Source organism: Lygodium microphyllum, chromosome 18 (assembly GCF_053477565.2).
Source record: "Lygodium microphyllum isolate KBCC chromosome 18, Lygodium_microphyllum_v1.1.10, whole genome shotgun sequence".
Classification (NCBI taxonomy): Eukaryota; Viridiplantae; Streptophyta; class Polypodiopsida; order Schizaeales; family Lygodiaceae; genus Lygodium; species Lygodium microphyllum.
Window position 1 is genome coordinate 122,136,448 of NC_141152.1, and position 140,322 is coordinate 122,276,769.

At 43.0% G+C, this 140,322-nt stretch overlaps 1 protein-coding gene across 1 annotated transcript; it reads left to right on the plus strand.

Annotated features, from left to right (window-relative positions):
- Positions 1-66,505: 66,505 nt before the first annotated feature.
- Positions 66,506-118,365, plus strand: LOC148021322 (uncharacterized). Its single transcript, XM_087699194.1, has 16 exons — positions 66,506-66,847; positions 66,933-67,010; positions 67,415-67,512; positions 67,604-67,704; positions 73,106-73,184; positions 73,341-73,401; positions 73,577-73,623; positions 73,722-73,814; positions 75,880-75,970; positions 76,499-76,547; positions 76,687-76,803; positions 76,947-77,094; positions 117,298-117,390; positions 117,472-117,540; positions 117,618-117,660; positions 117,885-118,365. The coding sequence occupies exons 2-16, from the start codon at positions 66,935-66,937 to the stop codon at positions 117,983-117,985; spliced, it is 1,266 nt and encodes a 421-aa protein (XP_087555320.1). The 5' UTR covers positions 66,506-66,847; positions 66,933-66,934; the 3' UTR covers positions 117,986-118,365.
- Positions 118,366-140,322: the final 21,957 nt, after the last annotated feature.

Below are 140,322 nucleotides of genomic sequence, written 5' to 3' on the forward strand. Positions count from 1 at the left end.
AATCTCTTCAATCTTGACAATGGATTTAGTGATGCATTTACCATCTGATGATTTAGCATTATCTTATATTTTTTCTTTACCTTTACCATGCCTATCTTGGTAGATCTTATGGCACTATGGATGTATGTGTCCCTATTGCCTATAAGAATGGCATATAAGTGAAGGAATATGGGATTTACTATGAGTTTGCCAATGAGATCTTGATTTAGACCTATTCTACTATGGGTCTCTACCACAATGGCCACAATGTCTCTAGCATCATTCTTGCCCCGAACTATGAGAGCATGAGAGGTGTAGGCTACATCAATATTCTTCCCATTAACCTCTTTAGAGCAAAGCTTCCTCTACACCTGAGCATGTAAAACCACTTTCAAGAGCATTAGTACTAATGATAGTACAAAATATATTCTATAACTTAAGGAGAGTAATAAGTCAGAACATAGACTTACTATTGTTATAAAGACAATATTTTGTTATATAAGATGATTGCAAATAGAATGGAACTCATTCAAATAGGTACACATAGGAGTGCCTTACTTCATACTGCAAAGGTCCACAAGCTTCTTGAGCTAATACATTTGTGAAGCTAGACTCTACTTATCATAAAGATTGCATATAATTTTCCATAATTTCCATGCAAGACCAATAGTCTCAATGACATAAAAATAGATGCACTTAGATAAAGACAAAATGATCATGGACTTATATAGCTCATCAAGTTTCTCCCAAGTATCAATATCAAGATCTTCTTGGTTTATGCCTTTGCATTTCAACAGCTTAACCTACTTCTTTTGGACTAAGACCTACCGAATCTATGTCTTCCAACAGTTCAAGTTGTTGCCATCCAACTTGTCAATGTTGAAGATAGCACCCTCCCTAGAAGCACTAAAACCACCAGGCATAATGACTGCAAAATAAAGACAATATGGATTGTTGTAACTTTAGTAAAATAGCCCCAAACTTAGCCAAAAGTGCATGTAAAAGGAGGAATATAAAGCAATATAATGCTATCATAAAATAGAATTTCTAAAGTACTCAAAACAAGTGTATGCCATCAATAAAATAGCTCTAAGATGAAGTACAATATTGTTATCCCATTAAACTATAGTAAATAAGGACTCATCTGTAGACAAACGTCCAAAACAAATGTTCCCACTACTAAGAAATTAGGGATAACATGTTGGGGGTAAAGGCATTTGTACATATGCTACCCTATATTTACTACACACAACATGATCACACACCTGCACACTATAGCTAGTGGGTGCCTATCACGATCACTTTATTCTTTATTCTTTTAGTGACTATTGAATAAGAAAAGGTCGATCACACATTGTGACTATTGGAGTTTCCATATTAGGTATCACTCTCTCTCCTGCTCTCTTGCTCCATCCACTAAAGCTCTTGATTTACTCTTGCTTTCACTTGTGCAGTTTTAGCTAGGCTTTACCTTTCAACTAGTATTGGAGTGACAAGTTTCTTCATCCTTTCCTTCAACCCAGATTCAAAGCTTCAACTCAAGGTCTCATGGTAGCCATTCTTTCTTTCTCCCAGGTATACATTGAATCTTTCCTTCTCTCGACTTGTTCCAACTTGCTCTAGGCTTGTTGAGGAGCTTTCTAGAGCATATTGAGCATGTTGAGTACTTATTAGGCTAAGAAATAGCTACTCTCTCAATTTTGAGTGGATACAAAGCATGTTATAGAAGTCTAGACAATTATGGTAGCTTGAAAGCACTTTTGTATTTTGGCCATAACCTTTATATACAATATCATATTCAGGTGTTCTATAGCAACGAAGAGTGTGGTGAGACCTAAATATTTGAGCACTCAAAAAGTTGATTCTATGTTGTTTCAAATCTCTATTTTACATAGAACAAAATAGTTCCGGTTTGGATATCAATGATGCTTCAATGTTTGATGCTTCAATGATGCTTCAATGTTTGATGCTTCAATGATGCTATTTTGATACCCGGATGATATGGCTATGCTTTGGGATGCTACTTGAATTGTTAAGATATTAATTAGCTCAATTTTATAGAGATTTATTATTGTCATAATAGTTTGGACAAGAAGCATACAACAATGAGCTTCATGCTTTGAATGCTTATTGTGCCTACATGGTATTTTGGGTATGCTACATGTCTAAGATGATATCTAGCATTGATATATGAGCTTGGACACGATTAGACATGCTTTGGAACTTGGATTTAAGATACATTTGATGTACTTAGGCTTTGGTCAGTTGCTTTGAGGTTCCATCTTATTCACATATATAGGTATTGAAACTTCATTGGATACTTATGCTCTTGTATGTATTTGTGATGTGCTTGGGCTTCCTACATGCTTTCATGTATATGTCTTGGGTTTTTCTTGATCACTTTGCATTTTAGATTTACTTCTAGTGGTAGATGCTTACAATTACTGGCAAAGCTTGGTTCTTTGAGACGGTGGGACTCTTACTTCGTGTATATGCTCTCTTATATGCTATCAAACATAAGTGCCTCCACCTATGGACTACTTTGATTCCGCATGTTTTGGGCATTATCACTTACCTCTATCAACAATTGTCAGTGATGAATATGCTTATGGGATATATGGTGTAGGGGGGCTATGGAGCTCTACCCCGAGACCTACGGACCGCTTATTGATCAAGTGTTTCAAGTCGAGCTGCCATGGCTACCTCTCACATAGCCGATCCGCAATGCCTACCTTGTGGGTGTAGTGAGCTTACCTTGATGCTCGATTGAGTTCCCTCCTCTCTCTCACACTCTGGTAGCTCCAGATCCTTGTGGCAAGCTCAAGCAACCTCAATCCCTCCCTGTCAAGCTCCATCCTCCATAGCCGCACGAGATGAGAGAAGAGAAGAAGGGAAGGAAAGATGAAGAGAGAAGATGGGGAGCTTCTTCTCCACGATCCCTCACTCACACACACTCACTCCCTCACACGCCCTCAATCCCTCACTCAAGCACAAGGAAGAAGGTAAGAAGCAAGAGAAGAAGAAGAAGAAGCTTTAGCCACACCCAAGAATGAACTTCTCATTCACTTTTGAACTTTATATACATGCCCTACTTTTTGGGCGGTCAACCCCACTTTTTACATGGTCGGCCATTATCCTAGGCCCTCTTTTCCTATTTCCCACCATTCTAGCTTATCCCATTCCCAGTAATGCATACAATTGGCACAAGAGTGATCCCGGTGCTCTTTTTACAAGGATTCGAGAGCGCCATCATATTTAATGGCGCGCTTTTACTCTTTTCTTTTTTTGAGGCGACACCGTCATTTAGATTTTCAGAGTCTGACCTCCATCCGGGATGCCTTTCCTTCCTTTGTCCTGTGCCTTCTTAGTTGTCTCCTTCTTCCATTTTCCCCACACTTCTGCTCCATTTTTCATTCCTCTATGCTGCGGTAAACATTACCCCCCTCCTAGCGGAGTGCCAGTCCCATGGCACTGGGGTGGGAGCAGCAGGGTAGTTGGGATTGGTGCTAAGTGGAAATGGCGGGTAGATGACCACTGTCGAAAAGGTGGCACTCTAATGAGAGATGATGGGGTGTTGGTTCCTGGTAATTTGGAGAGGTTCCGGCTTGCTTTGATCTGGATGAAGATGCTCGGCCTTGGTTACACAGTTGGAATTTGTTGTCGACGATGATTGTCAAAATCTGGGCTCAGTAATCAGTTGAAGAGCACATGGTGCCAAGATGTAGCCAATGGCGGGCCCGACTGAGTTACGAACAGCCTGCAAGAGAAAGTTGTGCACTCCCTAAGGGGGGTATCTGTCTCACAGTGAGGTGTAAGTGCATGTGCAGTGGAACTAGGAGGTGGGTCTAACCTTGGGTAAGCCCTCGGTAATGTCTCACACTTGAGGACCCAGTTTATGCGTTGTTGGAGGTGTAGTGCAGTGCAAGGCTTAGGGTGACAGGTCTGAAAGTCCTGCCCTTGATGTGCCCTAAGTGTGGAGTGGGGAGAGGGGCAAGGGGTGATCCCTAGGTGCGATGAGCAAACTGTGTGCTTTTTTTTTTTGAAGGTGTTTGGCTAGTGCAATCACCGTCAACCGAAGCGCGGGGAGGTCGCAGGCATTGGGATAGAAAGGCACGGCTTTGGAGATATTCTTTAATTGCAGCTCGGGCCTTCAGAGGTGTGGATGACAAAAAGGGGTGGTTACACCGTGTGAAGCGGGTGTCATTCATGTTTTCTAAGAGCTCCAAGCAAAAGGAGGGGAGGAGGGATGCCCTCATCATTAATTGAGTCATGGCTCTACTATCGATGCCTAGATTGATGTCAAATAAGAGGGGGGAAGGTGAGCTTCTTCAGTGGTAGGCTTCTGTAGTAATAGGAATTTGAGCAACCTAAGATAGTTGCAGGTGGTTAGAAAGGCAGGATCCTAGCAGGAGGAGAAGTCCGTGAGGAAGCGGGTGATGGATGGAAGGATATCATGTTGTCTAAAGACTAAGCATTCCTCGGGAGTTTGGGCATTTACATTATATATTTTAGGAAATTCAAAATCCCCATGAATGGCGTGGTCATAGTCCAGTCCATGCCGGTAGGGGTAGGGCATGTAGGAGGGGTCGTTTCGCTCCTCAAGGAGTGAGCTGCAGAAGGCGGTCCAGGCATCAAAATTGGCGTCCCAAATCCTCCGCCACCACTTTGGCTGCGCCTCGTAGCCTTGGACGGATTTGGGAATCCGGTTCACCTTGTCTTGCCAGTAGTCTACAGGCTCCTTCCTCCACCTGGTCATAATTGGGCTCCTTTCTTCCACCCATCGGTTCACTAGGTCATTGGCTAGATCCTTGATTTTGGATAGGATATTGAGTGGCAACGCCCGGTCCAGCAAGCGTGGGTAGGAGAAGGACATCTCAAAAGGCCTCGTCTGAAACTCCCGGTCATGCCAGATGACCAATTCCTGCGGCCAATCGATGGAGTTGGGGTCCCTTCGTAGTGGTACTGGCTCGAATTGTCTTGGCAGTGACCGGGCTCTGCGTTGTGCATCCTCTACCAGCTCCTGTCTCCTTCTTGTGGCTGCCACAATGCACTTTGGCATGTGGGCATCTTCAGTCTCGTTTGGTGGGAGGTCTGGTAGAGGGGGATTGGGCACTTTCCGTAGTTCTTCGTTGGCATCTTGGTTCGAATCCGGGCCTTCCTCGGTATCTTGTTCGGTCACGACTGGGATTATTTGCGATGGTGGCGCGGGCGGCTCCTGCTCTTCGAATCCCAGGTCCTTGAGCTCAACAGTGGAGAGGCCGGCACTGTGCAGGTAGCTGAATTGTTGTTCCTTGGTGAGTCCCGTGCTGGCAGGGAGCTACCGTTCCTGAAGACCGTACCTTAGCGCCCGGGTAGTCAATTCCAATTTTTTTCTCACCCTTTCCACTAAATCATCGCTTTCTGCTTGGATGACATGTAGCATGGTGCTGAGGAAGGCTTGCCTTTGTGCGTGGATGCATACATTGGCTACTTCAGCTCTAGATTCAACAAACACTCTCTCGCACTCTGCCACCGCCAAGTGCTCCATTAATTGCCTAATTTTGTCAAAGTTATTTGCTTCCCAAGTGTTGGCCCTTTCATCCATCTTTTGTCTTTCCTCTTCCATCGCACTCGCCAGTGTGGTCATCATCTGTTGTTGTTCGTTTGTTAAAGCCCAGAGTTGATGCCAGTCCCTGGACTTCCGAGCCAGTTGCACTTCGGCGATTTCCTTTGCTTGAGCTGCGATACTGAATTTATGCTCTGCCTCATTAATTCATTCTGATCTCTCCTATGCTAGCTGCTCATGGCTCTGGATTTCTGCAAAGTGCAGTCTCAGTTGCATGAAGGCCATGGCCATGATGGCCTCAGTGTCTTCATTGGCAACTTCCAATGCCCCTTGCAGCCGTTGTACCTCCCGTTGTTGTTCTTGCACTTCCGTTGCGAGGGTTGTGGATCGGCCCTGTGCCAAGAATTCTATCTCTCTTTCTAGCCTATTTTGCTCCTCGAGCTCATACTGAAGCTTTGCCATGGCGTCCCCCTGCCCCTCACTTGGTTCACCTTCTAGAGTTGCCAATAGGCCGTACCCCTCTAGTCTAGCCGTTCTTTGCTCTAGGTCGGCATACTACTGCACTAGCAACTTTAAACTTCGTTGCTCGGCCACCAGGTTCTGTTCTTTGTCCTCCAGCCTCTGTCGTAGGCTATTCTCATTGTCCTTGGCCTCCTTTTTTTTTGCCTCCAGCTGGTCTTGTAACGCCTTGACCTCCCTTCGCCAGTTAGCCTCTTGATTTGAAACTTCGAGCTTCAAGGCCACCGAGGTTTCCCTTTCTTTCTCCAGCTCCAGTAGGGCCACCTTCTTTTCCTCCTTTGCTGCCTCCAGATGCGCTAAGAGCTCGGCCATGTAGGCGTTGTAGTCTGCTCCCGGTGACAGGGGGATGGGAGCTGTGGTGGTCGATGCTTTGAGTTTTTGATGTTTAGGGTCTTTCCTGGATTCAGCATCAGCGGTGTGGCATGTCTTTTTGCCCCAGGTTCTAGGACAATCTTTGCCACCTTACTGATGAGCATTTGCATCATGCTCATCAGTTGGGCCGTGTCCGGAGAAGGCGCGGGCTGTGGGACATTTGGGGCGTCTGTTGGCGTCGGCACAAAGGAGGGAGGCAGGGGGTGTAACGGTGACTTTCCCTTGCCTGCAGTCATCGGGGCTGCCCTCGTGCTGCCACTCGCTTTGGCTTCATGGTGAGGACCATAGGGGTTGATTTCTCCTGGTCTATGAGCTTCTTCAACAGACCTACAAGTGGCCTCAGCCAACTCAGCCAGTTCCTTCATACTCAGTTCGTAGGCTTCCTCTTCCGCCTTTCTCTGCCATTCCTCTTCTGCCCTTTTTGAATCCTCTTTAACTCTTGTGAGTTCTTCTTCCTCCTCCTTCTGCAGTTGTTCTTCCAACCCACATGACTCTTTTCGAGCCCTCTTCACCTCGGCTCGCTCCCTTTTGCTCAGTGTCTTTGCCCTCTTATGGCCCTTGCCGTCCTTCGTTTGCATTCGAGGCCCGGCCTTTTGCAAGGGTGGTACTTCAGGGTCCCCTACATCGCTAGCCGTCCTTTCACTTGAGACCTCCTCCTCTCGATGTGGTGAGTCTTGGTGCTCAATCTGCTCTCCCTCCACGCCAACACCCTTGATGGCTTCGTCAATGATTGTTGTAAGTATACCTCCGTACCTGATCGTGGAGGCCTTGATGGCAGGTTTTTTCCTCGTGGATCACATGGTGGAGGCTGGGGATTCCCCACCAACTAGCATTGTGGCTAGAGCTAGAAGGGTAGCTTAACTCTTTATAGTCTTCTGGACGAAACCGTTCTAGTCCACCTCCTTTGGGACCCCTGCCACAATGCTTTCCAGCAGTGGTACGCTGATCCTATTCATGAGGGTGTTGTACCTATGGCTGGAGAAGAGAGAATGGATCATTTTAGCCTGCATCCTTGTCGCCGGGTTTGGAATGTCTGCTAGACTAATTCCATCAACTGTGTGTACATCTTCCTTTTTGACTCCTAGCATGGCATATACCTCCCTTTTTGGGTGTCTTTCCTTTTTGGGCACGAGTCCCAGGGCTCTTTTGACAATGGCGGCGTCAAGGGGCACCTGTACCCATCTTTCTTGATTACCTTCCCTTACCATGACCGTGCTACAACTTTGTCCTTCATTGAAATTTCTCAAGAACTCTGCGCACATGCTATAGTCGACAGCCTGCCCGACTTTCTGTACGTACTTTTGGAGGCTGCATTTGTTCACCAGCTCTCTTAGGGCCGACTCCTCCGAGATAGCCTCATCCAGGTTCATGGTATGCTTGAAAGTAAATTGGTTGAATCCCTGTGTTTCGATGCTGATTCCATATTTCGTCATCTCTGCTTCCGTAAATGGAAGTCTGCCCTGTCCTGCCATGGTATGTGCCTGTCATTACACTAGTCAACGTTAGAGTTATGATTTGATTCATTTCTAGCAAATACCAAGAAAAAACATGTGCGCCAGTTTACTGGGCAGATTTAAGGAGATGAATCCTTTTTAGAAATAATTAACAACCAACATCTTTTCCTCATTGCTTCCTTTCCTCTTTTGAATTTAGTAGAGTGTTGTTAGCCTTCACCCTTTTGTTACCTCACTCGGTCAGTCCCTTGATAGTCACTGGCTCTTCCCTCCTCTTTTCTAAGTGGCATGGGGGAGGGAAGGCTCGCATGGGCTGTGTGGGGTGGGCTACTTGGCCATAAGCCAGGTATACAAGTTAGGGTTGTATTCAAACTGAGCATGGCGATCAAGTTCGCCTGGTTGCAGGGGAGCTTGAGTGATGTAGCTTAAGACATCATGGAATATGTCTCCCGAGTTGAGGTGACTAGCAATGTGCAACTCCTCCTCTATGAGGAATCGGTCGATGTACGGGTGGTCCAGTACCTAATCATCTAAGTGTAAGTTGCATGTAATGGCCAAAACTCTGAATGAAAAAGGTGCCACGTACGTAGGGTCGCATTCAATTGTTTTGATTGCCCTCCTTTGCTCAGCAATAGTCATGATCTGGCAGCCCTTTTTCTCCCATTGGAGTTGTAAGGCGTACCACAGTTGTAGGAATGGAGAAGTAGAGCTGGCAAGATGCACAAGCTCCTCCAGTTCACGTTCCGGCGTAGAGTGAGCGGGCTTGCGGTATGAGGTGACTAGTCATCTGAGAACAGCTTATTCCTTCGAGATCTCTCCATTAGCGATTAGCTCGGCTGCAATTTTTGGAAACTTGATGATCATGAACTCGTAGTCCTCCCAAGTGCATGGCAACGAGCAAACATCAGAAGCGAGGGGTTCGTCAAGAAGTCCTAGGTCAAGTCTCTCGTAGCTTCTAGCAAATGTAGTGAAGGTGTCGTCCAACTCCTTGATGCACATCACTACGTCATTCCCGGAGGTCTCAGCGAGATCCTTGGCCGCTGACAAGAAGGATCGTCTTTCGTACGAAGGTTTCAGACCCGCTGGTGGCGATGGAGTAGTTGGGCTGGACAATTGTGACTCCCTTGCAAGGGCCGTTAATGGAATTGTGCACTTTGGAACATTTGGAAACGCTGCGGCGGGCTCCCGTGCCCTAGGGAGCATGGTGCAATTCATTTGAGCGGGCATGGGGGTGTGCGCCTTGTCTGACTTGGATGGTGCTGGATCATCTGGTTTGGGGCACTGAAGCTGCTGGGTGGCCTTAACCGTCACCGTTGTTGGTTTGACGTTCCATGCGACTTGTGCATTGCCTATGCCGGTCTGTCCAGCTGGAGTGGGGCTGCCCAAAGTTGACTCTTTCGGGTGTCTGAACTTAGGCACCCATATCCAGGGGTTGCCCTCATAGTATCCCTGTGCTCGCAGAAGATCTTTTGGCATCCATCGTGGCGTGGCGGTGCACCCATGTCAGGGCGCTTGGGCTTCCTCTTAGGCCGCGACTGATAATTTTTGCGTTTAGGAGCATGTTTCTATGGTCTAACAGGAGGCGGCGCTCGCCATTTCGGCACCCATATGTGCATGGGCTCCCTAGCCATGTGGACGGCTTGGGTGGGTTTGCCTCTGGTGGTTGGGGTACGGGGTAAGGCATCCCTACCCTTTTCCTTAGGCTTGACTGTGGGGGTGTCCATCGGTGGCTCTGCAGTTGTAGAAGGCACAAGATGGACCTTGCTGAAAAGTAGTTACTATACGCACACTGCCCATGGTCAGGTGAATGCGGTCTAGGTTGTAGTCCACATTGCAGCTTGTCTACTTTTTGAAAGTGCACCCTAGTAGTGATTTATCACCGGCCCCTTTAGTGTTTGGTAACACATAAAAGATGACTGGGATACTCCCAAACTCGACGGAGACAGCCGCTTGGCATTTCCTTAAGAGAGGGTAAGTGTTGCCTCCAAATGGGCTAAGTTTCGCGTTCGTGGGCTGTAATTTGGGCTGACCAATGCGTGTCCAATGGTCATGTGTCAAGACATTCCGGTCGGCCCTTCATCGATCAGAGCATCAAAAGAATATATCCGCTCTGCGGTGACCATGATTCGAAGGTAGGCGGGTGCCACTGCTTCTTCATCATGATCGGTTAGTTCGGTGATGGTGGCCACGCAAACAGCGACGGGGGGTTCACGCATCTGTGGTTCGTGCAGCAGATGGGAAGGGGGATAGTACTTTTTCATGCAATTGCCATTGAAGAACCCTATTCCTTCCCCTTCGAGCGTCTCCAACTCGACATTGCCCGTTCTGCTAATTGTACGCACCCAGAAAGGCCCCAGCCCTCGAAATTTCATTTTGTGTTTGTGACCTTTCACCGAGTAGAGTAACACGAGGTCCCCGTGATCAAAGTTGCGCTGGTTGACGTGCTTATCATACCACAACTTTCATCGTGCTTTTTCGCAAATTAGAGCGTGGGTGGCTAAAAGCTGAGTTTCTGTGAGACGCTCTAGTTCCTCTAAGCGGTTAGTCCAAGCCTCTCTCCTCTCCCAATGCTCCTGTGCTGCTATTCTCAGGCTAGGGACAAAAAATTCTAGAGCTAGAATGGCCTCCGCCCTATAGGTCAGCCTAAAGGGTGTTTGCCCGAGAGTCGTCTTATAAGCTGTCCGATAAGCCCACAAGGCAGCCATCAACTTATTATCCCAGTCTCTTCGTGATGTGGATACTACCTTAGTAAGCACGTTGACCAGGATTTTATTTGTGGACTCCGCTTGGCCATTTTCCTATGGGTAGTAGGGGGAAGACCTTCTATGAATGATTAAAAAGGCTGAGAGCAGGTGGGATATTTCTTCGTTAACGAAGTGTGCACCTTGATCACTCACTAGTTCGATTGGACAACCAAACCGTGAAAAGACCTGTTCCCACAGGAACTTCGCAGTGGTCCTAGCATCATTCCTTCTGGTGGCTCGTGCCTCCGTCCACTTCGTCAGGTAGTCCGTTGCCACAATGATGTAGCGTGCCTAGGAGTATTGAGCTGCTGGACTAATAGGTCCGATGAAGTCAATGCCCCATTTCTCGAAGGGCTGTCGAGCTATTATGGGGGTTAACTCCATCTTATCTTTGCGCATAGGTATCTTAGTCCTCTGGCATTCGTCGCAGTGTTTGACAAACATAGCGGCATCGCGGAATAGGGTGGACCGCCAGAGTTGGGATTGTAATACCTTACGGGCAGTCGTATCCCCACTAAAGTGCCCGCCAGCTATCCCACCGTGCGCCTCTCTCAATATATCGTGCATCTCGTGCTCGCACACACATCTACGTAACAGCCCGTCCTGTCCCAACCTATAGAGTTGGCTAGCAATTAATTGGTATGGCTAGATTTTTAAGATGAGTCTCCTTAGCCTGGCTTTCTCAATAGGTCTCTCTAACAGGCCGTTTTCTAACACTTGGACAACATCGTCTGCCCAGTAGGGTGTCAAATCAACTCTAAAACAGTCCCCTTCACTAGATAGGCCAAAGAGGTGTGCATCCGGTAAATCATCAGGGATGCCTTGGCCAGTAGCTTCCTCGGTGGGTATGCAGGACATGTGATCCGCCATATAGTGCTGCTTCCCTTTACGCACAATCACTGAGAAATCAAACTCTAGCAGGAGAAGTAACACCTTGCTATGCGGCCTGTGGCGCATGGCTTGTTTACGAGATACAGCAGGGCTTGATGGTCCACGTAAAAGAAAAAGGGTGTGGCCAACAGGTAATGCATAAATTTCTTCACGGCGAACACCATGGCTAGCCCTTCCCTTTCTGTAGTGGAGTAGTTCATTTCTGTTTCGGTGAGCTGCCTACTAGCAAAGCTCATGAGGTAATCAAGACTATGTTCACCAGATTGGCATAGAACGGCTCCGATGGCAAATTTGGAGGCATCTATGTGTACATGGAATGATACACTCCAATCTGGGGCTCGCAAGATGGGTGCAGTGGTGAGAGCCTTTTTTAACTATTCATACGTGCGTTGGCATTCCTCAATCCACTCGAATACAATTAGTAGCTTGTACAATGGTCTAGCAATCAGCGCGTAGTTTAGTACAAAGCGTCGGTAGTATCCTGTGTGGCCTAAGAAACTCTGGATGCCCTTGTAATTGGTGGGCGGTGGGAGGTTGGTAATGGCCCTGACTTTTGAGAAGTCAGTGGCAATGCCATTCTGTGACACTACATGCCCTAGGATGCATCCGTGCTTCACCCAGAATTGGCACTTCAAGGGGTTCAGCGAGAGTTTGTATAGTCGCCATCGTTTGAAGATGGCTCCCAGCCTCTCTAAGTGTTCGGCCCAACTGGAGTGCACGCATAGGTCATCCACAAACACCTCCAGCTCGCATCGCAACATATCCTTGAAGATCGTGCACATTAATCATTGGAAGGTTGCAGGAGCATTCATTAGCTCAAAGGGCATAACGATGTAGGCAAAGACACCCCACTTCGTGGCAAAGGCAGTCTTGTGCATGTCCTCCGGATGCACTTGTACTTGATTGTAGCCTGAGAATCCATCCAGAAAGATGTAAGATTCTTTGCCTACTACTCTCTCCAGCATGTGCTTGGTATATGGCAAAGGGTAGTTGTCTCTCTTCGTAGCGGTATTCACCTTCTTGTAATTCATGCACACTCGAATCTTGCCGTTCTTTTTCATAACTATCACTATGGGCAATACCCAATCTGTGTGCTCGATCTCATATATAAATCCCGCCTTCATGAGCTTATCGATCTCTTCCTTCACCGCATGAGCATGTTTGGGATTCATAGGGTAAGGTCGCTGCTTCGTTGGCACCGCTTCTAGGATCATGGAAATGTTATGGGTGACTCCTCTCAGTTCCTCCAAGGACCAGGTGAACACATTGACATACTCCTGCAGGAGAGCAACCAGCCTAGGCTCCTCCTCCTTGGTCAGGTCGTCAGCAATGAACACGGGTCGTGGTTTCTTGCCCTCCTCTGCCAAGTTGACTTCCTTGACCCTGGCGGGTCCCTCAATTGGTTCCCTGGCTTGCCCTTGTCTCTTTGCTCCTAGCAGAACCACCACTCTATCACCCTTCTTAAACTTCGTGAAGTGTTTGGGTAGGTCCTGTGGTTTCTTTTGCCTCTCTCCTTCTGAGTCTCTAGTTTTCTTCCTGATCCCCTCCTTAATCTGCTTGCGCCTTAAGTGGATTGGAAAGGCCCCTTTAGTGTGTCTGACATTAGAGGGTTGGGGTATTTTGGGATCACTCTCTGTACTGACTTCAGACTCCGAGTTAAACTCGCATCCCTCGCTTGAGGAAGGGGTTTCGCCCGGGGGTCGTAGTTCAGTAGGTGATTCCGTCTTTAGTATTGGGACCACCAGCGATTGTGCCACCCTTGCCTGCTCATAATCCGTAGCTCCCACCTGCTCCAGCCAGGTCCTATCGCATTCCATCTGCATGACTCCTTGTCCATCCCTTTCCTACTTTGGACTAAAGTGTGCCTCAATCTGCTCGATTGCTCTCCCTTCAGTGTCATAATCTATCGTGTTAAACCCTTCCTCGCTCTCGTCCGTCTCCTCAGAGTGACAGTGCTCATACTCCTTATCACCAGAATCTTGCCCCTCCGTCTGCTCGTCATCCCCTAGGTTCTCCTCTCCAATCTCCTCTTCGTTGGTGATTAAAGCCCAGTTGTATGATAGGTTGAGATCATGCACTTTGGTCCATTCCCATTCAAGCCAAGCCAAAAGATCACTTAGGGGCTTTAGATTAGCCGCTTCATTGCCTTTCAGTTTAGTGGTTAGGTACCCTACGATTCCCTAAAGCTCGAGCTTGTTCGTGGTGGTTGGAACGGGACCGATCTCCCTGGATCCTGCGAGCTCCCCGCCATCATGCAGAGTGGCACAGTGGGCTCCTCTGCTGCTGGCATGCTCGGTGACTTAGCCACTTGCTTATACAACTCTTCCTCATCTGAGAATGGCAGGTCAATGGTTGCCAAGACGTGCATCCAATCCCTCTCGTCCTCAAGATAGGGAATATACTTGGTCAACGCCCCATAGTGCTTGCGCGCCTGGGTATTGCCATTTAGCATGGTCGAGATGGCATCGAGGTCAGCTGGGGTAGTCTTCCATGTGTCCATCTCAACCCTCACTACCTCCGTCCTATTCCCCAAGAATATGAGGTTGTTTCCCCAGTCTTCGACCACTCGTGCATTCCTCATCCATGGCCGGCCTAGCAGTATGTCATAGTCCACCCCCTTCATGACAATGAAGTTTACGGAAAACTGCACTCCTGCGATCTTCACTGACCAGTTTTTTAAGACCCCGAATGGTTTGACCTTCATTCTGTTGGCCAATGTAACGTTGAACCTAGCCGCTTCCATAGGTGGGTTTCCCCAGGCCTGTAGAATTGCGTGGCTCAAGACACTAACCCTTGCACCGGTGTCCACAATTCCTTTCCATGTTGCGTCCCCTAAGGCTAGGACAGGTACGACTGCATGCATCTCCGTGCCTTCCCAGAAAGCGTTGATGTGCAATGACCTTGGAGCCGAGTGCAGCGTTAGGCTTGGAATTTGCATGACTGCGTCCTGCTCATGCAAGTCAGCGGCAGCATGCTCCCCCTTTCCCTCCACACAGTGCCTCAATTCTCGCCACAATGGAGGGTGTTGCCGAAGCAGGTCTCCCAAATTAATGTTCACTGGGGTGGTTACTACGGTGGTGAGGAGATTGCTGAGTAGTTGGCTTTCTCCTCGGTCACCACTCTTCGGCCACATGTCGTGGCTAGCTTGTTGATAAGCTTCTCCCTAGTCTTGCCTTTGTGGCATCTCTCATGGTGTTAGTGCATTCCCTGATTGAGGTTGCAATGGCAAATCGGGTGTGCTTGCACTAGAAAGGTCCTCCATCGGATCCTCCAATATGAATTCTACATCTTTAAGGTGTTCTTGGGCATCCTTGACCCACTCCTTTACCTTGGCGATAGCCTCGAGTTGCCGCCTGGGATAAGGGTATTCCCCCACCTTTGCACTATCTAGTTCCACCGTCTTGGGGGTGGAGGTCTCTGCCTCGGCGTCTGTGACCCCTCTTCCTGCCACTAAGGTTGTATCTTCCTCAGTCTTAAGAGTGATCCTTGCGTCTGCTCTCTTTCTCCTTCTCCTCTGGCTTTTCTTTCCCAGCGAGGCTGCGTCCAGGTTACTTGGCCCAAACAGTGAGATGCATGTTCGTCTTGTTTGTGCTCGCGTCACGACATGCAATGGGATGGGTGTATCCTCTCCACCAAAGGTCTCTATGCCAAATAGCCCCAAGGGCATAGAGGGCACGTTGGCCGGACTGGTTGATGGTTTTCGCCTAGGGCAGTCAGGAAACAAGTGCGTGATCCCACATTCGACACACCTAAGGTCAGCCTTGTCCTGATTTGCTTGTTCCCTTTCTAGGTAGCGTGATGATATATGGCCTGGATGACCACAGGTCCAACATGAGATTGGGTCCTAGCTTGGTCCTCCAAAGCCTCTGCTTCTTCCTCTGCCTAGCACCATCACCGGCACCGGTCAATAGTCCATCAGGACTGGATTGCCTTCCTCGTCATAGGAGATGTATGGGTTTACATAGCTTTCTTCTTCACTAGGTTCCTCCACATAATGAATAGGAGCATCACTTGGTGGTTGGGTTACGTAGGGTCCTAGTGGTCTGGGTATGCCTGTTGGGTTCATCTCTAGCCTAGGGATGACTGGTCTCATGTCGTTTGGTGCTGGGAGTGCCAGCTGGGCTCCCCTACCAAGGAAGTTAGATGGCATGTTGCCTAGGTAAGGAGGGTTGTATTGCTGCACATACGGAAACCTCCTGGGCAATCTGCAGTGCAACGTGTCATGTCTGAACCTACCACAGCTTGAACACGGTCTAGATCTAGGATCTTGACACTCAGCTGGGAGGTGGTTTCCACCATAATGTATACACTGCACGTGGGCTCGTGTAGGCTTCCTTATTTGTTCTTGCAAACGTGCAAGCTCCATTCTCACCTCAGCCAGGTCCTGGCCTTGGTTGACTCCCTTTCCCTTATCCCCCGCGCTAGAGCTCTCTCTCTCACCCAACATCATTGACCGCTCTGAAGCCCTCTCGCCTGCACCGTCCCGACTGGTGTTCCTCATGCTTCGCTCCCTCAGTTGGTCGTCTACCCTTATTACTTCATCAAAAACCCTAGCTAGCACGCTCATTGGCCGGGATCCTCTTGAAGAGGCTACGTACATGTGTGACGTAGTCTCTTACGTCCTCCTTTTCTCTCTGCCTGACATTCATCAAGCGGACGATGAGGTTGTCGGAGTATCCTGCTTCAGAGAACCTCTTGATAAAGTGGTCCTTAAGATGGGCAAAGTTTACATGCTCGATTGCATCCAGGCAGGCGTACCACACCCTCCCCTTGTCACCTAAGCATAGCCCAAAATCTTGGGAGCGTTGTGTAGGGTCTATGAGGTCGTTTGCTTCACAAACCTGTTCGAACTGCTCCACAAAGCTATATGGGTCGTTGCTAGGTTCGTACTTGTCCAGTTGTTTCGCCACTATAGGGATCCTAGATTGCCCCTTGTGTGACCCCTAATCCTGAGAGTAAGGCTGTGGCTAAGGCTGCCGCGCCTTGCTCAGCGGACTTGTTGTCCATGAGCCGCCTGGCTACAAGTTTACTTAATGACAAGTCAGCCTCCACTGCCCGCTCTCTCCCCACATTTGGTCCTACCTTTGCTGCTCCAGCCAGGGCCAGCACATGCGCGGGCCAGCACGCCTACAAGTTCACTTAATGGCAAGTCAGCCTCCACTGCCCGCTCTCTCTCCGCATTTGGTCCTGCCTTTGCTGCTCCAGCCAGGGCCAGCACGTGGGGCTCGAACATATCCACATCTTGTTGGAGTTTCCTAGCCTTTTGCTCATGGTTATAGGCAATCATACTCTCTAGCACCCTTTTGATTTCCTTTCGTTCCTCTTCTAGGGTCGCTACCACTTCCTCTACTGGCCTACCCTGAACTACCATCCTGGCCAGCAAGTCATACTCATTGACTAACTTCTGCACCATGACTGGGAATTCTCCCGAGTCCAGTCTGTCCTCTCCTGGTCCACCTTGGGATCCTGACATTGCTTCCGCTTCCTGTTTCACTGGTTCATCGATCAACTTGAGTAGCTCTGGTGGTGTCCGATTCTCTATGTTGTGGTCCTCCAGATCTTCGTGTCCTCTCAAGGCCCTACAAATGGAGTTCCCTAGTAGCCCGCTATGCCTTGGGATCCTCTTCTAGTAGTGGGTTCCTTGATATTATTATGTTTCCTGTTAAGCTCCTTGTTACTAAAAATCGTCATTAATCTCATCCACAACTTGTGCTTAGTGCTTTCTAGTGCTCAGTGTGGAAGCAGGCTTTTCCTTTCCTTGTAGTGCACCCTAGGTGATGAAATCAGAAGGTGAGGTGAGGATGCACTAAATGCCTGATGTAGGCTCCACCCCACTGCCTACGGTTGTGGCCTGATGTGGCTTTTGGTGCAAGTCTTGGCCACTCTAAAGTCTTACAGAAAGACCCTGCTGCATCCCCTATCCTGCTTCAGGGTTGGTTAGTTGGTTGGCTGGTCGCCGAACATTGCATCCAATCCCAATTATGTTCGCCCGGTGTCTAGCTATTTGAGGTGAATCTTCGGTCACCTTGTCTGGTATCCAACTTCCAAGATCAAACTGGGTTCCCTGGGAGGGGTGAGAGATGTGACCAGGGCTCCTAGGACTGTGGCCTAGGTGAATCACCTTCTATTCAAGCTCTGGTGCTTTGGTCCGATTATGGGAATCGGACGGGTCTGGTCCGATTCTGGGACTCGGACGCGCGGGTCCAGTCTTACTTTGGTCCGGCTTCCCTTAGTCGGACGGGGGGTGGTCCGACCACTGCAATGGGTCGAATGGCTCAAGTTTGGGACTCGAACAAGTGGCCCAACTTGGTCGGCTGGTCCGATTCTGGGAATCAGATTCAACTGGTCCGATTATGGGAATCGGACGGCGGTCTGATTCTGGGAATCGAACGGACTGGCCCGAGGGCGCAGCCGACGGCCCGCAAGTTGTGCACGGCGCCTTTAGGTCAATGCCTACTCTATCAAATCATGCCGCACGTTCCAAATCAATGCGAGCAATAGAGGGAAACATCTGGCATACCTCGAAGCGATGGGGCGCTCTATCGGTCAGCACTTCATGATCTCCCGTAGCTCTCTCCCTCTCTCACTTGCTCCCGAGCTCCCAGTCTCACAGTCGTCTCAGAAAATAGGGTATCAAATGTGGGCACCCTAGTCTATTGTGCCCCTTATTACCTCCCTCAGTCTGTTGTAGACTCAGAGACTAATCTCATACACTCCACCAGCCAGATGTCTGAATATGCGCCCCAACTTCCCTGTCTCCAGTAACAACAAAACCCTTCTGTTCCCTTCTTTTTCCTATCCTACCCTTAACCTATTGCAACAGAGAACAGAAACAGAAATAAAGATAGATGGTCCTACTCTACATTCAGCAACAAATCAAAATACTTACTTGCTCCAGGGATTAAAACCTCCTAATCCTCCTAACTATCTCAAGCACTGGTTCAAGCTGCAAACCCTACTGCCATGCTCGATACAATGCGCGTGGCACTCAAGGCTCGATTTCGTCGGTCCCAGCAACGGAACCAAAATGTAGGGGAGCTACGGAGCTCTACCCAAAGACCTACGGACCGCTTATTGATCAAGCGTTTCAAGCCAAGCTGCCATGGCTACCTCTCACATAGTCGACGTGCAATGCCTACCTTGTGGGTGTAGTGAGCTTACCTTGATGCTCGATTGAGTTCCCTCCTCTCTCTCACACTCCGGTAGCTCCACAATCCTTGTGGCAAGCTCAAGAAACCTCAATCCCTCCCTGTCAAGCTCCATCCTCCATAGCTGCGCAAGACGAGAGAAGAGAAGAAGGGAAGGAAAGATGAAGAGAGAAGATGGGGAGCTTCTTCTCCACGATCCCTCACTCACACACACTCACTCCCTCACTCCCTCACACTCCCTCAATCCCTCACTCAAGCACAAGGAAGAAGGTAAGAAGCAAGAGAAGAAGAAGAAGAAGCTTTAGCCACACCCAAGAATGAACTTCTCATTCACTTTTGAACTTTATATACATGCCCTACTTTTTGGGCGGTCATCCCCGCTTTTTACATGGCCGGCCATTAGCCTAGGCCCTCTTTTCCTATTTTCCACCATTCTAACTTATCCCGTTCCCATTAATGCATACAATTGGCACAGGAGTGAGCCCGGCGCTCATTTTACAAGGATTCGAGAACGCCTTCATATTTAATGGCGTGCTTTTACTCTTTTCTTTTCTCGAGGTGACACCGTCATTCAGATTTTTAGAGTCTCACCTCCATCCAGGACGCCTTTTCTTCCTTTGTCCTGTGCCTTCTTGGTTGTCTCCTTCTTCCATTTTTCCCGCACTTCTGCTCCATTTTTCGTTCCTCTGTGCTATGGTAAACATATGGTTTACTAACACTTTGAGTTCATGAGAGTCTTTGGTACTGGTGGTCTATGCTTACGTATTGCTAGTTGCATTCTTTGTATCTTTGAGAGCGGAATTTTGGTGCCGGAGAGTGCTTAAAAATAGCTAAAAATTATGAATATCAAGGGAAAAATTTGCAACGTCAAAGGCGGCAGCTCGATCTAGGATGATTTTAAGTGCCAAAGTGCTTTAAAGGTACCCGAGCGACACTTGTTGATTTTTCATAATTTTTCAGATAGTCGTGCGGGTTGACACGAGCTACTGGCCAATGCGGGATGCTAAGCCAGACGCCCAAGATTTTTCAGAGCTCAATTCCGAGTCCGGACGGGGAAATAGCCACAAAGTGGGCAAGATTTGAAAAGGTGGACCAGAGTTTGGCCAAGTGGTCATGACCTTTGGGGGAGGGCATGTAGCATTTGAATGTGGCATCAAATCGTGGCATTTTTTAGGAGGCAAAAAACGTGGAAGAAGAGGGCGCCATCAGGCGCCGAAAAATGCGCTTGATGGAGATGGAGGCATCATGCAACCTCAATACAACCCATCACAATGATCATGGCCCTTGCTTCCCCTCTGTATGCTGGTCATTTCGCCGCCCTTCGCTCGGGCAATGATGGTCTCTTTGAAGATCTCTGATTTTAGTCTTTCTCTCTCCTCCCCCTCTCTCTTCTAAAGGCAAGTTCATGTGGGAAGAAGAAGGAAGAAGAAAGAATGGTGAAGGCTTGTCCGGCATGGATCGGATTGCTTCCCGGGCTGGAAATGGTGATTTGTGATCGTCATGAGCATGAAGTGCTGCTGATTTTCAGATTTGCAGCCATGGACATGAAACCCAAAACACGCAAATAAGCGGTAATTCAATTTTTTTTCAAAGGAAATTTGAGATTTCATGGCTTTTGATTAATAAAATGTTGTTCATGTGGGCTAAAAATTGTTTATGTTGTTGTTTTCCATGAGTACTTGTTGATCATAATCAGAAAATCAGAAAAATATGCATATTGTGGCTCAAAATAATACACTAAAACACGTAAAATATGGAAAATCAAGGGAAAATGATGGTTTTGGGCATAAAAATGGGGAAATGAATAGGAACACCAACTAAATTTTCATTTTTGCTGCAAGAAGGAACTAAGGGCCACAGCCCATAACCTATTTTTAATTTTTAGTAATTAAACAATGCAAAAAATAAGGGAAAAATGAGGAAAATAGAGAAAAACCATAAAAAATAGGAAAAAATGCATTTTGGGTGCGGAAAATTAATGAAAATTAAGAACAACGTTTGTGAATGTTTGTGGGGACTGAAGCATGAGGATTTGCCTCAGTTCAACCCCACCTTCTTGTTCTAGTGTGTTCTTCCCGCTTTTTACACATAAAATGATGGCAAAATGCCCTATAAATCCATACCACAATGCAACATTTGATCGATGGGAGGGTAGAGTGGTTAAAATGTGTCCAAATGTGGAGTAACATGATGAAAAGATTGCTGGCTTTTGGTTGCATGCCATATAGGTCGGTGAATAATTATAAAATAAGAGCCTAATAGCACGAGGATTTCCTTAGTTCTAGGTTCGTGCAACGCTGCATAAGAACGGTAGTTGAAAATCATTGAAAGGATGTTTTTCGCATGTGCACAATATTGATTTCATAATTGTTTGAGCACTTGGCATCCACAATATGCATAAATCATGGAAATATTTAAAGGTATCAGAAATCCTGGATGCACAACAATTGTTTTCATTAGGATCTTGACCCACGTTGAGTGAGAGACAGGACACCCTAAGCCATAGGCTAGACGTGAGGTCTAAGGGAAAGAGAAGTAAGGACAATGGTACATTCCTGTATATGATTAAATGGTACCTCGAGTGGATTTTGTGTGAAATGTTTATATGTTGAGCGACGCATCGAGGGGCCAATCCCCAAGGTGTAGGAGAGTCGCAGAGGGGTGGTGGCATTCAGCCGTTGGAGGACCCCCTATGTTTGCGCTTCGTGCCGTTAGGCAATGCGTAAGGGACTCCCTCTGAGGAGTAGTGGGTGAGAGAAGAGTGGACTACAAACGACGTAATACAAACCCAAGACATTTAGGAAGGCAATGTATGTGTTATCAACGCTCCTGGCTGCGAGGCCGTGGGTTTGTTGAGCGCGTGTGATAGAGGTCCGGCTAGTGCACGAGCCAGTGCCGACCCGTTCTAGGTTCCGTCAGTGGTGCGTCTGCCGGGAGCCGCTTAAAAGTGGCGGTCCTCGAATCCTGGTTATCTAGGGACCAACTAGCAGTTTATGCCAAAAGACACTGTGATTGATCCGTTATTTATTGATAAGCATCGTCTAGCAGAAATCCAAAAGCAAGAGAGAGACGAAAGAGCTAGGCGACGTGCTGAAATTTTTAGGAGATATTCCCCTAAGCGTCGCGGTGCTGAACCCTTACGAGGGAGTGGATCTAGTGGTCTTGGTGCCACAAGCAGTAAGTTAGGAGAAGGTGGAAGCTCTACTGCTCCCCTTTCTGCCATAAGTTAGTCTATATCAAGTGCGGGAGGTGTAATCCCACCGTCCCCTATTCGTAGTGCAAATCCAATTTTCGTTATGGCGTAACCTATTGCAATTCCAGCAGGAACGATGGATTTGCCGGCTCTAGGTTACCCGCTACACATTTTTAATGGGTTAGTTGAGGAAGATGCGAAACTCCACATTAGGGAGTTTCAAAAGCTGATGTTTAACTGTCGCATTCAGGAAGAAGGACATTTAATGATGTTCTTCAACATGACTCTCAAAGGAAGAGCCACTATATGGTATCATGGTTTAGAAGCCAGAACCATATTGAATATTGATTCATTTTATGGAGCTTTTCGAAGGGAGTTTGCCCCTGAAAGGGGTGGGCAATATTGGTTGTGTGTACTCAACATGACCTGCCAAGAACCACACGAGGATATTCGTGCATATGCGAAGAAAATAAAAGAGGTTTTCCGTAAGTTGGACACCTCTATTCCTATCCCCGCAGCTGCCCAATTGTAATATTTCCTACATGGTTTGGACTTTAATATCCAATTGCAGTTGAGTAGTGTCCCCTTGGGGGATATATATACTGCCATTACACGAGCACAAGAGGTGGAATCCCGACTACAAGCAGCCTACGCTTCTCGAGGCAATTCTAATACGAGTTTAGTATTGGGAAACAATATGGCGATGGCCAATGGCAGTAGTGGCCAAGGGATAGCGATGGCTAACCCTAATGGGAGAGGGAGCATGATGCAGAATGTCCCTTTATTACCAGCTCCCCCTAGCATGTCGATGCCTACGGGCAGTCAAATGACTCCAAACGGTGGAGGCCAGGCGGTCAATTCTAACACCATGCCTGTGGCTCAACAACCAGTGCCTAATCGAATAGTTAGGCCGATGGAACGACATGGTAATGACCAAGGCTATGAGTCGAGCGCTTCCAATGTTCTTAGCAAGGTTAAGGACATGATGAAGCATTATACCGACATGATTACGGAGCAGTATCGGCAAATAGCCGTTGATGTCAACTTCCTTAAAAAACAACAAAATTTGATAGGAAGTAGATACCCAGATGAGGGTGCACCGTCGAGGTTTAGTTGCAAATGGTGTGGTGGGCAGCACTATCCAAGAAATTGCCCAAATGTTAAGTGCAACATCTGTGGAAAATCCGGCCATTTAGCAGCTACTTGTTGGAGTAAGATCAGTTCCCTCCAGCGAGGAAGTCGGCAACCAGGGCCTGTTAATCATCGTGCGCAAGGAAATGATTCCCAGCGAGAAGATGGGCCTAAACAAATACTTCAACGACCAAAGACTACAGTGGAGGAGCTACCTAGTGGTAGTGGGGTTAGTTTGATTGAGGCTGTACGCGTTAATGATGCTGAAACCTCTAATTTGCGAGCTGTTCTTACAAGAGGTCAAAAGGGTAGAGAAGCCGACAAAGGATAAGCCTGTCGACGAAAACCCTAAACAAGGCGACAAAGGAATGCAAGTTTTGGATCCTGCCATGGAAGGGGGACCTTTGAAGCCCGTAGAGAGTAAAGCCAATAAGGAACCACCAAAGAAGAAGGTGAAAGTTAAGAAAGAGGCAATAAAGCCGGTTCAGCGACCTAAAGAGCGGATGGTTTGGCGTTAAAAGCGAGCTCTATCGAACTATCATGAATTCGATTTGGCGAGCTCTCTTTGCGAAGTCAAGCCGGATGTGAATTTTTTACAGCTTATTAAGCTTTCCCCAGGAGTACGCAAGGAATTTAGGAAGATCCTACATACTGGGTATATCGTAGAACCTTTGGGTATTGCACGAGTTGGTGATGACTGGTTTGAGCATGCTGAGAAGCATTGCCCAAGGGTTGCAGCCTATGTCGATGGGATATTAGTAGATTATGCCATTGTCGACACGGGATCATCTGTTAACATTATGAGTTCTGAACTGATGGAAAGGTTGGGTCTTGCGATCCAGAAAGATACCTCCACAATCCTCAGAATGGCAGATGATAGCTTGAGGTAGCCGGAAGGCTGCATTACTAAGGTCCATGTCACTGTTGCAAATGTAGAATGCATGTTGGACTTTAGGGTGATTCGTTTTGCAGGCCGTCCAAGTTACCAAGTATTACTCGGACGACCTTGGATCTTGCAAGCGGACTGCCAAGTAGATATACCTGCCGGTCGACTAATGTTCGGTAGAGGTGCCCAGCGTGTGGTGGTTGATGCTTATCCTGAGTCCCCGCAGAGTGAGAGAGCTCCTCTATCTTCTACAGAATTGGAGACATTAGAAGATTTATCTGCCAGTGAGACATCATCGAGTGATGAGTCCAAAGAGGGATCCACTACGGAAGACATCTATCAAATCACTTTGAATGAGCCGATAGAGGGCCAAGATCGTATAAGAGATGCAGATGTTATTGAGCTAGACCTTGGTACGCCTGATGATTTGCGGCCAATCAAATTAGGTTCTATGCTCAGCACAGCAGAAAGGGAGGATTATGTGGCCTTGATTTAGGAATTCCGTGATATCTTTGCCTGGAGTTATGATGAGCTGAGGGGCATTCCTCCTAGTCTTGCTGTTCATACAATTCCGTTGAAAGAGGGCAGTCGTCCTATACGGCAGAAAGTAAGGCGTATGCCTTTCGAACTAAGGGACGATCTGTTTGAAGAGTTACAGAAGCGGGTTATTCACAGCCATGATGTTGTTTTCCATGAGAAGAAGATGCATAAGTAGCCTCCTAAGCAAGTAGTTGAGGTACACAAGGTGATATTTTAGAAGGAGCTTCCTATTACAATGCAACCAGCTAGACATCTTATAAAGCTAATATTCTACTGGCCCATGATCATGATGATGTTGGACAAGATATATAGGCCGCACAACCTATTTTGAGATGATCTACTAGAGATAATGATCAATTAGCACCTCCATGGACTATGTTATGGTGACAGATTCTAGTGAGTCCCTTACTTATTATGAGGAGGCCATGCATAGAAATGATAGTTACTCTTGGGAGAGGGCGATGAAGTCTGAGTTTGATTCATTGAATAAAAACCATACATGGAATTTTGGTTCCTTTGCCCAATGGGAAACATGCATTGCCATGCAAGTAAGTATATAAGTTGAAGAGTACCCTTGGATGCCCCAAGCCAGCATACAAGGTCAAATTAGTTGCTATGGATTTTGAGCAAGAGCATGGTGTTGACTTTGATTGTCTTTTCTCCTATAGTTAAGATGGCTATCCTACAATTGGTTTTGGCCTTGGTTGCATAGTTAGATTTGGACGTTTATCAGATGGATGTGAAATTGGTGTTTTTGCATGGGGATTTGCATTAATATATCCATATGCAACAACCTAAAGGGCTTTATGGAAAAAGGCAAGGAGCACCTAGTGTGTAAATTCAGAAAGAGTCTTTATGGCCTTAAGCAAATACCTAGAGAATGGTACTATAGTGATATGGATCCATGTTTATACATGAAGAAGGCCCATGATGCTAGCCTTATTATCTTGGTACTTTATATCAATGATATGTTGATTATTGCTAGGAGAGCTCATGATGAGCTAGATGCTTTGAGGACTTGGCTCAAGAAGAGCTTTGAGATGAAAGACATAGGGCAAGCCTCGCATATTTTTGTATGCACATCACACACAATCGCTCTAAGGGAGGGAGGCCCCATGAGAATGGTACAATAAGTTTTATGCATTTATGCAATCTCATGGCTACAAGAGAAGTGAGACAAACTACTACTTATATACTAGAAAGACAAAAGATGGCTATTTGTTGATAGTGTTGATCCTTTATGAGGATGATACAATGATACACCTAGGAAAATCTAGCTCCATCACTACTCTTTCCAACTATTCATGGTTGGAACTACTTATGAGGTGGTCATAATCTAGTACTTGGGAAAGGAGTGGTGGGAGAAATAGAGGGGTGCACCTAGAGAAGATATGTCAAAAAGTACGACTTGGGGTAGGCATGGAGTGATTTCATCAAACACTACCAAGGAAAAAGTGGAAAGAAAACAAAAATGAATGTGGCAAAGAAGAGGATATTCCAACATGCTAGTGAAAAGAGTTGTGGTAGTAGAGATATGTGAGGGGTTTTCATTGTTACAAGTTAGGTAGTTTGTATTTGTATCGATCTTTTAACCATTTTGAGTTGGGCTAGACTTGATCATAGCCTATGTCGATTTTCTTGGAGGTGTTGTGGTAAATCCCAAGGGATTTTCTATTGTGGTTGATATAACTTGGTGTAAGCCTTGACCCTCTATCAAAGATGTGGGGAAGAGTTGAAGAGAAACTCCTTGTGTTGATGAAGTTCACCATTAAAGTTAAGGATTTTGCCATGATTGTTGAAGGTAAGGCATGGTAAAGGCTAATCCTAAGTGGGGGCCAACCCCTTCTTCTCATTGTTTGAACAACGCCCCTCTCCTTGGCAAGCCACAAGCACCTCTCCTTTTGCCAAACCATAGTTCTATATAGCTCCACCTCCAACTTGGCATGTTGTACTTAGGTCGAATGCAAGACTTGCATGTATGAGGAAGAAGCTCTCCCTCACTCTCTTTTACTTATGAATTGAAAGCATGGCTCATAAGACTCAAAGTAGGCTTAAAGAAGAGTAAAGCAAATTTGAGCGATAGACTATTGGGTGCAATCTCCCCTAAACATGGAGTAGGCATCTCCTCCATGCTGTATTTGTAATATTAAAATGAATCTTGCTTTGCCCAAAGATAGGCCCTTTACAATCACTCTTTTGATAAACGAGCTTGAGTTTACTGAATAAATGATCGCAATCAATTGCACAACTCACAACTGCTAAGAGCCATAAAATATTTCTTGAATATCGTCACTATGTCTCCTAGAATCTCAAGTATTATTAAATATTTTCAAAGAGGATGTATGCATGCCTTAGAATAAATGGTGGTGTGTCTATTTAAATAATTCAATGAGGAAGTCTATGGAATAAATTGTACTTGCCACATATATCCAATTCATCTTGCTCTACATATCAGCTATCAAAATTTTTTAAAAGTGTGTTAGAAAAATAATTAATTGAATAAATATAATTAGCTATAATAAATCAAATAATCATTAGAATTACATTAAATAATCAAATCACATAGACATTAGCACTTGAGATATTAATATTGTGTCATCACCCATGTACGGCTTTACCCATGTTCACATTTGCAAGTCTCACGCCACCCAAAGAGGATAGGTATCCCCATCAACCTTCCGCCCAAGACGAAATGTAATTTTCTCTTAGGAACATGTCCCATTCTAACTGAGAACCATTCAAGACACTCATCCCGTTAACATACACATAAGGGAAAACCATTGAAGGCGTTGATCCCCTCATGTAGGTGCTACTTGGCAACATATCCCTAGAGTGGGATAGCAATTGTCTGCAATTGCTATTGGTTAGATGTGGAGTCAATAAATGTGGAGCACCATGAAAAGCACATGCAATCATCCATTGAGCTTCCTCAATAGGATGGTTTTGAAATTTTACAAGATAGAAAGGATAAGTATTTCTAGTGCGGGCGGTCATATAATCAATATCAATAATAGATTTAGGAATTAAAAGTTCATGATCATCTTCAAGCAATGGCGGAGAATCATACACAAGATGGGCAAGTAATGGGTCTTTAAAGGGACGAAGAAGAGTAATATGAAAGGTATTATGAATTTTCCAATGGGCATGCAATTCTAATCTAAAAGCATTAACATTGTTATAATGAAGAATTTTGGATGGTCCATAAAATCTAGGTGCAAGTTTAACATTTGGATTCTTCTCAACACTGTGCAATCGAGGTTTCTCAATTCGCAACCAAACATAATCACCTTCTTTAAAACGCATAGCTTGAAATTTCTTATTAGCTTACTTGTATAGGATTGCTGGGCCTTAGCAATCAATTGTGTAACTTGTTCAAAAATAGTGAAATGAGTATGGATCCAATCATCAACAGAAGGCACTTTTTGACTTAAATGAAGTGTTGGTGTCAGCATTTTGTGACCATAGATAATTTCAAAAGGTGATTTATTGGTGGACAGAGTGAGGTGTATTATTATAGAAAAAATTTAAAAGATGTAAATATTTTCCCATGTGTCAAGTGAAGAAATAGTATCGGCACAAATTAAATCAAGAATGGTAATATTAGTAGCTTCAGTTTTGCCATTAGTTTTAGGATGAAAGACTGAACTAAAATCAATTTTAGTACCAAGGTTAGCGAATAGAGTTATCCAAAAATTATTGCAAAAACGAGGATCATGATTAGATACAATAATGTTGGATAGACCATGATGCACAAAGATATGCTTAAGAAAAAGACTAGCAACCTCTGAAGCAGTTAGAGTTTTCTTATACAAAATAAAATATGCTTGCTTCCTAAATCTATCGATAATAGTCCAAAGAATATTATTTTGTAAAGAAGTCATTGGCAAACTAGTAATAAAATCCACCAAGATTTGTTTCCAAGGTAAGTTAGGAATAGGTAAAGACATTAATAAACCATACGGCTTACCATGATATCTTTTAATTCATTGGCAAATAAGACATTTAGAAGCAAAGATAGAAACATCTTGATTCATGTGAGGCCAATAAAAATATTCTTACAAATTACGATATGAAATGATACCATGATGTCCCAGATAAGGTGGATTGTGAACTTCTTGGAGAACAAAATGATGAAAGGTGTAAGTAACACACAAAGGAGGAGTGATGAAAATTTATTAAGAGGAATCCATTGGTTTTGAGACATTCAACTAAGCATCATGAAAATTAGTATTTTTCATAGCATCTAATGAAGATGTAGAAAGCACAGAAATATTGTTTACAAATAGTCTACAACTTAATGTATCAGCTACAACATTTTCTTTACTGGGTTGATACTGGATTAAAGGATGGAAAGACTGAATGAAAGATGCCCATTGAATATGCCTATTGAAAATTTGTGCTTGAGAAAGAAGGTGTTTGATACTCTGTTGATCTATCTTAATCATAAATTATAAGCCCATTAAGTAATGTTTCCATATTTGCAATGCATGTACTACAACTAAAAGTTACTTGTCATATGTACTGTACTTAAGTTCAAAAGGTTTCAATTTATAACTAAAGTATGCAATTGGATGGTCATCTTGCATCAATAAAAAAACTAATGCCAGAACCACCAGCATCAGTAATGGCTAGAAAAAATGGTCTATTAAAATCAGAGAGTTGTAAAACATGTGCTTGAGTTAATCCATCCTTTAGTAAATCAAACGATCAATATTGGTTGTCACTCCCCCAATGAAATACAAAATGCTTCTTTAATAACAAAGTTAATGACAAAGGAAGCAATGAAAAGTTTCTAACAAATTTACGTTAAAAACTGGCTAGACCTAAAAATGAGTAGACTTCATGCACATTTCTGGGTGTAAGTCATGTATCAATAGCCTCAATTTTGCATGGGTTAACTTATATTCCTTTAGCAAACACAATATGACCTAAATATTCAATTTTGATTTTTTTTTAAACTCTTTTTTGGGTTAGCAAAAAGATGATTTTGTTTTAGTAAACCAAAAATTAAATATAAATGGTTTTCATGTTCTATTTTAATGTTACTAAAAACAAGTATAACATCCGAAAAGGACAATAAGACAATGTTGAAAATTTAGAAATATTCACATCATCATCCTATTGAAAGTGGTAGGTGCATTAGGAAGACCAAAGACCATTACTAAAAATTCGTAATGCCAAATTGGATCCTAAAGGTAGTTTTATAAATGTCAGGTGTAGCCATGTGGATTTGATGATAATCGAACTTAAGGCCAATCTTGCCAAAAATATAGTAACACCTTGCAATTTGTCCAACAAATCATCCATAGGAGAAATTGGATCTCGATTTTTAAACAATAATTTTATTTAGAGCTCTGTAGCATATACAAATAAGATAGGTTTTATTCTTTTTCTTTACTAAAAGAATGGGAGCTCCAAAAGGTAAAATGCTAGGTTGAATTGATTTTCTATTTAATAGTTCTTCAACTTATTCTTGCATTTCTTTTTGTTCTACCTAATTATTAGTGATATGGAGCATTACAAGGAGGTTGATTGTCATATAGTGTGTTGATTTGATGATCCTTAGGTCATGATGGAGGAAGTTGAAGAGGCAAGTTAGAAGAAAAATAATCACAAAATTTAATAATAAAAATTTTCTATCTTATGGTTAACTTAGACTTAGAAGCTTTGACTTCATTAATTCATATGAGAAAAACTCTAGATTGTTTTTGAATGGCATGCTTAACCTAAGTGTGACTAATTAATGGGTATAGCTCAATGTCTGTTAATCCTTCAAGAAAAAGCATTTTACATTCATGTTGAATATGCATAGAATGCATATCATAATCAATATTAGGACTAAATTGATACCGCCAAGGCATACCTAAAATTACATCAACAAATTGTAAAAGTGCTACAATTTTTTTTTTTTAATCTGTAAGATCCAATGTGAATTTCAAATCCATATACTTCTTTAGTTCCGTTGTATCATTGCTCTAAAAATGCAGCCTTAATTTTATAAGTGGACGAAATAGTTTTAAGTTGCAATTTTCTAACTACCTTATCTGAAACAACGTTATGTGTGATGTCGTCATCATGCAAAACAATTGTTTTATTATTATGGATTTTACATCTCATTTTCAATAAAGCATGGATAGAAATTTTACCAACAATTTCATCAATATCGTTAGAGTTTTTTCCCGTAAGCGTGGCTTCGTCAAAATCAAGCATCACTTCAAGGTCTTCAATTGCTTCATCAGCTCTAAGATAATTTGAATATACAGCAGGCTTTTTCCAATCATGAGTATTGCCCATAGGACGACTCACAATATAGCCAGAGTGATTGCATTTATAACAAATTACACTCTTGGAATTGGTATTTGAGACACTTGGGTTAACATTTAAGGTTCAGATGGCTTAGACAGATTAGAAGGTAGATGAGAAATCTTGCAATTAGAATTTAAAGTAGGTTGGCTTACATTATTATAAAAATTTTGCATCCAAGGGTTTGACAATTAGGACGATTCTTTCCAAATTGAAAGTTGGAGGCACAAAAAGAATTAAAATAAGAATTGTTGTTGTCCATACTATTTCCCGTGAAAGCTAAAAATTGTCACCGACCTTTAGTTTATTTCTTTTTGCATCATGTGCCAAAGAGATAGCCTCTGTAATGAATGAAGTTGAGAGAAGAGAGGAGAAGAGCTGAAGAGAGAGAAGGAAAGCAAGAAGAAGAGAAAAGAAGACTAGAAGAGGAGAGAGAAAGACAGAAAAGAAGAGAGAAGAAAGGAGGAAGCCATGGAAGTTGGAGATGAAGGTGAAGAGTAGGTTCTTGATAATAACTGATTGCCCTAATTTAGGACTCTTACACCTTATATACCCCAGTCAGTGTGATTGGGTGTCTAACCCCTAGTTTGTATGTATCCTGCTTGTTACAATCCATCTCCACCCTGAAGGTTTTTGCCCTAAAGGGGAGTGATGGGTGGGCTAAGGGAGGGTTGCAGAGTACTACTCTGAGCTCTTTTTACAATTAAAAATGGGTGGGTAAAGACTAGGGACAACATGCTATCCAGGACTGGTCTATTGAGGTAAACGGGTCATAACTTTTGATAGGCTGCTCCAAATAGGACGTGCCACATGTTGAAATGGAGCTTATGACAAGTACTTTTAGTCTCTATATAGGATGCACATGCCTGAGATTTGGATAAGTAAAAAATTATTCTAAAACAATGTACAGTTTGCAGGAGGAGGGTGGTCAAATGGGGCATAACCAGCTAGTCTTCAGTCCATTGGGCCTCTTGGAGGTGGGAGAATTCATTGACAATGGTTGCTAGGAACCAAGAGTCTTCTTCTAGGGGTTAGGCCTTGCCATTTGATAAGTTATTATTTAATGGATCGAGACCTTGAGTGCTTATCTCACTACCCAATGATTGCCTCAGGGATATACTGAGTGATGCCTTCTTCATCTATGGGGGGAAGTTCTTCCACATAGTCCACTAAGGAGCTTATGAAGGGTTTCAACTAGTTGACATGAAACGCATTGTGGATTTTGGTGGTAGGGGGAAGTTTTAAGCGGTAGGCCAAGTCACCAACTCTCTTTAGAATCTAGTATGGGCCATAGAAGCGGTGGACCCGGCTTGTTATTGTTGCCCTCTTTGAGAGTGGAGTAGCGGGACATAGGCACTTTCAAAAGGACCAATTCCCCTTCCTGGAATTCCAAATGCCTTCTTTTCTCATCAGCATAGAGTTTCGTGTGTGTTTGGGCCTTTTGAAGGTTCACTCTACATTGCTAAAGTAAAGGCTTGCATGCGATCCAACTCATCCTCACTCTAAGGGCTTATCTTATCATTAAATAAGACTCTTGGGAGGGGAACCTTATACCCGTATAAGACCTCAAAAGGGGAAACTCCAATGCTAGAGTGTGTGGAGTTATTATATGCAAACTCAATCAAGTGGAGCTACGTATCCCAACTGTGTTGTACATCATGGCAAAAGTGCCTCAAATATGTCTCAAGCCAGATATTTGTTCACTCTTTCAGTCTGGCCATCAGTCTAAGGGTGGTATGTAGTGGATGGGTCCCCATGGATGTGAAAACTATATGCTAGAAGTTTCTCATAAACTTTGCATCCTGATCATGTACTATGACTTCTGGTAAGCCATGCAACTTGAAGACATTTTCCATAAATTGAGTGGCTACCTAAGAGGCAGTGTATTAAGTCTTAGTGGGGATAAAGTGGGCAACTTTGGTAAGGCAATCAACTACCACACATATACTATTCCACCCTTTCTTGGTCTCGGGAAGGTCAATGATGAAGTCCATTGTGATGATGAAATTCAACATGATGTGAGTCCATTTCCCTTCAGGGATAGGGAGGGGTTGCAAGAGGCCAGCGGGCCTAAGTGTAGTGTCCTTATTCTGTTGGCATGGAACACATTTGGTCACAAAGTCCTTGGCATCCCTCCATAAGCTTTTCCAATGAGAATGCATCTCTTCCATTATCTTCTGTGTGAAGCCCCGAGGAAGCGTGCGGGATGACAATCTTGCCATGGGACCAAATAAGGCCATGCCTGAGCTGATATTAGGAGTTTTCAACCATGACCCCATGCTACAATTTCTAGAATATGTGACTGAAGTGATCATTTAACAAGTAAGCCTCTTGAAGCTCTTCAACCCAATCACTATGCAATTCTAAAATAGAGGATACTCTGCATGCCCACATTCGAGAGAGTGAATCAACCACAATATTATCCTTGCCCAGAGTGTGCAAAATGTCAAAGACATAGTTTTGTAAGGTTCCCACCCATTGCCTTTGCTTAGGAGTCAAAGTGAACTAAGTCAAGAAGTACTGGAGGACTCGGTGGTTGCTTTTTACTTAGAAGAGATTGCCATATAAATAGTGGTGCCATTTCTTGATGGCATGGAGGATGGCCAACATCTCCTAGTCATATACATTCATTTGCATCTCCCTCTCATTGAGCTTATGGCTCTCAAATGCAATCACATCATGCTCTTGCAACAATACTGCACCAATACCCCTACCATTGGTATCACAATGAATGGTAAACAGCTTAGAGAAGTCAGGGGCAGACAAGGATGGGGGCAAAAGTAAGCATGTCCCTTAATTGTTTGAAGCTATGATCAGCAGTGGCATCCCAAAAGAACGACTCCTTTTTAAAGCAATTAGTCAAAAGTGCTACAATGGTGGCATAGTGCTACTTAATGAAGCATCTATAGAATGAAGAGAGACCGAGGAAGCCACACAAAGATGTTGAGATGGCAAGCTCAAGACCTGCGGACGTTGATGATGGACCGCCTAGCTAGATGGGTCCGCACGTCTACACTTAGCATGTTGGTGGTCATTATGATACTCACATGGCCACTAACTTATCACTTATCATATTTAGTTTGTTACACCTACCTGCAATTGGAAAAGATATAGTGCCAATCGATTAGTGTAGTCTATTATGCAATATTTGACTTAGTAGGCCACTTTCCTTTATGTTGTATCTTATCTATACTTTGTGTACATTGTATCATGTGTGGAAGAAGAAGAAGAAATCAACAAGAAAACTTTTTGGCCTCCATCTCTCTTCTTGTGTTCTTGAGTGAGCTTTCTCTTGTGTATACAGTGTGTGTTTGGCGCAGCAGCTCAAGCAAGTCCCCCCACCACACAATTCTTGGCATGGTATCAGAGCTGCGTCAATGATTTTGAAGGCTGAAGTGAAGGAGAAGAAGCAAGGTTTGAGCAGGCAAGCACCAAGTAAGAATCTCTTCCATTCTTCCACTCTCTCTCTTGGATAGTGCATGTGGAGGGCACCCGAAGCATGGTAGAGTGAAAATCTCACATTGCTGTGAGATTCGGTGTGCAAGCAGAGCACTATGTATTCTGCTAGACGAGCCATTTAGGGCTTTCTCGTAGTTCTTTTTGGCATCTGAGGCCGTTTCAGGTCCTGTTTTAGAGCGGCAAAGTTACAAACAGTAGTTTCAGGGTACACTGTGATTTCACCTATATTAATCAAAAGTGGGTGCACAGGTTACATATTTCGAATCTATAATTTTTGAGGTGTTTGCCAGGAAGCAAACATAAGGTTTATCTGCAAATAGGTTGCAGATTACATGTACTATTGAGTAGTCAAGGAAAAATGTTAAGTTTTATCTGCAAACAAGTTGCAGATTACATGTATTATTGAGTAGTCAAGGAAAAATGTTGCTTGATGTATTGCTATGCACTTGTTGTGAAAGGATGTAGAGAAGACTAGCTTGTTGTGTTGTATTCTTTTTTATGATAATGGTAGAGAATAGTGGAAATTCCATTATTGAGAAGCTCGAAAAGAACAACTACCCTTCATGGAAGTTTCGTGTGATGAACTTCCTCATTGAAGCTGGCCTTTATGAGTTTGTTTCAAGTGAAGAAAATGAGCCAGAGCTGGGTATCCCTCCAATTGCAAATGAATTAAAAGCATGGAAAGAATGGAATGCAAAAGACAAAAAGGTGATGTGCTGGCTATCTGCAGTCATTGATAATACGATGTTGGGACATATCAGGAATGCAGAAACTTCACATGCAGCTTGAACAATTTTTGAGAACATGTTTTCAGTAAATACAAAGGCACAAAAGATTCAACTCAAGCAAGAGTTGAATACCTTGAAGAAAGGGAAAATGGCTGTCAATGAGTATGTTTTGAAGATGATAAGCATTGCAGATGCTTTAGCAGCAATTGATGCAATGCCTGATGATGATGATTTGGTTTCATCCACTTTGAGTGGCTTTAATAATGAGAGTGCATGAAAAACATTTGTTACTTCAGTATACGTACAGAAGCCATTTCCAGATTTTGATGAGCTGATCTCTCTCATGATTACCGAAGAGATCAATATGCAGGGTGACTCATCTGAAAAAAATGGTAAATGTGTCCAAGTATTTTACTCAAGTTGAGGAAAGGGACATGGTAGATCCTCTTCGAGAGGCCATGGTATGGGACGTGCTGGCAATAACCAGCAAAATAGGTTCAATAAGCAATTTGGTGAAATGCAAGTTTCAGGAGGCTGAGGAAACTTTAGAGGCAGGGGGAGCTCTAGAGGAAGAGGTGGATGGTAGAATAGAGGTTCTATAAATTCTACTATTTTTTGCCATTATTGTGGCACGTCATGTCATATTGCAGCCCATTGTTATGCTAAGAAGGATGACATTCGCAATGGTAAATTGCAGTAAGGAAACTATGCATCGTCTTCATGACAGAATGAAGACAAAAATGAGTGTCTGTTTATTATGCAATATATGATGAATGCAGTTACAAGAAAGGGGACACATGATGATGTATGGTATGTCGATTCAGGTGCATCTAATCATATAACTAGCCATGTTGAATGGTTTGGAGAGATGTAGGACTTATAAAATCTAGGTTATGTGCCACCCAATTTCACACATTGGAAAGGTTCCCTTGTCCTTGTATGATGGCCAGACAAAGAGTTTGACAGATGTATTACATGTGCCATCAATCACAAAGAATCTAGTGTCTATTGGCCAAATGGTAGAGCAAGGATTGTAGGTTCGATTCAATGCAAAAGGTTTTTTTGTAGAAGACTTTAATAATAAGTGCAGGTTGGTCGCAAAAGGAAGTAAAGTTGGACATGCGTTCACTTTAGATGCTAGAATTCCTGCAATGGATGCTGCTATGTATGCTAAAGGAAAAGGAGTAGTTGTAGACATTGACATATGGCATAAACGTATTGGATATGCAAATGTGCAAAGGCTAAAATTAATGCAGTCCAGAGGATTGGTTACAAGTTTGCCTTCTTTTAGAGTTGCGGAATTTCATAAATTCTGTGAAGCATGCCAGCTTGGTAACCAAGCGAGACAACCCTTCTCCTATGACAGAGAAGTGAGCAGAAATATACTTGATGTAGTGCATACAGATGTTTGGGGGCCTACACAAAATGTATCTCTTGGCGGCAGCAAATACTTTGTCACATTTATTGGTGATTGTTCAAGGAAGTTATAGGTATATTTTATGAAGGAAAAGAGTGATGTATTTGAGCACTTCAAATCATTCAAGGTAGTTGAAAGTGAAGTGCTTGAGATCAGATCGAGGGGGAGAGTATCTCTCTAATGAGTTTAGTGGCTTCTTGAGGACTCATGGGATAAAGAGGCAATTTACTTGCAGGTATATCCCATAGTAAAATGGGGTTGCAGAAAGAAAAAATAGGTATATTGCAAAAGTTTCACAGGCATTAATGGTTGAAAAGAATATGCCAAAACATTTTTGGTTATACTGTTGTCTATATTATGAATAGAACCCCTATAGCTGCAATTCATGAGATGAATCCTAAAGAGTGCTTTACTAGCAAGAAGCCCGATGTATCACACTTGAAGGTATTTGACTGCGTTGCATATGTTCATGTGCTAGCTGAGCTACGAATGAAGCTTGATCCAAAGGTTGAAAAATGTATTTTTATTGGATACTCTTTAGAGCAGAAAGGGTATCGTTGTTATAACCCTGTCATAGGTGCGTTTAGAGTGAGCAGGGACGTTATTTTTATGAGATGAGCAGCACATGTTGGCGATGTATTAGATGATGATAATGATCATGATAGCTATGTGCAGAAAGAAAACCAAGAACCATGGAGTCTTAATGGACCAAAAACATCATTTGGTACTACACCTACAGTGAGCCCTTGGTCTGAGACTAAGGAGTAGCCCCACATCTTCATGTATATCTATAAGTATTGCAGGCAAAGACAAAGAAAAGAAGAAAGTGTTGGATGGTAATGATGCAGCTACTAGTCATTTGGGATTTGATGGAGATTCTAGTGGTTCAGAGAGTTTGGATGATGAGTTTGGTATTCCTTTAGTCAGGACACCAGGTGTACAGAGAGCTCATTGTAATGTAAAGGCTCCATTGAGTGATCCAATGGTACACAGGTCTAGGAGGGTCAGATACCTTGTAAAAAGATTTGGCTTTGAAGGTTATGCAGCTCACCATTATGCTTATATGGTGAAACTAGTTGAGGATGTTGAGTCCACTTGTTTTGAGGATGTTGTTGGTCATGCTCATTGGGATGCAGCAATGGATGAGGAGATGGCTGCATTAGAAGCCAATAAGACTTGGGATTTGATACCCTTGCCTAAGGGTAAGAAAGCTATTGCCTATAAGTGGGTTTACAAAGTCAAGCATAATGCAGATGATTCAATTAGTATGTATAAGGCTAGGCTGGTTGCAAAAGGCTATGCTCAAACATATGGCATAGATTATGAAGAGACATTCAATCCAATTGCTAAGATAGCAACTCTTAGGTGTGTGATTGCCGTGGCAGCAACCAAAGGTTGAAGTTTGTAGCAAATGGATGTTAAGAATGCCTTCTTGCATGGTAAATTGCAAGAAGAAGTGTATATGGAGCAACCAGCAGGTTATGAGGATTTAGAGCATCCCACATATATGTGCAGGTTAAAGAAGGCGATCTATGGGCTAAAGTAAGCACCTAGAGCATGGTCTAACAAGATTGGAGAGTATCTTGTCAATATTGGATTTTGTATTTTTGATGATGATCACTCATTTTATGTGAGAAAGGGAGATGAAGGTTTGGTCATCGTAGTCATCTATGTGGATGACTTGATTATTACAGGTGACAATGACAATGGGATTGCTGAAGTTAAGGACTTCTTGAAGAAGAAGTTTGAGATGAAAGATTTGGGTGAGCTAAGATACTTTCTTGGTATTGAGGTGATCAGATGTGATGATGGTATATGGCTATCACAAAGGCAGGCTTGGATATATTATCCAAGTATGGTATGAAAGCATGTAAGCCTCTTTCAGTACCATTGGAGCAAAATGTGAAGTTGAGTGCCGATGTTGGGGATGAGATAGAAGACCCTACTATGTTCAGGAGGATGGTAGGGAGTTTGATTTACATGACTATCACAAGGCCAAACTTGAGCTATGCTATTGGCCTTGTTAGTCAGTTTATGTAAATGCTTAGAAAGCCGCATTTGGATGCAGTTAGATGTATATAGAGATATGTGAAGTCCACTTTACATTATGGACTTTTTTATGAGGCAGGTAAGGATGTACAAGTCTTTGGATACACAGATGCAGATTGGGCTAGTAGCATGTCAGATAGAAGATCTACCAGTGGATTCATGTTTTCACTTGGTAGTGCAACAGTTACATGGAGCAACAAAAAGCAACCTACAGTTGCTTTATCGAGTACAGAGGCTGAGTATAGAGGTGCTGCTATGGCGGCATGTGAGGTGGTATGGTTGCAAAAGTTATTAGGTAATTTGGATGTGCAAGGAGATGGTCCAGTTGTCATTCATTGTGACAACATGAGTAGTATATTGTTAGCTAGAAATCCAATGTTCCATGCTAGGACAAAACACATTGAGGTGCACTACCACTTTGTGAGAGAGAAGGTACTTGCAGGAGAGATTGACTTGATATATGACAGCACCCAAGATCAGATAGCTAACATTTTCACAAGGGCATTGGGTGCAGAGGAGCTTCGAAAGTTTCGAAGCTTACTTGGAGTTGCAGAGATAGAGTTGAGCTTGAGGGGAAGTGTTGAGATGGCAAGCTCAACACGTGTGGGCATTGATGATGGACCGCCTCGCTAGATGGGTCCGCACGCCTACACTTAGCATGTTGGTGGTCATTATGATACTCACATGACCACTAACTTCTCACTTATTATATTTAGTTTGTTACACCTACCTACAGTTGGAAAAGATATAGTGCCAATCGATTAGTGTAGTCTATTATGCAGTGTTTGACTTAGCAGGGCACTTTCCTTTATGTTGTATCTTATTTATACTTTTTGTACATTGTAGAGTGTGTGGAAGAAGAAGAAGAAATCTGCAAGAAAACATTTTGGCCTCCATTTCTCTTCTTGTGTTCTTGAGTGAGGTTCCTCTTATGTGTATATAGTGTGTGTTTTTTGGTGCAACAGCTCAAGCAAGTCCCCCCACCACATGATTCTTGACAAAAGAAGTGGTGGTGGAAGGAGTGGACTAGTCCCTAACACATTGCACCTTCTTTGGGTCAACTGTATACCATTTTTGCTCACAATGTGTCCCAAGTACTCCACAAATGTCTGTATGAAGGTGCATTTGTTCTCCTTAGCAAAGAGTCGATTCTCTCTCAACATGTCAAACACCCTTCTAACATGTGTCAAGTGCTCCTTGGATGACTTGCTGTAAATAAGGATGTCATCAAAGAAAACAAGCACAAACTTGAACAGAAAGGGTTGTAGGATTTTTCTCATGAGGCTTTGAAATGTGGCGGGGGTGTTAGTCAACCCAAAAGGCATCACTAGAAAATGATAAAGTCCACAATCAGTCTTGAAGGCTGTTTTGACCTCATCTCCCTCCCTCATATGAATTTGATGGTAGCCAAAGTGCAAGTCAATCTTAGTGAAAAAGCATGTCCCTTTCAACTCATCTAACAAGTCATCAATCCTGGAATGGGGTAGCAGTTCTTCACATTGATTTTATTCAAGTCTCTGTAGTCAATGCACATGAAAAAGGAGCCATCTTTCTTCTTGACTAATAGGATAGGGGATGCATAGGGGGAAGAACTCAGTTCAATGAAACCCATCTCCGACAACTCCTTGACTTGCTTTGTAACCTCTTCACACTCCACTTGGAGAGTCTATAAGGGGGCTTGTTTACTACCTTGGAACGGGGCTCTAAGTCAAGCTTGCCTCTTAGGAGGAAGGGCTATAGGCATCTAAAATAGATCACTATACTCGTCAAGTAAGGCCTGCAAGGCTGAAGCATTAGATACTGTAGAGGGCCGACCAAATTTGTCCTTATTCAATTGCAAAACAAAGATTTGTGAGCATTTCTTAAACTCTCGTTTGAGTTGCTTTGCTGTAATGAGCTAAAAATCAGCATGATCTTGAACTCCCTCTAGGCAGATGGGCTATCCATGCATCATAAACTCCATGTAGAGTTGAGAGAAGTCCATAGAAAATTTCCCCAATTATTTCAGACAATCACAACCCAAGACAACATCAATGGGGCCCATATCTAGGGCAATTAGATCAACCAATGCCACATAATTTTCATCCAAGCATAAGGGGACTGTGGGACATACACATGTGCTGATTTCTTCTTCTTCATTTTTTACTTGGACCTTCAAGGGATGGTGTAATTACATAGGGGTGCATTTCAACCAATCAATGGTGACTGATTTATTGACAAAACTGTGAGTGCTACCACTGTCTACAAGGATGAAGACATGCTTTCCATGGATACTTCCTTGAATGGGAAGAGTGCTGGGGCTTCAAGAACTTGTCCAAGTGTCCAAGGAGATAGAGCAAAGGACAATGGTAGGTGGGTGGCCTGTTAGATCAAGTATATGTGAGGGATCACACCTGAGTCAAACGAAAACCCATCCTTTGGGTCATAGAATTGCTCGTGATCAACATCCTCAGCAAGCTTAGCCTGGTTGGTGGGTAGGTCATCCTCATCATTGTGCCAATCTTCCATGACATACATGCTATGACCCTTGATCTTAGTTGTCTTGTATGGGCACTTGGAGGCATGATCAACAGTATACTTATCCCCACATTTAAAGCATAGGCCCTTTTCCTTCCGTTCCTTTACAACATCTAGAGAAATGAAGCATTGGCCACACTAGATCCATGGGAAGGTAATGCAGTGGACTATTTATTTTCAGCATACTTTTTATTAGCATTAGAGCCAAATGCTGTCCCAAAAGTTCCCATTTTTCTTTCAGCATGGAAGCTGGATAAGTGGGTACTTTGGAGCTGTTATTGGGCATAGAAGTGCCTCAAAAACCACCTCCATATGAGGTTGATCTTGAAGGGATGCATGGTTGTCCAGAACCTTGCTGAAAATATTCATTCTTAGGGTACTTTCTTGCATATCTCTCAGCTAGCTCAATTGCATCAAACAGTGTGGTAGGTTTTTCAACCACGACATCTGCCGATAGGATTGATTCCAACCAATAGATATACTTGTGCAATTTAGCATCATCGCTAATGCTCTCCACATACATGGTCAAGTTCATGAACTGATTTGTGTACTCACATATAGTGAGGTTATGTTGGTTAAGAGTGTACCATCATCTTGCCAACCACTCTTTTTCCACATGGGAGACACAAAGACTTGGACCATATGCATTTAAAATCTTCCCGGTCAATGAACTAATGATTCTCTCAATTGATATAGCGTCACCTTGTGTGGGGTGAGCTATATGGTTCACTCCCAGATTCGTGGCTGTCTTGTAGGACTGAGACCAAAAACACTGACTGTCTCTATTGCAAAAGCCTTATATGGATGGAGCATATGTTGAGAGGCCTAATCAGCAACATGAATAGCATCACGAGCATACTGAGCATTATCCCAAGCATCATTGCATGTCCATCTATTGTGTCATCAACAAAAATTGGCTACCATACATCTCTTCTGACTGCATGCACTTCAAGTGTTATATATGGGTGTCATTAGTATTGAGAGGGTATCCAAAGGGGATCACTACATTAGGGGAGGTGGTGATAATGGGGAAATACCTGCACCTGCATACAAGCATCGGGCTCTGGATCACCGAGAGATGGGCAAAGTTCCCTCTAGGCTGGGTTGTGCACCCCTTTAGGGTCTTAAGTGGTAAGGGAGGGTCACCTCTCTTTTGTCTTACTACCTCACCTGGCACTAGCCTTTTTCCTCAACCAGAGTATACATAGCAGACATTTTTATTAAGCAATCAGTATGAGATGCATTGGAAGGGTAACATTGGTCCTTTTCATGAGATGCAAGGAATGAACAAGGGTTGGGGTAGGGGTTACCTTGGTAGTCCAGTGACTCACTGGCTGCTACTTACCCAATTACAATGGCTATTACTCACTTTGATGCTTATCCAAGGTCATAAGACAAGATGGGGGTTAATGTCAGCCAATACAATGAATTTCAGGACTTGATATGATGCATGCATACAAGAGGGATTGAACTACTAAGCCTATGCAATCTTTAATCTCTCCAACAAAAGGATTAAACTCAATAAGTGGATAAACATGAGAGATTAGGATCAAATGGTCATACCTATTCAGTGCTTGGAGAAGATGGTTCATCATGATGCCCATTTTCTCCATCAAGCAAGCCCGGTTGGTTGGAGCACTCCCATGGATGAAGGCTTCAGCATTCAAATGCTTCTAATGATGATGATGGCTCCCATTCTTGTTTCTAAGCTTGAGCTTCAAAGAAGGAAAGCTTCAAGTGAAGCTTTCATGGCTTCCCACAAAACTCCCATTCATGCTAAGCTCCATGTCTTCAATCCGAGTAGGGAAGGACGAAAAGGGATTGAAAGATCTCCTAAGGGCTGAGCTCCAAAGGTTGTGGGCTAGGTGAAGAGCTTGAGTTGAGCTTTAATGGCTACCCACAAGCATTATACAGCAAGGTGCTTGTTCAGGAAGTAGTCCAGTAGGAGAGGGGGGGTCAAGTTTACCCAAAGAAGGAGGGTTTGTATACCCAGGGGTCCTGGACCAAGGCAGCAAGCAGGGAAGGAGCAAGAAACTCAATGCAAAATGTGATGCATTTTGCGGGCTACTACCTACTGTCCATGTGGGTTGTTTGCTAGCCATGAGGGTACTTGCCAGGTGGAGGATCATCTTAGGGAGCTTATGGGGTGACTAGATGTTGAGGCTGAGGGCTGGTTGTAGTAGGAAGAAGGAATTTGGGGACAGTCCACCATGGAAGCTTGAGGGAAAATCTTGGTGGGGAAGAGAGAGAAGTCTCGAACAAAAAGTAACTGTGGTTTTCCCCTCCTCTAAACTACTGAACCTCCAACTTGCCCTGGAATCCCCTAAAATTTGCATGAAAAGAAGTGACGACCTGCTATTTTAACCATTTTACCTCCATATATATTTGAGTCTCTAGCCATAGCTCCTGCTTGCTCCAAAAAACTAAGGTTAACTGTAGTCTTTCTTGCTGTACATGTACCTGTAAGCTGAGTAACTAGGGTTTTTGGGATTTGAAAAGGAAGAAAGGGGAAAGAAGAAAAGGACCAAAGCTTGAAGCTCTGATACCACTTTAATGAATGAAGCTGAGAGGAGAGAGGAGAAGAGCTAAAGAGAGAAAAGGAGAGTAAGAAGAAGAGAAAATAAGACTAGAAGAGGAGAGAGAAAGACAAAAAAGAGGAGAGAAGGAAGGAGGAAGCCATGGAAGCTAGAGATGAAGGTGAAGAGTATGTTCTTGATAATAATTGGTTGCCCTAATAATCTGGGACTCTTACACCTTATATACCCCAGCCAATGTGACTGGGTGTCTAACCCCTAGTTTGTATGTATCCCACTTGTTACAGCCTCGTCCAATGTATTAGGTTTAAACATGTTGACTTTAGCTTGGAAAAATAGAAGAAGCCTAGACATATACTTCCTTTTAAAAGTAGATTCGGCTACAACCATTTGAAGCTGCAATAAAGTATTCTAGAATCTTTCGGTGTACTAAGGAATGGTCTCTTGTCCTCAATGCATAAAGGCATTCTATTGTTATTGCACGCGAAACTTGAATTGGGCAAGAAGAAAATTAGTGAGAACCTTCTTACAAAATGTCTCCCACATAAGAGGACGATCAATGCTCTTGCGATCCCACCATGAAGATGGCTAGTCGATAAAATAATCTAAAGCACACTTGATTTTATCATTTTCAACATAACTTTCATTATCGAAATATGAGTCGAATCAACTAAGCCAAGAGAGAACCTTACGTCCATCTTTAATACCATCATAAGTATTAAATTTAAAGGTACTTTTGCTTATCTTCGCTTCTTTGCGGATGGATTGCACTTCAAGGATGGCATTGATAGTGCAAACCATAGCATCGTCGCGGTATGCTTGAGAGATCATAGCTCTTGCTCCAATTGGGCTCGATGTTGGCGCTCTTCTTCTAGTTGCATGGTTAATAAATCCATGTGTTGCTCTATGGTTGGTTCAGGAAGCGACAATGTAGAATCAAAATTTGTAGTGCTAGACGGTCCTTCATGAGACATGGTGATTGCTTATGGCTTGATAAAAATATTCAAATAATAAAGATGCCTTGTAATTAAAGGATGATTCATCAGTGGCAATAAAATCTTGGTGTGTACCAAATAAAGAGCAGCTTCTTGATAAAGTAATGAGATGGAATAGGCAAGAAAGACCAGAATATTTTATTTTATTTTGATGAAATTTCACAACCCGGGAATGACTGCATATGAATCCCCTCTCAAAGACTGAAAATTAATGGTGATTTAGGCAGACCAGTGAAGTCTGCGGTGGCTTGGTGTAGGATAGGATGAAGTTGATTGAGTAGGAGTTGATTTCATTCTGATGTTTGTGGACCTATGCCCTTGCAAGTCTTTAGATTCCATGAAGTGTTTCATTACTTTTATTGATAATTACTTGCATAAGGTCTGGGCATACCCCACCAGTCTAGTTATAGATTGAAATACCTATGATCTAACAATGGAAGTGAGTATGTATCTAAAGCCTTTGAGTAATTTTGTGATGAGAGGGATATTAAACATTAGTTAACTACCCCATACACCCCACCCTAGAATGGTATGGCTGAGTGCATGAATAGGACGATTCAGGAGCGAGTTTGTAGTGTGCTTGCCAGGTAGGCTTACCTCCACTTTTGGGATGAGGCAATTACTACTACTATACATTTGATTTAAAAAACCCCATGCACTGTTCTTGACTATGAGGTTGCAGAGGAGGTATAGTTTGGAAAAACTCCATTATATGCTCATTTGTGTGTCTTTGGTTGTGAGGCTTTCTGCCATGTTCCCAAGGACAAGTGCAATAAGTTGGATCTTAAGTCCATGAAATGCATCTTTCTTGGTTATGGGGATGCAAGCGAGATAGACTATTGCCTATGATATCCACATGCTTGGAAGCTCATTTGCAACCATGATGTTGTTTTCCATGAGAAGAAAATACATAAGCAGCTTGAGTAGGTAGTTGAGATACGCAAAGTGATATTTTAGGAGGAGCCTCCTATTATTGTACAACTAGCTAGACACCCTATAGTAGCTAATGCTCTAGAGGCCCAGAACCATGATGTTAAGATGTATAGGCCCCACAGCCTGTGATCTACTAGAGAGACGTTTGCTTGATCGATTTGTGCCCTTTATGGATTATGTTATGGTGACAGAAGTTGGTGAGCCTCTTACCTATGATGAGGCCATGCGTAGAGGTGATAGTCATTCTTGGGGATGGGCCATGCAGTCAAAGTATGACTCACTGTAGAAAAATCATGCATGGAATTTGGTTTGCAAGTGGAGCCAGCCTATAATGCCAGAATGGTTGCTAAGTGTTTTAAGCAAGAGCATGGTATTGATTTCGATGAAGTCTTCTCTCCCATCATCAAGATGACAATCCTACACTTAGTATTGGCTTTGGTTGCATAGCTAGATCTAGACCTCTATCAGATGGATGCCAAGATGGCTTTCTTACATGGAGACTTGCATGATGAGATTTATACGCAATAGGCTAAGGGCTTTGAGAAAAAAGGTAAGGAACACCTAGTATGCAAGTTGAGAAAGAGCCTTTATGGTCTTAAGCAAGTACCTAGGGAATGGTATCACAAGTTTGATGCTTTCATCCATTCACAAGGACAAATCCATAGTGATATGGATTCATTTTTATACTCGAAGAAGGCAAGTGATGGTAGCCTTATGATTTTGGTACTCTATATATATGATATACTAATTTCTAGGAGTGCTCATGATGAGCTAGATGCCTTAAAAGTCAGCTCTAGAAGAGCTTTGAGATGAAGAACATGGGACATGCCTTGTATATTCTTGGGATGCACATCATGCACGATTGCTCTAAGAGTCTTCTTTACTTGTCACCGAAGGAATATATCTAGATAGTCCTTGAGCAGTTTCATATAACAGGACGTTAAGCCTATTGGATGTCCTTTACCTTCTTATGTGAAGGTTAGTCAAGCTGATTTATGATCAGAAGACCGAGATTGCCAAGATGCCTTATGCATCTGCGATGGGTAGTTTGATGTATGCCATGATAGCCACTCATCTTGGCATAGCATTTGTAATGGGAGTTATGGTGCGCTACATGGCTACACCTAGCAAATGGCATTGGAATACCATGAAGGGTATCATGAGTTACCTTAAGGGCACTACAAATATGTGCATATATTATGATGGCCAGTATAAACTAACTCTAATTATGCAAGACATACAGATAGTAGAAAGTCCATCTTTGGCTATGTCTTCACCTTTGCTAGAGGTGTTGTTTCTTGGATATCTAGGATGCAAAAATGTGCGGCCCTATCTACTACAAAGGTAGAGTATGTTGCAGCCCCACTAAGGCTTGTAAGGAGGCTCTTTGGTTAGGCCTTCTGGTCATAGACCTTGGTATTACTAATGTGGTCCCTATGCTACATTCAATTTCTATGAGACCCATCCAGTTGACTAAGAATCCAGTCTTCCATGCAAAGACAAAGCACATTGAGATGTATTACCACTTCATCAAAGAGGTCATTTAGGACAAGTCCATGGAGCGTGCCAAAATCTCAACTGACCAAAATCCTATAGATTTGCTCACTAAAAGTCTCCCAACGAAGTGTTTGCCTTCCTTAGGAAGTTGATGGGTGTTGGATGAGATGACATCTTTCGTCATCTTGTACTCTATGTACATTTGTACTTTGTCACTTTTTTCTTGTTATCTCCTCACTAGGGTACATTTTTCTTTATATGGGAGGTTGTTGGGGGTAAAGATGTGTGTGCCCCCTAACTACATGTGTATTCATTACACTAATAATACCCACACAACTATACACTAAAATTGGTGGGCACCCATCATTATCACTTCATTCTTTATTTTTTGAGTGACATTTGAATAAGAGAAGGCCGGTCACACATTATTACTATTGGAGTTCTTGTATACGGTGTCTCTCTCTCTCTCTCTCTTGTTATCTTGCTCCATCTACCATAGCTCTTGCTTTATTATTGCTTTTGCTTGTGTGCTTCCACTCGAGCTCTACCTTTCAAATATTAAGTGCTAATATAATGACTTTCACAAAAGTTTTAATACTAATTGATGGTGGCTCAAAATATCCAAGTAGAACAATGCAACAATGCCAATAGAAATGATTATTAGATGTCCAGTGCATTATTAAAATGCAATTGCTCCATAGAATGACCAAGGGCGTTAAGCATATGTATATAATCAACATCCATGTATTCAATTTAAAATAGGTAAGAAAACTGCTTTCGCATCAACATTTTCAAGGAAATAGACTATCAATGAGTTTAGTTAGAAAAAAAATGGTGACAACAACTGAACATTTTAGACACTTTGGAACGTAGTGATTTTCCTTTAGACATAATGTCGATCCCATCAAACATAACATCCTTATCCACACATATTTTACACAACTTTGGTTGTGACATGGGTACCTTAGGATTTCACTTCTTTCTCATCTCATTAGGCATGTGCATATCTTTAATTCACCCAGTAGTGCATTTTTTTCTCCTCTAATAATAAACAAAGCCTATAAAGATCTCATCAATATTGATCCTTTTCTCCTCTTGGTTAGGGTGTGCTTAACTTGATTTTAAAAAAAGATGTACCTTTGTGGAAATTTCAATCATGGACCTAATGAAAACATGAATGTAGTTTTACTAGATATTCTCATGATGTGTTGGATAATTTATGGCTAGAAGAAGTTGAGATAGAGGAAGCCAAATGGAGCGAGCTCTTACTACTAAATGCAAGGGAAGCTAGATGGAAAAACATACGATTGAACTTTGTGAACTTCTTATTGTTCACTTGCATAATTGCTCAAGGATCCAACTAGTTGACCTATTGATATAGGCATTCCTAATTCAAAAGACTTAATATCTAAATTTTCTATCAGGGCAACCAAAGTCAAACCATAATTATTGATTTAATGTTAAAAATGCATTAAAGTAACAAGAATTTCAAAGAGGAGTACCTTGTTATAGAAGAGGGTGCTTTAGAGATGTTCTTCCTACTTAGTCATCAAAACTCGAGAGCAATATTGAAGCTAAACAAGGTTAGCCTCAACAACCAACAACTTTTTTTCAATTCATTTATGAGCTTGAAGAATGCGTAGCCCATGAATGTGTTGATTGTTAGAAATGAGAAGCTACATGGTCAAATTTTTTCTCTATGATAATGTGGTGGCACTACTCTTCACAATAGAGAAGAGATTGAGATGACAACTATAAGTTCTTTAAGTAGCATTCAAAAATATGAGGATGTATAAGACTAAAATAACATTTTTTAGCTATAAAAAACAAGTACAATGACAATTTGAAAGGGAGAATTTAGGGGGGGAAATGTCAAATTTGTAATATATCGGGCAAAAATCTAGAGGGGGCGAATATCTTGGAGCTCATAGCCTTTCAAAAATGAATAAACTGTGTTCTCATTGTTGTGCAAAGATTTGGAGTTGCGAATCTAAGTCTATAGATGGTTTAACAGTGGAAAAGTATTGTTGTCCAATTGGAAAAGTTTCATTACCACCCCTTCAAGCACCACCGAAGCCCTTGCAAAGTTTGTTGCTTGGTGAGCATGTGCACACTACCTAGTTTAAGAAAACATATGTGCATACAATGTCACACTTGCTTTTGTGTCGATGGGTGTTCAAATAGATGAGTCGTTGCTTGTTGGATGATGTGGTTACGCCTTTTGTATCCATGGTTCTATTTATCATCGTATTAATTCTCTAGTGTTGGATACCTGATACAATATATGTCCAAGATTTACACAAGGGGTGGTTGTATGCTTGTTATATATTGTGTCGATGTGCTAGAAGTGGGATATGATGACTCATATGTATTGGGAAGTGGGATATGATGCACCTTTTTTAATAAGGTGTTGTTATAGATGGTAATGTCATATGGAGCCCTAGCTTTAAGACTAGGCAAGCGCATAAAAGTCACATTTGGATGAAACTTAAGATAAAGTTTAGTCAGCATATAATAAAAATAGGGCTTTATGGCACATCTTAGCTAAATGATAAGCAAGGCAATACATGGCCACATTTAGCAAAATGAGGCTTGAGTCATCCAAGCATGTCATTGTGGATTTCTTTGAATGGCATAAGATAGGGTGGTGGATTTTGAGAAATTTACAAACAAATGGTTGGAATGAGAGAGCTAGTATGTGACTAGGGATTAGAGAAGAAGATGCCATAAAACTTGAAGTGAAAATAACATTCGATTCACAATATTGTTGGTTTATGTGGGGGATAGTGCATCATGCATGCTACATTAGAAGAAGAAAGGTAGAACTATCTCATAAAAACCATTTCTTTTAAGCTAGGTAGAGAGCTTGGTTGATTACATAATTTGCTTAGATACACTTTCATTGCTCAGAGCAAATGAATCAGAATACAAAATGTATGTTATATATCCATAACTAAGTACAATGAATAAGATATATCCACGTAATAGTGCAGTTGCACGACATGCCAATTGATAGATATGAATTGGCACAATTGTATGCCTCTTGACCTTTCAACACTCCAACATCTAAAATATCCAACCTCACTACTATGTCTAGATCCCAACACATGGCATGCATGGTGGACTCGAACCCATTCCTGTTGGAGTTAGCCTTTGACATCATTCAAATCATCTTGATTTAAGCACAACAAGCGGAACATGTGCATTGTTTGGAGCTAGAATAAGAGATGTTGCATGGTTTGGAGTCGGAGAAAGATGAATCTGAACTTGAGGTCAGACAGGGCCATGAACTAAAAGATGTGAAAGAGGACCTCTAGGGACAAGGACTAGATTCAGACAAGAAGGCCGATTTTGAATAGGAATCGGACCAAGAAGCTAAGGTGGCAATGGAGGGAGTGGATGATAATTAACATGGTGATGTTGGAGCCAAGATTCATTCAACTCCATTGAGGTGGCTAAGGGATATTGTAAAGACTTGTTTGGCAACTAGTACCTCTAGAAAAGTAGCTCCAAGTTGCACATCATGAAGCAAATGATTTTGCTCCATTGAAACCATGGTAAGATTTTGCTCCAAATGGTCCACACTCGGTTCACATGGCTCTTTTAAACTTTGGCTGCCTTCTCCAAGCCGTAGATCTTCAACACAAATGCTTACTTGAGACTACTTCCAAAGATCTAAGCTAGGCTTAGAGTTGCACAAATTTAGAGCGCAATTGGATGTTTGGATTTGATTCCGGCTCCTCATCAGGCGGTTTCTTCTGTTGGGTGGTAAGCTATGTTTGACCAACAAACTCGCTTGCCTTCACAGAACTATCTTTATGGAAGGCTTTGTCCATCAAGTCCTAGGGTTCTGGTGTGTAGAGGGCACTAAAATCGAGTCTGAAGGCACTCACGAATGGAATCCATAAAATCTAGCTAGGCCATCTAACACGCAAGAAGTTGCAACCATTTCTCCCCAGATTCCACCTCATACCGATGTACTTGAGCATGGAAAGATGCATTATCCTATTGGACTACAACCACCTCTACCCGCAAGTAGTCCAACTCCTGCATGGCCTAACCCCACCACCACATACTCCAAGTAGCAATGAGCAAAGTTTGGATTGAACTTTGCCAAAAATTGTTCCAAAGGTGTAGATGACAAAGGCATCAGATGCACTAGTGCTACTTGGCTAGTCATAGCAATTGTTCTTGAAGGCACACATGCACCATGGTTGTCTTCTTGAGATACCATTTCAACTTAGGTCCACTTCTGACCACGAGCAACACCTTTGACTAGGGCAAGTTGAGACTTGGAAGTCTAGCTTGTTGCTTATGGACCTTGAGCCAATGGGAGTGCTGGTGGGTTGCATGTTTTCCTACTCCCAGGGAAGAGGGATTGCCTAGAACAATTCAAGAGGCTCCTAAAGCCTCAAGCTTTGTTAGAGGCTGCTACTACTATTGCTCCTATGAACCTGCTGCTACTCTTGGGCCTCCTGCACAAAGTCTATCTCTATGGTTTTATGTCAATAAGAGGTCCTTCATGAAGTTGAGTGAAGATGTGAGAAGCAACAAGGTGCATCAGCATGATCGTCCATGGCTATGTCACAAATTGGTACAAACATGTCTGCACCCACTCTTGCATTGCCTCCCTACACTCAAGGAGCCTAGGTGTAACCCTCTCAAATAAGATATGAGAGCTACCTACCATGATGAGAACAAAGAGCACAGACCTATGACAAGCATGTAGAGTAGAAGATTGTGATGGCACAAGCAAGAAGAGAGATGATCACAAAGGCAAAGAAGGAGAACACAGATGAAAATCTTGGCTAGGGTCACTTTCTTTTATGAGACAAAGTATTGGCAATTCACACCAAGGAGAAAGAAGCCAATGCATGTGTACCACGTCATCACTTGCAACCATGATAAATCATTATTAATATTTCTTGCACTTCGAAACTTCATATTGCCACCACATGGAGTCAATGTCCCAAACCATGAATGGGCACATTTAAAACATGCCATGTTAATTGAACCCATAAAATAAGTATCGTGGAGAGAACTTGGGCAACATCAAAGAGAATTCGAGGATTGCCTTGGGAATATGCATCGTGACCTCATCCAATACTATTTCTAAATGAAGAACCTTCTCTACACTAGCCGAAAAGGAAGAAGTGTGATCCAAAAGGTCTAAATTGAGATATTATTAGCTGATCTTGAGGACATCAACTAGCTAGAGAGATTGTAGGTCCGCATAGCTATTTAGAAGTCAACTTCTTCATCATCATCTAGACCATCCACCTATATTCATTGTTTCCACTACAATCGATTGGAAAGCAGTAGGTGGGGGAGGAATTTTGGTAAGCAAAAATTTGACCTTGTTGTGGCCATGTTGGATAGTTAATTGTTCCCTATCCCATTTATGGTTCTCATGGGCTTGTTGTAGCTAGTGTCGTTTGAGTAGAAAGCAATAGTCTTCTCCAACTACTCCATATTCAAGATGACCAAAGAAACTAGAAATGGGATGCCAACCACTTCAATAAGGACCAAGCGAAGAAGATATAGCAACCGCACTTACTATTGGTTGCAATTCAAACCGAAAAAGGTGTGGGCTTCCATTTCATTAGCTCGAATTGGTTGCATGTGGCAAAAGTGATAATATTGGCTTTGGATCCACTATTGTTAACGGTATTTTGAGAAGGCTGCAGAAAGCCCAAGTGCTGGATACTATTTTTTGGTGGATTACTATTTTGTGGAGCTTCATTGTATTACTTTGGGCACTTGTGTATTACTTTTTACTCATGGACATCATCAGACTATCATGGTTGTATTATTTTGTGAGAGCCGGGCTCACTCCTGTGCACATTGTATTTATCACCCGTAGTTGTATTTGTCGCACCCGCATGTGTTGCGTGGGTTGCGCACATGTAATTGTGATTAGAATAGTGTAGGCTTGGTCTATTTAGGCTAAGGTTCAAGCATGTTTCAAGGATTGACCGGCCTAAAGCCCACTATGTGGGTAGGATGCCCAAAGAGGGTGCAAACCCTAATTCACAGTTGTTGAAACCCTAAACGCAAAAGGGGCGCAAACCCTAACCCTAACCCTAACACAAAAGGGACGCAAACCCTAACCCTAACCCTAATTCTATGTCTATATAAGGGTGGGAGGTCTCAGTTGTATTCACCCTTTGGCACATTCATGTTGCGGAAGCTCTGTCAGTGCAACCATTCAATCTTTCTATTCTATCATCTTGCTTCCATTGTGTTGAGAGTGACCGAGAGGGAGAGAGTGAGAGGTGTGTTGAGCGAGGGATTGAGGGAAGGTGAAGCTCTTCGTCGTCTTCTTTCTTTTCTCGTCGTCTCTACTAGCTCTTCGACTCGTTGGTGTGCTTGGTGGTGGATGCGAAGGAGCGATGGCATCAGATCGTGTTGATCGTGGTCGTGGAACTATCTTCGAGCCTTTGAAAGGTAAGTTAGGTGAGTTCACTACAACTCGAGCTAGTCTTGTGTTCTTGCTTCCTTGGGTTGGAGAGGAGAATGCTTGGTTAGTTAGAGCAGAGCATGAGAGACAAGGTGAGAGATTGTCGCCAACGTGAGTTGCAGCTTCTGAAAGAATAGAAGTCCGTCCAAAGTCCCGACTATTGGTGCATTTGCCTCAACATTTTGGTTCCGTTGTCGGGACCTAGGATGGTGCAACCGCTGAGGTTCTCACACTCCCACCGTGTGGCGGAATAGGAGGCTTGTGCATGGGCATGGATAGGATCGATGTGGTTCCGATCGTCCGCGTTTGTGGCTAGCTTCCGAAACCCATGCGGCTAGGTTAGGAAGGGCCAAATCGGAAGGAACCGGTTTGTTGGATTGAGATTGGAATAGGGTAGAATAGAAGAAAACACAAACCATAAACTCAAAAACACAAAAACACAAGAAAACATAAAACTCAAAACTCAAAACTCAAAGCGCTCTTCTTGTTGTTGGACATCTTGTGTGGGAATGTTGGGAGATGAGGGTTCATCGTTCTTGCTTTTGTCATTGGTTACATACATGTTTATGGTTGAGATCTAACCAAATATACTGCTTGCCTTTGTACTCGTCTTCTAAAGTTCTTTGCTTGTGAGGTAGAGGAAGGAGAAAGCAAAGAAGGCCAAGAAGAAGTAGATAGAAGATGGTTGGGAAGAAGAAGAGATAGATGGAAAAAAGGGTGAAATAGAGAAAAAGGAAGGGCAAGAGGTAGTGAGGAAGAGAGCTAGAAGAAGAAGAGTAAGAAGAAGAGAAGAAGAATACAAGAAGAAGAAAAAGAAGAAGAGAAGAAGAATACAAGAAGAAGAAGAAGAAGAAGAAGAAGATGCAAGGATTGAGATAGAAGAACGATAGAAGAAGAAGAAGAAGAGGAGGAGGATAGAAAAACAAGAGAAGAAGAAAGTAAGAAGGAGTGAGGAAGAAGAATAAGAGAAGTGGAAGAAAGAGGGGAAGAAGGTGAATAAGAAGAATAAGAAGAAGGGGATAGAATAAGATAAGAGTACGAAGAAGAGGAAGCGTAGGAGAATATGAGAAGTTGAGGAAGAAGACTAGGAGAGAAGGGAAGTGGAAGCAGTTGAGAAGGAGAAGCGGATTAACGAGAATAAGTAGGGAAGTCGGCCAGAAGGGTCGGTAGGGGAATAGGAAAGAGAGAGAGATATATATATATATTTATTTATTTATTTATTTATTATTTTTCTTTTTTTCTCATCCTTGCTCTAACACATCAACTCGCACCACCTCACTTATTCGCACCACCATCCTTGAACCGCCTAGGGTTTGCACAATCTTACAACTCGCACCACCTCATTTGCACTAGGTCATACTCATTCGCACCACCTCATTTGCACCACCTAGGTCACACTCATTCGCACCACCTCATTCGCACCACCTAGGTCATACTCATTCGCACCACCTCATTTGCACCACCTAGGTCGTTCGCATTCGCACCACCTAGGTCATACTCATTCGCACCACCTCATTCGCACCACCTCATTCGCATTCACACCACCTCGTTCGCATTCGCACCACCTAGGTCATACTCATTCGCACCACCTCATTTGCACCACCTAGGTCATACTCATTCGCACCACCTCATTCGCCCCACCTAGCTCACACTCATTCGCACCACCTCATTCGTTCGCACCACCTAGGTCATTTGCATTCGCACCACCTCATTCGCACCACCTAGGTCATACTCATTCGCACCACCTCATTCACACCACCTAGGTCACACTCATTCGCACCACCTCATTCGCATTCGCACCACCTAGGTCATCTCACACTCATTCGCACCACCTAGGTCACACTCATTCGCACCACCTCATCCTCTCTTAACTCTCACTGACATTCCCACCCATAGTCTCTTAACCTATGCCTTAAGCTTCACTCCTACTTGTTTTAGTCACATTCTAAATTTGAACCTCTTGCTTGAAGTATTGGTATCAAGTGCCGTCCTTACTTGCCATATTGTCATCATGACCTGGTTGTGATACTTGGCGGAATTGCTTGTCCCCATGCACCCTCCTGATGTTCCTGTGAGTGCGGTCATGGTGGCTGAACAAACCTGGTATGAGCAACTTGAGCAGAAGGCAGATGCTCATAAGTTGGATTCATCTAGCACCACACAGAATTCCTCTTCATTTTTTAATGTACGAGCTGTTTCCATTTCTTTACTTGACCCTGAGGATGACCTTGTCATTCCCCCGGCTTTCCTTCGAATCCAGTTGACTGCTGCAAAGCAGGTCACTAGTGACGCTCTCATTGATGAAGGTTCTGATTTCAACACCCTTCCATATAACCTCTGGATGGATTTGGGCCAACCCACCTTGACACCTACTCACACTAAGCTTAACCCCTATGGTGGCCAACCTTACTCGCTCTTGGGTAAATGTAAGCTTTTGCTTACTATTGCAACTGAGAGCATCCCTCTTCTTTTTTTATGTTCTTCCGAACCGCGAAGATGTGGGCAAGGAACTTCTCTTGGGCCAACCTTTCAAGTATCAGGTTCCATGCACTATCAACTATGTTGATCAGCGCATTACATTGCAATTTCCAGGTGCCCATGTAGTTTCTGCTTTCAGTAAAGGGGATCTTTCTGTGGGGCCAACGCCAATTCCTCTTCCCACCCCTTCTTAGTCCGGTAGTTCCTTATTTCATCAGTTGCTGCAAGCCCAACATCACCATGCTACTCCTGTTAGTCGTGCCTCAAAACCCACGCCTATGAAGTTTCCTCACTTCCAGTGGCGACCTCGCCTCCCCTCACCACCTCCATTTCCACCTTCACCACCCTCAAAGCCGTTGCATCGGCAACCGAGTCGACGTCGTCGAACTCCTCCAAAGCCCACAATTTCCTTGTGTTGGGTGGCACGTCCTCTCTTGGAGGCTCAGGGCTATTACCAGGGTAACACCTACATTTGGATTCCCAAACGATCTAACTTCTCATCTATCCCTTTTTCTTGGGTTTCGTCCACCGTTCCTCCAGGCTGCTCGAAGCACCGAATGTCTTATCCGTGGGTTTCTCATTCCTTCCTACCTCCAGTCACTCCGTCTCATGACGAGTCAGAGTCTACGCCCCATTCCGCTTCCCTTAACCAACCACCTCCTAATAAGAAGTCATTTCCACTACCTTTCTCTGTCTCCTCATCTCCATCTTTCGCTCCGGAACCCCCTCCTGACCCTCTTCTCACACCTTCCCTTGGGCCCTCAGCTTCCTCTAAGGCATCCTCCTCTTCCAATCTCTCTCGGCCAGTCCACCAGTTGGATTCGGCAGCCCAAGCCAAACTCCAACATGAACGCGGGGACCCGGTTCCACCTCATCTTCAGATTAGTTCCACTGCTCCTAATCTCCCTTTTGGTCTAAAACCTCTGCTCATTTGCCGCTCTCTTAGTGGCATGGCTACGGACTTGGCCACGAAGGATAACTCCTCCGACGCTAGTTGGTTACTCCAATTCGATTCTATGTTTACCACCTTTTCGAAATTGTTTGCTATGATTGACCTCGGCCTTGCTGACAATGAGGCACTTGAACTTGCTATTCGATGGAATCCCACGTGGGAGGAGCATGAACATCTTTTTCGCAAAAGTCTCTTGGTGCAGGCTGAGTACGTCAAGACTCTTCCTCAGAAGCGTCTCCAGTCCTCCCGATTAATCTCTTCTTATGCTCCAGTGACCAAATGTGTTGATTCCGCCGAGCTTGCAGCTCTTACCACCAAACAAACCACTTCTAGTCTTTTCTTACGCCTCTGGTATAACCATCGGCTTGAGATTGCTCAGGCTAGCAGTCGTCTGATGACCATTGCCGAGCAACGGCGCGCCATTAGTAACCTTCGGTCTGATCCTACATATCATTCTCTTGTTTCACTCCATGCCATCATTTTGGCTCGTGACCTAGAAGTGCCTTCCAATTTGCAACACCATCCCCTGTTCAATAAAATTCTAATGGCAGAAGAACTACATGTGGCTAGTCACTTTGCTGGTCCATGTCTCCTCACAGATATTACCACTTATTTGTGTGGTTTGGCTATGCGCCCATTTGACCTTGATACATTTGCGGAATTGGAGTATAACCCCAACTTTTACGCTTGGTGGATGTCCATCCTTCCTTCATTTTCCCCGTCCACCTAGTTGTCTTTCCATTTTCTTTGTCCATACTTCACCTTCTTTTTCTTTTTCCTTTTTGTGCTGCCCTGTCATCTTTTTCGTCCTTTGTCGCTTACCCCTGCAAGCTAGGAAGCTTGCTAGGTCTTTTTGTTGCAGGAGGGCAATATATTTTGTGTGATGGTTAGCTAGAAATTTCTCAAGATGTGGTCTTATCTTTTGATTAAGCAGATGACAGGTTCACAGTTTGAAATGTCTACAATGTCGACATTGGTGGCTGTCAAGGATCATCATTATGGGGACAGGGGAGTATTCACTATGGAGCAATGCAAGGAGTTTGGTCTAGAGACCAGCATATGGAGTTTTGGGGCCTTGAAGTTTCGTCAACTTACCAACTTGGAGAATATTGTCAATAGGTATCCTAAAATTGGGGAGTTGGTGGCTAAATGTGGGCTAACCGACTATATTAGAGCAACCAATGGGCCTATTCACTTTGCCAATTGCTACAACTTTGTTCAAAACTACGATCCTAAGACTAAAACAAGTAGGATGAGCTATTGGGATGAAAAAGAGCAAAAAGTTGGGGAGGTAGCACTTACTTCTAAGCTGATAGAACAAGCCTTAGGTCTTTGTCAAGGGTCAAGAGGGCATGGTCAAGCTAGTAAAACTCATCTAGTGGATCAAAGGTGGGAGGGTAAGCCTAATGTTACTACTGGTGGTCTATTGTTCTCTGCCATTGAGGAGTTGGATCTTAGAGCCACTGCACAGGTGTTTCACCATTTGTTTACCTACAACAAAACCAGCACTCGTGCAGGGAGAATACCCAAGGTCTTCATGGAAGATATCTTATCAGACAGGATACTTGATGAGGATTTAAATAAGTTTTGGATGGATCAGATTTGTGAATCCCTTGCCAAGGCACATGAGACTCTTCCTAAAACTCCTGAAGGGAGACTCACCACTACTGAGGCCAAGATATGCATGATAAATTACGGTGATGCACTCAGTAAGGTCATCACCATAGCCTTGGGACTCTCCGAGCCCTTTCAGGTGACACCCGCAGTTGCTGAGATGGGTCAACTGAAGGACAAACGACCAAGGGAGGAACAAGAGCCAAGTGTTGAGAGTTCACTAAAGAAGATGGGTCAAAAAAAGAGTAAGAAATGAAAATTTAAGACAGAGCACCACGTAGCGATCGAGGAGTCGCTAGAGAATGCACAACACTTGGGGGAAGCTCTCCACAAGGAAAAGGAGAATCAAGCCACGACCATACAGGAATCATCCATTAAGGACATGAGAGGGAAGGAAGCCTCTGCTCCACAGGAAGTTGAAGAAGACGTTGCTAGGAAACTTGGAGATTCTAACAAAGGAAAGGGAAAGACTCAAGGAAAACAATCGGTGATTGGTCCAGGAGATTTTCAGATGCTCATGACCACTTTACAAACCATGCAAGCCCAGATAAACATGTTGGAACATGGTAGACAGAATGAAGAAATTACAGTCACTTCTAGTGTAGAGAAGCTGCGACCGGATGAGACTACCACTAGTTCAAAAGTTTGCACAAGAAGGACATCAGCGAATTTGGATGGTCTTACCACATTAGAGCTCTTATGTGAAGAGTTGAAACAGGACAAGGATCAAGCAATTCTGGAAAAATTGGAATTACAAAAGAAGTATGAGGCAGAGAGGTCATCTCATCAAGAATTTTTGAAACACTCAGCCCAGCAGTTACACGACTTACAGACTCAGATTGCGGAGAACAATAAGGAGATGGAGGGGCTAAGGGAACAATGCAAGAAGTTGAGGTACTGAGGAAAAGGGAAGAAATTCTCTGTGCTCAGGTTGCAGATCTTGTGATTCAATTAAAGGAGGAAAAGGCAAGGACATCAACTCTCACCAGAGAGTTGTCAGAAGCACATCGGGCTCAGACGCAGATGAAGATAGCCTTTACAGGGTTGCAAGATACAATTGCAATGAGCCTGACTACTACTGTCAATCAAGTTGAGGAAAAAGCTAACTGAGCTTACGAGGAGATGTTACAACAGCTACTCACAGACTTGGCTCATTCCCTTCACAAGGAATGCTAGTTTAAGCTTCATGCAACTGCCTATCAACATGCACTATCATTACAGCAAGGGCTTTATCATCAGGCCATTTGCACTTTATCATCCAAAAGCACCGATGATGTGGAGGAACTCAAAGCTCAGTTGGGAATTGCTACCGGTGCCTTAGCCGCTTTTGACCAAGGTAAGGAGCTCATGTTGTTGACCTCAAACCCAACTAGCAGCCAGATGATTGATCATTTGCATGACATGGGCTATAATGATCAAGAATTACAATATGAGACACTTGTTGAAGACCCTATTGCAGTAGAGCCTTTTGAAGATATGGTTCCTTTTGAGGATTATATGGATCCTCAAGATTTTGCTGAGCAGGAAGATGGAGCTACTGAGGAAATACAGGTACCCCCAATAGTGTCGGACAAGGAACTTGAGGTCCAAGAGCGCTTTGATAAGATGGTTCAAGTTCTTAGGGCTACCCCTCAGGATGTGCTAGAGTATTCCATTGACATGCAAGGCATCGAGGCACAGAGAGAGGATCTAGATGAGCCCATTAAGACCTATCATGAGAAGCAGACGAGGGAGGAGACCATCATTTTTTATTTCAATGTCTATGGAGATGCCAAATTCAGAACACCCTTACCAGTCAGTACAGTGCAAAAGCTTATTAAAGTGGGAGAGAAGATTGCTAAGAAGTGGTTGAAGAAACAGGATAGGTCGGCTTTGAAAGGAGCTTGTAAGATTCCCAAGGAGAAGAACAAGAGGGAGTATCTCACCGAGAAGCCATGAGAGGTGTGGAAGCTTCAACTAGAATGGCGATATCCTATCCTTGAAGCGGATGAAATGGCCCATTCCGCCTTTTGCTACTCAACTCGGAAGACAGATGTACTCCATTGCCCCTATCTGAGAAGGTATGGCAGAAACTATGATGCTGAGAAGCATGGCAGGCATAACTTTCCCAAAATTCCCAATATCAATGCTCCGCATGAGAGTGATATCTATCACTTCCAGTTGCGTGATCTGCTACCCTCTTTTGACAGTTTCCTTAAACTCTACTCAAATTGCCCCGATCCTGCCTTCATAGTCACTTGCAATTATCTCCGCCTCATAGTCAAGCTCTTACAGCAGCCACCGACTCCCTATGAGGATGGCCTGCCACCCTTATTCTTCGACATCAACACAGGGATTGACCGCATTGCCATGGCAAGACTTCTTCTTCGAGCTGTATTATTCCCCTCTTACTGCGTAGCCTTGCTTGAGGATATGGTGGATAGCAGATTTGCTCGGTGTACCCATCCTTTTTATCCAGAATCACCCATTTATCTCCAAACCTTTCTTAAGCCATATCTTTTGAGCAAAGGGTGTCTTTCACTTACCTTGCAGCCACTTCCTGAGGAGTGACTCCCTTGTGCATCACATGATGGGAAAAAAAAAAGCAAAAAAGAAAAAAAAAGAAAAATAAATAAATAAATAAATAAATAAATATATATATATATATATATATATATATGTATATATATATATATATATATGTATATATATATATATATATGTATATATATATGCACTCACATGCACTGCACTGCACCTAGGGGTCCTCAAGTTGGATGCGTCTAGTGGCTTTGGTCGGCTGGCTCCGTCTCTAACCCCCTAGCTCTTTTTCCATTTCCCCACACATTTGCTTAGGGCACATCAAGGTCAGGACATTCCTAGGGAGTCTCGGCTCGCCTAGGTTAGACATGTCTCCCTGAGTCACGTGCACTTTTCATTTCTACTTCATTTATCTCAGTAACACCACATCACCTCAGGTCACCTAGCACATGTGGTTGATCCAGTGGAGAACCATGCACTTCAAGAATTCCTTTATCTATCCCACTTAGGTGTCTCCCTTGCATCTTCAACAACAACCCTTTTTTTCTCAATACCTACCATTCTTTCCATCTTCATTAGATCAAGCTCCCTTGCTTCCTCATCATCGAGCATCATCATCAACAGAAGCACCCATGGAGAAGTCTTCTACCTATGTATTAGACTATGTATGCACGTGCACTCACTATAGTATTTGCACCATAACCTATTCACGGTTTTGGGTCCTCAAGTGTGGGACAACACTTCAGGCTTGCCTGGAGTTCGACCCATCTCCCAAACCAACATCATCATATGTCGTGTGCACGATTAGAAGACTAGCACTTTTCCCTTAGGGAATGACTGCATGTGAGGTTTTACTTTGCAGGTATTCGAGTTGTGGAGAATCATGCGCATCATTTCTACATCAACATTGCATCTCCCATCTTCTACGACCTCTATTCCATTTTCCAATGACCATTCAAGTTCTATTCATCAGAAGGATCAACAATCAAGTGTATCTTCAGCATAGCCAACTTTTACAGGATTTGTCACCAGCAACACCATCAGTCTCACCATCTACCACAATTTGAGCAACATCATTTGTACCACCCGCAGCAGGCAACATCCTCATCTTCAACAACCACCGTTCTTCATCAGCCACATCCATTTCTTCTCCATTAGGACTACTACTTGATCAGGACCGTTCCCAGCATTCTGCGTCTTCGGTGCAAGCTACAGCATGCTACCTATGATGTGAGTGCCATGGGACTGGCACTCGTCTAGGGGGGAAATAATGTTAACGGTATTTTGAGAAGGCTGCAGAAAGCGCAAGTGCTGGATACTATTTTTTGGTGGATTACTATTTTGTGGAGCTTCATTGTATTACTTTGGGCACTTGTGTATTACTTTTTACTCATGGACATCATCAGACTATCATGTTTGTATTATTTTGTGAGAGCCGGGCTCACTCCCGTGCACATTGTATTTATCACCCGTAGTTGTATTTGTCGCACCCGCATGTGTTGCGTGGGTTGCGCACATGTAATTGTGATTAGAATAGTGTAGGCTTGGTCTATTTAGGCTAAGGTTCAAGCATGTTTCAAGGATTGACCGGCCTAAAGCCCACTATGTGGGTAAGATGCCCAAAGAGGGTGCAAACCCTAATTCACAGTTGTGGAAACCCTAAACGCAAAAGGGGCGCAAACCCTAACCCTAACCCTAAATGCAAAAGGGACGCAAACCCTAACCCTAACCCTAATTCTATGTCTATATAAGGGTGGGAGGTCTCAGTTGTATTCACCCTTTGGCACATTCATGCTGCGGAAGCTCTGTCAGTGCAACCATTCAATCTTTCTATTCTATCATCTTGCTTCCATTGTGTTGAGAGTGACTGAGAGGGAGAGAGTGAGAGGTGTGTTGAGCGAGGGACTGAGGGAAGGTGAAGCTCTTCGTCGTCTTCTTGCTTTTCTCGTCGTCTCTACTAGCTCTTCGACTCGTTGGTGTGCTTGGTGGTGTATGCGAAGGAGTGACGACATCGGATCGTGTTGATCGTGGTCGTGGAACTATCTTCGAGCCTTTGAAAGGTAAGTTAGGTGAGTTCACTACAACTCGAGCTAGTCTTGTGTTCTTGCTTCCTTGGGTTGGAGAGGAGAATGCTTGGTTAGTTAGAGCGGAGCGTGAGAGACAAGGTGAGAGATTGTCGCCAACGTGAGTTGCAGCTTTTGAAAGAATAGAAGTCCGTCCAAAGTCCCGACTATTGGTGCGTTTGCCTCAACAACTATCTAGTAGTACATCATTGAGGACTTTTTCTTGACATCGGTTTGAGATCCAAATTGCACCTTTTGTACTTTCTCCTTCACGACTACTATAATCATGATTGCCACCTCTTGAACTAGTCAGACCACTCGATCACGTTGAATCATTTGCAACAAATGGTCCTTGAATGTCGGGACTAGATCTAATAAATGACCCAATGGGATGGTTATAGAATATTATGAAATCCCATCCATTGCTTGAGGCTCCAGACTAGTAATCGGAGTAGGGGTCATCTCCTATTGAGACATAGTTCCTTCCACCTATGAAAAATATGTAAGGGAACCACAAGCTATTGCGGATCTCCCAATCGGAGTAGGGGTCATCTCCTATTGAGACATAGTGCCTTCCACCTATGAAAAATATGTAAGGGAACCACAAGCTATTGCGGATCTCCCATCGCAGTCGGTTCAACATCCTACTACTTGATGTTGAGTTACTTCTGATTGGCATAGGAAATGCCGGATTGCTTATTTAGCATTGCCTTTATCTTTTTACTAGTTCGATTCACCACATTGGCTTTTAGTTTTGGGATTTCTTCAACCTTCACTTTTGAAATGGATGACATTGGGGCCTTGTCTGCACTGCACTACTTCAATGCATCATATGCATGTGCATGCAAGCCTTTTGCCCTACAACGGCCTTCTTACATATAGAAGAAACATTATTTCTTTGAGGGGTAGGGACCACCATTTCCCCTTTTGCCTTGACCCTATCCTGGGCCTCCTCTACCCATGTCAAAAGCCAGATAATCCTATTGGGTGTAAGGTACAAGTGGTGTGGATGTTGTCAATGGTCTAGGAGTATTCTAGTTGGCAGAGGCAGGTTCCTTCTCATTCCTTACCGTCCTCCAATATGGGCCACCTTAGTGTTGTGAGTAGCAGTTTTACAAATACTACAACACTATTGATTTAAATACCATTTGGCAGTAGCTACAAAGCTTGGATTATTGCATTTGGTGCACCAAAGGATTCTCGTGTTAGATTTGCAAGCATGCTCCAAGGATTTGCAGCCTTTGGTCCTTCATCTTGGCCTCCTCAGAGCCCTCATCATCACTACTACTATCTTCCTCTATGTTCACCTCCAAATCTAAGTTGCTAGACTTTGAACCATGATTTTTGGTTGTGGACTTGGTGGTCTTCTTGCTTTTTCCTTTCTTATCTTGCCCTAGGACCATGGCAACCCTAAGAGCCCATTGATGAAAATTAGCCAAATTATTAACAACCAGATCTTTTGTGGCCAAGGCCTTTAAAGCTCTCAATTCAGACCACGGACATACGTACCATGAAGCATCTCCCCATTTACTTGCCATGCTTGCACAATATGCTACTTCACAACCTTGAATTAGGCAACATAAGCCTGCACAATAGAATCACCTTGTTGAGCCGACACAACCATTCTAGCTTTTAGGCATTGGTCAGATCCTACGAATCGATGTGCAAAGGTTACTTAAGCCAAAGCCCAAATAGCCCAACCTTGCTCTTGTGCAACCATGTTGTAGCCTTCTTCCACAGGGGTCAATTCAAACACTACCTTATGGGCGTCATCCACCACCATAGGAAAATTAACCACATAGGTCACCTTGAACTGCTAGACGAAGGCATCCAAATCTTTCAAAGAAGACCTATTGAATGTTAGGAAAACAAGATGGGCAGGTGTGGCTAAGCCACCATCCAAATGGTAACCAGAATGCCTTGAGGTGGGATGGGTAGGACCACAATAGTTTTCATGGAAGAGAAATACTTCCCCTGTGATTTGAGTGGAGTAGAGGGAGCGATTGGCTAAGAAGACGGGAAAGAATGATCCAATCTCGAGGGAACTAATTGTGATTAGGTTGGACAAGACCATGGAGGGTTACACTTCATATCAGGTTCCTCATCATTGAAGAAGGTAGAAAGTCCGAAACTTCAAGAGGTGCTTCTTACCAGCATTGCCACTGCCTAGCAAATTAAGCGTAATCAGATACAAACATCACCACAGAAAAGAGTAGCCACAACTATTTGGACCCAATATAGAGAAATGTGAACACTTCATACACAAAAAACTAAAAACAGAACACAGAAAATGCACTTCCATTGTTCAGAGTACATGAATCAGAATACAAAATGTATATTGTATATCGATAACTAAGTACAATGCATAAAATACATCCATATAATAGTGTAGTTGCATGGCAAGGCATTTGATAGATATGAATTGGCACAATTGTATGCCTCTTGACCTTTTAGCATTGCAGCATCCAGAACATCTAGTCGCTGTGTCCAGCACCCACGAGACAGAGAGAGAGAGAGAGAGAGAGAGAGAGAGAGAGAGAGAGAGAGAGAGAGAGAGAGAGAGAGAGAGAGAGAGAGAGAGAGAGAGAGAGAGAGAGAGAGAGAGAGAGAGAGAGAGAGAGAGAGAGAGAGAGAGAGAGAGAGAGAGAGAGAGAGAGAGTGTGTGTGTGTGTGTGTGTGTGTGTGTGTGTGTGTGTGTTGGGGGGAGGGAGGGAGAGAATCCTAACATCCCCCAACTTCAATGCTTGGGAGAAGAAGAAGTGAGGAAGCAAACTTTGCTTCTCTAGCAATGCCACTTTGTGGCAATTTCATGCAAAGTTGCCATGAAGTAGCTAGCATTTTGCTAGTTGGAATTATGGAAGTACTCACAAGACACATAAGAATACGATTCAATAATGGAAGATATTAAATAGTAGAAGTTTTGAGAAATCATTCTTACTATATTGGGACTAGTGGTGTTAGAAAGGTGCGATTAGATCTTTTCTAATAGGTACCATTCCTGTCACGAGCAACTTTGTAATGCCTTTCAAATAGTGCTAGTCGACATAATAGTCACATTTCAAAATAAAGACATTTTAAAGTGTGACTTTTCTAGTTAAACTACTTTACAATAGTATGTGCTTTTCTATACTAAGGATCTACCCTTGTGCCTTCAGTAAACTTCATCACAAATGAGGTATCAATGTATGATACCATTGAAAAACATTATTTTACCATCCCTCATCAATGGAAATAGGTTTTCTCATCAAGACTTACGGAATGAAATTTTTATAAGTGAAGTTTATAAGGAGTATGCCAAGAAAATGGGCAAAATGTTAAGGGCATTTGGAAATTTCACCGTGAATGGACATGCAATGTTCAAAATTTGATTGAATGTCCTATGTTTTGGTGATTTAAAGAAATCGAGTGGTAGTTTAGGATTCCCATAGAGATTAGGAGTACATGGGCAAGCTTTTAAAAAGATGCGGCATTTCATGAACAAAGTGAAAATAATTACACCAGCCACAGTATGGTGAAATTAATTACTTTGGCAAGTGAGGCAATCTTCCTAAGAGATGTTCAATTTCAATGTGGATTTCTGGTTGAGGACAAAGGGTTTAAGAGGCATCTTGATGAAATATGCCTTAGGCCTAACTTCTAAGTGGAAAGAAGCAAAGGACACTACAGCAAAGGACTGCCAGTCGGTCACAGCGAGTGTATGGGTTGACAGTTGTAAGCTCAAGTCTATGGATACCTCAACCCGCGAGAGGAAGGTGCAGTAACAACAATGAGCATGATCTGATCAAAGGCTCCGCTAGATCGGCAAGCATCTCTCTGTGTCAGTGTCGCCAAACACTCCGGGATCTGTTTGGGAAGATCAACTCACTTTCAATCTAAATTTCTATTGAATTGGGTGGGATTCGAAGCTCATAGCCATCTGCCCCCAGGTCTGCATCTTTACCATTCCTTGCTTGCTTTCGGATCATGGAATTGTTTGCAGAGTTTTACAAGTCCACGATCTTGTGAATTCAGTAATGGCCAACGGACATACGAATTGGGGTCACCAGGAAAACAATGTAGCTGTCATCATGATCGGAGGCCCTACCAAAGGTAATATGATATGAGTGATTACCTTCACGGATCGATTTGCAGACCAAGGATTTTGATAGAATGGACAAATCCATCTACAATATGTTTGCGTTCATCTTTGAGATCTTTCATTCATCTTGTTTTAGTCTCAAAGAGAGATGACAGATGCTCATGCGTTGCATTCACACGGACTGTGTATTAGTCAAATTCAAGCATATGACCTGAAATCTTTTAGGAGGCACCGATTGTATTGCTGCGAAACGTGTTTAGTATGGTAGGAGTCTGTTTTTCCATGTACTTTTTGCTAGTCTTTTCTGGTTTCTGCATTTGGAAGTCTTCCCTTACCCACACGAAAAATAAAACTAGACTGGTAGGCTGTTGTCATGTAAGGCCTCTGGTAACATGCGGAAGTTTTTGTATACCAGGAACTAGATTTCGACCACTTTCATTGAACCTTCCAAAGCCACTCTTCCCTCTTGCTGGTCAACCAATGGTGCATCATCCCATTCTTGCTTGCAAAAAGGTGACTAATAATTGGTGGAAATGTTATGTAAGACAACCTTATCAGAATGGAAAATTTTTGAACTAACTTTGCATTGCGTTTTTGAATACAGATTCCAAATCTTGTACATGTCTATCTAATTGGATTTTATGAGGATCGGGAATTCACACTGTATGTCTCAGCAATTTCCAATGAGCTCAAGGTGCCTGTAAGGTGATTAATGTCCTTCATAATTGTCCAAAATTTCATCTAGATCAAACACACGAGCATGCGCTCACACACACACACATTGTAAAATGACGGTCATTATCTTATTAAGTCATTAATTCATGAGAAGAATAGACTTCATAGCAAAGCTTATTAAAAAAACCAGAAGTGGTGGTACAAGCAATTCAGCAGAATCATCTAAATTACCAGCATGAAAATAATATAATGATTGCCATTACGAAGCTTTTGAAGTAATATACGACTAAAATAGCTGGTACTCATAGAATCATGTCCGAATAGTCCACAAAGCCCAATGTTTGTTCCAATGGAAGAAGATTGAATGTTGAGATACCCTTTGAGAATGGCCAAATGGATTTCTCAAATGTTTTGAGTTGGAAAATTCAGCATGCAGTTGTCAAGAAAGAGCATCCAAAAATATCCAAGTTTCTAGGCAATATTAAAGTAGATGTACTACTATCTTGTATTAAGCTTGCAATTGTCAAGAAAGACCATCCACAAATATCTGAGCTTTTGTGCAATACCAAAGTCAATGTGGAAGTATCTTATGTTCATGTGAGCATCTAAAACAACAACTACAGACATGGAGTGTTTTGCTAACTTTTATCCAATAGGGATCAATCATAAATCGCTAGAAGAAATTTGATCTCAAAGAACACACATAGACACCACGTGCACCCATACACATTTTAGTGAAACCAATATTGGTTATGTCATCAATCCATAAAATGCACAGGGAAAATGAACTTTGTAGCAAAATCTATTCAAACAGATTAAAAAAACAGTAGTGAAACACATCTATGTAGGAGATATCTAAATCATGAGCATAACAGCTATCATATACAGATTGCCACAACAAAAGTTGAAAGTGGCATATGTTTGAAATGACAGATCTCCCAAAAATGCACGAGTCCTTTTAGTCCAATGGTCCACGAAACCCAAAATTTGACCCAACAAAAGAGACACACACACACACACACACACACATTTTGGTTTAATACTTTATATGTTGAGTTGAAACCTGCCAAAAAGGGTGTAAATAAACCACAAAAAATCCCATCCTTGCTATCGCTGTTTAGGGGGTTAGAATGTCAAAGAGGTTATTAGTTGGGATGACCACACCATGAGCACATAATCATCCTCTTTCAATAAGATAAAAGGAGGAATAACTTCCCCATTTTCTACGTGGAACCCATCTTGAAGTTGGGCTATGATAAAATCAGGATTCACTTCTTCAACAAATGGTATGGCTAATGTTATTTACTCAAAAGAAAATTACAATGAAGTACAAATGCTCAGGAATCTAGTCGGAGCTGTTTGTAGATAAAAGCCCACTCATATGTACAAGCCTCTCAAGGACATTTGAGAAGGATGGGGGATAGAAGCCATAGACGAGGGATTTAGCACCATCGATGGTGGCTGTCCTATGGGGTGAAAAATAGGCGATGGCTGCCCCAAGTGTAAATAAAGTGCTGCCAAAGCTCCCATTGGTGTTGAGAGTCACCATGTAGCTGCTCCCAATAGCCACTGAGTGGATGATAGACGACTAGAGCTTTGCCAGAGTATTGTACACCAAAGGCTCTTCCTGTTGAAAATCATTTGGTAGCATGGCCTCTAGATATGCCACCCTTTGAGGTTCCCAATGATCTCTCATACGTTTAATTGTGGCACCGTAGGCTCTAATACTTGGCGACTAGGCAAAGCCTCCGGGCCTACCACAACACATGAGCCAACCTTGATGATGAAGCTAATATCATGCACCTTGGTCTCTTTTTTAAGTGCAAGCCCTGACGAATTGATTGCCAATAAAAGGCCCCCAAGAGGGGTACCCCAAGCTAGATACAACTTGATGTAATAGGCAGTAGGTTCCTATCCACATTAGCTGCACTGTCTGCAATGACCATAGGTAGTGCTTTGGTGTCTCCAAGTAGTGCAATAATGGACAACATTCGAAGACTCCGTCTTATTGCATTTTGGCCAACCAACTCTAGACTGCTAGACCGATATGCACTACAAGCCATAGGAAGTAGGAGACTCCTTGGCCACCAACAATTTCATAGGCATCACCAAAAGGTCTTGCAGAAAGTATCCATGATGGTTTACTTTGCCCAATGCTTATAGACTTCTCTCTACAACTTCTTTAGGACTTTTCCTCCAGATTTTCTCCCTGACCTTTTTGAGCACTCTCCAACTTCTTTGTGGATTTTAAAGATGCTAAGTGCAGAGTGAGCGTAATGCTTTTAGGAACCTGCCAGCACCATGTGCATGTTTTCTACACAAAGATATTGTTTAGAGCTCCTAATGTCCTTGTTTGACTAAGATTAAGGCTCATTGGTAGGAGATGAGCAGAAAGCCATATATGTGTTCTAAAACCTCCTCTCAGATCTTGGATTTGGAGGAAGACCAAAGGAGATGGAATGGATCCAAGGGTGGCAAGAAGAGTGTCATTGCTGATGAAGTCCATTGATGAAGAATGCCAACCAAGAAGTAGGATCCCCTCTCTAGATGAAAGCCTGATCTGTTGAGAGCCCACATAGGCCAATGGGAGTGAAGAGGCCTCTTATGGATCACTCCAGTGATGTCTAGTTGGGAATGGGTGAGCCAAGCTGTTGATTCAATTGAGAAATGATAGTGAGGAGCTATTGAAGGTGCCATAACTTGCCAAAATGTTGGGGGGTTAAAGGCCGCCTGTGCCTAGTGGTCTATACTTATCTTGTACTTAGTGCCCCCACACCTGTACACTGCATGTGGTGGCCACCCATTATTGTCATCTTCTTTATTTTTTACTATGGAATAATAAAGGGAATTCAGGTCACACATTGTGACTATTGGAGTTCCCACATACTGATCTTACTCTCTTGAGTTTAAACCTCCATAGCCATAGTTTTGGCTTGTGCTTGTGCTCTTCTCACTCTCACTCTTGCTTATCCTTTCAAATTGGTATTGGAGCAGCTATTCCTTCATCTGTTTGAGGTACCCATCAGCTCCCCATCTTCTCCAGCTTCTTCCCCAACTCCAAGAAGGCATTTAGCCATTGCCAAGTGACCTTTGAAGGTTAGGAGCAGTAGCCCAAAGATTGCGGCACAACTTTAGGGGGCTTCCTTGCATTCACTACATTAGTCTCTTGCTTTTGGCACTTCTCCTACTCCTTGCCCAGCTATTGAGCATTGTTCCCGGCATATTGGATTTCATCTTGGGCATATGAAAAAAGGACTATGCAAACATGTTATTGGTTCATAAGTCCTAAAGAAGATATATTTTTGTTTTGGAACACCAAGAAAGGTATTGATTGGTGAGATCGTTCATTGTAGGGGAATCTTTAGACTACGACGAAGAGATGTCATAGCTTCAACTCGAGGGTCATCCGATGCTTGAATATTCGGAGGTGATATAAGGATGCCAATCGGATCCAAACCCTTGTGTTTGTATAGCTCAAAAAGAAAAATGAGCAAACTCTAGGCATTGAGTCGATCCCATAAAACTGGTAAGTCCTGGGTCACTCCAACTTGGGGATCCTCAGTAGGTCGGTGATGAGACTGACACAAACTCCCATATGTCAAAAGTGTTAGGATGCACTTGACTTTGCACAACCAGAGGGGCTTATTTATCCCATCCAGCCTTTTGAAAGCAGGGAGAGAGGCTAGGATGGGCAGTTGTACAGGTGGTGCCATTATAGCCAATTGTGGATCTGTAATCATGGAAGAGGGAACGAGGAGAGAATGATATGAAGGTGGTTGGAAGTTAGCTTCCAATTATTAAATACTCATGTAGATAGCAAAATTTAATTCATATATTTAAAACATGGGAAAATGAAAACAGGACATTTGACATCAAAAACCAAGTGGAACCATTTGTGTAGTTGTGTTTGTCTCAAAATTTACTCACTCTATGATTTTACAGCACATTGATCTGAAACTAGGAGCCTATTAGATGAATCTCACAAGGAATAGACGAGAACATGCTTTTCGTACAATAATATATTGGTGAAATAAGTAAAAAAGAGTGGGAAAAGAAAAAAAATCTCACAAGGAATAGATGAGAACATGCTTTGGATAAATAAAAGAAGGGTGAATAACTAGCTTTTGGAGGGTGCATGACTAACAAAGCAAAAATCAAATCAACTTCACCCTTTTTGGAAAGAAAAGCATGAAAAAAAAAGAGAAAGTTTGTAGTGCTTTTCTTTCTGCCCTTCTCTGTATAAACTTTTCACTAGCCACATTGCAATAAATGCCTGCTTGGAACAAAGGAAAACTAAGTGCTTGGAGACAAAATCAAGAAGAGCCTCCACCTGAACTGGGGCAGATAAATGAATTGAAGACAAATACATTGTCAGAGCTCCTAATGTCATCATCTGACTCAGACCGAGGCTCATAGGCAAGAGATGACCATAAAGACACATATGTCTGCTAACGGGGACATGGTCTTCTATTTCAGGATGAAGCATGTTCTTGTTCATGAACAGATTGAGCAAGTGAGCCTTAGATTGGAGAACGTCTTTACTTGGGAACAATGTAGCCTATTTTAGGCCATTGGTCATTCGTCTGATTGACCAGTTTGGCACATTAATAAGAATCTGCAGACCAGTATAGTTTGTTGCAATCTTTTTGTTGGCAAAAGAATGTGATTTTAGATGAAGAGCCATACCTATCTTCAAGAGTTCACCCTGCGGTACATACAGACTACAGTTGTAATCCTGACTCCTGTTGTTACAATGCAGTGTCTTGATTGTAAGAGGGGCTGCCCTTTACTGAGGATCTTATCATATTCTCTGTTGAGCATGTCACGATAACTTCACTGAAAATAATATGGACCTACAAAGAGCATTTGAGAGAAGTTTTGGAAGTTGCACTAGGAACTAAGAAATTGGATCAAGGGAACAAGTTGCCTATTTCAATGAAGTAGAGACTGTATAAGGTCTTGGGCTGTATTGACTCTCCATACTGCTAGAAATGAAATAAAGTTCCAGGGGGAGATGATACATAGGCAGCATATTTATCTAACCTCCATAAATAGGTGTTTGATACTCTGCAGATGTCTCTATCAGTCTCTTAAGCTGTTTTCTATTTAACTCGTCACTTTATTACTGTGGATCATTAGTTTATTGCCACTCACAGTGAGCGCTACCCCATATTTGTCAGAAAAGTAAAACGATGGCATCGGAATAGAAAATGAGGGCTTGTTTGGTGTGTGACATATAGAAGCAATGAATGAAAATTGGCTTGACAAAAGATGAGCGTGTCTGCATATACATGATCTTTTGACACAAGCTTTAGTTGATACCTTTGCACTATTAACTGCTGACCATGCTAAATTGTGAGAATCTCATGCTGAGTACCATGACTTGTTTTGTTGGTCATTCTCTCAAAGATCATCCCTGTACCTTCTCCAGGTATCTACGAGAAGATAAGCCACACGGTTCTGCTGGTGGATTATTTAATTTCAAGGATTTGCTAATGGAGGATGAGCCAGTAAGATGGATTGGACATTGTACATTGCTTGAAGCTTGCAGTCGATGCTTGTGTGGCTATCGTCAAGCTAGGCTAATGACATAGTTCACAGATCGAGTTGCAATTTGTTATCAACTCTTTTAAACTGACTTTGTTTATTCTGTTTTCTCCATCCAGAGCAACATCTTTGTAATGAATTGTGATGTCTGCTGCAGTTTTCCTCTATCTGACATGCTATGTAAGGAACTAAATTTCATGTCATCTATTTTATCAAGGATTCCATACCTAATCGTTGAAAGAGTAGCTTGAGTTTTATGTTTGCTTATGGAAACAGTTTCACCATTCTGCCTAAACAGTTCTGTCCATCTGTATGTTGGCTGTGTGGTGATGTTCATTCTATTATACTGTTACAGCTGCACACGTGAAATATGGTGGAATGGGCACACTCCTTGTTAAAAAGGTAATTCTATCAAACGCTGGATTGAGTCTGAATTTAAGACGTGCATCAATCTATGATTAGTGTTGCTATCGATAATATCTATTTATTGAAATTTACAGGTTTCAGCTGAATCAGCAAGTCAATTTGGGGAACTTGTGGCTGATCCAGAATCAGGGGAACTGTTACACTATGCAGAGAAGCCTGAGACATTTGTAAGCACAGCTTATGTTACACAAAATCTTAGCCCGCTTCCCCCTCCTTTCTTGGGCTTTGAGGAAAAACAATAGTTAGTTCAATCTTTGTGTTAAGAAAGTTAGGTTGTATGGAGCTTGTCAAAAGGAAACAACTTTGTATTTTATTCCAAATTTTTCCATGTTGACTTGTGAACATTACTTCTATCTGATGAGGCTGAATGCACTAAAGTTTGCAAGACCTGCTTCTCCAGCTTTGGATTTTGATGCTCCAACTTGGTGTTAAGGGCAACCATCTGCTCTTACGGTTCCTCTGTAATTCTCGTTTGAAGTATCATCTCTGTGTGGATGAAAACAGAGAAGAGAAGAGAGAAAGAGAGCGGGAAAAAAAGGGATTCCAAATGCAACTCTTAACCAAATCTGAAGAAACAACAAATGGAGTCTACTGAAACGCAGAAAAGATAATTATAAATTGGAATCTGGATTAAAAATTGTACAAATGGATATCCAGAAAGAGCCTGTACACTCTATGGATGGAGGAAAGTAGATTGCTCAAGGCAGGGCCCACCGAAGGCAGGGGCTGGGCCATGCTGCAAAGAGCAGAGCAGCCTAGGAATTGGGATCTAAATCTGGTTCTGAGGTTGCAGGGCTGATTTACAATCACTGGGAATGGAATTATGGAGGCTGGATGTAGTATGAAGAGCTCTGCCATATTGCAAAGCTGACTATTGGAGTGACAGCATGAATAACCCAAGGTTGATAAGAGATTCTGCTGCACAGGAAAAGCCTGTATTACATTGCAATGTTGTTGAAGGAGCCAGCAATGAGGTTAAAATTGTCTATATCAAACTGAATAAAGAGAATGTTCCAACCCCAACGTGTATTGCTATGACCAGCATGAGCCCAGATGAAGGCATAGTAGCTGGAATGGTGGCTGGTGATGTGGCAGGTGCTCATATAGAGTAGGTGATCAGGCAGGCTGTTAGTTGTATAACAGGCAAGCAATTGGGCTGGTGGACAAATTAGGATAGTGCTGATGTTTGGACATAGAGAGGACATAAATGAGCAGGATTAGAGTGATGCCAACAGAGACTGAGCATTGCATGGCATGGGGTATCACATAGCCTTTCCTTGCTGACTTTGGGGGGACTTGGAGGATGGCTTTAGACCAGAAAGAGCTTACTGTCTCTGTGGTTAGTATCACATAGGAGCCTGGGAGTTGGCACTTGGCTTAGTCATGACAGGAGATCAAATCACGTGTGTTAGATGCGAGCAGTCGCAGGAGACATAGAGAGACTGTAATGGAAGTGCCCTGGGGCACAGGAGGTGTAGAGGAGACCCTTTAGGATGCTGTTTACATGGGGGATGATTGTATGGGTCAGTGTGTGGATATGAGGATACATGGGAGTCATGCCTATGTTGGGTCAGCTCTTGAGCAGGATTGCCACACTGGATTTTTCAGAGTTAGTGTGGACTTAAGAGGCACTGCCATAGATGGGAATTCATAGGTAGCATCTTTGCTTGTACATTTGGACCACTTGATGTAATCATGCCATTGATCTATTGGACATATCCACTGATAGAGACTCTCTCCAGGATTTGGATAGAGATTATTCATAGTCTCCAAGGAAGATGATATAGGATACAGGGTGGATTGGAGACTGTGAGGAGGAGGAAAGACTCTTTTCTTAGGGCGTGACATTCTGGCAATTTCTTTCATTGTTATCCACGCATGGTTTGGCATTATAGACCTCCTGATTGGTTATTCACTCAGGCTTTGGGGAAAGAAACACCATATGTGACGCAATACTTTTGGTTCTGTAGATTACATAGTCTATTGAAGATGTTTTTGTACATTTCTCTGCAAAATACCATCTCTCTCTTCTTGTTTATCTTGTTCCTCTTTGATCAATCAACTCACTGACATCTTTTTAAAAACACCTCAAAGCCATGCTGCTTCTGTCTCCTCCTCTTCCTCCCTCTGTCTCTCTCTCCATCCATCCTGCCTAGTCCTTCACCCTCCCCCCTGCATTATTTCTCTCTCTCACTAATGAACGGACTTTTACTAGCTCTCTTCATTTCGCAGGTCAGTGAGTTGATTAATTGTGGAGTATATATCTTCACCCCAGAAATATTTACAGAAATTGAGCATGTAGCATCTGGTCGGAATGATCATGGTATGACTTGTTGGTTTTGTTGTTGTGCATAAAGAGGATGCTCCTTAGCAAATTTTGCATCTGAAGCAGCTTAGGTCTGAAGTGCATAACTTAAAAGTATCCAGGCTTTCTTCCATATAATAAGCATTAAATGAAGACTGCTCTTGATTCTTTTTAGAAGGTGTTTAAAATGAAACATCTAGTGTTAGTTTCTTGAATAGTCAACTGTATGTTGGGATAAACATATTCAAGCCATTGGTTGAGAATGAAAGAGAAGAAATCATTTTTATTTCGTATGTTGTCTTTTTGGATCTCGTTGAATAAGGTGCATAGCTTTCATCCAGGACCCTTGTACATGAAGGTGCACATGATCATATTTAGGTTGCAATTTCTAGCAGGCAGCCAAAATGAAAGCAGTAAATTTAATGAGCTTGTTCATTTCCCAGAAAGTCTTAATCTGTTTCTATGCACAAGTTAAAGCAAGTTGTTGGGTATTTCCTGTAATCACGTGTTCTAGATTCTCATCAGTTTCTGTAAAACTGTTGTCAGCAATACATCGGCGAGTCTCCAGCTTTGAAGCACTTCAACTAACCACCAAGTAAGTTAAACCTTGTTTTTGTAGACTTGTAAGCCTTTGCTGTGAACATTCTATCTAACTGTGTTAAAAAATTATTTAGCTGCAAAAAACTCCAGGGAGTTCGCCTGTTAATCTATTACCAATGCCATGTATTTTACAGGTCAGTCCAAACTGATTTTGTGAGGCTGGATCAGGATATTCTTACTCCTCTAGCAGGCAAGAAGAAGCTTTTCACTTTCGAGACAAGGGATTTCTGGGAGCAAATCAAAACACCTGGGTAACTGACATGTCTCTTTGTGTGTTGTCTCTACTCCTTAATTTTCTTGACTGGTCTCTGGTAATACCTTTGTGTATCAGGAGAAATTTCGTTTTCATTGACAATAATAATGTTCAGGGTACTAATGCGTATAACTCCTTCAGGATGTCTTTAAGGTGCTCATCTTTGTACCTTGCACAATATCGGCAAACTGCACCTGAACTTTTGGCGAAGAGTGATGGCTCAAGAACTGCAACATTTGTTGGAGATGTATATGTGCATCCATCTGCAAAAGTGCACTCCTCTGCTAAGGTTTCCAATACTCTCCTCACAAGAAATGATCGACATCTTTAAGTGTATGCATGTATTCTTCATGGATTATGCAAAGTTGTAACAGCTTGAGTAAAGGAGTAGGACTTTGGTGGTGTCGTGAGAGTGCACAACACAAGAGGAAACAGGAACATGGAGAGAGAAGGGAAGAGAAAGACTGCAATGAAAGAAGAGAATGGAAGGGGAAAATCTGCACTGAACTCTGAAAGAAAGCTGAATACAATGAGGACTGATCAGTCCCTGCACGCAGCCCAAGGTGTCAGTGATGGCACCGGATCAGGTTGATGATGGAGGCAGCACCAAAAGACGGAGAAGAGTACTTGTATGTCAGACTGTGCTGAAACTTGCAAAGGAAAACCTGTGAATGATTGAATGAATGATCAGCCAGGCCATAAATGCTGGAAACTGGCCAATTACAGCCTAAGGAGTGCCATAAATGCTGGCCAACCTGACAACATCAATAAAATAATCTTAAAAATGCTGTCACAATCAGGAAATGCTGGTCGCTCAATCTAGGGAGTGTAAATGCAGCCTCTAACCACTGAAAAAGAAATATAGTGGGCTGGAAAATAACTCAGCCAGTCTAATGTGCTCATTTGACTCAAATTGAGGCTCACAGGTGTTGAGAAACCCATTCTTCAGTTCACACACTTCATTCAGGGTTCTGTATTGACAGCCCCAAAAAGGGCTGGTGTCCACTTTTTGGCCACTTTTTTAGTGGGTGCCCACACAGCGGTGCACCACTTTTTCAGTGGGTGCCCACACAGTGGTGCACCACCCTAGATAGCTTATGCCTATAAATAGGCAGTCACTCCATTCATTCTTTACTTCTACCACCCCACACCACTCTTCAATCATTCTTCACCCCTCTTCCTCTGTCATCAGAAACCCTTCCCTTCTCTCACCAGCCCCTTTCACTGCTCTCACACCCCTTCAAGAGGACATTGTGTTTCGTGGCTCCTGGCTGCCTTCACCCTTCCTCTTCTATGCTTCAAGCACCTTATTCCATTATCAAGCCTTACGTTTGGAGCATCTTTCACCTGATGTCACCATTATCTACTTGGCATCAACAGCCTTTTCCATCAGGCTCCACCTTTACCTACGTTTTCTAGTGTGGAGATCTTCTCCTTGCCTGGCATCATCATCTCTAGCTTGGCATCGGCTGACAGTCTACATCACCGAGTGTCAATGATTTCATCACTCGTCTATCACAAGGGTTGCTGGGATATGTGTTTTTGTAGCTTAGCTTCTCCATCACATGGTGTTACTTGTCTATCATAGAGTTGCTAGGACCTGCATTTTTACAGGAGCTCGGCTCATCTTCCATCATTTAGTGTCATTATTATCCACTTGGCATCAGCATGTGGACTGCTCTCCCTACGTTTGACATCTGTGACACTCTGGGATTTGTGTTTTGTTGCCTAGGTCACTCCTCGGCATCAGAGGATTGCGGTTTGCTTCCTCGAGAGTTGGTGATCATCTTCCACATCTTTGATGGCATCACAGAAGTGCGGTCCACTCCCTTGACAACTTTCCTTCACCTTCCAGTGATTACTTTGATAGCCCAGTGCTTGGAGGAATGTGCTTTGCTCCCTTCACTGTGTAGATTTCCCATAGGTGTTGCCATCTGATTTAGATAGGACAATACAATTATCTTTTGAGCTTTGGCTCCACTGTGTTTGCTTTTCTTCTCATAGCATGATTTAGTGCACTATCACAATGTTCTTGTGTTTTTGAGTTTCTCTTCTCTCTCAGTGTTTGCCGTACACACTTTGTGTTACTTCTCGTAAACCCTACTGTCTCTCTGCACTATCACTTATTTTGATATGATATCAGAGCATACCTATTCTTTTTGACAAGAGGCAGGTGTTGACAGTGTATGACAAACATGACTTCTAAATCCAAGGGTGGCAGAAGAAGTGCCAAAGTTGATGAAGTCCATTGATGAAGAAGCTTTTCATGATCCTGGAAATCCCCCTTTGATACACAAGGGACCAAGGAATCCATAGTTGCATCGTCGATATTGTCCCCCTTTGAAAGGGATGGGAGGTACGAGGGAACCGTGAGAGGAGATGGTGGAGGATGGGATGGAACCTGTGGGGTAGATGGTGCACAATTGAGAATGGGTGCAACAATAGATAACTACCTTGGAGGACTTTGCACAAGGGAAGGGGAATGGGGCTTGTGTAGTCCTCTCTCCTGTCAACTTGTCGCTAAAATGGCTCCTCTACAAGAATCCTCAGTAAAAACGGCCTGCTCAGTGAAGAGAACCTAGGTACTGAGTCTAGTAAGGCCGTGAACAAAGAGGAGTGGAAAGCCCAAGTTTGAAACATATAGGACTGTAGAAATTGAGCTTGTTGAAATGTCTAGTAATAACAAAAAATTGCCAACACTACTAATAGGCACTGATAAGATGTCACCAACAGTGATTGTATCCTTAATGGACGAAGATCTTGTAATGAATCTCCTCGAGGATTCATATGACTCAAAGCGCCGCCAAAAGGCTGAAGAAGAAGAAAAACGAGATCATTCTTGCTGTAGCAATTGTGGTAGAGCTGTGAGGAGCCATGGCCAGCCTATTTTCAGCCATTGTAGCCAGCGACAAGTGAGTTTTGAGGAGGCGATTGCAGATTCGGACCCTCCATAGCTGGGCGATTGCATCTAGGTATAAGGTGATAGCTGATTTGGATGTCTCAGCTATAGACGACAGCATTTAACGTTGTTGTGGCAGGGCAGCAGCTGCATTTGATTGATTTTTAGTCATTCTTCGCGACAAAGCTTTGAATTTTCTCTCTACAGCTTTCTCTCTCATCTCTCAGCCATTTCATAGCCTTGCTCCGAAGATCTCAACATTTGGATCCTTGGAGGCCGAGAAATGGCAAATTTCTTTGCTGTAAATCCTAATTTATATAAAAAATTAGGGTTTAGCAGCAGCCTCGAGAAGCGTTCTAGAAATTGGAAGCTCCAAGACTTGGATTTTTCAGGGCTGAAGGTGAATTTCAGCTAAATTCAGGTGGAGGACTAGCCAGCCATTGAATTTGTGGCATTTCCATCGTCTATGAAGTGGGTGAAGGTCAATCAAGTGCCAGAATCAAAGGGCAAACCAGATTGAAGACTTGCTGGTCACTTTGGATAGCAAGGGGAGTTTGGATTGCGAAGGGGATCGGGAGAATCCCATTGTAAATCAACTTCTTTTTCAATTAAGCTAAAGAATACTGAAAGGGACGCCAATTTTGGGGCCAATCAGGTGTGCATTGTCCAAGATCAGTAGGTAAATTTGTATTTTCAGATTTGCATTTATTGTTTGCTATTGTAATTAAGTTATAATCAGGGATTTACCACCCATCCATGAAAGGAAGGCTAGTTTCATGAGATAGGTGTTGAAGAAGACTCTTCCATCTCATGGATATGAAGGAACACATGCTTATGGATAACAATTGGAGTAGAGTAAGAGGAAGGCTTAGATGATTTAGTGCCATCCTTCATTCCCAGATGAGGTGAGGATATCTCTTCCAACACTTCTCCTCGGGATGAGCTCTTCCTAAAGTATGGGCATTTACGCTTCTTTAAGTCAATGTATGAGCTCGAGAAAGACTTTGAATGTGTAATCTGCTTCTTGTTCTTGTTCTTGGCATTGTTATCCTTTTTGTTGGCCCTCCTAAACTTGAAGTAAAAACTTTCATAGAGCCAAATTTGTTGGCTTTAATCTCGTTAAGGTGCTCTTTATGCTCCAAAAGAAGTGGTGCTAACTCCTCCAAAAGAATAGTCTCGACTCTCTCATACCCTAGAGGTTAGTAGGCTAGTGTGGGAAACATCAGATTTGGGAGATGGTAGATGAGTAAGAAGGATTATAGCCATATCCTCTAAAGATATTATTTGACCTAGGGATGCAAGCTCATTCCACATGTCCTCCATTTGGTTGATGTGCTCTTGAATAGAAGGGAAATCATCAATTGAGAGGATTCAAAGTTTTCTCTCTAGGGTGATGTGGTGGACAAAGGTCTTCTCATATTAGAGAGAAGCTAACTTTTTCCAAACTTATATTGTGGTCCAAAGCTTGTGCATGTGGACAAAGAGAATCCTGTAAGCTCGTGAAAAGGAAAGACTGAGCTCTACAGTTGAGTGAGCGAACAAATTGTCATACATGTGTAAACTTTCTATCCATTAGATTTGCTCTATTAAGAGTGGGCAGAATTTGGCGCTCAGCCCAATCGTAAACAATAGATAGAGAGAGAAAGAGATTCAACTAAGTGCTTCTAGAGAGAGAGGGGTGTGAAGAAGAGTGTGGAGGCACTGATAGGGTTTGAATTGAGGAAACACAGAGTGTATGACCACGATATAAGCACAATGAGACAAACATAGACATAGAAAGAAAAACTCAAAACTTAAACATTGAAACTCAAACACAAACAAAAGAAGGGATAGAAAGAACACAACTTTGAAGTTAATGAGTGTTATAAATGAATATAAGAGTTTACAGCGTGTCCAAGGGTAGAGCAGTGTGTTAGAGAGTGACGTCCACCACTGGAGACGGATCCCAAGTGTTGTGATCACTAGTCGGAGTGGAGTGAGAGAAACACCAAACGCTGATCACCAGAGTGTGAGGAGACTAAGGCGACTGCAGAGGATGCTGCTTGATGATGTGGGTGAAGTAGCAAAACGTAGCAGTTGAATGCCTCAGTAAAACACCACAATAGAACGCCGTAGTAAAACATGGTAGTAAAACGTAGCAGTAAAACAAGGTGATGGCAGTAGTCGCGAAGGCTAGACAGCCATGTGTGTGTGGACTGATGGTTGAAATTTTCACTCAAGGGTGAGAAACTTGCACAGACGGGATTAAGGCTGAATGGGGGTAGCTTGTCTATTTACAGATGAGGATGGACCCTCCCAAATTAGGATTTCACTGAACTCTCTCGAACCGCTCCCCATTTTAGGGTTTTCATAAATTAAGCCTGCTTTGGGGCTATTTAGGTGGCTAATTAGCACATAATGCATTTCTTAGTTCAACACCTTCTCTTAGGCCCAAAATAGGGTGAGAAGAGAAGGCTAACCCAATTTGCCCAAAGTGTCCCACCCCAAAGTAGCAAGGGCATCGGACAAAGGGTGCACGGTGGTTGCCCAATGGCCTACCAAGACTACAGAGGCAATGGTTATCTTACCAAGGTAGTCCAAGTAGTCATCAGAGAGGATAGGGTATCAGACAAAGGGTGCTCATCGGCTGATCAATAGCTTGCCAAGCCCTACAAAGGCGGATGAAACTACAATGAACTTGATTTTGTTTTTAAGAAAAAAAAAGTGAGAGATGGTTTGCGGTCGATTGAGTAGAAGATGCGAGAATGAGAAGGGATGGTTAGGTCCAATTCATCATAAGATAGACAAGCTACCCATCCACTCGAGGATGTCAATGACAAGGAAATGGTGATGAAGTAAGGATTGTGTGGTCGACAGACCGCCAGTGGAAACAGCTTAGGATCCATCTAGTGGTGCTCTATACAATGAGTATGCTACATGCTGTGAAATGCTCATGTAGCAGGTGCCACTTAGACAATCCTTTGTGGGGAAATTCTTCACTTGCCCAAGCATCCTAGTACAAAGATGATGAAATCATGCAATGGAAAGGGTGAAGGTACAATGTGGGGGGCGAAAGGCCAATGTCGAATGCAAGTGTTGAAACTTGTAGAATACCAAGAAGGGTAGGAATCCCCTCTCAACTTGGAATGACAACACTGAAGGAGGAAGAGAAGCCAAATGTTGGTCTTCATGTGGTGCTGAGAACCATGATGAGAAGAAGCATCCCGACTGGAAGAGCTAGGTAGAAGTCACTGTCATGATAGTAGCAAGAGAGATGCTATACGATCCGTGTCATGCTAGCACGGAATCCTGTCTTTCATGCAAAGACAAAGCACATACAAGTGAAGTACCACTTCATTAGAGATGTACTTGACAGTAAGAGCATTGAGCTTGTCAAAGTGCATACAGATGATAATCCTGCAGACCTTCTCACGAAGGGTCTTCCAGCAGAGCGGTTTGCTCATTGCCGACAGATGATGGGAGTTGGATAGATATATTTATTTCAGCTTTGTACATACCTAGACTTAGCTGATTCTTTTCTCCTCTTAAGGCACATTGCCTTAGGTGGGAGGTTGTTGGGAATAAAGGGCCATCGTGCCTTTTATATGTGTACGGGTGTGAACACACCCTTAGCACATTGTACTTTCATACATATATCTATCTAAAAACCTAAAGTGGTACACTCGTCATTGTACCAAAAAACGTGTTCACTCTCTACTCTGCTCACTCGCACTTTCTCTGTCTCTCACTGCGCGTAAAGTCTGTCTGTCTCGATCTCCGTGCCTAACCTTTCCCTACACCGTGAGGGTTGAAAGAGCAGATGGAGCAACAACGGGAGGCATAGCCCTACTAGACTACAGCCCTACTAGATTGTGTAGTTGTAGTAGTTTGCTGTGGTTTTCTAGGAGGAAGTCCTTGGGCCTTGGTATGATACTCCTCGTCCACATGGCTCGACTTGTGGCAGTGAGTGCAAGACCTATTTTTCTTAGGAATTTACTGCTAAAGAGGTCGAGGTTCTTTGTTTCCGTTGGGGGAAGTGGTGTCACTCTTGTTTTGGCTTGCCTTCCCATCTTACAAGTTTTTGCCACTGGTAGTTTTTGCACCTGAAGAAGAGGCAACCAACCCTCCCCCTCTAAATAGAAGTGAGTAGAGGACTTCTTGTGGACTTGATCATGCGCCTCGCATAACACAAGAACTGACACTTAAACTCGTAGAAGGTTGGCAATCTTGACAGTGAGATAATGTGCTGGATAAAATGGAAGTATTTATCAAGAAACTTGTTCAAGAAGAATGTGACCTAATTGTTGTCTGACTTCAGAGAGCGGGTAGTGGCAAACTCGGCTAGTGACCACCGATATTCAGTCAACTTGACTTTCAAATCATCCCCTTCCTTAATGGAAAACTCTTGAAGCTCGAAATCAATGTTTATATGTTGAGTATGATCTCTAGCTGAATAGTAGTCGATGAGATGACTTCAATGTTCCGATGCAAGAGGAAAGTGCTGTAAGTGAGAGTGAAACTCAGGAAGCAAACCTTGCATCAGCTCAATATTGGTTGTGGCACTGCGAGCTCTCCATTGACGGATGTGATTAGGGTGGACTAAGTGAGGGTCAGGCATAGGTTCAAGACCAACAACGAGGTCCCAAAGACCCTGAGACTCAAGCACTTGTTGCATATAGTTCAACCAAGTGGTAAAATTTGACCCATTGAAACGAGTCTTGTCCGTAAAGGCATTCTTGACTGATGCAATAGGAGTGGTAGTGGTCGGATAAGGTGGATAGGGTGGATACTATAATGGAAAGGAGTACACTTGGTAATGGGTCTGAGAGTGCCCACCGGGCATTCAAGAAGTGTGCACGGTGGATCCAAATGTGTGCATGGGATGACTAGGCATGCGCATTGTTGCTGCATGAGGACCCCATTGTGAAGGGATGGGGACACGTGGAGCAGAGGATGGAAATCCGTGTGTAGGAGTGACCCATGGAAAGTGTGACAACGCACCATAAGCAAAGGATGGAAATCCCTACATCTGAGAGGTCATGGGGTGTGTGCAGCTGGGGGTAGTAAGGGGGATGTCGAGTAGAAGCGGAAGTAGAGAGAGAGGGCAGACACATTTATTGAGGTGCTCAATAGCACTGAACAGTGAGAGAGAGAGAGGGCAGACACATTTATTGAGGTGCTCAATAGCACTGAATAGTGAGAGAGAGAGAGTCGATGGATAGGTGTATACAAGTATGGTACACAAAGAATAAAAGAATGTATTTATACTTAGGGTACAGTACACTTACATCCGCTAGGGTGAGTTCACGTGTGTGAAGTAATATATACATGGGAGATACATGGGAGAGCGTAAAGGGCCTTTATACCCAACAACCTTCCACTTAAAGGTCCGAAGCGAACCTTTAACCAACTCCTACAAGTCTAATGCAATGCTCATGTTGAGCCTTTGCAATAGTGAGAATATCTATAGGGTTATCCTGTGATTTAATCTTAGCTAGGGTGACTAGAGCATAATCTAGAACCTGTCTGGAAATCTCTCTTGCTAAGCTTCAGATAAGGCGGAAAATGTACACCAAGAGGCTTAGCATCAGCCATAGAAAAACGATCAAGTACTTTGTTGATGTACTTTTCTTGTGAGAGAAATAAGAGCTGCTGTTCTCTATCTCATGTCATACGCATGCCCAAAATATGTTCAGCTGCACCCAAATCCTTCATGGAAAAGGCTGAGTTCAGCTGTCTTTTCAATGCATTAATTTGGCTTTTATGCTTACCAACAATAAGCATATCATCCACATAAAGTACAAGTATAATAAGGCTTCCATCATTAGCCTTCTTAATATATAAGCAGTGATATGCACTACTCCTTTTAAATCCATGTGAGAGCATGGAGGCATCAAATTTTTTATACCATTGTCTAGGAGCTTGTTTCAAACCATACAAGCTTCTCTTAAGCTTACATACTAAATGCTCCTTTCCTTGTATAACAAAGCCTTCAGGTTGTTTCATGTACAACTCTTCTTTTAGATCACCATGCAGAAATGCAGTTTTAACATCCATTTGATCAAGTTCAAGATCCATAGATACTACAATGGCAAATAACACTTGAAGAGTGGTCATTTTGACAATAGGAGAAAACACTTCCTGAAAATCAATGCCCTCCTTTTGTGTATAGCTCTTAGCCCACAATTCTGGCTTCGTATTTGGGTTTGCCATCTACACATTTGATTTTATAGACCCATTTGTTAGGAATGGCTTTCCTATCCTTGGTCAATGTAACCAAATCCCAAGTATCATTCTGATACAACGACTTCATTTCTTCTTGCATAGCTAGCTCCCACTTTTTCTTTAATTCACATGATAGGGCCTCTTTATACATAAGAGACTTACCTTCATCTGTGAGCAAAATACAGTCCAAAGAAGGATCAAATCTTTGTATAGGTCTTCTGACACGTGTAGACCTTCTTACCCAATGATTTGTATTATCAAGTAATGGATCCACATCCAAGGGAATGTCAATGACCTCATTGTTTGGCTGCTGAACTACATGTTTAGGTTGCTGTACTACAATTTCAGGCTGCTCTAATTCATTTTTAGCATGCTGATTTTGGTGCTCAAGCTGATGTTCAGTATCCCCTCGCTGCCCATTTTCATTTGGCTCAATAATGATACACCGATTGTCATAATCAGCATCAAAAGGAGTTGAATTTTCAGTGGATGATGGCTGCTCAAGTAATTGATCATATTGAAATTTAACATTCTTTTTGTGTGAGTCATTAGATGTGACATTTTTCAGCAGCTTTGATTCATGAAATACCACATCTCGACTGCGTAGCAACTTTTTCATTCTTGGAACCCAAACTCTACAGCCCATTTCACCTTCATCTCCATAACCCATAAAGATGCCTTCATGCGATTTCATGTCAAGTTTGGTTCTGCTATCAATAGGTACATGTTCATAGCATTTGCAGCCAAAGATCCTTAAGTGGTCATATGAAGCAGGTTTGCCAGACCAAACCTCTTTAGGGATGCCACTTTCAAGTGCACGATGTGGAGATTGGTTGCAAATATGCACCGCCGTTTTAAGTGCCTTTCCCCAAAACGATTGCGAGAGATTAGTTGTGGACAACATGTATCGAATCTTCTCATATAACATGTGATTCATTCGCTCAGCCACACCATTAGGTGATGGATTGTAAGGAGCTGTAAGATCTCGTTTAATCCCATTGATATCACAAAACTTATTGAATTCTTTAGATATATACTCTCCCCTGTTATCTGTTCTTATGCATTTTAACTTTAAGCCCTTTTGAGTACTAATCAATGCATAAATTTTTTAAAAAGCATCCAATGCCTCACTTTTTTGCTTAAGCAAGTAAACCCATAGCTTTCTAGAATGGTCATCAATAAAAGACACAAAATAATAGAAACCACTATGAGGTATTGGCATGGTGCATACATCAGAATGAACTAAATCCAAGATACATGCCTTTCTAGAGGCTCCATGAGAGTATGGACTCTTTACATGTTTACCAAGAACACAATCATCACAAAAGTCAAGCTTTGAGTTTTTCACATTAACTCTTCCAAGTGAAGAAAGTGCTTGCAAACCCTTTTGGCTCATGTGTCCAAGATGCTTGTGCCATAACTTCATGTGTGACTTCACTTCAGCAACTGCAATAAACTTTTCAGGAAGTGCCTTGCAGAAGTAGAGATAATATAGAGTCCCCTTTTTACCACCTCAAGTGACTAGCATAGACCCTTTCTGTATTTTCCACATTCGACCACCAAAAGTAGTGAAGTAACCTTTGTTGTCTAGCTGTCCAATAAAAAGCAAGCTCTTCTTGATGCCAAATACATATTTAACATCATGAAGGATCGATTCCTAACCATTTTCAAGAGCCAAGTGTATGGTGCCCATTCCTTCAATATCACATGCGTGATTGTTGCCAAGGTAGACTTTTCCAAGATTGCCTTCTGCATAAGAAGAAAAACACTCCAAAGATTGAGTTACATGAAATGAAGCCCTGCTGTCAACAATCCACGATTATGATAAACCATCATGAGCTGACAACAAAGCATCTATCACATCCGTTTAAGTGATATACATGTACTCTACTATCATCGCAAGTGGATCTGAAATGCAATCAGCAAATCAACATCTTTATCCTCTTCTATTTGCTCAATAATAACACTAGATACTACATTTTCTTTTTTTGTTTCTTTAGGAGTGGAGTTGCCATCCTTGTCATTCTTTTTGCCTTTTGCATTAGCATGTTTCTAGCGCTCTTGTGTGCCATCTGGGACTGCTTACCTGCATCACGAAAAATAGGACCTGGCCACCCTAAGTGCGCATGAAATGACATCGGAGCTCGTGACAAGCCCTAGACTTGCCCTGCACCTGATCCCATTGGCCGCGGAGGAGTTGATGATGGAGGTCTTGAGCTTTGCTAAGGTCGCATGTATTGAAAGTCTCTCTTCGCCGAAAGCCTCCTGACACCGCACCTTCCAGATATGCCAACCGGTAAGACTCCCTATGATCTCCCATACCTCAGAGCGGTCTGCTGTGGGCTGCAGTACCTGGCGGATGGGTAGAGCCTCCAAACCGACCACTGCGCACGACCCTGCCTCGATAATGAATATCGTGTCCTGCATCCTGGCCTCATGCAAAAGGTGATGGCCTTGGCTGATTGCCTGCCAATAGAAAGCTCCCCATGAGATACATCCAAGGCTGGGTGCTATACGGCAAAGGATGCGGTATGCTCCTCTTCACAGGAGCTGTGTCACCTCACATGACCAAAGGCAATGCTTTGGGTTTTCTAGAGGCTGCTATGTGTAGCGTTTACAATCTCCCTCCTGCATTTGGGCAAGCCAACTTTCCACCGCCAAGCCTCCATGTGCCACTAACCATAAGAAATACGATACTCTCCTCGGACTCCAACTATCCCATAGGTGGCACTAGAAGGTCCGTCAGAAAGGCTTATGATGTTGTGCTCCTCCGAGTGCTTGCTATGTGACGACGCTCAATCCATATTCTCCTGCATCAGTACGTGTTTGTCAATCTTGACAGTGTACTCCAAGAACCTCGGTGGCTCCTTGGCGACCGCAGTGGCTGGCCATAGCCACTCTCCTTGATCCCACTCTAGCTCATCAAGTGGCCTGCCCTCCCAGATCCAAAGGTGCCACTCCCTAAGCTCCTGCCAGAAGATAAAAGGGTCCAACCGCCATGTCTTCCCCTGAAGGCCAATCACCCGGATCCTCCTCCATGAAACGACAGCTATCCCCTTATCCTGCTGCCCTCTGTCAAGAGCCAGACGCCCCTCCTCCTATAGGGTGAAGAGGGTGCTAGGTGGAGCGTTGCCCACTCTACCTGCCACCTGTAGGGGGATGCTTACTGGTAAAAACCTAGTGACACATACCTCCTCGGGCTCTATCGACCCTTGTATTGGGGGAGCAAGCCACTCCTGAGATATTGCTACGTCTATCTCCCTTCTCCTTAGCTCCACTTCTCTCTGGCAGCCTGATACTCATTGCAACACCTCCTCATCCACCATTCTATACACCTCCCGCCATGTCCTGATGGTACGAGCCAGGCCGGGCTCCCAACCAACCCACTGGATGTGGGGGCGCTCACCAATCTGTGTCCCTTCCCGATCTTTGACATGGTGGTTCGAGATCATTGGCTGACGGTCTATCTCCTCCTGGCAGCCTGGGGGGCTTTGGATTGGAGCCTTATGGAGGCCCTGCCACACGCGGAGCAACCTACGTAGGAAAGGTGATCTGGGCTAACGTGAAGATCCATCTCAGGGACGGCTTCCACTCACCGTCGGTCTACAATCCTGAAGACCTTTCTGCAATAGGACCTTCCAGGTCTGCCCTCCTGGTGTGAGGCCACTGACAACTAGCTTGCCCAAGAGGGCCATACTCTGATACTTTGGGTCTTTGATCCCAAGGCCTCCCTCTGACCGATGCCGTATGATGGTTGCCAATGCCACCTTGGCCCTAGAATCCTTGGTGTCGTCTGACCCGGACCAAAGAAGTTCCGAACTAGGCTGCAAAGCTACACTACGCAGGATGAGGAGAAGCACCAACACGAGGCGATATACGAGGCCGTCGCTAGGAGGACCTAGTTAACCACCAGGGCTTGGCCTGCTAGTGAGAGGCGAGCCGTGTTCTAGTAGGTTAGCTTTCTCCGAATAGAATTGAGGACTAAAAGAAACTGCTGGGCGGGAGTGATGTCGAGTCCCATGTGGAACCCTAGGTAATGGACGGTCTGCCCTCTACTCACCCATCTAAATCCCAGGTAGACGCCCCACTCCGTGCTAGAGTTTGTGAGGAAACCAACCGACTTTCGCCAATTGATTTTTGCTCCCACTGCAGAATAGAACACTTCAAGAGCCAGCCTTACTCTCTCTAGCATTAACTCATTGTCCTCTATGTAGAGTGCTGTATCATCTGCATACTCTGAGTCTAACAACTCAGTCACCTCTCTCACAGGAAGTTGGAGGCCGCGTAATCCGCTCACACGTGATCTGAGAAAGTGAGACATCGTCTTTGCAAAGAGTAGAAACAGGTATGGGGCCAGGGGGTAGCCTTGCCGGACCAATCTCTCCAGTCGAAACTCCTCCCTCGCCTACCACCTATGAGAACCTACTGGTGGCCGATCTGTAAAGTGCGGAGACCCTGCGAATCCAAGCCTGCTGGGGGAAACTCAACCTCACCAAGGTGCCCTCTAGGAAATCCTAGTCCACCTTGTCATAAGCTTTCTCGAAATCCAAGAATAGTACGACTAGTCTCTGCCCACTGTGCTGAGCCCACTCTGTCACCTTAAAGAAGGTGAATATATTGTCTAGGATGCTCCTATCCTGGACAAAGCCTGTCTGTGTGTCATGGACGATGTTTGGAAGCACGGGGCATAGTCGCCTACTAATCATCTTTGCCAGTGCCTTGTAGGTCACTGACAATAAGGTGATCGGTCTCCATTGGGAAAGCTCCAACTGGTCTCCCTCTTTGGGAAGAAGACTGATAAGGCATCCCGAAAGACTCTCTGGCATCTGTCCTGAAGTGAAAATCTCCTGGAAGGCCATCAATAGGGGGTCCTTTACCACCTCCCAGTAGGTAGTGAAAAAGGCCTTAGAGAGGCCATCCTCTCCTGGGCATTTCTGCTCGTCCTGTATATGGAAAGCCTCCTCTAGTTCCTTCTCTGTGAAGGGGGCTAGGAGGGAGTGTCCCATCTCCTCTGTGACGAGGGATGGGATGTGATCCCAGACCTGCTGTCTACATCGCTGTCCTCTAGCTGAGGCTGTCTCTTGTTGGAAAAGGTGTCTGTAGTAGTTGGTGGCAATCTCCATCACCTCGTTTGGGCTAGAACGAGTCCTCTCATATTGATCTCGAAGGCTGCGTGTCTGCTCTCCTGAAGTGCGAGGTTGGTGCACCTGGAAAAACTCCCTAGAAATCGTGTCCTCCTTCCGCGCCCAGAAAGCTGCTGAGGTGTGGAAAGAGAACTCTAAGTGCTTGTCCTCTAGACCAGCAATGGCTGCTCGCACGCGCACCTCCTGTGCGTGGAGGGTGGGATCCCCTGGTGCCTCTTGTAATAATGTCTACGTGGCTGCAAGGTCTTGCCGGAGTGCTCTCTCCTCCTCCCAGCTCTGCTGCCTGGCCTGTATGGCTGCCTCTTGGCAGATACTGCTCGACTCGACAAGGACCTCTGCAACCTCCTCTGCGATCCGGTCCCTCCTGTCCCACTCCGTGGTCCAAATTTGCTCTATCTGTCTCGTCACCTCGTCCCTCCTATGGATCGAGTCAGGGATCCGACAGGATCGTGTGTCTAGGGCAGATACTGGGGGATCAAGTGTCAGGAGAACCGGGCAATGGTCGGACAACGTGGTGCCCGCCAACTGCCCAAGCTGGCCTCCACGAAAGCCTCCCCACTCTCCCACATAAAACCTGCCCAACCGCTCCAATAGGACTCCACCTAGCCGTTTGTATCCCCAAGAGAAGTCCAGCGACCTCTCCCTCCTATGGAAGGCAGGGTCTCTCTAGGCATCATGTGCTCCTAGTGCCAGTAGAAAGACCTCCCATGCCTCTTGCTCCTCCCCAGCCATGCCCTGGTAGTTTCTGCCTCTGCCCTACTGGTCCTCCGAAGCCTCCAGGTTGTTGAAGTCTCCTCCAACGATCCAGGAGTCCACCTTTGTGTCCAGCACCAAATCTGGGAAAAGCCCCAAATTTTAAGGAGCAAATTTGCACAGATTCGTGTTTTCTGCTTGCTCATGCGAACACCCGGAAGAGGGGAAATAAAATGAACTGAAAATTCTGATTTTTAAAAGAAAATGGGGGACGTTGACCTGCCCATTTGATAGACGTCAGTCCTTGCAGCATGCGTCACGTGCAAATCGTGGGACTTTTAGTTTGTCTCATCGCCTACAACCTCGTTGGCATCTGTCCTGGTGCTCATCGGTCCCGTTGGTCCTCGTCAATTGTTTGCTCGCCGTGTGTGCTGGTCTTCTTCCCGTCGACTGGTTGCTCACTGGTCTTATGAACGCAGGTTTGGCTAGTCGATATTGGTGTCGTTGGTCGCCTGTGTGACCCGTGTTGGTCGCTTCTCCTCAGCTCTTCACTTCAACTCGACTTGATGCACGTGTCAAGTGCTGTCCATTGGCTGGATTCTGTGTCGCGACCTATGACACTTTTGGAAAGCGCGAATGCTGTAACCAACAGCTTTGATACCGATTTGTCAAGTAGAAGCCAAAGCAAAGAGAGAGGGCAAGCACATCAATCGAGGTGCTCAATAGTACTGAATAGTGAGAGAGAGTCGATGGATAGGTGTGTATCAGTGTGGTACACACAAAGAATAAAAGAATGTATTTATACTTAGGGTATGATACACTTACACCTGCTAGGGTGAGTTCACATGTATGAAGTTATATATACACGGGAGAGCGTAAAGGGCCTTTACACCCAACAGGGGATGCCCATCATAGCCATTCTAGGTGAAAAAGATGTGCCTACATGAGGAAAGGTAGAGAGAATTGTGTTAGAGGGTGACATTCCTTGTAATGAAGTCCCGTAGTGTAGAATGGCTTGTGGAAAAGGGTAGGTGACAATGTTAAGAGGTGGAATGCCTCTTAATGAGGCACTGTGATGTGAATATGGAATAGAGAATGAGAATGTGCTAGGAGCGGAGATAGAAGGTCCAACTCCCAATGTGGTAGAGGTGGATGTGGAATGTAAGCCGAGGTTTTGAAATGAGGTGGAAAAGGGTAGGGGACAGTGTTGATAGGTGGAATGCCCCTTAATGAGGCACCATGATGTGAATATGGAATAGAGAATGAGAATGTGCTAGGAGTGGAGACAAAAGGTCCAACTCCCAGTGTGGTAGAGGTGGATGTGATCTTGCACACCAAGAGGCAAAACAGGAGAGGGGATTGGTTCGAACAACTCAAAAGGGTTGTACGAACTTGACACAGGGCCTTGCCAAGATGATGAAGATGGATCACTAGTTGTCCCAAATGCCGTATTGCCTCCATGATTAGAAAGGTGGCCAACCTCACCAACTAGTCCGGAAGGAGTAGTAAAACTAGAAGGGATGTCTTCAAGTCCATATTTGTTGCGTAGGTACTCCTCAAACTCTACCTCTGTGAGGTTAATGAAATCTGGAATATTTGGTATAGTGTAAGCATAGAGGGTGATGGTGAGGGTGAATATGAAGTGCGGTCTTCCTCGCGGAGTCCATAATACCTCCTCAAGGCCTCCAATGATGGAGAAGCTTGATAAGACATCATGGGGTCATGAGGTGTTTGTGACATTATGATTCGGTTATGAGTTGTATTGTGTGCCTCCTGCAAAGATTTCACTCCACAATATCCATAGGATACTCTTTATAAGAGCACCACCTCTGATACCATGTGAAGAAGAGTGTGGAGGCATTGCTAGGGTTTGCACTGAGGAAACACAGAGTGTACGACCATGACAGAAGCACAACAAGACAATCACAGACATAGAAAACAAAACTCAAACCCTAAATGCAAAACTCCAAACTCAAACACAAACAGAAGACACAACTCTGAAGTGAATGAATGCTGTAAATGAATGTAAGAGTTTACAATGTGCCCAAGGGCAGAGCAGTGTGTCGGAGATTGACATCCATCGGAGACGGATCTCAATTGCTATGACCACTAGTTGGAGTGAGAGTGAGAGAAACACCTAAAGCTAATTACGAGAGTGTGAGGAGACTGGGGTGATTGCAGAGGATGATGCTTGATGATGTGGACGAAGCAACAAAACGTAGCAGTAGAACCTTATAGTAAAATGCTACAATAGAACGCCGCAGTAAAATGACACAATAGAATGTAGCAGTAAAACACTATAGTAGAACACGGCAATGGCAGTAAAACGCAGCAGTAAAACGAGGTGATGGCAGTAGTCGCGAAGGTTGGACAGCCACGTGTGTGTGGAATGATGGCTGAAATCTGCACTCAAGGGTGAGAAACCTACACAGATAGGATTAAGGCCGAATGGGGGCAACTTGTCTTTTTATAGATGAGGATGGACCCTCGCAAATTAGGGTTTCACTGAACTCTCTCGAATTGGTCCCCATTACAGGGTTATCATTAAATTAAGTTGTTGGGATGTAAAGGTCCTTTATTCACCTCCGCGTATTTTACTCGTGTATTATGTTGTACATGTGAATGCACCCTTACGGGCCCTAAGTATAAATACATTTTATTCTTTGTGTACCAACACATTTTTGTTGGTACACCCAAATCGATTCGTTACTCTTACTCTCACTCTCACTCACCTGCTCACTTCCTCTGTTGCAAATCTTCACACTTCCGCTACCCGCGCACTCCAACAACTGGTATTAGAGCAAGGTTAAGGTGCTCGCCCTCCTCGGAGTTCGTGCGAGACATCTTCAGTGTTCGCTTGTGCGAAATACACAGGTCGTTTTTGACCTGGCAGCTCACAGGAGTGGTCCTGTTCTGACCAGCGGGCTCACACAGGTCGTGCCTGACCAGGCGACTGCAGGCGACAGCTCACAGGAGTGCAGGCGACAGTTTCCTTGCAAGCAACAGGTCACGAAACTGAAGCGACAGCTGGGGTGACAGTTTTCGTGCAGGCGGCAGGTCAAAGTCGTCAGGCGACAGCTCACGCTGACCAGGCGACAGCCAGCGATAGGCTACGTGGCATCAGGCGACAGCGACAGGCTGCGTGGCATCAGATGATGGACTGATGGGCAGGCGCAAGGTCAACGGCTGCAGATTCGACACATTTTTATTCCAGAAAATTTTAAAATTTTTCTAAGGTTTACTGCAAGCAGCCCCTTTGCCACTGACGGGAGTTTGCGCGCGCAAGCACAGTTCTCAGATTTGGGCAAATTTGAACCTGGAAATTTGGGGCTTTTCCTAGATTTGATGTTGTTTATGCTTGACAGTGACATCTGTGTCAGAAATTGCAGACATTGTGCGCATTGACCTCAATTAATTTGGGGATTTTTCCAAATTTGTTGAAATTTTGCTCATCCGAGTAAAATTTCTTGGCATTGGACCAAGAAAAATTGAGGCTTTTCATGTATTGATGTAATTTTGCTCAGCTGAGTCAGTTTGGTTGACATTTGCGCACATTTGGACCTGGAAATTTGGGATTTTGTGCAGAATTTGATAAATTTCTGCATTATTTGCCTGTGCAGTGGCTGGTTTATGTCAAAACAGCAGAGGATTATTGCTGGTTATGCAAGAACAGCAGTGTATTTGCTGATTTAGCTTGTGCTCTTGCAGTTCAGTGCATTTACACTTGTACTTGTGATAAAAATGGCTGCAACTTCTTCCAGTTCTGACATTAAAAGTTTGATGGAAATCAAGCGATTTGATGGCCAGGGCTTTGATCTTTGGAAAGATCGTATGCAGGGCATACTGTTCTTAAAGGATTGTGAGGATGCTTTGCAAATGGATAAACCCGCACAAATGTTTGAAGCGGATTGGGCCAAAGTCAATAAAAGGGCTGTGGCTTATATAAAGATGGGTGTCACTGATGACATTTTGACAGACATTAAGGGTTTAGACACTGGTCATGCAATATGGGAGAAGTTGAAAACTACCTATGAGATCACCACACCTGTTAATCAGGTGCATTTAATGCGCAAGTTGGTGAATATGCGGCTGGATGAGTCCAAGTCTGCAGCTGAGCATTTGAGTGCATTTATTGGCATTTTAAATCAGCTCAAGGATGCAAGTTTGGATTTTGATGATAAGTTGAGGGCGATCTTTTTGATCATGACATTGCCTGACTCTTGGGAGACTTTGGTTGTTTCTCTCAGTAATAACCCCAATCTCACATATGATGGTGTGAGGGGTTCGATCTTGAATGAAGAAATTAGACGTAAGTCTAGTGGAGAAGGCAGCAACTCAGCTTATAATGTTAGAGGCAGGGTTGAAAAGAAAAATGCAAATGCTGGACAGAGAAGTAGGAGCAAGAGCAAAGGAAAAGAAAAGAGTGATGTTACATGCTATCAGTGTGGTCGGAAGGGCCACAAGAAGCCTGATTGCAGGTATTACAAGAAGGAACAAGAGAGAAAGAAGAATGCAGGAGACAAAAAGAAGAAAGAGCAAAAGACAGATGCATCTGAGGCAGGTAAAGGCAAGGAAAAGGCCAATATGGCCTCCAGTGTTGTCATAGAGGAGCTCTCAGATGCAGAGGCTGATGTATTATGTGCAGTGGATTATGATGCCCTTGTATGTCACATACAGGATATGCAGATCACCAAGGCTGATGTGATTGATGCACTTTTGTCAGTTGATGATGGTGTCACTCAGACTTGGATTGTAGACTTTGGTGCCTCTTTTCATGTGACTCCATGCTTGGAGTGTTTTGCTACTTTTGATGCAGGTTGTTATGGCAAGGTTTACCTTGGAAATAATCATCCTTGCAGCATTGATGGGATTGGCACCATACACTTGTCTTTGGATAATGGGCAAGAACTTGTGTTGAAAGATGTCAGATATGTGCCTGGCATCAAGAAGAGTTTACTATCTGTTGGACAGCTTGACTTGCATGGTTACACCACACTGTTTGGTGGTGGTTTGTGGAAATTAAAAAGGGGTTCCATGCTGATTGCTAAAGGAACCAAGAAGGGCACTTTGTATTGTCTGCACTGTAAAGCTTTGAATGGCAAGTTTCTTGACGTTGCTAAAATTGGCTGTCATTTGGAGTTATGGCATAAGAGATTAGGCCACATGAGCCAGAAAGGTCTTGATGTTCTTACCTCTTTGAAGAGGGTTGATGGAAAAGGCTCTAAACTTGATTTTTGTAATGACTGTCAGTTTGGAAAGCAAATGAAAAATTCCTTTTACTCTGGTGTCTCCCGTAAGTCAAATGTATTGGACTTAGTGCATTTTGATGTATGTAGCATGCCTTTGAAATCGTTGGGCGGTGTTGCATATTTTGCCTCTTTTATTGATGATTGTTCCAGGAAGATTTGGGTTTATTTGTTGAAAAAGAAAAGTGAAGTGTTTGCTGTTTTTAAAACTTTTCATGCATTCGTGACCACTCAGACAGGTAGAAAGTTGAAATGCTTGAGAACTGATAATGGGGGTGAGTTTGTTGGGTATCTCACACGCCTTACTTACGCCTACGCTCATATGGGAGTGTGCGGGTGATCACTGGGACACTGGGGCACTTTTTACTCTCGGTAGGAGAGGTTTTTTCCCCCAGATTATGTGCACTATTTTGTATGTGCTTGTGGTGCACACTTACGGGCACTTACTGTGTTCGGGTGTGAACAGCCCCTTATAACTCTAAGGTATAAGGGTTATCATTTGTACTTTCAGCTTACACTCTATTCAGTACTATTGCATTGGGTGTCGTGCTCAACTCTGTCTCTCACTCTCACACTGTCTACTGCACTTCAGCTGCACCTCGATCCTCTCCCATCTGACATTTGGTATCAGAGCTCAGCTCAGAGCAGTCTTCTGTCTGCAGTCTGCAGCCCCCGCCAGTTCTGCCCCAGCCGCCTGTTCCTGTCCAGTCCTGCCTGCGCCTGTCAGTCCGTCAGCGCGCAGCACCAGACGACTCCTCTGCCCAGCGTGCAGCTCCAACAATCAGCGCGCCACCTGTACCTGCGTGCTGCCACCTCTGCCCAGCGAGTCCTCTGCCCTGTGTCTGCCCAGAGTGCCCCTTCGCCTGTCAGTCTGCCTGCGCAGCCTCCCTGCGCTGAGCTAGCCTGTGCCGTCAGCTCCAGCTGCCAGCGTGCCACCTGTCTCCACCACCCAGTCCTGGGTGCCGCCTCCTCTGCCCAGCGCGCGCCCAGTCCTGCCTGCGCGTGTCACTGGACCTGCACGCCTGTACTTGTGCGTCAGTCCGACTGTACCCAGCAGTCATTACCTCGGGAATCGTGCCCGTCGTCAACACGCAGAGGTAACATTCTGCACTTTTCTTTTATACAGGAGTTCGTGCAACAGGTTCAGGTTCAGCATTGGGAAACGTGCTGAACAGCAGGTTCAGTTTTCAGCATTGGGAAACGTGCTGTGTCTGTCTGTGACACATTGAATGCACATTTTGGGGCTTTTGTAACAGACATTTGAGACAGAAATTTTGGGCAGAAAATTTTGGGGCTTTTGATGTTTTAGTGCTGATGAGCACTAATTGCACCTTGGGAAGCGTGCATCACTGACAGTTTTTTTGACAGAGTACCCTTTGCACATTAATTGCAGACTTGTGTTTGCTGCAATTTCTGGAAATTTGCAGATTTCCAGCCCGGACTGCATTGACATTGCTCTATTGCCTTTTGGGAAATAATGGCAAATCAGGGAGGAGATGTATTCACCTATGTGTCCAAGGAAGACCGATTGGATGGGAACAATTATTCCCTTTGGTCTTTCATGATGAAGAATGTATTAGTGGCAAAAAATTTGTGGGATTATGTCAGTGGAGAGGAAGCACGACCGGGAGTTGTGGCTCCCGCTACTCCTCCTCCAGGAGGACGTGCAAGAGGGCAACCTCAGCCCCCTCCACCTCACCCCGCTCAGCCACTTCCCCCAAGAACTGCAGCTCGGAAAACTTGGGATACACGGGATGCACAGGCTATGTCGCTGATTGCATTGGCAGTTCAGCGTTCTATCATTCCTCATATTCGTTCAGCAGCTTCTTCACAAGAAGCTTGGTTGATATTGGAGCAGATGTTTGCAGGAAAGAATGAGACTCGCATCTCTTTCTTGAAGAAAGAGCTAGAGACTCTAAAGATGAATGAGGGTGATTCTATGCAGGATCATCTCAACAAAATTCAGGACTTGCGGGAGCAACTCATGAATGTGGATGAGTACTACTCAGATGCGCAGCTGATTTCTACGACATTGAATTCACTGGCTCCCTCTTACTTGGCTTTTCATACTGCCTTGAACCTCACTATGAGGATTTCGAAAGAGCCCATCACTTTCATTCAGCTTGTCAGTTTGCTTCTAGAGGAAGAGCAAACTAGACGGAACAGTGGTGTGGATGGTATAGCCTCTGAGCAGGCTTTTATGTCAAGGCAGAAGGGTAAAAACAGCCAAGGGAAAAATGCTTCGCAGAGTTCTGGTAGTAGTAACACTTCACAGACAAGTCAGAAACAGGGGAGCACGCAAGCCAAGAAGGGAAAATGCCATTACTGCAAGAAGCCTGGCCACTACATCACTGAGTGCAGGAAGCGCATCGCCAAAGAGAAGAAGAAGGAGTCAGGGATGTCTGTTTCTGCAGCTCCTTCCACTGCTAGTGAGTCCGCGTCCTTTGTTGCAGACAGGGACTATTGTTTTTACACTTGCAGTTATGATGTCTCTTGGGCTGATAGAGCATTTAGCTCTACAGAAGATGCTGACACTTGGTTCTTTGACAGTGGTGCTTCACGGCATATCACATCTCGTAGAGATTTGTTTGCTTCTCTTGGTGCACCTCCCGTTGGGAAGTCTGTTCAGTGTGCTAATAATGCATCATACCCTGTTCGTGGTATTGGGGAGATTCAACTTACAGCCATTGATGGCTCTATTCTCCGCCTACAGGATGCTTTGTATGTGCCTGGCATTAAGAAGAATCTGCTTTCCACTTCTTCTATGGCACGTTGTGGTTTGCAGGTCACCTTTGATGATGACCGTTGCATGGTCCGTGACAAGGAACACATGACATTGGTCTTGACAGGTTCTCTGTGTCATGGGTTATATGAGTTGGATGCTCTTTCGGTAGATCAGTCTGCATATTTGACATCCACTCTTACTCCTGCTATGTTAGAGGCAGAGTTATGGCATGCTCGTTTGGGGCATGTAAACTATGGCAGCTTGATGCTATTACAGCGTACTCAGATGTTGGATGGATTACCTCTCTTGGAGAGACCTCCTGAGCATTTATGCGAGGGTTGCATTTTGGGGAAAATGCATCGTTTCTCTTTTCCCCGTGATGTTGCTTTTAGAGCAACAGCCAGATTGCAGCTTGTGCATTCGGATGTTTGTGGGCCCATGCAGACACAGTCATTGGGTGGTTGTTACTATTTTGTAACATTTATTGATGACTTTACACGTTTGTGCTGGGTCTACTGCTTGAAAAAGAAGTCAGAAGTGTATGATGCATTTTTGGCTTTCAGTGCACTTGTGGAAACTCAGTCTGGTTGCAAGATTAAGACTCTCCGTTCGGACCGAGGGGGGGAATACATGTCCTCTATGCTGAATTCTTATTTGCAGCAGAAGGGCATTATCCATCAGTACACTACTGCATATACTCCACAGCAGAATGGGGTAGCAGAGAGGAAAAATCGGTCACTCATGGAGATGGCCAGATGTATGCTGAAGGCAAAGAGTTTGCCTCATAGTTTTTGGATGGAAGCCGTCATGTGCGCTTGCCACATTTTGAACAGATGCCCTACCAAGGCCTTGAAAACCATCACACCTTTTGAGGCTTGGCACAGCCGCAAACCTTCTGTTGGCCACTTCCGTACTTTTGGGTGTCTTGCATATGCCCATATTCCACAGGTACTTCGAAAGAAGTTGGACAACAAGGCTGTAAAATGCATCTTTATGGGATATAGAAGCGAAAGCAAAGGCTACAGACTCTATGATCCCGTGACCAAGAAGGTTTTTGTCAGCAGGGATGTTGTATTTGATGAAAAATCAGAATTATCCTTGGCCGGTTTTGATACATATCAGGCTGCCCGTGATGTCTTTGAAGGGCTGCTGCCCATCACATTTGGTGATTCAGCTGGTACTTCAGCAAATGAACCTAATGTTCAGCCAGCTGCTCCTATGGAACATGCAGTAAATCAGCACATTGCTGAAACTGAAATTCAGCAGGAACTTGTACACAGTCAGGAAGCAAGACAGGTGCCTAGATGGTACACGCAGACTATGAGAGATAGTCATTTGGAAACACCCTTGGCTGGTCGTACTCGAAGGCAAACTCGACTGCATGATTCAGCACATTCCATGGAGTTTGTTATGGCAGCATGTACTCATGATAATGAGGAGCCTGAATGTTTTGAGGATGCACGACATAGTGTGCATTGGATGGCAGCCATGCAAGCTGAATTGGATTCTATTCATAAGAATCATACTTGGGATTTGGTGTCTTTGCCAGTTGGCAAGCGTGCCATTGGTACGAAATGGGTCTACAAATTGAAAAGGAATGCAGATGGATCCATAGATAAGTACAAGGCACGGCTGGTAGCTAAAGGCTACGCACAGAAAAAGGGCATTGACTATGAGGAGACCTTTGCTCCTACCTCCCGTATGACGACCATTCGGTCTATGATTGCCTTGGCTGCACATTTTGGTTGGAAAGTGCATCAGCTGGATATAAAGACTGCATTCTTACATGGGGAACTTCAGGAAGAAGTGTATGTACAGCAGCCCATTGGTTTTGCAGTTGAAGGCTCAGAAAATTTAGTATGCAAGCTGAAAAAAGCTCTATATGGTTTGAAACAAGCTCCACGAGCTTGGTACGCAAAGATAGATGCCTTCTTGCTTAGTCAGGGGTTTGTAAACAGCCCATCTGAGTCTACCCTTTATGTACATAAAGAAGGGGGATCCATGCTGATTTTGTGTCTATATGTAGACGACCTTTTGCTCACTGGAACACGTGCTGATCAGATTTCAGCATTCAAAAATAATTTACAGCAAACTTTTGACATGTCTGACTTGGGTATTTTGCATTATTACTTGGGCATCCAGTTTGTACATGATGCTAGAGGCATTGGATTATGTCAGTCAAGGTACATTGGGCAACTTCTTGAGAAGTTTGGCTTACAGGATTGCAAGCCAGTTTGTACACCCATGGAACCTGGGCTCAAACTGTCATTACATGATGACAGTGATTTGTTTGATATCCATACTTATGCTCCAGCAGTGGGATGTCTCATCTATCTATGCCACACTCGGCCAGACATACAGTTTGCCGTTTCAGTTTTGAGCAGGTACATGCATCAGCCTCGTATGTCGCATTGGCAAGCTGTGAAGCGTGTGTTTCGTTACTTGCAGGGTACTAGAGCTCTTGGATTGCTTTATGCCAAGGGGGGACCACTGCAGTTACATGCTTACAGTGACTCTGATTGGGCTGGTGATTTTGATACTCGTCACTCCACTAGTGGCAATTGTTTCTTTCTTGGCTCGTCATGCATTTCTTGGGTTAGCAAGAAACAATCCACTGTTGCCACGTCGTCATGTGAAGCTGAGTACAAGGCAGCCTTCACTACTGCAGTTGAGTGCGTATGGCTTAGACGCTTACTTGCTGATTTGGATGTATCTGTTACGGAGCCTACTCCTTTATATACTGACAGTCAGAGTGCCATTGCAGTGGCACGGAACCCTGTGTTTCATGCTCGCACGAAACACATAGAGATTCACTACCACTTTGTCAGAGAGAGGCTACATGCAGGTGATATCAGCCTTGTCTACTGTCCTACCACCAGCAATGTGGCAGACATCTTCACCAAAGCTCTTCCACGAGATAAATTTGAAGCATTTCGCGATGCTTTGAATTTGACGCCCTTTGGTGGCGGATGATCCTTGTACACTTGATCACTCTTCACTCCAGGGGGATTTGTTGGGTATCTCACACGCCTTACTTACGCCTACGCTCATATGGGAGTGTGCGGGTGATCACTGGGACACTGGGGCACTTTTTACTCTCGGTAGGAGAGGTTTTTTCCCCCAGATTATGTGCACTATTTTGTATGTGCTTGTGGTGCACACTTACGGGCACTTACTGTGTTCGGGTGTGAACATCCCCTTATAACTCTAAGGTATAAGGGTTATCATTTGTACTTTCAGCTTACACTCTATTCAGTACTATTGCATTGGGTGTCGTGCTCAACTCTGTCTCTCACTCTCACACTGTCTACTGCACTTCAGCTGCACCTCGATCCTCTCCCATCTGACAGAGTTCACGTCTAATAAATTTAAGTCCTTTTGTGACTTGCATGGGATCAAGAGGGAGCTTACAGCCCCTTACAGCCCTTCTTCAAATGGTGTGATTGAAAGATACAATAGGACTCTATGTGAGAGAGTGCGGTGCATGCTGTCCACTGCGAATCTCCCTCATGATTTTTGTAATGACTGTCAGTTTGGAAAGCAAATGAAAAATTCCTTTTACTCTGGTGTCTCCCGTAAGTCAAATGTATTGGACTTAGTGCATTTTGATGTATGTAGCATGCCTTTGAAATCGTTGGGCGGTGTTGCATATTTTGCCTCTTTTATTGATGATTGTTCCAGGAAGATTTGGGTTTATTTGTTGAAAAAGAAAAGTGAAGTGTTTGCTGTTTTTAAAACTTTTCATGCATTCGTGACCACTCAGACAGGTAGAAAGTTGAAATGCTTGAGAACTGATAATGGGGGTGAGTTCACGTCTAATGAATTTAAGTCCTTTTGTGACTTGCATGGGATCAAGAGGGAGCTTACAGCCCCTTACAGCCCTTCTTCAAATGGTGTGGTTGAAAGATACAATAGGACTCTATGTGAGAGAGTGCGGTGCATGCTGTCCACTGCTAATCTCCCTCATGAATTTTGGGGAGAGGCACTTAAAACCGCGGTTCACATTTGCAACCGCTCTCCAAACAGGTCCTTAAATAATGGCATCCACCAAAATCCTTGACCCGAAATCCACCAAAGGCATTTTCATGGGCTATGGTGATGAGGGTGAATTTGGCTATAGAGTGTGGCTACCTCAGTCCAAGAAAATTGTTCGCAGCCGAAATGTTGTGTTTAATGAGGCAAAGTTGCTGAAAAGTACTTTAGCCTCTGATGAAGACATGAAAAAGGTCAAATTTCAGAATTCGCAGCCACCTATTACTTCAAATGATGAGCCTCATGGTGTTGTACCACAGGCTGAAATTGATGATCAGCCGGTTATCTTTAAGCCAAATGATGATGGACAGCAAATAGAAGCACAGGGAGGTCATGGACAGCAAGATAGACTTGCTGATTATGAAAATGCAGGTGTTGGAAATGAAAATGAAGGTGCTGTACAGCATGAACAGCATGCCGAAAATGGCTTACAGCAGCCAATAAATACTGAAAATAACATGCCTCCAGATGTAGATCTGATTCTTGAGAATGTAGATCATTGGGTACGCAGGTCTACACGCCTAAGAAGGCAGCCACATAGGTATGACCCCTCTTTGCATTATGTGATGCTTACTGATGAGGGTGAGCCTCTGACATATAAAGAGGCTAAGTCATGCAAATTCAGCAATAAGTGGGAGCTAGCTATGCAGGAAGAGATTAAATCTCTGTATGCTAATGATACTTGGGATCTTGTGTTGTTGCCCAAAGGAAGAAAGCCTCTTCCAAACAAATGGGTTTACAAAGTAAAGACAGTTGATGGGAAACCCAAGTACAAGGCAAGATTGGTTGCCAAAGGGTATGCACAGAAGGAAGGGATTGACTTCCAGGAGGTCTTCTCACCTGTCGTGAAGATGACCACACTACGTGTGCTTTTTGCTCTCACTGCTGTATTGGATTTAGAGCTGTACCAAATTGATGTGAAAACAGCTTTTCTGCATGGTGACATTGATGAGGAGATCTACATGAAACAGCCTGAGGGTTTTGTAGTTCCTGGAAAAGAGCAGTTGGTGTGTAAACTAAAACGCAACTTATATGGGCTGAAACAAGCACCACGGCAGTGGTACAAAAAGTTTGACACTTTTATGCTTTCACATGGGTTTACACGCAGCCATGCAGATCATTGTTTGTATACGAAAAAGGATATAGATGGCAGCCCTATCATACTTGTTTTGTATGTGGATGATATGTTGTTAGCTGGGAAGAGAAAGACTAGCTTGGATGCTCTCAAAGATCAGCTGAAATCAGCTTTTTCCATGAAAGATTTGGGGAATGCAGAGCATATATTGGGCATGAGGATTCGTAGGGATAGAACGCAGAAATTGTTGTTCTTATCTCAAGAAAAGTACATTGAAAAGGTATTGGACAGATTTAACATGGCTGAAGCTAAGCCTCTCGGAGTACCCTTACCTCCATACCTTAAGCTTAGTAAAGCCAACAGCCCAAAAGATGACATGGAAGCCAATGCTATGAAGGGAGTCTCTTATGCATCAGCTTGTGGCTCTCTTATGTATGCTATGGTGGCTACTCGTCCAGACATTGCTCATGCAGTGGGAGTTGTCAGCAGGTTTATGTCAAATCCTGGCAAACCACATTGGGAGGTTGTCAAGTGTATTCTTAGATATCTGAAGGGTACACAAAGAAAGTGTATTTGCTATGGGCAGGGTGCACTTAATCTGCAGGGTTATTGTGATGCAGACATGGCAGGTGAGTTAGACACTCGCAGGTCCACTAGCGGGTATGTCTATACAGTTGCTGGAGGGGCCGTCTCTTGGTGCTCCAGGTTGCAGAACATCGTAGCACTGAGTACTACTGAAGCTGAATACATATCAGCTACTGAAGCTTCTAAGGAAGCTATATGGTTGAGCAGACTCGCAGAGGATCTCGGCATGTCTATGAGTACTCCAGTGTTGGGATGTGATAGCCAGAGTGCTGTGTATCTGGCTAAAAATGCCATGTATCATTCACGCACAAAGCATATTGATGTGCGATATCACTTTATCAGACAGATTTTGGAGGATGGTCTAATCACATTGACCAAGATCAAAACACAGGACAACCTGCAGATGTTCTCACTAAAAGTCTAGACAAGGCTCAGCATGAGCATTGCATACGACTAGTGGGAGTTGGTTAAAGGTTCACTCCGGACCTTTAAGTGGGAGGTTGTTGGGATGTAAAGGTCCTTTATTCACCTGCGTGTATTTTACACGTGTATTATGTTGTACATGTGAATGCACCCTTACGGGCCCCAAGTATAAATACATTTTATTCTTTGTGTACCAACACATTTTTGTTGGTACACCCAAATCGATTCGTCACTCTTATTCTCACTCTCACTCACCTGCTCACTTCCTCTGCTGCAAATCTTCACGCTTCCGCTACCCGCGCACTCTGAAGTGAATGAATGCTGTAAATGAATTCAAGAGTATACAGTGTGCCCAAGGGCAGAGCAGTGTGTCGAAGAGTGACATCCACCAAAGATGGATCCCAAGTGCTGTACCACCAGTTAGAGTGACAGAGTGAGAGAAACATGGTGATCGTAGAGGATAATGCCTGATGATGTGGGTGAAGCAACAAAACATAGTAGTAGAATACCGTAGTAAAATGTGACAGTAGAATGCCGTAGTAGAATGCGGTAGTAGGATGTGGTAGTAGAATGCGGCAGTAGAACATTGCAATAAAACGCACTAGTAAAACGTGGCAGTAAAATGGAGTAGTAGAACGCCGCAGTAGAGGAGCAAATGAGGTGATGGCAATAGTCGCGAAGGCTAGACCGCCATGTGGTGGGAGATTGATGGTTGAGATTTGCATACAAGGGTGAGAAACATGCACGGGACCCTTCTAAATTAGGGTTTCACTTCACTCTCTCGAATTGCTCTCTATTTTAGGGTTTTCATTAAATTAAACTTGTTTTGGGGCTGTTTAAGTGGTTAATCAGTATGAAATGCGGTAAACAAAAATGATTGGTCTTGATATAGCATTCATTGACCAAGCCCTTGGGCTAGACTTTAAAACTAAAGAGCAAGAGAAGGAAATGGTTCCTTGTATGGAGGAGATAGGGCCTTGCTTCAATATTTAGCTTGCGAACATGCTTTAGATGAAACTATGGGACCACAAGGACAGTACTATGCACATGTCACTTCTTCTCTTGATGAATCTTAGGATTTAGACTAGGAGTATGTATTGGAGTTTGCCAACACATTGCTGAGTGAGTATGTCCAACGTAATAAAAAAACATTTTGTGATCAGGATAAAGATGATGTCTTAGGTGCTACTATGGATACAAAGATTGTCTTACACTCTTTCTTGGTATTCCACGAAAGACAAGTTATCCTTTTCTTCACAAGTAAGATCCTAATGCTTTCTTGGATCTACTAGTGGTTGTAGTCCTTGTTGCAAGGGGACTGTGTGGATGAAATTTTCATGGGACCTATGTTGGGTATTTGACTCACGCCTCACTTACGCCTACGCTCATATGGAAGTGTCGGTGATCAGTACGACACTGGGGCACTTTTTACTCTCGGTAGGAGAGGTTTTTTCCCCCAGACTTATAGTCTTATTTTCTTATGTGCTTATGTTACACACTTATGGGCACTTACCGTGTTCGGGTATAAACACCCCCTACAACCCTAAGGTTTAAGGGTTGTACTTTGTACTCTCACTCTCACACTGTCTGCTGCACTCTCAGCTGCACCTCGATCCTCTCACCCCCTCACATTTGGTATCAGAGCAGTCTGCAGTCTGCAGACTGTAGCCCTCACTGTATGCAGCCCCTGTAAGTTCTGCAACCCCTGCCAGTTCTGCCCCCGAGTCGCCAGTCTGCAGTCGACTGTCAGCTGGAGGCGCCACCTGTACCTGTGCAGCCTCCCTGCGCTGAGTAGCCAACGCGCAGCTCCACATCGACAGCTCTAGTTGCCTGCACAGCTCCACCCGCCAGTCCTGTCCTAGCGCGCCACCTTGCAGGCGCCGCCACCTCAGCCCAACGTGCCCTTGTGTCTGTCCGTCCGCCAGCGTGCAGCTCCAGACGCCCTCAGCGCCACCTGTACCTGCGCGTGTTCTGCCCAGCGCGCCACCTGTCTGCTAGAGGCTCCGCCTACTCCGCCAGCGCGCCACCTGCATACCCCGTCTGAACCAGTGCTTGCCTCCTGTGCTGCGCCACCTGCCTGCGACGCCTTTGTTCAGGTGTCGTCAGCGACTCCGGCTCCTGCCACGTCTACTGCTGCGCCGCGTCACCCGTCAGCACCACGCTGAATGGTCAACGACTGCCTGTCAGTACGTCAGGTATTTTTTAATTTTTTTTTTCCTTTATCCTTTCATTCCAGATAAATTTCTGGAAGAGAGGATTCCTGCGCAGCAGGCACAACATTCAGAAATGTGTCTGGGACACATTGAATGCAAATTTCTGGCCAAATTTATCAGACATATTGGGGCTTTTATGTTTTTTGAGGACATTTGCATATGAGCTGCAGCTACAGTCACAGAAAGACTGTTTTGAACACACTTGAGGCAAGAAATTTTGGGGATTTTGACATTATAGTGTTGTTGAGCATTGTTTGCACCTTGGGAAGCGTGCATTAAGACAGTTTTTGACAGAGTACACCCTTGCACATTAATTGCAAAGTGTACTTGCTGCAATTTCTGGAAATTTGCAGATTTCCAGCTCTTACTGCTTTGACATTGCTCATTTGTCTTTGGAAATTTGTCATCATGGCAAATCAGGGAGGTGATGTATTTACGTATGTATCCAAGGAAGTTAGATTGGATGGAAACAATTATTTGCTATGGTCATTCATGATGAAGAATGTATTAGTGGCTAAGAATTTATGGGATTATGTCAGTGGAGAGGAAACTTGACCGGGAGTTGTAGCTCCCGTTACTCCTCCTTAAGGGGCACGTGGACAACGGGGACCTCAGCCCGCTCCACCTCAGCCACTTCCTCCAAGAACTGCAGCTCAAAAAGCTTGGGATACACGAGATGCACAGGCTTTGTCGCTGATTGCTTTGGCGGTTCAGCAGTCCATCATCCCTCATATTCGTTCAACATCTTCTTTACGAGATGCATGGCTGACTTTGGAGCGTATGTTTGCAGGAAAGAATGAGACTCGAATCTCTTTCTTGAAGAAAGAGTTAGAGACTTTGAAGATGAATGAGGGTGATTCTATGCAGGATCACTTGAATAAGATTCAGGACTTGCGGGAGCAGCTCATGAATGTAGATGAGTACTTTTCGGATGCACAGCTGATATCCACCACCTTGAATTCCTTACCTCCTTCGTATTTGTCTTTTCATACTGCCTTGAACCTCACCATGAGGATTGCTGAGCACCCACTCACTTTTATTCAGCTGGTTGGTTTGCTTCTAGAGGAGAAGCAAACAAGAAAAAATAGTGGTATGGATGCTATAGTCTTTGAGCAGGCTTTTGTGGCAAGACAGAAAGGCAAAAACAGCAAGGTGAAAAATGCTCCACAGAGTTCTGGTACTTCTGGCACATCACAGAATCAGACACAAGGGGGGACGCAAGCTAAAAAAGGAAAATGTCATTATTGTAAGAAGCCAGGCCACTATATCATTGAGTGCAGGAAGCGCATTGCCAAAGAGAAGGAGGAGTCAGGAATGTCTGTTTCTACTACTCCTTCCACTGCTAGTGAGTCTGCGTCCTTTGTTGTAGACAAGGACTATTGTTTTTACACTTGCAGTTATGACATCTCTTGGGCTGATAGAGCACTTAGCTCTACAGAAGATGCTGACACTTGGTTCTTTGACAGTGGTGCTTCTAGGCATATTACATCTCGCAGAGATTTGTTAGCTTCAGTTAGTGCACCTCCTGTTGGGAAATCTGTACAGTGTGCCAATAATGCATCATACCCTGTTCGTGGTATTGGGGAGATTCAGCTCACAACCATTGATGGCTCTATTCTCCGCCTGTAGGATGCTTTGTTTGTGCCTGGAATCAAGAAGAATTTACTATCTATTTCCTCTTTGGCACGTTGTGGTTTGCAGGTCACATTTGATGATGACCGTTGCATGGTTAGAGATAAAGAACGCATGACTTTGGTCTTGACAGGATCTTTGTGTCATGGTTTATATGAGTTGGATGCTCTTTCAGTAGATCAGTCGGCATACTTGACATCCACTCTTACTCCTGCTATGATACAGGCGGAGTTATGGCATGCTCGTTTGGGGCATGTAAACTTTGGCAGCTTGATGCTTTTGCAACGTACTCAGATGCTGGATGGCTTACCTCTCTTGGAGAGACCTCCTGAGCACTTATGCGAGGGATGCATTTTGGGGAAAATGCATCGTTTCTCATTTTCCCGTGATGTTGCTTTCAGAGCAACAACTAGATTGCAGTTGGTGCATTCAGATGTTTGTGGGTCTATGCAAACAATGTCATTGGGCGGTTGTTATTATTTTGTGACATTAATTGATGACTTTATACGCTTTTGTTGGGTCTACTGTTTGAAAAAGAAGTTAGAAGTGTATGATGCATTTTTGGCTTTCAGTGCACTTGTTGAAAATCAATCTGGATGCAAAATTAAGACTCTCCGTTCGGACCGAGGGGGGGAATACATGTCCTCTATACTAAATTCTTTTTTGAAGAAGAGAGGCATAGTCCATCAGTACACTACTGCCTATACTCCCCAGCAGAATGGGGTAGTAGAGAGGAAGAATCGGTCACTCATGGAGATGGCCAGATGTATGCTGAAGGCAAAGAGCTTGCCTCATAGTTTTTGGATGGAAACAGTCATGTGTGCTTGCCATATTTTGAACAGATGCCCTACCAAAGCCTTGAAGACCATCACACCTTTTGAGGCTTGGAACAGCCGTAAACCTTCTGCTGGTCACTTCCGTACCTCTGGGTGTCTTGCCTATGCCCATATTCCACAGGTACTTAGAAAAAAGTTGGACAACAAGGTTGTTAAGTGCATTTTTATGGGATATAGTAGTGAGAGCAAAGGCTACAGACTCTATGATCCCATTACAAAGAAGGTTTTTGTCAGCAGGGATGTTGTTTTTGATGAAAAATCAGAATTATCCTTGGCTGGTTTGGACACATATCAGGCTGCCCGTGATGTTTTTGAAGGGCTGCTGCCCATTACTTTTGGTGATTCAGCTGGAGCTTCAGAAAATGAACCTACTGTTCAGCCAACTGCTCCTATGGAAAGTGCAGAAATTCAGCCATTGGATGATCGGAATATTCAGTATAATGCTGAAACTGAAATTCAGCAAGAGCTTGCACACAGTCAGGAAGCTAGACAGTTACCTAGATGGTATTTGCAGACTATGCAAGATAGTCCTTTGGATGCACCCATGGCTGGTCGTACTAGAAGACAAACTCGTTTGCATGATTCAGCACATACCATGGAGTTTGTTATGGCAACAAGTACTTTTGATAATGAAGAGCGTGAATGTTTTGAGGATGCACAACACAGTGTGCATTGGATTGCAGCAATGCAAGCTGAATTAGATTCTATCACTAAGAATCAAACTTGGGATTTGGTGTCTTTGCCATTTGGGAAGAAAGCCATTGGAACGAAATGGGTCTACAAATTGAAAAGGAAAGCAGATGGATCCATTGATAAATACAAGGCATGGCTTGTAGCTAAAGGCTACGCATAGAAAAAGAGCATTGACTATGAGGAGACATTTGCTCCTACTTCCCGTATGACGACCATCAGGTCTATGATTGCTTTGGCTGCACATTATGGTTGGACAGTGCATCAGCTGGATACCAAGACTGCATTTTTACATGGGGAACTTCAAGAGGAAGTTTATGTACAACAGCCCATTGGTTTTGCAGTTGAAGGCTTAGAACATTTGGTTTGCAAGCTCAAAAAGGCACTATATGGTTTGAAACAAGCTCCTAGAGCTTGGCATGCAAAAATAGATGCTTTCTTGCTTGGTCAGGGGTTTCTAAACAGCTCATCTGAGTCTACCCTCTATGTATGTAAAGAAGGGGGATCTATGCTGATTATATGTCTTTATGTTGATGACCTTTTGCTCACTGGAACACATGCTGATCAGATTTCAGCATTCAAACAAAATTTGCAGCAAACTTTTGACATGTCTGACTTGGGAATTTTGCATTACTACTTGAGCATCCAGTTCATACATGATGCTCGAGGTATTGGGCTATCACAGTCAAGGTATATTGGGCAGCTTCTTGAGAAGTTTGGCTTACAGGATTGCAAGCCAGTTTGTACCCCCATGGAACCTGGACTGAAACTGTCATTACATGATGACAGTGATTTGTTTGATATACATACATATGCTCCTATAGTTGGATGTCTTATCTACCTATGCAACACTAGGCCGGACATACAGTTTGCAGTTTCAACTTTGAGCAGGTATATGCATCAGCCACGTATGTCACATTGGCAAGCTGTCAAGCGTGTTTTTCGTTACTTGCAGGGTACTAGATCTCTTGGGTTGCTTTATGCCAAGGGGGGACCACTGCAGTTACATGCTTACAGTGATTCTGATTGGGCTGGTGATTATGATACACGTCACTCCATTAGTGGCAATTGTTTCTTTCTTGGCTCTTCTTGCATTTCTTGGCTTAGCAAGAAACAATCCACTGTTGCCACATCGTCGTGTGAAGCCGAATACAAGGCAGCTTTCACTACCACAGTTGAATGCGTATGGCTTAGACGCTTGCTAGCTGATCTGGATGTATCTGTTACGGAGCCTACTCCTTTGTTCACTGACAGTCAGAGTGCCATTGCAGTGGCACGGAGCCCAGTGTTTCATGCCCGCACGAAACACATTGAGATCCATTATCACTTTGTCAGAGAGAGGCTACATGCAGGTGATATCAGCCTTGTCTATTGTCCTACCACCAGTAATGCGGCAGACATCTTCACCAAAGCTCTTCCTCGTGACAAATTTGAAGCATTTCGCGATGCTTTAAATTTGATATCCTTTGGTGGCGGATGATCCTTGTACTCTTGATCACTCTTCACTCCAAGGGGGTTTGTTGGGTATTTGACTCACACCTCAGTTACGCCTACGCTCATATGGGAGTGTCGGTGATCAGTAGGACACCCGGGGCACTTTTTACTCTCGGTAGGAGAGGTTTTTTCCCCCAGACTTATAGTCTTATTTTCTTATGTGCTTATGTTACACACTTATGTGCACTTACCGTGTTCGGGTGTGAACACCCCCTACAACCCTAAGGTTTAAGGGTTGTACTTTGTACTCTCACTCTCACACTGTCTACTGCACTCTCAGCTGCACCTCGATCCTCTCACCCCCTCACAACCTAGGGATTTTTATGAAGTGCTGCTCAAATCAGTGAAGTAGCACGATGATCTCTTGGTATGGTTGGCCTTGTTCTTTGATAGATGTTTAGTTCATGTTCTGCCATGCAGACTGATGGTAGACCTCTAATGTTTGCTTCACCGGGAATGCTTGTTGAGGGTGGAAGTGGAGGGCTTTCTTGTTATGTGTTGGCCTTTGCTAAAAGATGCTATGGCAGCTATTGGCATTGTCTTGGTTCCCCCTAGTTTGAGGGCCACAAATCACAACCATGTATGCATGGCGTGGGATACTTTTTGTAAAAGGCCTAATTTGTTGCATCCTAGAATGCATTGTTTGCATTTTTGCTTGAAATAGGGCACTTTTGCGGGCCACTGCTTCTTCTATGAACAGTTGGGGCATTTTATGTGGCTTAGTGCCCAAAGAAAAAATGTAGCTCTAGATGTCGGGATTGCTCTGCCCATCAATGATGATCTCATTGTTGAGGGCTCTTAGGATGATGAGGCCCTTGGTAGTAAAAAATCTGGATAAAGGAAAACAGCCCGTGCAGCCTTTGGATCAGCTTGAACATGGTTGGGTTGATGCTTGGTCTAAAAAGAGGCAAAAAGGATGATGTTGATAGGGCAGCACCTATGGCTACCACTTTGCAGGACTCTTTGAACAACAGAAAGAAGAGCCACCCTCTGCACATGCTACTAGTGAAACAGTTCCTTCTGTCCCTCAGAAGCCAGCCAGTAGGAAGGTATCAGCTGATCCCTCAAGGGATCCATTTGCTAGACTTGCTTTTGATACAAGAGGCAAGGTGATTGCCCTTGGGATGGTTGTTATCTACAATCTGCTCCAAACATGGGGGATATTCCTTCCACCTCTAAATCTGAGTGCTAGGGTCTGAGTTCGTTTGCAGTGTTATCTAATTTCCTTGATGAGGGAGTCCTTGATATTTTAGTAGAAAAAGTAAAATCGAGGCACAATCAGCCTCGAACTTGATTTTATTCTCTTGGTACATATGAAGATCATCACTTGGAATGTGGGTGGAATTTGCTCTCGTAGCAAGTAGCACGACATGTGGTGTATTTTTCATGAGAATTGATGGGATGTACTATGTGCTCTTGAGTATAAGAGTCATGCTAAAGTAGGGAAAATTGTGAATTGCTATGGGTTTCACTTGTTCTATGCTGGGGGTTTTGCAATGCACTACTTCGGTATACTCATGATTGTTCATGAGAAATTTCAGCCGGTGCTTGTTAAGAATGATGTGCATGGCCGGATTTTGGTAATTGAAACTTGAGGTGTTGATGTAATTTGAAAATCTTAAAATCTATGACAGACGATATATATTTTGATAATTGGTTACACGAATACCCAATATTTCATCGTTTGTTTGAAGGGGAGGTTTTGTGGCTGATTGGACTCTATGCACCAAATGATCCTTTGTCTCGACGTGATCTAGGGATAGGCTAAAAGCATATTTGTTGCTTGGCAGACCAAGCTTGCTAATGGGGGATTTCAATATGTGTATCGACCCCTTATAGTCAACTTTGGAGCACTTGGTGTGATGGATGTTGCTGAGAGCTGTGCATGGAATGACTTCACTTTGGCAGCTCTAAAGAAAGACCTTTGGCCTTGGCTTTGTCCATTGGCCTCAGAATTTACATTTAATTTGGCACAGTATACAACCTCATGGTCTTGATTGGACCATATATACATGATGCAGGATGATGCTTTTTTGCCAGAGATTTTGAAGATGGGAGTGTTGTAACAATATGCCTTGTCAGATCAATTTCGCCTACACAAACCATCACTCCTTTTGCTCAGATAATAGGGAAGCTACCATTATGCTTCAGTTCGTCCTACCTGAAACATAAGGTTTTTGATGGTAATATGGGGCAATTACTTCATAGATTCTTGCTCGACTTCTTATTTAAGGGCAGTCTCTCTTTTGAGCAATTGATTTACAATGTGTAGAGGTTTGCCAACCAGTAAGACATTCATCATACTTCTCTTTGTAGGCAGTGTTAGCAGGCTGCAAAGGAATTGCTAGCCTTGGTTTGTTCTTTGCTGCTCGATTCTCCAGATAACGCTTTTCTGCTTTCATTGGTAGCACGGTTGCCTGATCTTATTAACTAGTTTCAGTTGAGATCTTATCAATAGGCGAAATTGCAAACCTTGACTGAGATTTGAAGATAATTCTTGTCAGTTTCATGAATTCTTTCGAAGCTTACTTGTATCTTCTGCTTGAGAAAACATGGTTAGACTTTAGCAGGCAGAAGGTCGAATGGTTACAGATCCAACGACCATTGTGCATATGTGCCAAAGCTATTTTCCAGGAACTTCTTGGTTCCACAGATAGGGCTGTCCTTTGATTTGGCAGATACTAGACAGTTGGCTAGCTTATTTGGTCAACACTTTGTTGGCTAGTCATTGGCTGATGATACTTTCATTATCTTGAAAGTAGGAAGGGGCAAATTCGCAAGTCATTGGATATTTGGAACATTTTTGCGTATGCTTCTGGCCTTCGTATTAATGCTTTGAAACTCTCCCTTATCAGTTGTACTGAATCAGATTTGTTGAAAGTGTGATGGTAGGATGTGCTAATACCTCGTGGCATTGTCACCAAGCATCTTTGGGTGTTGATATGTAGCCAAAGAATTTGTTGGAATGGAATTTGCACAAATTCAAGTCTAAGTTTATTTATTGGAAATCTCAGGTCTGACCATTCCACATTCGTCTCAAAGTCACGTAGACTATCATGTTACCTATGCTTCCTTATTTTTTGCCACTTTTGCCCTGGACGTACCACTACCTTGAATAATCTTACCAAGCACATCTGCTTTATGCTATGGAAAAAGGACTCATTGCATGCGGGTATTTCTTGGATTTTTTGGAGCCATGTTTGCACCCCGAAAAGCATGGGAGGAGGAGTTATTGTGGATGGTGCGACTCATATGGTGGCTCTTCGCTGGTCACTTTTTCGAGCTATGTGCATTGACCATTACCCTTGGGACTTTATCACGTGTTTCTTTTTGGAAGACCGAGGACTCATATGGTGGCTCTTTGCTGGTCACTTTTTCGAGCTATGTGCATTGACCATTACCCTTGGGACTTTATCACGTGTTCTTTTTGGAAGACTGAGGACTTGTGCATGGTAATACCACCATTTGGGGCTTGTAGTAGCACATCCTTAACATTGTTGATTAGTTCTCCACATTTTCCTCTTTTCCGGTGCATCATTTGGTATGCTCATGGAAGCTAGTTTTGCAGAAAGTGCAATGGCACCCAGTAGAGGATTGTTGGGCTGTTAACTCTTTCCAGATGGAATTGTTGGCTGTATCAAGGCTGCTCTCTTGGGATGGGAAACATGAGGGCTGATCCAAATTTAATCTCATGGCATGCCTCCTCTGTTTAATTTCTGTTGCTAGTGCCACCTTGGCAAGCTACAATATATTGATGTCCTTCCACACAGCCAGGTGGCTTTTTGGATCCCTAGGGGTTATTGTTATTTATGGGGCTAGATTCTGATGGTATTGCAGCAGAGGTAGTCCTTTCCCGCCCTTGATACTGATCGTCCTTGGCAGGATTGGGATCTTGCAGGATGGCTGATTTTTGAAAAGATTTCAGCTAATTAGGTGTATTATCTCATGATCAAAGATCATCATTGGCTGGTCACCAAAGGCAGCCTACACAAATCTAAGACTGGGTTGAAAATGACTGTGATGGAAGGCTGGCTCAAACAAGACTCCATTGGTCTCGGCTCTTTCCAAGCACCGAATCTCAAATGGGAATCATTTCTTTTGCACTACTAGTGTGGAATCCTCTCACCACAGATTTATTTCCTGCCCTATGGCAAAAAAAATGCGGTCCTTGTTTAATATTTGGAGAGCTATAGTCGGGCCATCTTTGTGCCCCTTTGACTGGTAAGGCACAATTTCCCACTCCCGGCATAGCTGGGTCATGCATTTTTGATTCAGCCTCTGGTGTCCAAGGACATATCTAGGCTTAAGGGTCTTCTACATTGGCAATTAGATCTCATTCAGCATGCTGAATCCTGATGTTCTCCCTAAGGAGGACTTGGTTCCTTGGCACACAGCAATTTCTTCTGCTCTTCTGCTGTGACTTTTGTATTCCTCATGTGATTTGATATAATATAACTATCCATTATGGAAATAAAAAGGGCGGGGGATTTTGTATGCTGGCCAGGTGGCCTATTGTACATCTGATTGTTCTTTAATTCAGCATCCTTTACAGAGAGAGAGAGAGAGAGAGAGAGATATGAGTGGATGGTACAATGAAACAGATTGGCCCAAATGTTTCCATCTCTGCAAATGCTCGCATTGGACCTGGTGTACGATTAATTGGTTGCATCATCCTTGACGGGGTTGAGGTTAAGGTGTGCGAAGTGCTCTCTGCCTCCTGAATCTATATTACAGTTTTTAGTGTGTTCTCATCCTGTTCTATAAACACATTCCAGGAAAATGCTCTGATTGTTCACTCCATCATTGGATGGAAGTCATCAATTGGCAGATGGGCAAGGGTGCAGGTAAAACTTATCATACATGTTGCTTATTACTGTTGCTTGTTAATTCCAGCCTTTTTGAAATTTCCTTGTTGATACAGGGTATTGGCAACTTCATGGCTAAACTTGGCATCACTATTCTTGGTATGGCCCAGAAGTCATGTCTTCTTAGAATCAGTTGGTCTGATTAGCATGTCAAGCTTTGACATGTCAAAGGCCCAGTGTATTAGTTCTCAATGACTCTACATCATTACAATTTAAACATGAAGCTCATTTGAAGTTCTGTTTGAGATAAGTCTACTTGAAAGACTGTACGGCTTATTCATGATCACCTGTTTTTGTATGTGTATTTACATGTCACTGATCAGGTGAAGGTGTTATGGTGGAAGATGAAGTGGTGGTCACGAGCTGCATTGTTCTCCCCCACAAGACACTTAACATGAGTGTACAAGAGGAGATAATATTATAGTGGTTCCTTTTGAAGAGAAGTGATGGAATCATCAATCTGACCCGAATCAACATTTTGTTCGTGCATAAAATTTTGAAAAAATATCCATTTATTCTCCAATTTTGCTCCAAATTCTAATGAGCATGTAGCTTTTGAAGATGGCCAGTGGTGCCTCATTCATGGCTTGACATATTATTCGATGGAAGGACATCTTTCAGTTTCATGATGTATGTATAGGCTGCCTACATAATTGTCTGAAAGAGTCACCTTCAGTGTCAGTGTGATAGAATGACTTGTTCACAGCAGGCTTGTTTCCTCTTTGGCAGTGTGAAGACACTGCTTGGTGTATACAGAATATTTACAATCAGATTTAAGCTAAAAACCATTGTACATGGATGCGAAGTGCAATTTCTCTCTTAAGGTTTTAGATTGTGTAGTCTGTCTTTTTATTTCTTTTGTAACAATCAACTAATGGCTGATTTAAAAATTAGTGTGAGTGAGTGACATACACATGCGGAGGTGTGCTATTGTTGTAATCTAAAAGCTAGACAGGTGATTTTTACTCTCCACAGATTTTAGCCTGTAGTCTCCTTCCTTTTTTTAATTCTCTCTGGAATCAACAATGGACTAGTTTAAACATAAACATGTGTGAGCACACATTAATACAACATAATTTGATGGGGGATTGGAACTCTTATTTTAACAATATTACAATATTGAAGTACAAGTTCAATATGGAAGAATGATATAAAGACGACTTGGATACAAGACAATTATTGGAATACAAAATGTGAAGTAGAGGAGGATTTACCTTGTAGGAGCCTTAGTTGGTATCGGCAAAGACTAAGGGGCTTATAACCCAAAACCCCTATCTATACTAGTTCATGGCAATTTCTAGATAGATGTTGACCCAAGTGATGACAATTGCTGACACAATTGTTAACATAAGTATTGACACAAGCGTTGATACAAGTGCTCTCATAGGTGACTTTTGGGGAATTTCCAAGGGGTTATTTAGAAGTTTTTAGACTAAGTTCTTTTGGAACCCATGTATTTGTGTCTCCATGACACTTGTAGCCTCAAATCTTCGCAAAACTATAAAGGTGTGTAGAGCTTCATTTCCCTCAAATACTTCTTAGTAATGGTGGAATTGCTCATGTTGAGATTATAATTCAACAATTTTAACAACATTCCAGTATACCTAGGAATGCAACATGTGCTCCATTCACTTGTAGTTTAGGCTATGTGGACTTAGTTGGGGTCTTGCTTTCCCCTCCCCCCCAAACCCCCTCTCTTTCCTCCCTTTGTAATCATGAGAATGGGATCTACCATAACATACACATACAGGTGGAGAGGGTAAAGGCAATGTGACACCAACTATTGAATGGTGAGAGCAAAAATTAGTTCATAACTTTTTTGGTATTGAGGTTGACATTTGGTTCCTTTGAATGGCCCTTGGGCTTTTGGTTGAGAAAGGCGTAGGCAAAGTAGATAGTTTGCTAGTGAAACCACGAACACACCTTGGACCTTTGCCATAGGTGTTGTATCTTTTATTCACCCGTTGAGTTTATTCAAGATGGTGAATTGCTAGTAAGGAGTATGAAGGGGATTTTATATTAATTTCTTATTGGTGAGCTATTTTGAGAGAAGTCTAGCCTCTAGTTGATGTATTAATTTCATTGTCATTATGGGTTCATGTGTCACGTGCTTCAATCAAGGCAAGCGATTAGATTCATCAATATGCTCAAACAAACATTTTAATTTGGTTGAGATGCAAACGTCCCAAGTCTAACCACGAGTGCATATGGGAATTAATCTAAACTAATTAGACAATGGTCAAAGTTAGATTTGGGTTACAAGCATCATAAGTGCTCAAAGTAAGATTTGGGTTATAAGCGTATTAAGACAACTATTTCAATATTATTGAGCATGTCAAACTTGTATGGAGAAATGAAAGACCTAAAGTGATTTTCAGCAACACTAAGCACAATAATTTTAGGGATGATCGTGGTAAAAACACTGACGTTCACAAAGCATGCAAAATGGTGGCAATTTGTCTATCAACATGCTCATTACATTCTAGCTCCTTTTGATGTCACAAAGGATGAAGGATATGGCAAACGAAGGCACAATACAAAAAGAGAAAACCTATTTTGGATGTATCTTAATCAAAAGGGTAAGGATACATTTATACATGGATCCCCTTTCCCCTCCCTCACATAGATCCCCTTTCCCCTTTTGATGCCATAATGCCATTGATGAAGGATATGGCAAATGAAGCCACAGTACAAAAAGAAAAAACCTATTTTGGATTCATCTTAACCAAAAGGGCGAGGATACATTTACACATGCATCCCCTTTCCCCTCCCTCACATGTTGGATCTCCATGGGGATCCACGTTGTCAATATAATTGTAGGGGATCCATATCGTCAATATTGTTGTGAGTCTCATTGATGCATGACTTGCTAGATTCTTTTTCAAAGGTATCAATGTGTCTGTAAAACAACTTTATATAATAAGTTAACTTAAGTGTTGGAAGGTGAATAGGTAAATGAAGAGGAGCTTAGGAGTTAATGTTAATGAGGTTGGATAGCTCAATGATATTGATTAAGACATACACAAATCGATTTATGTGTTCTCCAAAGTAGATTATCACACACACACACACACAGAGCCGTCCATGCCACCTTTATGTATCTTTACTATTTATTATTTAAAGGTTTGCTTGGGTGACTACCAAACCAAGGAGAAAACCCTTGAGCCTATGTAACACAAGGAGGAGAGGTTTGGCATTCAAAAAATAGAAAGTTTTTAAAGGGTGATTCAATAATAAAAAAGGCAAATATTAGTCTTTGAAATGTTGTATGTGGCTTTCTTTGTGTGTGCTCTCTCTCTCTCTCTCTCTCTCTCTCTCTCTCTCTCTCTCTCTCTTAGAGAGGTGAAATTCTTTTCTAATTGAAAATATGAGATGGAATGCTATTTTGATGGTCAAACATGTGCATGCAATGTGTGCATACTCCAAAAACACCCACAAATTGCACATGCACTATAAGAAGAGAGATGCATTTCTTAATAAAATGATATTTTAATGGTTGAACATGTGCTTGCAATGAGGGGTATAATCTAAAAACACCCACAATGTACATATAATCCACACATGACACATGTACACATATACACATGCACACACACGCACACATGAACTGGTTTATGCACATATGCACACATTTTCTTACCTGTAAATATATGAGTAAGAGAAAAATTGGTCAGTAAGAAAAACAAAGAGTATATTAGCATACCTAAAAGGCTAATGTGGCTCAGTAGATTATACAAAAACATAAAAAGAAATATATCTATTAGCTTAAAAGATAAAAAGATATGCCTATGAGATTAGATATTAGGTGATATATTGTAATGTTCCTCCCCCCTCCACGTGAACTAGTGTGAGGATGGGAGTGAGTTTTAAAGTTGGAAAACCTTGATATTTTTTCATAAGAGAAAAAGTGTGAAAAGTAAAGATGAATTGTTGTTGACTAAGCATGAAGGGCTGTCCTCCTCAATCTCAGCATCACAAGTCGTGCTGCCCAAATTGTGAGATTGATATTGATCACCGGGATCATCATTGCGGACTTGCTGCATAATTGGAAAAATAAATAGCATATAGCTAAGGCTATATAGGCTTACCTATCTTTTTAACCTTGTGCCAAATTCTCATATATATATATATAAGAGGAGGTCATCGTTGACAACCCCAAGACGTACTCCTTTGATCTATAGTAATTCCACCCTATTACGTTCCGAACTCATGAGGAATTCCCTAGCCGTTTGAGACTCGCAATCAAGATCGTCAAAGCCTAATAAAGCTAGCCTACACGGACTCTCTACTCGCAATGGACTTGAAGAGCCTGTATTTTGGAGTAGGAAGCTTGGGAGTTATATAGATGCAAACACCATCAACACGCTGTCACACAACACAGAAAACCAGGTTCTTCTATGGATTAATGATAATTTATTAATACATGAATAAGAATCTAAGTAAAATAGTTTTATTATTCGGCAAATAAGTTATAGCTTAATATGAATTCAATAAGAAAGAAATGTTAGAATAATTAGAGGTTATTAATTTAGATTTTTAAATTTCGAAAGGTAGGATAAATTACATGACATTACAATGTATTGAATAAATTATCTCTAGCTACATATGAACAAAGAACATCATAGAAATCTATTTTTTTAAAATTTTATTCAAGGAGGACCATTAGAAAAATCCCCAATAAATTTAGTAAGAATTAAGAAGCAAGAAAATTGCATCAAGAATATTTCTTTAGCTATAGGAAAAAGTGAAATTTATATTTAGAATATTTTTTAAGCTATGGAAAAAGTGAAAAATTACATTAAGAATATTTATTTAGTATTTTCAAATTCATGAACATAAATAATTATTTTAAAAATAGCATTTCTTAGCATTTATAAATCATATAAAGTAAATTAGGATAATTAATGCATGTCATTAAAATTATTCGAAGTACCTTCTTTAGAGAAAAATTACACCATTATAAATAAGTCAAAATTATTAATTGCATACATAGCTCATTAGAAATTATTGAATATCGAGTACGTAACTATTAGAACCTAGGATATGTGAACTGGTTCACTTTGCCAACATGATAAAGTGGAATATGAATCCTAGGTGATGAGATAACCAAAAGGACGATATAATTCTCATTTGGGAAAAATAGAAAAATCTAAAATTCCTAAGAAGCATCCTCGCCTTGTTGACTCATATAGTTTCCAAGGAGAAATTATGATTCCAAGGTCCAACTTAATTTCACAAATTGGGACAAAATTTAACCATTTCCCAACAAATGGAAGTCTAGAAAAATAGTCAAAACTCATAAGAAGGTCAAGCGATCAATCTTCAATAAAGATTAGGTCAAGGAAGATTACGAGAAAATTACGAACAAAGACTAAAACAAGTTAGAAACATTAATAATAATCAAGGAGAGATCAAATGAAGGAAGATTAATCAGAATTTGGATCTCGAAAAGAAGGCGTTGAAAGAAAAATGTGAAGGGAAACTATGAGAAATCCAAAAAGCTAAGAAGAGGGCCGAGTTGGAAAGAATTGGCGCTAAGTTAAGGTCTTACTCTAATTGCCTCCCTATTTGTGTAGAAATATTGCTTAAGGGAGAATTGTTTGTGCTTGTAATGCATACAAGTTTAACTTGATGCACTTAGGAAGTTGATTGAATTGAATCAAAATCCTAATGTACCAAGTTTGCAAAAAGGATAAAAAGGAAAGCACTCTAGATCTCCCCCAAGGCTAGTTGCAGATCCCTTTTCCAAGGGGGATTAGCTTTGCCAATTTGGAGAGGTCAGGCCGACCCCGATGGCGAGAGGTTGCTCCATAGGGAGCTCCTTGGGTAGGAGGAGTTAAGGGTGCTAGGTGGGCATTGGCCAATAAGCTCTTAGATTTCTAGGAATCATCTAAACCCTTATGCAACTCAAGATGGACTTCTTGAGGCCTTGGTACTAATTAGGGGTGGAAATCTTGGAAAACTAAAGGCCTTCATGCCATTCTACCATATCGGTGGAACGTAACCACCTGTGTAAGAATCTCTATTAAATAAAGAAGCTGTTTTCCAAATGATTGTTTTTATTGTTTGAGTATTGTGATTTAAATTACGCGAACAAAAATTGTGATTAAAAAGATTAATTAATGAATCTGATTTTATGAGTACAACTTAAATATCTTAGGTAAGTAAACAACAAAAACTACCCAACTAAGGGAAGTGGGAGGGCGTGATTCCTAACAAATCCACCCTAAGGCAAGGTGGTCTTGGTAAGCCAAGAGCTTCTTTACAAATTCTATGCGTTATAGTATAGGAAATATTGACCCATAGAATCAATTAGAACCTTGACTCCGTATCATTTTAGAGGAATGGAGTGAGACTTTGCCTTACTGGCAGAGAGGTCAACATACACATACTCCCCATCGTTTCCACTCTTCTTGAACCAAGTGCGATATGTGTCAGTTTTGGCGGCTCGAGTAATCTAACACAAGTAGTTGCTCGAAGAAACACGCTAGTGAACTTGGATAGGTGATCTTAGTTTACTTAGAACGTGAAATTTAGGTGGATTCACGTGGAGGAATGGCCAAAACCTTCTATTGCAAAGTGGAGTCGGGAGAGTCTAGGCGACAAACCTCGTATTACTTGAAAGAGTACCGAGCAGTGTCACCTAGAAAATCATCCCGATGAATCACTAAATCGTGCTATTGAGGATGTCTCAAGCAGCCATCTCACATGTGGTATCAGAGAAAAATGAAATTAATGAATATAAATATTTGTTTAGAACCTTATTTGAGGAAATTTTTGATGCAAAAATGATTCACCCTCTAACTGTCTCAATGGAATCTCTTTCAAAGCAATTGGAAAAAATTCTTGGTATTTCGAGCAATGTTTACATAAGTAATGCATTTTCTTGATTTTTATTGGTGGGATAGCTTCATGAGAATCTTGGAGTATACGTATAACCCTTTGCCATTGCATTTGGAGCATTGGTGGACATGAAGTGGAGTCTATTGACTTGAACTAAGAATTTGAAGTTGTCATTGATGTAAGCTCTCTTTTTGTATTAGGTTGTGTGCTAATGCAAGAAGGCCATTCGATAGCCTATTCTTCTAGGAAGTTGAAGATTCACGAGAAGAACTATGCTACCCATGATCTAGAGCTACTTCTTGTAATTCATGCTCTCAAATTAGGGAGACACTATTTGCTTGGCATCAAATTTACCTTAGTCATCGATCATAAGTTATCAAAGGGATCTTTACTCAATCAAACCTAAATATGAGGCAACGATGATGGATTGAAGTCTTGCATGAGTATGACGTTGAGATCAAGTACAAGCTAGGTAAGGAAAATGCCATTGCAGATGCCCTAAGCTACAAAGTATTTCTCAACGCCCTTATCTCAAAAGAACCCTCCAAGGCAAGATCTCTAATAGCCATGGTATCAATGCCTAGTAATCCAATCATAGAAATGGCTAAGAAGGAAGCATGTAAGGTATCAATAGATGATAAAAGAAGTCATATCCAAGGAGATAAACCTTGAGTGGTCCAAGTATTTGAACTTCTCTACAGAAGTAGGACTTGTCTACTTGAAAAGAAGGTTGTGGATCCTAAGAAGCCAATACTTCAAAGAAGAAGATACTTTGGGAAGCCCATGATTCTCCTTTCTCAGGTCATCCGAGCTATGCAGAGACTCTCAACATTGTAAGAAGATGCATAGAGAGCTATATTTGGAACTTGGAACTTAAAAATCTTCCAATGTATATACCAAATTGTAAAAATTTGATTCTTAAAGTATTTCTTTTCTTGAACTTAGTTTAAGGTTTTCCATTATAACATTTTTTTAATCTTGTAGGTGTCTACCCCTCTAATCTTGAGGAATGGAAATTGGTCGAGTCTATTGTTGATGTTATTGATGTTATGCATAGTTCAATTGGAGAAAAAATATACAAAAGTAGAAAGAAGATAGAGCTTGCAGAGAATGGAATATTCTTTTACGACTATTCTTATATTGTCCCTATGCAATGCAGCCAATGGGAATCAATATTTCCCCTTCCTTTGCTAGATTTTTCAAGCTTTGAGTGGCCTTTGCTAAGTTGTCCATCTACTAGTGAGGGCTATATATATATATATATAATATTTTTTGAGATACAAAGAGAATTAAAACATAATATCTCAAGTACGCTAAGTAAAGTTACTTTGTTTATGCCTATTAATATATTTATTGATTTCTTTTCTAATGCAAAGATAAGAATATCAAAGGCCATGCTTTCAGTGAGAAGAGACTAACATATAATCATGTCATACAATTTGTTGATGAGGGATGGGACACTAGGACATAAGAAAAAATTATATGTAAGATAGAGCAAGACTCTATAGCTTGTAAATATATGGTTGTTACTCAAAATTTCATACTTCACTTTTATTATAGTAGATGGCATTATGTTGGTGGTAGTGTGGTTGATTTAGAGTTTTAGGTCGAGTAATGGAAATTTTCTAGTTTTTGTATTTTATTATAGTAGATGGCATTATGTTGGTGGTAGTCTAGTTGATTAAGAGTTTTAGGTTGGGCAATGGCAATTTTCTAGTTATTGTATTTTGTGTATGGCTCGCAGTCATTATTTCAAACAATCTTGTATTTTTTGTATGGCTTCCAATGTAAATATGATTTTTTTTCAATGTATTTTTAGGGCTTTTGGGTATGTCTCATCGCATTCCCGATTGTCCACACAACATAAGGAGTGCAATAAAACAAAGACCAAATTTGACATGGTTTTTATTGATCTACATATGGTTACGAGTTGAGTGAGGTTTGATGTATTTTGGAGGCCAAAATCTTGATAATTTTACAAAAGATCCTGTAGTGGATCTTGATATTTGGTTCAACAAGGACATTGTTGCAATCCTAAAGGTTCGATCATCGTGTACGCTATATCAAGTGAGGATGGATTTATAGAATGAAGATATTAAACTACCATACTCATTTGTGTTCCAACTTAATGACAAACGAGTAAGTTTTTATATCATATTATATCCACTTATTAATTAACAAACATTTGTAACATATTTTTTGTAGATATCAATGAGAAGAGAGAAGAACATACAATGCAAAGATATGGAAGAAAAGATCTATTTTTTTTCAATATAAAATACATGTACACATTTTGTGGCAAATTTTTGTTAGCCATCTCCATGACTTATACACACAAGGGCTTATAAGAAATGAGACAAAGCTATCTCTTTTTTTGAGAACTTTTCTTAGGAGAAGGGATATCCTTTCTAGGAGTCCTTTTGCCTTTCTTTGATACTTTGGTTGCCTTAACTATTGAAGGCATAGCTTCACATGGTGCAGTTATATGCATCTCCTCTCCTTCATTGTCCAAGTCCCCCACTACTATTCGTTCTTATCGATTGCATACAATTGACCATTATATACTTTATGACCTTTGCTCATATATACCAAACATGATCACTTGTATAGCAATCGCTTAAAAATTATCATACATTTGTAAGAAAAGAATTTTAGTTCATTGTTGGTTTTTATAATGGACTATATTATTATCACATCAATGGACTATTTTGCAATGAACCTTTATTTTAAAGATTAGTATCCTTCATATTACCTTTGTAAATTTATCATCATGGAGATTGAAGATTGAAGATGTCATCCATGAAAAGGACACAAGACTACATGTGCACAGTCCAAGTGGTCATGTAAATTTTCAGAATTGGACTATGCACAATCGAACACACATTGACAGAAAAATTTGGAAATCTGACACATCCCCGATGACGTAGAGTGCAACCCGCACCAGGAGAATTCACCAAACACCTTATAGGTAGCTCTAGACCTAGAAATCATAGCCGAACAACCGGAAACAGTGCTAACACACTAAGTGGGAAAATTCGACATGCTTAGAGTCATAGGCTAGCTAGTGGACCCTAAATTGACCCTAAATAAATTGAATGATACGACGGAGATCCTAACAAGCAACAAGAAAGGCTAGGAACCGAGCTTAGAGCCCCATCAGGTCAAGAACACAAGGAAGGGTGTGGAAGCTGAATGGTTGTCTTGTTTTTGCATTTGTTACTTGAAGTACACTTAAGAAAAGCTGAAAGCCTGATTGTGTACAGTGCATGGAAAAGAGTACACACCCACACACATTGAGTGAATGTAGATTGAAAATTACTTGTAATTAACAAGAAACTTACTTAGACATAATAACATGAAGGAACCCACTAGTAGGAGAAGACCCGGAGACATAGTTGGGTGATTGAAACCCTAAGCGTAGGACTAAGCTGAGAAAGTGATAGAGAAGCTAGGCATAGTAGGGGTAGTCTCTATCAGAGAAGTGGATCTACCCGACCTAATCAATCTCATCGACAACTTGGGGGAGCATGAGACCATAGATATGGCAGAGACGAGCTCAGACGACAGATACAATGATGAGCTTGATTTGGGAGGTTTTCTAGAGAAGATCCATCAAATGGTGAACGAATATAACGCTCAAACTCAGCTAGACCAACATGGCAGACCTGTGGAGGCTGTCATAGCAGATCTTGAAGAGGCAAGAAAGCTAGCACATAAGACTTTGCAGGGCATAGTGGCTTATAACCAGGATCAACCGACCAAGAGCTTATGCTAGAACATGGAAATGCAAGACATCTAGTGAGTGCTAGCCCTAGCGAGTAGAAATCAGTCGGACCAGACACATAGAGGGAGAGAGCTCTAGAAGGAGACCTCACACTGAGTGAGCTTCTGATGAAGCAATCATTAGATAACATGGCAGTAGAGTAGAGTGTCGCGGCACTAGCAACACCGCTACTCGCAGGACTAGGAGTTAATTAGGACTCCAAGGGCCAATAAAAAATCCCCATTGTTGCGAAACAGTTGGATAAATACCCGTCGACCTGAATAACTTTGTGGAATAGTTCAAGCAAGTTTGCGAGGCCAATGGCCTCACCGACCCTGCTCAATGCTTGTAAGTGTTTGATCTATGCTTAGGCAACAATGGACAGACTTGGTACACAAGTCTAGATGCTACTGAGTGAGTCAACTTCAATAGCCTTAAAAATCTCTTCATTAAGAGATTCTTCGAGTCTCTTCAAGAGAATTCCAACAAGCAAGCGACCAACCGAGAGAGCCGTGTCCATAGTGTTCATTAATGGAATACGAAGTGAAAAGCTCTATAAGACCTTGGCAGACAACTTGATCTTGTAGCAGGATGCACTAGCTAGGGTCTTTGAAGAGGCCATTAGAGTGGATGACTAGCTCAAGGAGAGAAACTCCAGGAGATCGAATCGAGAGGAGACTACCTCTAGGAATTTCGAGAGAGCTTCGACACAACAAGCAAAAGGTCAGGTCCAAGTACTCAGGATAAAGGCAAGGGCACTGACTCAAGCAAGGAGCTAGTAGAGATGAAGATGGAGCTAGCTAGATTACAAGAGATGATGAGATGACCAACATGCCCTCACATCCAATGCATGTATTGTGGTGGGAACCACTTGCCAGCTCAGTGTCAAGGCCCTCAATCCCGATCTTGTACCAATTGTGGTAGATTTGGCCATGATGCCATGCATTGTAGACCGTCGAGGAGACTCCCATACTCGCAACCATACAATCAACCTTACCTAGCGAACAGACTATCAAACTTCTTCAAAAGGGGAGCCCCATTGGCCCTCCCAACACCCAATGATGCCAAGCTAGTCATTCCTAGGATGGAGATAAACCCTATGGGCATACCTAGACCACCTTGACCCTATGTGACCCATCACCTAAGTGATGCTCTAGTCCACTATGTGGAAGGGCCGAATGACGAAGATCCCTATGTGCACCCTTACATCTCGTATGACAAAGAGGGCAATGCAATCCTTATGGATTACTGACCAGTACCAGTTTTGGCATTAGGCAGAGGAAGAGGAAGAGGAAGAGGAAGAGGAAGAGGTAGAGGCTTAGGAGGGTAGACCCAAGAGCTAATCATGTATTGGACTTGTAGTCACACAGGACATATCTCTTTGCATTCCCCTGAAACGAAGCAATTAAATCGAGACAAGGCTGATTAGAGATGCACTGAATGTGGAACCACACACCTCTTTGTTGATTGCCCTAGATGGAAACCATCCTCTAGCTTGACAAACGAGCCATTAGACCCATTGGTGTTGTTCGGTGTTGAGACGTTCTATGGGGAGGCCATGCCTATCCCATTGCATGTCATGACCTGTGCGCAGACAAAGTAGGTTGGCATATCATTGCAAGGGCCTAGCAACTTAGATGCAGCCTCAATCAGATAGAAAAGCCGTATGAGAAGAAAGAAGAAATCAGACGCAAAGGTCATGTTGAAAACGGAGAGTGCCACAATGCTACTTGTGAGAAAGAAAGTGATAGACACAAAAGCACAAACGTCAACCCCAAGGATGGTTGAGAAGGGAAATGCGAAGGTTGGGGAGTACCCCAGCCCAAAGCGCCAACTCGAAGCCATTGAAAAGGTGAAGGAGTGGGTGAAAGAAGCCCAGGAACACCTAAAAGACGCTGAGCCCATACTGGAGGACAAGATCAATGATCTTTCAAGCATGAGCACACTAGTATCACCTCCACAACCAAAATCAAGAGATGTGACTGCACCACAAGTAGTGTCGCATAGAGCCTAGATGCTACGGGCCAACAAATAAATCAAGGCTATTGGCAAGGAAATGTAGGGACAGGAGAGCGACAAGCAGTTGCCAATCTCCTCACCTCACTAGTGGCCACCCCCATGACACTAAGCCTAGGAGATATGCTTAGGCAGCATCTTCCATTGTGGCGAGAGCTGAAATAGTGGGTTGAAGGGTCAATGGAGCAAGCTGTTGCTGTTGACTCACACCAACATGATGGAGAGACGTAGATACCAAGTTTAATGCTGCACTTAGTGCCAAAATCCTTACATGTCAATGTTTTTTGAGAGGGCATTAAAATGCATGCTAACTTGTCGGTCTTAGCTCTAGGTGATACCACAAGGAAAGGAATTGTAGATACAAGAGTGGGAGTCAGTGTTCTAAGCCATGCAGTGCTTCAGACCTGGGATAATCCATTGGTCAAGATAGCAAGGTTTAATATCACAGTGGCTAATGTGATAAAAGTGAAGCCATTTGGTGTATTAAAGAATTGGCCAGTCAAGATCGTAGGAGTCCAATTCTTGGTTGACTTTATAGTCACGAAGGGAGTGGACTATGACATCTTGATAGGCTCACCCTGGATGCACAATACAAGAGTCATAGAAGACTGGGGCAATGGTTTGATCTTGCTAGGCAATCAAACGGAAGCCGTAAGAGTAGAGATGGACACCTAGAAGACCACACCAACGACCTAGATGCCATTTCCACTATGCTGAAGGATCAAAATAGAAAATCTTACAGGCCATTGACTAAGTATATCCCTTGCCATGGGGATAAGCGAGACTGGATGCATGTCCTTACTACAATCAACTTGCCATTCTCGAACAACAAGGAATATGAGCAAGATGTTAAGGTGGCTGGAAACACCCGAGAAGAGCCCTCAATGCCAATCTGCATGATGACTAGGAGCGTGTAGAGAGGACCCAATCCGGTCATATTCCAAGCATGAAACAACAAGCGAGAGCTCCATGAGATCTTAGAGCACCTGATCGATAAGTTAGTTGGTAATCCATCATCGAACCTTAAATCACTTGAAGATCTCTTGAATGAACCTAAGGGTTGATGGAGCAAAGTACACGATCTAAACTTGATGTACAATTGGGCCTTAGTCACCAACAAGAGGGACAAGACATGTCAAGACTTAGGAGATGACCGGAAATTGGACAAAGATAGCTCTAACGATGAATATGAGGACTGTTGTTCCTTTAGTGATGATGAGAGTGAAGGGGAAATTGACATGATAGAATACGACACTGAGAGACAGGTGATAGAGCAAATACGAGCAGACTCCAAACCACACAATGGAAATGCCTTTAGAATCGAAAGAGGAGTCATGTGCATGGATTGTGATCGCACCTGGTTGGAGCATGTAGGTGCAGTAGACTTTGAGCGAGCAGGCCTAGCCAACCAAGTGCCGCGCCATTGCTTAGGACGGATTCACCATCAGAGCTACAACCACCGGGAGAGGCTCCCTCTTCTAGCGAAGATGGAGAGTTCGATTCCGAATAAGCTTAGATAGTGATCCCAAAATACCTCGACCTTCTAAGATTAGACACACTAAGGGGTACTTACCCATCCACCTCACATGTCCAAGGTTAAAGGAGGAAAGAAAGAAGTAGCCTAAGGATGCGTAGGTAAAGGGGCAAAGAACACTGCAAGACCTACCAAGGAGATTCACTAAGTTCAAGAAAGGTGATAGGGTGGTGATCTTTCTAGGAGCCAAATGCAAGGGCTAGCAAGCAAACGAATAGGAGGACCTGCCAAGGTCAAGGAGGTCAATTTAGCTAAGGAGGGGGAGACACCCCAACCTGCCTTTATAGCCAATTACCTGACCAAGAAAGAGGAAGCAAGTCTCATTGCTCTCTTGCGAGAGTATATAGACATCTTTTCTTGGACCTTGGAGGAACTCAAAGAGGTAGATTCGAGTGTAGTGACTCACAATATACCCATGACACCCGACGCAATGCTGGTCAAGTAGCGACCATATCCCGTGAATCCAAAACATGCTCATGCTGCTAAGAAAGAAATTGATAAGCTAATGAGAGTAGGATTCATCTATGAGATTGAGCACATGGACTGGGTTTCATCCATAGTCATCGTGCTACTAAAGAAGAATAGGAAGATCAAAGTGTGTGTCAACTATAAAAATGTATATGGTGCTACAAAGAGAGATAATTTTCCATTGTCGTACACCAAGCACATGCTCAAGAGAGTGGTTGATAAAGAGGCCTACAGTTGCCTAGACTCAGGGTACAATCAGGTGAGAATCCACCTTGACGATAGACACAAGACTGCCTTTGCCATTGAGTGGAGAGTCTTTGCCTACATAGTCATGCCTTTCAGGTTGACTAATGTGCCAGCTACCTTCCCCAGAGACTCATGTGTGCTATATTCAAGGATATGATTAGGAAGGAGTTAGAGGTTTTTGTCGACAATCTGTGTGTTCACTCCACTTGGAAGGAGCACATAGACACACTTCAACCTGTCTTTGAGTGGTGCCGATTATATCATCTCTCGTTGAGCCCCTTGAAGTGCCAATTTTGGGTAAAGCAGCACGGATGCATCCTAGGGCACGTGGTGTCAAAGAACGACATTTCCACCAACTTCTCGAAAGTCAGGATTATCGTTGATCTTCCACTACCAACTAATTACAAGGGAGTGCAATGCTTCCTAGGCCATATAGGGTATTATTGGCAGTTTGTGTTGAACTATGCATTGACTGCTAGACCGCTATACAAGTTGTTGATTATATTCGAATGGACCGAGGAATGCCAATGTGCGTATGAGAAGTTGAAAAAGGCTCTAACCACTGCACCAATTTTATGAGCCCCAGATTGGACAATCACTTTTCATGTTCACATTGACGCTTCTAAGTTTGTTGTAGGAGTAGTGTTGTGCCAGCCTGGTGAACAAAACTTAGTCTATCCTATGAGCTTTGCTAGCAGACAACTCACGGATACGAAAATGAATTATTCGACAATGGAGAGAGAAGGTTTAGCCATGGTGTTTACTGTGAAGAAGTTTTGGCATTATCTTTTGGCTATGTCCTTTACCTTCTTTGTTGACCATCAAGCCCTACTTCACCTTATTAATAAACCGTGCACTACAGGATGTATAGCTCGATGATTACTTCTGCTTTTAGAATTCGACTTCTTTGTGGTCGCGCAAAAAGGAAAGCATCATTATATGAATGACCATATGTCTCGCATCCCCACAAGAGAAGCTACTAGACAAGGCATTGCAGACAAACTACCTGATGCACATCTATTTAGCCTATCCATCACAAAAGATTTGTTTAGAGTTGATTTGATGCCTTAATGGATAGATGACATAGTCCAAGTGCTTGAGCACGGACTCCCTAAATGACCAATAGAAAAAGCCCGACTTCGACGACTCATTCTGAAAGTCCAACCTTATCAGTTGATAGTAGGCCAACTCTATTAGCTAGGGCAAGACGGATTGCTGCGCAAATGTGTGTGCGAGCATGAAATGCACAATGCACTTGTAGAGGCACACGACAGAATAGCAGGAGGGCATTTCAATGGAGACACAATGACCTGGAAGGTGCTATAGTCTCAACTATGGTGGCCTACTATTTTTTGAGATATAGCACGATTCGTAAAGCACTGTGATGAGTGCTAAAGGACCAAGGTACCATTTCGCAAGGAAAAATGGATTTGAGTCTAATCATTGCAAGGCAACCATTCGAGAAATGGGGAATTGACTTCATTGGGCCAATCAGCCCTGCAACACAATACTCACAAGCGAAATACATAATTGTTGCTACACAGATTACATCACGAAGTGGGCGGAAGCATGAGTTACAAGAAAGAATGATGCTAGGACCACGGCCAAGTTCCTTTGGGAATAGGTAATCTCAAGATTTGGCTGCCCCATTGAACTCGTTGGCGACCAAGGCATGCACTTCCTCAACATTGAAGTAATCACTCATCTCCTATCCACCTTTCTAATCATCCATTGAAAATCCTCACCATACTATCCTCAAGCTAATGGCCAAGATGAGTCTATGAATAAAATACTAGTAAACGTCCTAGCCAAGGTAGTCTCTACTTCATGCAATGACTGGGATAACAAAATCATGGTAACCTTATGGGCCTACCACACAGCTTACAAAATGGCAGTGGGGCAGACTTCCTTTAGCTTGACCTACAGGACTTAAGCAATTCTACCTATAGAGTTCTTTGTTCCTAGGTAGAGAATCGCTCATCAAGAGAGATGGGATGAAAAGGAGGCATAGATAGAGTGCCTAGTTGACCTAGAACGCCTATCAAAAACTCAACTTCTAGCCACCCACATGCTAATATGTGAGAAGGCAAGTCGCAAAAGCTAGTTTGATAAGCACGTCAAGCAGTGTAATTTTGAACATGGAGACTTGGTACTACTGTACTCAGTCAAGGGACATAAGCAGAAAATGAAGTTCAGGGCTAGGAACTTTCTGAGTTCACACCATCAATCAAACTGGCAATGTGGAACTCGAAACCCTAGAGGGTGAGGGCATCAACGTTTTCAATGGTAGCCACATAAAGAAGTACTACCCTCTTGTGCACTCACTGCACAAACTGCTACTGAGGGAACCCCTTGTCAATGTGCGAGTGGCCACTATCACAAAGATTGATAGCCTACCTAAGTATAATGGTCACTGCCAAGCAAACACACACCTTCAATGCATTGATCAATGATGGAGCTGACTTTAATGTCTTAAATCACAATCATTGGACTCACATTGGCTGAGCATAGTTACAACCCACCAATGCCAAACTTAGCCCATATGGGTGTCGATCATATGCACTCTTGGAAAAGTGCAAGATTGCAGCCTTTATCGAGTCTGAAAGTATACCAATGATCTTCTATGTGTTGCCAACAAACACCAAGGATGCAAGTACGAAATCGTTGTTAGGACTCACATTTGAAAAGCAAGATCATTGCAATGTTGACTACAAGTCCCAGCGTATTCACCTAGCCATAGGCAACGTACATATAGTTACGGCTTTCAGCAAGAGCTGCACGACTCTAGTGAAGTCCACAAAGTCATTGATGGAGAAAGCCACCGCCAAGTCTAAGGAGAGGGGTCATGACTTGCCACAACCCCCCAAACCTAAAGACCTACAAACTACTGAAGCCAAAAATACAACCCCTAGACCAAGGCATCCATGGATACCTAAACATCCAAACCTGCCACGTAGGAGCACACATCCCTGGCTCCGCAACACTAAAGACCCCCACTTGAAACCTAGGAGGTCAAAACGAAACCATAAACATTGACATATGGTCAAAAACTGCGATGGGTCCCTAAGACCTTATTATAAGAGCAAGGCTACTATGTGGGTAACACTTGGATCTGGGTACCTAAAGCCAAAATGGCTAAAGGCTCTACTCAAACGTTGCCCTCAAGCTTGACCACACGAACCATCAGAATAGATCAGGTACTCAGGCCACAAGAGACTCAAGCTACTAAATCCAGAGAACCTTTAAAGCCCAGCCCCACATAAATTAAAATAGTCTATAGGCCAAAATCGCAGCCAGCTACTAACAATCTATCTCAACTTGGGCCTAATGGTACCCCTCAAACCTTAGAACCACCATTATCAACCCCACAACCCAGCCCATTGAACAAGAGGCCAAGGCAAAACTACAGAAGCAACTAGAGCTGCAACAATCAGCTGAACTCTCTAGTTCAGTGAGGCCCTAGCCACCTACAAGCCTTAGACCCTCTTATGAGCAGAGATCAATTCTAACCTTCACTTTGGACTTCGTTGAGAACATGGTGGATGACTTAGTTGCTTGCCTTAGATGCTTAGATGCCACCTTTTGGGTGCTTGCTAAAAGCTATGACCACTTGGACTTAGACCTTTTGGAAGAGCCTTTAGCAATGGAGGTGCATATGCTACCTTGCTCATGGGAAGAATCTAAATTTGTATTCGTTAAGGCTGCCGAAGTAGTTGAGGAGTTAATGGCCACCAAAATTTCCTGCGAGCAAACACAGAAATGACGCCTCATCACATCATATGGTCAACGCATTGCATACACCACTGACCAGGAAATCCAAGAATTGGAACATCTTGCTGACAATGACTCTTCCTTCTTGAGGAAATGGTGTGCTCTCTGACTTCAATGGGAATTTTAAGGTTATCAAATCATGACTAATGTTGAACATAGACATGCTATCAAAACCTCGGAGTATGACCCTACTTATGTAGCTCCAACCTCCTATAGGGTTTTGACAACAATTCGTAACAAACCCCTAGAAGTGCACCTCCTGACATCCATCTTTAGATCGTATTCTAAATTAGGAGGAGTTACACATTGCTAGCCAAATCAATTTTGGTGACTTCCTAACAGATGTCCTTACCTACATCAATCACGTAGGCATAAGACCTATCAACATGGACCACTATACTAAAATGGAATATAATCCAAGCTTCTATGCTTGGCTCATGCGGACGTGAAGCACCGTGCATAGGTGTTGAATGCCCTTAACCCTTTAATCTATAATCCTAGGAAGGATCCTTCTCATTCTCAAGGGGAGAGGGGGTAAGGTGAAATCAAAAGGTAAAATCAAATATGTAATGTGAATAAAATGCACAAGGAAAACTAAAAAGCCTCAATCAATGTCCAAAATATATGAAGAATTAATTTGTGAATTGAGAAAAAATGGCATAAAATCTTGGAGTGAAGGGACTACTTGAAGGAGAAGTCCACTAATGTGCTTAAGCATCTTACGTCAACAAGCATGGAGTCTTTTCTTCTGCAAGTAATTCATTTGAAAAGCACTAATGGTGAATATGGCTTCATGACAGGCAACCATCATGGCAGGTCAAGAAAAGACTGGCAAATTGCCTTTCTCGGAAGAAGAACAGAGCAAAATATAGCCTCTCGGTGGAGACAAGGGCTTTCAACCAATTTAAATTTCGCTTCAACCTAGAGGATGTAGCCATCAAAGAATGGGCCGTGAGGTAGATTATTGAGCACTGCAATCTATAGAAATATATGGAAGCAGTGGGCCAAGGGGTTGATTACATCCATTGCACGAAGTTCTTACGAACTTTTCATAGGAACCGCGACACCATGACCATGTAGGAGGGAGAAGAAACTTGTCGAGTGCAGGTTGAACTAACCCTAGAGTTGGTAGAAAGAGCATTGGACATGGCAAACAAAGTGGAGAGAAAGCCGAAGAGAGATGTTTATGCCATGCTAGGGATGGACAAGGTGAAGGTCCACACCAATGATGGCATCAGCTTGGCGGATATTCTGGATCCTGAAATCAAACTCTAGGCCAAGATGGTGCACGCATTGTTCTCTAGTCAGAGGTATAACACAATCATGAGTTGCATTAATGTCCCTTTGCTAGAGAGCATTGCAACACGATCACTAGATGAGGTGAACCTCAATGGGTTTGTAAGAAAGACCATCAAGACCTTGGCAAAGCCTCTAGCAACAGGAGGACGGCCTGCCAGAGGAGAGTCCCTTACCACCAAGGCTAAAAGGAAAGCTTCATCTTCAAAGGGCTCAACCATTGGATTCGATGGGTCCTTACCACCATCATTAGAGAAGCCTTAGGGCAAGGGCAAGGAGAGGGAGAAGGAGTGGATGAGACGCCGAGCAAGTTGCCACATCACCAAGAATAAGAGGCACAATCTAGCAAAAGGATGATGAGTGAGGGTGAAAAGGACATGGAACAGGAAGAGTAGTCTACTAGCCATTGAGAGGCTAAGAAGACAAAGAAGAAAATTTCATAGGAAAAGCAAGAAGAGGAGAGGAGGAAAAAAGGAAAAGCTGACTTACAAAAGGCTCGCAGGGATTCCAAGAAGGCCGAGGAGGAAAGAAAGAGAAAGATAGACGAAGATGAGGAGGAGTTGAAAAGAAAGGAGGAGGAAGATATAACCTTTGCAATGCACAGATCCATTGAGCAGCAATCCAAGTAGAATGACAAGTTGCAGCCCATGCGCCTGCTTCGAGGATGAAGGGCCGGGCTCAAGTGCCCATGTGTTGGAACTCATACCACCTATAGTGCAAGAAGGAAAGGGCAAGGCCCAAATCACCCCCATTTCTACTCTCCTAGCACCTGCCTCCACTACCACCACCATAGCCACACATAGCTCCATGACCTAGGTGGATGCTAGCAACCTAATGGCCTGGGTCCAATACTTTGTGAACAAGGAAATGAGCCAAGGAGCAAGAGAAGGGACCCCTCTGGTAGGAACTAAAAGACCGGCACCAGTAGATACCGAGTCCAAATAGGACTCGAAGAAGCAAAAGGTGGCAACCTCTAGAACCTCCATCCCCGCAACATAGATGCCACTTGCGGAGTACGATGAATACGTCAAGGAGCTTGCTCAACTAGAGAAAGCCATGGAAGAGAAAATGGTGGCAGTGGAGCAAAGCTAGAAGTAGAAAAAGAGGCCATGACTGCATTTCAATTGAAGAAAACTTGCCAAATAGCCATGGTGGTGAGCTCAAAGAATGGCTACAAGACATAATGAAGAAATCGTGGGGCTTTATGAGGACTTGAAAGCAGAGATGGAGAAGATCACTAAAGCCATCAAGGAACTAGAGGTTCAGAGGGAGAAAAGAGCATGAAGATACAAAAAAGAAGTGGAGAAACTGACACAAGAGGCAGCCTCAGCACATGAAGAGTAACAGAGATTGAAAAGAGAAATGGAAGATCAAGAACAGAGGCTGATAGTGCTAGCTCAGAGGCAGGGGAAAAGCATTGAGGAGATGACAAAAAGGGCAAACGAATGGGCAACGCATAATGAAAGATGAGTCAAAGCCTTGGTGTGCCATCTGGCTTAGGTTGAAACACCAAGTCCTTATTCATGCATACACTCTCATTCCCTTTGCTTATATATATTTGGTTTGTGCAATGTGAATGAGGCTTCAACCAAGTCCACCTCTCTGGTGAAGGTCCCATGGACTACTTCTGCATATAGATCTGACTCCCTTTTTTATCCCTATAATGTTCAACACCATGAGCTTCTACTCAAGAGACACCACATACCTAGCTAGGCATGGTTGGGGACAGTGGGTTGGCAACCCTTTGCCCCCAACAACTGCATCTAGCTAGGTAATATGGTCTAATATACGATTCCTCCCTTGAAGAAGTTCATGTTGTTGTCATAATTCACAATGTGGGAACTATAGTGGGAATTTGTCTAAAATCTCATATGCAATAAAAGGCCGGTAGCAAGCACACTATGTCATTATTAGATTTGTTGGTCAACAAAAGAATGGGGGATGAACTAGCCATGACAACTACTTATGCTTCATGATGAAGGGCATATCCTATTAGTCCTAGCAACAATGAGTCATGTGGCTACTGATAGATGGTAGTAGGAGAGTTGTATGGCAATTTTGACATGAAAATGGCCAAGTCAACATGAAGCCTATCTTAACAAAGAGAAAGAAATCCTATTATGAAAGAGGTGCTTTTGTGATGCAGGTCACAAAATGGTAGCAGATGACTTGAGCATGAGTAGACAATGGGCATTAGGATAGCATTCTTCTACTATTAGTCTATCCTCTATCAATAGAGTGGCAAATGTATTGAGCCTTCTACTGGGTGGAATTTTAGGAGCACTTTGAGGGCATAGAATATTCTAGATATGGTATATGGACCTACAAGGAAATTTAGCTCTTGTTATCCATATGCGATTGGATAATAATGTGAAATAATTGGGAATGACTAAAAAGTAGTGAATTGGATCTAAAAAGTAAGGAGCAAGTAGGAGAGAACCTCATAAGCCAAACCTAACAAAATCCTAGTGTAATTCTACAAGAATCCTACCATGAATATTATGTACTATAACCAACAATAGCTCACCGTGGCTCTAGTACCATGTTGAAAACATGGATGTCATAAGAAACAATGAACAAATGTTCAACAGGCTAATTAATGCTCTAAGATGGAAGCTTAGAGACATAGAGAAGCTCATATCAAATCATTTCATTGTGTTGAAACTTGAGCCAAGTACATGCTCATGTAGCTTTTGGGATTGTCGCTCTTCCTTAGTTTGCTTGTAGTTTTTTGAACCATGTGTCTAAAACAACACATCATTTTAGTACATTTTAATAGTTCAAAGTGCTTGATTTAAGCCATATCCCTTGCATATAACATGCA

Coding starts and splice junctions, on each gene's coding strand:
- LOC148021322 (XM_087699194.1), top strand. CDS start 66,935: ATGGCCAACGGACATACGAATTGGGGTCACCAGGAAAACAATGTAGCT. Junction 73,815..75,879: donor CAGAGAAGCCTGAGACATTT/GTAAGCACAGCT, acceptor TTCATTTCGCAG/GTCAGTGAGTTGATTAATTG. Junction 117,661..117,884: donor ACTTGGCATCACTATTCTTG/GTATGGCCCAGA, acceptor GTCACTGATCAG/GTGAAGGTGTTATGGTGGAA.